This window comes from Lissotriton vulgaris, chromosome 8, assembly GCF_964263255.1.
Source record: "Lissotriton vulgaris chromosome 8, aLisVul1.2, whole genome shotgun sequence".
Classification (NCBI taxonomy): domain Eukaryota; kingdom Metazoa; phylum Chordata; class Amphibia; order Caudata; family Salamandridae; genus Lissotriton; species Lissotriton vulgaris.
The window spans coordinates 183164285-183308463 of NC_141696.1; the positions used below are offsets into that span (position 1 = coordinate 183164285).

Genomic DNA, 144179 nt, shown 5'->3' on the forward strand with positions numbered 1-144179 from the left:
TTGTTTATGTTCAATTGTTTGTCCATGCTGTGCTTTTTTTACAGGGTGTCTTCTGGTGACCAACATTGATGGACGAAGCGTCAGCTGCAATGGAGGAGTGCCACTAATAAGAGGAATTTTTTTCTGCATGCAACTTACTTACCAATTTCAACAGGACAACTACAACAACATACAGATAAAGTATCCATTGTTTCTTTCTATGACTGTGACTGAATTTCTTGGATCTCTCTCTGCTTCTAAATTGATCCCTTAACACATCACTTAGTCCACTCCACTATCACATCTGCACCACACATAGTCATTTGTAAGTGCTCCTACGTAATTCGCAAGTCGCAGCACACCCCAGCCCGTAGAGGACTGGGATGGCCCCAATGATGAAGCATGTCACCAAGGGGCAACCCTGGTGAGTGAGGGGACACCTAGAAAAAAAGCAATTTCTCCTTTTCTATCTACTATACCTTCCAGACCAACCCCATTGAGTGTTGTTGTGAATGGATTTATAGTGACCAGCAAGGCTCTCGGGTATCTGGCTACAGAGACCTTATGTTGAATATCGTTATCAATAATTCCACACAGGCCCTGTACTGTCGCATTCTTTCTTCCACAGTTGTCGAAAGTACTACTTACTTTTCACTGACATGCATTGCAGTAGTGCATGCACTTTCAAAGATTGATGGATAGGTTTGTACCCAAATAATTGTTTATGTTCAATTGTTTGTCTATGCTGTGCTTTTTGTACAGGGTGTCTTCTGGTGACCAACATCGATGGACGAAGCGTCGGCTGCAATGGAGGAGTGCCGCTAATAAGAGGATTTTTTTTCTGCAGGCAACTTACTTACCACTTCCAACAGGACAACTACAACAACATAGATACAGTATCCCTTGCCTTTTTCTCTGACTGTGACTGCATTTCTTGGATCTCTCTCTGCTTCTAAATTGATCCCTTAACACATCACTTAGTCCACTCCACTATCACATCTGCACCTCACATAGTCATTTGTAAGTGCTCCTACGTAATTCGCAAGTCGCAGCACGCCCCAGCCCGTAGAGGACTGGGATGGCCGCAATGATGAAGCATGTCACCAAGGGGCAACCCTGGTGAGTGAGGGGACACCTAGAAAAAAAGCAATTTCTCCTTTTCTATCTACTATACCTTCCAGACCAACCCCATTGAGTGTTGTTGTGAATGGATTTATAGTGACCAGCAAGGCTCTCGGGTATCTGGCTACAGAGACCTTATGTTGAATATCGTTATCAATAATTCCACACAGGCCCTGTACTGTCGCATTCTTTCTTCCACAGTTGTCGAAAGTACTACTTACTTTTCACTGACATGCATGCAGTAGTGCATGCACTTTCAAAGATTGATGGATAGGTTTGTACCCAAAGATTTGTTTATGTTCACAATTGTTTGTCCATGCTGTGCTATTTTTTCTTGTCTCCCAAGACCTTTCCCAAAAACCCCCGTACCCATCCATTTTTCAAACCCTAACCCTCTTCCCCCGGGCTGTGTGGTTTTGATTGATGTGTGACTAAATTACAGCAATAAATCCACACACTTGCTGGGGAGGATAAGGTGATAGCAACAGGCTGGTGAAGAAATCCGAGGATATATTCTTAATCTGCTTGACAAAGACCCATGGCTAATGTCAAAGAACTTCAACCAAATTAGTAGTTATACTTTACCATTTGTTAGGCTACAATGTGGCACTGTTCTAGTGTACTTCTGTCACCTGCTATATTCTCAGTTGTACCGTTGAATTGCTCAGGAGGACAAACCAGATTTAATTTTCTTTTTTTTCATAGGCATGCAACTGCCACTGTGTCACACCACTAGTACCACCGCTATGAGGAAATTTTATCCGACCAAGATTGCCAACCTTATTCGCTGTTTCCCGTGGAGCCAGTCCTGGGTCTAGCCCTACTTTCAAACACAAATTACAGGTAAGATAAGCGTTTGGTGGTTTGGGGGTATAATGGAGTATTAGTAGGAGAGACGAGAGACTGACGGTAGTACCACTAAAGTCCTAGGACTCTTGGATTCACTTCACTTACTCTGTGAGAGGCACTTAGTGTTGAAAACATTTGGGCATTTACACTTAAAGGAAGAAAATGGAACTAAACTTTCAGGAAAACAAAGTCACTGTTAAACCCCCACCCACCAGGCAAGCAGTAAGAAACGGGTATGCTCAGATAAAGTTTGAAAAAGTATATTTATATCCCTAACAAAATAATCTCCCGCAAGACCCTCCCTAACCCCAACGATTGTCCTTCAAAAGTCCCCAAAAACCCAACTCCCAATTCCCACCCCCCAAAAGTCTCTAAAAAAGGGGCAAGGGACACTATGGGTGGATGCTGTCTACTTTTTGGGCCAGGGCATCATGCTCCTGGCGGAGCAAGGCGTGCTCTACGCGGAGCCCCTCCAACTCGTTTGAAAAGTGGTGGAGCTCCTGCTGGAGGGGGGACACCATCAGGGTACTGTGGCGCAGGCGTGCCTTCAATGCCTTGCAGGTGCAACGGCTGTGAGAGGAAGCTGTTGTTCTTGCTACTTGGCGGTGGCGTTTGGCTTTGGCAGCCCGGCTCAGTCTGGGTGGACCACTGTGCTGGGTGGCAGCCCGTGGGGGCACGGAGGCCGATGCAGACGACATAGTTGTTGTGGTCGACTGCACACTTTCTTCGTCCTCCAGGGCCACCAGCCGCCGATATTCGGCCACAGTGGCATCGATCCTCCGTTCCCGGGCCGCTCTAGCCAGCTCCTTCCTCCTTGTTCGTTTGGAAGGAGAACCTATATGAAGAAAGAAAGACATAGTCTGTAACCAATGCTCTTTAAGATTAACTCAATCATTCAGCAGAAATTTGTGTTGCACTACAACTAGCAACTTGCAAGCGCATTACATAACTATTGAGGCCAGTATCTATCTAACCTCACACTTCTTCATCCTTGCTCTAACATTAGTGGGAGTTTAAGGAACAAATTCTAGGAGCACTATGGACTTCCATTGGAGTCGACTATGAAAGTACACCAGTCTTATTCTTCTTCTTGTCTCTTGTTTAGGAAAATTGGTACGTTATCTTCTGCAAGCCGGCATAAAGCCAGCGCAGTAAACTTGCACCCGAGAAAAAGAGACGCACGCCATGAGGAGTGACCTAGACTTGCGTTGCGTTACTGTACCCGTCCAGTACATGCAGGTGGTGAAGCTCTTACTTTTCTATTACGGGTGGCACTGAGAATACTCTGTTACAACTCAAGGGCTACTGCTTAATTAATTTAACTTTCACCCTACAGTGGAAATGAGTACTAGAAATGGAAAATTGAAGAAGATAAATAATCGGATTATCTATCACTTCACATGGGATGTTTTTGCTTATATATGGGATGACTTTAGGTGCTTTGCTTTTTATTGAGTGACCAGTGATACATCCACACATGAATGACTGAGTACTACTAAACTTATTAAGAGAGGTAGGGAGTGGCCACCCTAATAACCGGATCTATGCTGTGCTTGCAATACAAACTACTGCTACTATTGATGGTAGTATTTGGACAAAATTAAAACTTCTTTTCCTTGCCTTTCCTACACTGGAACGGACGTGCGGGTGCAGTGTTACATGCTCTTCAAAGTTACACTTAGTTCATCCACTGACCGTCTACTCTCTCTAGATCATGGGTACTCACAAACCTTCTCTCAGGGGCTAAATTTACAGTGTAGTTTGTGGCCGAGGGCTGCACTGGTGGGGGCGGAGTCAGAGGGGGCGGGGCTAAAGCAAAACGAAAACTTGTGACCATGAGGTTGCACACAGATCCCTGCAGCAGATGCCTTCATCCACTGAGCCACCAGACCCAGCATTTACATACATCTCTCTCACTCATGCTCTCCCTCCTGCCCTCCCTCTCCATCTCTCTCTCCCGCCTGCCCTCCCTCTCCCTCCCCCTCTGTCATCTCACTGTGTGTGTGTCTGTCTGTGTCAGCCTTCAGCCCGGGCTGAGACAGCTTCCTCAACGCGCACACACAGACAGCCACACCAAAGTACTTAACAGGTCTTTAAAAGACCATTAACATATTATTGAGGCTTTGTTTGTTGTAGCGCCCCTGCATCTCCACCCTGACAATCACTGCTTGCCCGGCCCCACAGAGCAGAGGCTTTGTTCTATTTCACCTCTTTGTGGCCCTGCATCTCCACTCTGCTCTGTGGGGGCCGGGGGAGCAGTGATTGTCTGCAAGGTCTGCACACCGCCAAGGAAGGCTTGCCGGGCCGCCACCGGCCCGCGGGCCGTACTATGAGTACCCCTGCTCTAGATACACATATGCTATCTAAGAGTCAGATAGTAGCATGATCCAGGTATATGGACATATACAGTTTCTGTGTCACCCACCCAGGCTGTTGTCCTTCCACCAATCATTGCTTCATCATTCACCCAGCCATGCATCTCATATTCTTTCCTTCCCAGCCACGTCTTCAATCTCAATAAGTAAGGAATATATAAGAGCTTACCTCTGCCCGCCACCACCACCGTCTGAACTCTCACAGCCGGCACTGGAACCGCCGCATCCTCCCCTGAGGAATTGCCCTCCGCCTCCGTGTCGAGCACCACCACCACCTCCGCGTTGGCCCCGCCACCAGATGTTCCACCTACAAAGTACATTTAAGAATGTTAGAATAAACCACTCACTAGTATTTGGTCAAGGAATGAAGACATGTGAAAACAATGTAATGCAGCACTTTTTGGCACAACTGATGAAGGCTGGCTTTTTAACACGCACCATTTTTTTCCACACAGACAGAAGATGGACTTCTAACAACAAGATCAAGTTGAAACAAGGTGAGAGCTCGGCTCGACCACAAGAAATGTCTTCAATTAATCGTCAGCACTAACCACTTTTACATTCTCAGTTAAACGTTTCGTTTTTTTATTATGACTTCATTTTAATAAATGTGTTTACTTTTAATAAAGCTTTTAAACTTAGAGAGACTCTGTGTTTTTTGGTCCAGAGTGACTAGAGTGACTAGAGCGAAAGGTTTTGCAATTTTTGCAAGCATGAGTCCGTGCCTCTGACACTTCTTGACTCTGACTCCGTACTCTTCAGCTACGTTGGATAATAATCATCATTGGGATCAATGATCGATGAATTTGGGAGGTAAATGACTGTGCCACACTATGTAGTAGTCAGTCAGTAAGGACATTGGGGGTTCAAAGTCTGTTATCACAGAGGTATGTGGTAACTCTAACAGCGCCTATTATAATTCATAAGCAATGCACTATTTATTGTCCATAGTTCTGTTTCTGCAGAAGAATTGTCCGCGCCACTGTAGTGGTATGGATTGTTCTCCTATCCAAACCAAAAGGTAGTATCTTATTATTTCTTGGTGGTCATTCACATTTTATAGTTGGGAATTTTCAAAGCAGATAGAACACTTCAAAAGACATTATGGACAATCCCAGAGGACTGCACTAAGTTGATAGAGCTATTGCTGACTAGAATGGGAGTTTCGCCAACCGTGCAATCTTAGTTAGCTACACAGACAGACTAATAAGAATAATCTAGTAATACCACAGGGAGTCATAGTAGAGGCAGGATAAGAATTTAGATACAGTCTACAAGAAGATCAAAGACGATTTTGAAAAAATCAAATGAGGAACGCTAGGAAAAATAGGTACTAGTCTAAAATGAAAACTTACTGGGGCCAGCAAAGGAGCCCTCGCCTGCCCGATCCTGGCCCTGTTGAACAGCATCCGCCGCCTGCTGCTCCTGTGTCCTCCCCTCGCCCCTGGGGGGAGCTGACGTACAACATGAAAGAAAGAACAGAAAACATGGATGATTGTTGCTTGTCAATGTCAACCAAATCAAACATTTCAAAAGAACAATAACAAAATATTTCCGCGAAATTATATTGATTAGGGTTAGTTTTCATTTATTTGCGGACCTGTGACTTCAAAAGTCACGTAACTCACTAAACAAAGTACTGAAAGGTTCACCTAGGACTGGCAGGCAGCAGTCCGCAGGCAAGACGCAAAGTGACAGACAAACTCCATTGTGATTTCAGTCAGATCAGTGACAACACTAACAGTTGCCTGCTACATTACCAGTCATTTAAATAGTCAAACTATCAATCCACCGCCACTATTTTTCTTATTGTCAGGGGTACAAAGAAGGGGCAGATTTAAGCCCCTTGCGGCTCTTTTGCTCCGTTCTTGCGTGACTGTTGTGACGCAGCAGCTAAACAAAAAAGGGCGCCATGGTGCGGCGTATAATATTATAACAACGTGACGCATTTGGGAGATGCATCCCGTTATAAAGCCCTGCGCCATCAGGGGGCGTTCCGGCGCAAGGGAGGGCATTCCTGCGCTGGAACACATTCTAAAAGTGGCTGAGGGAAATCTACAAAATTTCAATCAGTCACCTTTAGGACAATGATGCGTCACACAAACCCTGCACCTGCTTGAAGCAGACGTACGGCTTGACCCAGCATTGGGGAGATAGGGTACCCCAGAGCATTGCTGGAGCTGCGCCATCGTTGCGACGCAACTCCAGCAGTAAAGCTTCGGTGACGTTTTGGGCCCATGGTGCGCCGCATTGCAAATACGGCGCACCATGTTTGGTGGTGGTAGCCGGCCGCACAATTAATGGCGCATCCCTGCTACTTTGCAGGGATACGACGGTAATTGCAATTCTGCCCCTTAGGGGCATACTTACTTACGCGTTCTGGCGCATCTCCAGAAATGCGCCAGATCAAATGCGTCACGCAAAACTACCCTTGCGACACGGCAGATGCGCCTCATTTACAATGCGGCGCGCCCTGGCACAAGGGTAGGCACTTGCGTGACGCATCTCGTCACGTAAGAGCGGCGCATCGCTGGAGTCACGTCGCCAACGCAATGCAACTCCAGTAATGCTCAGGGCCACCCAATACTTAACATGCTGTGTCAGTCCTTTCGCCTGCTTCAAGCAGGCATAAGGAATTGAATTGACGTAGCAGTGTCGCAGAAGTGCCTGCGTTAAATCTTGTAGATTTCACGCAGGCAATTTTGCGAGGCGCACAGCCGCCGGACCGCCCACCCTGCGTACTAGGAACGCACCCATTGTGGTGCAGGCCCATGGCTTTATAACGTGACGCATCTCCCTAGATGCGTCATGCTGTAAATGACTCGCAGGGATGCGGCACGTTTACGCCGCTGTTGCGTCACGCAAGGCAACGTAAACATGGCGCAAGGGGCTTGTAAATGTAATCTGCCCCCTAGTGTCTAGCATTACGCAGTTCTGTAAAGTACACTCATACATAATAGTTACTCAGGCCAATGAGACCACAAAATAGAAAACAAATAAGCATAGTAGCAACGCCACTGAGAAGGAGAGCAGTGCACCTGAAATGCACAGAAGATTTTGAAATATAATTTAACTACAATGTAATCGTCATCAGCGGCATTATTGGCTTGCTCCATGTAAAAAACAAATATTTGCAATACAACAACACAGAGCAGGAGAAAACATCATAGTAGTGAGTGATGAAATGGCTACTACTACTCACCAAGCCCGGGGATCTCCAAGCCGAGCTGGTCCAGCAGGTCGTGCTCCCGGTCCAGGAGGTCCGTCCAGCGATGGGTGACCTGGCTGTAGGTGCGCTGGACCCCGTAGAGGTGGGATATGGCCCAGCACACCTTCTACCACCGCTTCCGGCGCTCCCGCATGTTGTAACCGCCAGCCGCGATCCTGCCGCCTCCCGCGATGGTCCTGGGCAGGCGGCGCTGGACGAAGTAGACCAGCGCGCCCACTTCCTCCGGGCTGAAGATCTCCCGTCGCATCACCTGCTCCCCCCTAAATCGACCGCATGGTGTCCTGGCACGGGGTCCAGGACTCCTCCTCCCCGCCGCCGCTGCCGCCCTCAAGTGCCTGGGCAGCTTCACGGCGCCTGGCTTCACCATGGTCTGGGCAGGTAAGGTAGGAAGTAGAAAATTAGGAAGGAATAGGATAGGGAAGAAGAAAAGAAAAGAGTTTAAAAAAGTAGTTTAAAAGTAAAGAAAAATAGCAGAAAAGACAAAAATATACAGCTAGGAAAAAAGAGGGATAGATAAGAAGCAAAATCGTAAAAAAAAAACTGAAAACAAGCAAAGGATGGCAAAGATAGCAAGAGGATTAAACACCATGCCCAGACACAGGAAATGAATGAAAAACAAGATGGCCGGCGCCCGTTCACGAGCGCGAAAGTAAGTTCGCGCGAGATTTTCCTCGCGATCTCGTGCGAACCTCTACTCGCAATGCGCTTACTGCGCGATATTATACATAGCGGGCAGAAACGGAAATACGTCACGCAAACAAAATGGCCGCGCCCGTACTCGACCTTGGGGTAAATTCGCGTGTTGCGCTGCAAGCGGCTCGCGAATACTGCAAAAAAACTTGCGAAACAACAAGCCGCAAAAAAATAAAAAGCTCATTCGCACGAATTGACGGCTTCCGCGTTCGGTTTCGCACGACGCCGCGCCCCGCGAATAGCGCGAAAAAACCGAAAAACGATTTTTGCAAAAGCAAAAGCAATGAGCAGGTGCAAAAGGTCAACCTCATGATTTGTAACAATTCCCTGTAGTGCTTCCTGAGGGGGCCCTCCAGAATTCGGTTGCCTGCTTGCAACTATTGTGTGACCCTGCTCTGACCTTAACTGTATGCCACAAAGGTCCTGATTTACAGCTAAAGGAGCAGACAAGCAGGTGCCAGGCTGGAACTTCAAATTCTTTCAGTGACACATTAATTAGCCCCTAATTCATTATTGTCAGTTGGGGCAGGGCAGGTGTTGTTAATAAACTAACCCCAAATTAATTCATGTCAGTTCAAGCAGGGCAGGTGGGCTTGCTTTTCCCCCCCATCTTCTACAGTGATGATGAACCAGAGGGTGGCATTGATGTAACAGAGGGTGGCATGGGTCAAAGAGAGGGTGCCAGTGGTGAAACAGAGGGTGCTGGGAGGCTGTGATGATGAACCAGACGTAGAAACAACATAGTCGCAACCGTTGCGAGCCGACAAGTAAGTTCGCAATTGCGAACTAGTACCAAATCCTCGCGAACTGGCAAAAAAAACACTTGCGAACACAAAAAAAAAAATCCGCAAATTCGCGAGAATTCGCGGATTTTGCGGATTGCAAATTCGCAAATCTGCAAAATTCGCGAACGCGAGATTCGCAAAATTCGCCCATGCTTACAGATAACGCTAGTCATACAAAGACTCCCTCACTAAAAGAAAAGCGATGGAACGTAAGAAGACCAATGGCTGGTTTGATTCCAAGTGCACAAAAGCGTATACCCACCTTAAAGGGGTACTTAGCGTCAAACCCAGGGATTACAGCCTAATTAGGGCTTGCCGAAAGACCTACAATGAAGCCCGGAATAACAGGAAAAAAGAAATAAAAGACCTGGCCTGGCAAAACCTACTCAAGGCATCGCAGCTGAGAGATTGTAAATTGTTCTGGCAGGCAGTAAGCACCCTATCTTACGAAGCCAGATAATGCAAGAATTGAAGTTGCCATAGACGAGAGCACTTGGATTGGCTTCTTCTCCAAAGTTTACAAAAAAGAGGGAAGGGATGTGGCTAAATCCACAGGGATAAACAATCTGGACAGCCCAGAGCAGAATCATTTCCCCATTAAGGTTGAAATTACATATGATGAAGTCTTGACTGCAATAAATAATAGCAAGGGAAGCAAGGCCCTGGGCCCAGATGGGATACCAAATGATATTTTTAAGCTAACTACTGAACTCTGTGCCCCAATTTGTACACAAGTTTTAAGGCCCTGTTGCACAGAAGGATTTATTAAAACCTGGGCAGAGTCAGTTATAGTACCCATTTACAAAAAAGGGAATAGAGAGTCCCGCGCTAACTATAGGCCCACATCCCTCCTGGATTCCCTCATGAAGATCGCCGGTAGGGTGGTCCTCAGTAAACTACAAATCTGGGAAAATGAAAATAACATCCTTAGTCCGGTCCAGTAAGGCTTTAGGGAAGGGATGTGTACAGTAGAGCAGGTCCTGAATTTCGTGATGATTCAAGGGAAATATACCCAAGCTAAAAAAGGGTGTCTTCACGCAATATTTGTCGACCTTTCAGCCGCATTCGACTGCGTGGATCACGAAAAATTGTGGCAAACATTGGCTGAAATTAAGGTGGATCCCGCGATCCTACACTTCCTCCGACAGTTGTACACAGGTGCAACTGCCAAGGTGAGACATGGGACAAGAGGAGAATGTACTGGGTCGTTCCGCATAGAGAAGGGACTTAGGCAGGGCTGCGTACTGGCCCCATTCCTCTTCTCCATATATACGAACGTTTTGGAGGAGGAATTGGTGGCCGCCGTAGTGGATTCACCCAGGTATGGGAAAAATTAGGTGGTCTCCCTTCTCTATGCGGATGATGCCGTACTAATGGCCAGAACCAAGATAGGTGCCAAAAAGGAGTTAACAAAGTATGTAGAGTTCATGGAGCCTAGGGGACTAAAAATAAATGCTAAAAAATCATTTGTGATGATGTGTGGGAAAGCCAGAACTAAATGTAAGGCTTTAAAAATTGACGGCCTCTCACTAGAACACACTAAACATTTCTCATACTTGGGGGTGCTAATTGAGGGCTCTGGCTCTTGGTGTGCGGCAGTCAAGAACAGAACTCTTCTGTTTAAATGTTCCATTGCTGCACTAATGAATTTCTCCACCAAATTCTTTTAAATATATACAAAGTAAAATGCAGAAGCATAGCTCTTCACGGGGCAGGAATCTGGGGCGTCCAAAATACTTCACCCATCCAGATAGCGGAAAATGTTTTTTTAAGATATTTGTTAGCACTCCCCCAGGGTACTGCAGTTTTTAATTGTCATTCTGAACTAGGAATGGATTTTATTTCTGATCTCATAAAAGTACAACCTATCTTACTCTGGCAGAGAGTCTGGACCGAAGACGTGTTGACCCTTAGTAGAGAAATCTTAAAGGATGTAATGGTATTGGACAACGCCAAATATATTCCATGGCTTGAGTATGTCAGGAAGACATTTATTGATCTGCATAGGCCAGAACTATATAATAATCCAGAATTATTAGGTGGTCTGAGTAGGAAAGAACTTAAAGACCTGTGCATGAACCACTATGAAATGTTAAGGTGCTCGGTTGAACTTACTAAACAAACCGGCAGCAAACACCAGTTGTCTCTGGTGTGTTACACTATTCAACCGTACCTAGCATTGTGGGCTTTGAACGTTTCATCCTAACTAGATTCAGGTTTGATTTATTTCATTACTTGGTAACTTTTCCTACTAAAAATAACTGGTCCAGGAGCCTGGGGACATGCCCTTGCGACAATTTATCACAACAATCCACGTTCCATGTTATTTTATTCTGTAAATATTATGAGAAGGAACGTAAGACATGGATTAGGCAATATTTGGCAAATGGTTCCTGGCGGCAATGTAGACCAGCTTATCTAAGCTTACATCAATTGGAGAATGGCAAATGCATTATGATTATGATTGTTTTCCTAAAGAGTATCCTGAGGAAAAGAAATCTGATGGGTGCTAACTGTACTATGTAAATGCTATGGTTAGATAATGCACTAATTTAATCTTTTCTTAATGTTTTAAAATTAGGATCTATTTATTTACTATGAAATACTGTATGTATATTTATTGCTGCTTTTATGATTTTTATCTGCTGTTAAAATCGAATAAAGCTAAACTTGATCTTGATCTTGTATGACCAATTAAAAATTAATTAAAAATAAAATATTTATCAATACCAATACATAAAAATAAATCATTACTTAATCACAATTCAATTACTTCCCACCTAATTCCCCTAAAACCCATAACCCGCTACAGAACTTAAACACAAAAATTATTCAAATTAATTTATAATTCCTAAAAATAATAAATTATTCAGTATAATTAAATTACTTCCCACCCTATTCCCCTAAAAACCCACAACCTGCTCCGGTACTAAAACACAAAATTGACTTAAAAAACATTATTAACATACAAAAATAGTATACATATAATTTAAAACCAGTAGAATACTTAACAAAAAACATATAACACATACATATTATACATATTAAAATACATACATAACAATATTATAAACATCGATATTAGTAACATCAAGATTAGTACCATCGATATATTTGATATCGATATTACTAACTTTGATATTACTTACATCGATATAAAAAAATCGATATTACTTACCTTAAGGTTGATATTCTGTACCTTCCATATTACCAACTCGATATTTGTGTAGGTTGATATTTAGGATTCGATATTTAGACTGTGCACCAGAGGAAGGTCATTCTCCTACCTCATCGCCGAGACCTGGAACACCTTGCCCCTTCACCTCAGGCAATCCGCATTGCTGGCCCAATTCAGGAAGGACCTCAAGACCTAGCTCTTCAAATGATCCTCCATCCAGTATGGCCAGTAGCCTGCCTCCTCCAGTGCCTTCAGACCCTCACAGGTGAGTAGCTGTGCTGTGCAATACCCTGATTCATTAATAAGAGTGACATTGTTGAGTTTTGCAGTCTTAATTAATGTGGCAAACACCATGTAAAACACCTTTTAGACAGACATGTTTGTGAAACAGGCAACGTCACTATGCGACTGGGAGAGGATCAGAACTTGGATAATAAGTCTGAAGTCTGATTTGTAGGTTTAGGGTTATTCTGTTAGCAGCAGTGTTAACTGCTACCAGGCTATCTGTGTTTTCTTGGCAATGCGGGTTTTGAGGAAAAGGTAGGTTTCACTGATGAAGCGGTGTTATTGGGTGTTGACAATAAGCTCAGGTGTGTATTCATACCACTTTAGATTGATTGGCTATCCTCAGGGTATGAGCTTTTCTGTTACTGTTTGTGAGGAAGAGGGATCCAGTTTGGATCTGATTCAGTTTTAGGTAGACACTTGGGCCCCCATTAGGATGACGGGCGGACTTGGCCGCCCGCCATCCCATCGCAAAAAGGGACCGCCCGCCATAAGGGTGGGGGTCCCGTTGGTGGCATTAGGATGCGCCCCCTACAGTGGCGGGCGCATTACAGCATTCCTACCATTGTGGCGGGCGGTGCACTCAGCACCGCCCGCCACAGTGGCAGGAAGGCATGCCGTGCATTTCCATGCACAACATGGAAGGCACCGCGCGGTGCCTGCTATGTTGTCCATGGAACTGCTGGGGGGTACCATAGGTACCCCCATGTGCACCGTCCACCCTCCCCGGAGTCCTTCAGGGCCCGCAACGGGCCCCCAAAGCAGACTCTGTATGCCTGTCCGTGGCGGTAAGAATGGCATTGCAAATTGCCCATCCTAATATGTCTGGCGGTGTATAAGCCCTTTTCCGCCCCAGTTGCAAGTCGACTGGGGTGGACCCCCCAGCCATACTAATATGGCGGGGGGTCATTCCGGCATGGATGGCGGGCAGATCGCCGCCGGCCTGGCGGGGGCGATCCACCTGCCATCCTAATGGGCCCCTTGATGTGTAGTTCAATAAGAAGAAAAGAAGAGCCTTAAATCAGTTGAAGAGAAGAATGAGGCAGACATATGGATGTTTGCTAGATGGTTAGTAGGGTTTGGTGGCCACTGGTTTTGAAGTACAATGAGAGGCCTAGCATTATCAAATGCAGGGATCACTCTTCTCAGGGATGAGGAATGTGTTAAATCATGATCTAAAGCCAGACTGGTAGATATACAGCATGTGAATCATCATGATTTGATCTTAGTTAAAAATGGTAAAAGAGTAGTGCTGCTGCTTTAGCTGGGTGATATTATGAGAGAAGGTAAAGAGGTGATTAAATAGGTGATAATGCTTTAGCAGACTCTTGCAGTGTTGATTAGCAGGAAATAGTACCATACCTTTTTCTCCTTTTTATTCAAGAACTAAGCGTGAACCTGCTAACTTAACTTGATAGACTAAAGAGTACTAAATGAGGTCCAATCTTGTCAGAGGTGACACATAGCTGTCGGTGCCAGTGAATGCTAATTCAAACATCCTTAGTAAAATGTTGGTATGTGTTTTATGGCTTAATTCAATGTACATGGCAAAAAACAATGTGTGAAATAGAATACAGAAATGTAATGGATGGATGTGAGAAGTCTATAGTGGAGGGTATGTTGAAGATGAGGAGATCACTGCCTAACACTGTAAAGTCTGTGTCAGAAAGAATATCTCAGAGGTTATGGTGTATTGAATATAGAATTATAGATTATAAACTATCAATAATAAAGTTGTTTCTTACTAAATGTTCCAATTGGAATAAAAAGGAGTGGTGCTCTGCTTGTCTAAGATGTCCCATAAGGTGGGAAACTCCATGTTACTGACACTACCCACCAACACGTTTAGTTCTATATGCCCCAATATCCTTTTTCCATACAAAGCTGATCCTATTGAGGTTTGAGGAAGCAATAGCATGACCTCGCCTCCTTCAGACAACTTCACTATCTGTAACCTAAAAATAAAATGTTTATATTGTTCTATCCTCAAACCCCACTGTCCTTTTTAGTGCATTCCTCTCTTTCAAATACATAGAGATATGTATTATTTTGTCATACCTCCCACACCACCCTTGCAAGCATCTCCTCTTTCAAAGGTACAAAATATGTAGTATCAAGAAAGGACTAGCTTAGTTGTGTTTGGGAGACTCAGTGGGTACGTATGTCGGCAAACCAATTGGTTTGATTGTGAAGCCCTCACCCACCAACCTAGTTGGTGGCATGCTTCATCATCGGGCCCACCACAGTGACACCGAATGTGTCCCGGGTGTGCTTCGACTCCAGATCACTGAGGAGCTGGTATACTTGCTGAGTGTGCTGTGTTGTGGGTGTGAAAGTGATTTAAAAGCTATGCAGTGGGTCCCAGTTCCCGAGGGTATATGGATAACTTTAATGTCTGGGCCCCTGCTAGCAGATAAAAAGGCAAACGGACGCAGTGGAGTGAGTTATGGGCTCCCACATCCTATGTGGTCTACATGTTTCAGCCAGGCCTTTTATTTACATCTGGCTTTCCTCAGGACCAATGAGTATGTGTGGGTGAAAAATAAATTATATTAAGTGATAGGTGTTGTTAATAAAAGTGTCAAACTCGCTAAGGTGCTATACGTGTATAGAGGGGGATTCCCTCTGCTTTACTGTACACATAACATAAAGACACAAACAGACATACAAGGTAGAGTCAATGAGAATGGTATTCTTTTAACACAACATGATGCCGGTTTCTAAGGTGCGTGAACGACCTAAACCGGCAGGTAGAACGTGGCCATGTGGGTTACATGGCAAGTGTGGATTAATAGCCCAGGCTTCAGGCTTCAGAGCCCAGTATTGCACTGCTTTTACATCATAGCAGTGAAAAAAGCTGAATGTCTTTACTGCTCTCAAATTCAGTAAATAACTGTATTTCGAAACCATTGCAAAAATAATGACTGCTAATGGAAACCATACATAACAAATACATGTTCTTTAAGTCTTCTGATAGTTTATGACAATTAACTTAATTCAAGGGGAAGAATAAGGGCCTGATTTAGATTTTGGTGAAATCTGTTGTTCTTCCATCGGATTCCCTGCCCGCCTTCTAGGCAGTCCGCCTGCTCTATTTATATGCTGGTGGGTCAGTGGACAAAAGACCATTGGAGTATCACCGTCTCCGTCAGACTTGTTCACCCACGTCAATGGTGCCATAGGCAAAAGCGGCTGTCAGAGTGAGTACAGCCAGTTTGTCTGCCAGACCAATCACCGTGTCCCTTCCCACCAACATACCTGTGGCGGGGAAAACTACACACCTTACTTGGCTGATTGGAACAGATATAAGAACACAACTTACCTTCTTTCTGTTTCACACTTCCTTTTACGTCATAGAGTCAATTGTCCAAGTCCTGCGTTTCCTTCTGTTACTTTACCACAAAGCAAATCAATAACCGTTGTCACCAAATCACAGGTAAGTATCTATTACTACTTATAACTTTTAACTTGTCTGTTTACATTTGATCTGGAATCGTGCATGTTGAAATCCCTCCAACAAGCAATAACATACCAATGAGTAATGCATATGTGTTTAATGTTGTCATTTAAGAAATTTAAAAAAACACACCTGTATAATTTTATTGTACTTTAAAATTTGGTGCAAGTTGCCTTCATGACACAAAAATGGACATCAATCCAAAAATCAAAAACTGAGCATACTGGGTGTTAACTTAATTTTCCTAAACTATAAAATTATAAATATATGCCTTACACATTTTTGGGATAGGTAGGAGAACAATAATATAATGTAGAAATTACACTTTAAATGGGTGAAACGTTTGTTATAAAATAACTGTACAATCAATGTTAGTTCCAAACATGAATCAATTAATATATTTATGTACTTGTCTAGTGCATTTCCTGTATTTTATCAAATTGTATTTGTGTTATTATTATTTTAAGGTTCAATACAAATGTGATTATTTTCATCACTTATCAAGTACAAATAAACACATCTGTATTAACAACTATGACAAATCCATTTGTTGGTGTAAGTGCCCATTACCATGATAAATGCTTGCACCAAATTTTAAATGTCCAGTAAATACTTTTGCTACTAGTTTATCGACTTTACATATTTAATAATTTAAAAAATGGTTGCATTTTCTGTCATAATTTTAAGTTAAATATGTAAATCACATTTTAATCATTACCAGTTCTAAGAATTACAGAACAGCAAATTCAAAATAATGACAGGGTAAACTTGCTGAATTTAAAATATTTTTATTAAGAAATTAGATACTTCTCTCAAAGCAATATATTTTATCTCAAAACATAAAACAGTAACAAAAGTAAATGTCACAAATACATGACATTGAAGTGTTGCCCCAAACGTGCCTCCTGAACAGACTCCCTAGCAGGAACATCTCAGAAAGGAACATCTAGTGGGCACTGACCAGGCACCTTAAGGATGCTACTTGTGAAGAGTGGATTTGGATTTGAAAGGGGTTTTGGCCAGGTAAGACATGAATTCAGGAAGAGGAGTACATGTAGGATGGGTGGGAGAGGATTGGGTTTGGGATATAGAAGGAGCTGCAGTGTGTGATCTGCATGTGTCTTCTGGTTTTGAAGTTGCATGTGGTTATGGTGTATGAGTGTGTGTCTGTTTCCTGTCAGATGCATGTTGTTTGGGTGAGTGTGTGTGTTAGTGTTTGGTGGGTGTTGGTTTGTGTGCAGGTGTGCTTGTGTATGAGGGTGTTGGCTTGGATGAGTTTTTGCTCTTTAGGTGGTTTTTGTGATTGTGGTTTCTGTGGGTATATGTTTTGCAGTTCCATGTGGGTCTGGTGTATGTTTGGATGTGTGTGTTTTCTCAGGTGTTTCGTATTTTGGTGAGTGTGTGCATTTGTGTTTGGTAGATGTTGGTTTGCAGGTAGGTGTGTATTTAGATGAGCCTACTATTAAGGTGGTTGGTATGGTTGTGGTGCCTGTGGGCACATGTTTTGCAGTTGCATGTGGGTCTGGTGTATGTTTGGATGTGTGTGGTTTCTCTGGTGTTTTGTATTTTGGTGAGGATGTACGTTTGTGTTTGGTGGGTGTTGGTTTGTGTTTGTGTGTTTTTGGATGAAACTGCTGTCGAGGTGGTTGGTGAGGTTGTGGTGCTTGTGGCTGTGGTGGTGGTGGTTGTGGGTATGGTGGTGGTTGTGGAGGTTGTGGGTGTGCTAGTGGTAATGGTTCTGGTGGTTGTGGGTATGCTGGTGGTTGTGGGTGCAGTGGTGGTTGTGTGTGCAGTCGTGGTTGTGGGTGTACTGCTCGTTGTAGTGCTTGTTATGTTATGTTATGTTATGTTATGTTATGTTATGTTATGTTATGTTATGTTATGTTATGTTAGCCGGATTTATAGAGCGCACAGATGCCCCAGCGAAGGGGCGTCCTGGCGCTAACAGAACAGAAAAACCGGACAAAAGCGATAACAGAACTAGAACACAACAGCACTAGGGGGCTGGGAGAAAAAGAAAGGTTTTTACCGCCTTCCTAAAAGACAGAAGTCCGTCAATGGCACGAATATGAACAGGAAGGGAGTTCCATAATTTAGCAGCAAGCACTCTAAAAGAGCGGCCGCCAATCCGAGACCTCTTAAAACGCGGCACTAGAGCCAAGTGGAGACCAGAAGACCTCAGAGACCGAGCAGGGACTTAAAAAGAAATGAGGTGTTCTAGGATCTGGGGGAAAGAATGTTTAAGGATTTTAAATGACAGACAGAGGGACTTAAACTTAATTCTTTGAGCAACCGGAAGCCAGTGGAGCTTGTGAATGGTTTTTTGGCTGAGCAGAATCTGGGTAAGCCCACCAGAGCCCTGGCGGCAGCATTCTGGACGCGTTGAAGTCGAGAGAGCTCAGCCTGATTATCTCCCAGAAGAAGAGAACTGGAATAGTCTAACTTAGATAGAATCATTGCTTGAACAATGAGCTGTCTAGTTGACGCATCAAAGAATTAAAAAATGGATCGAAGCTGGCGTAATGTCCCAAAACACGTGGCAGCAACCTTTTTTGTGTGAGTGGAGAAGCTGAGTTGAGAATCGAACCATACCCCTAGGTTTTTTACCTTGTGGGTGTGGTGGCAGTAGTTATGCATGTGGGTGTGTTGGTGGTTGAGGGTGTGGTGGTAGCTGTGGTGGTTGTGGATGTGGTGGTGGTTGTGGTGTCTCTGGGTATAGTGTCAATAGTGTCTGTATTTTGCTTGAGTGTATGCTTGTGTTTTTATGTGTGTGTGTGGGTGTGTGAGTGTGTGTTCGCCACTTGTGTGTGTTGGAGTGGGTGCATGCAAAGAAGTGAGGGTGCTTGAGATAGGGGTAGGACTTTGGAATTAGGATGTGGAAGGGACCTGAGTTGGGGCACAAAGTTGGGCTCGTTGGAAGGCTGCAGTCAGTAAGGTGGCTAATCCTGTAAATTATCTCTGCAGGTCAGACTAAGTACTATGAATAGCTACCACGTATGCTACCACGTTTTGCATTTGGCAACTAAGGCCATGGTTGCCATTCAGAGATGCTGCTCAAGAGGTAAGTAGTCACTCAGTGCAACTGGGGTGACAGGAGCAGGGAATGAAGTGCCTGTGGCAAACAAAACCCCAGCCCTTTTAGAGGGGTGAGTTTTACCAACTGGAGTGGAGCAAGAGGGAGGGTGGAGATGGGTCCGTGGGTGGTGGACAGGGGTGCAGGTGGTACAGTTCCTGTAGGATCCACTACCACTCGACTGGTCTCTTGTGGATTCAAAGATTCAAAGATTTTCATGAGCTGGTGGCCTCCGTTCCAGTCTCTTCACCGTCCATGCCACTGTATCGATGGGTGTCTGTGGTCTCACCACCAGAAACAAAGTGGCTAGCTGCTTTTCACCTTTGTGGTTACTGTCCTGTTTGTCTGCTCCTGAAGATGCTGAAAAGACATATACAATAATGTTATTTTATCTGTATAAATAGATCTGATCAATTTTTTTCTCAAAACATTTCCTAAACTTTCAGATCTCACCAGCTTCAACAATTTCAATATTTGGTTAGAAGTTTCTCATGCATGTAGGGAATGCCTTCAAAAACCAGTTGGTACATTTTTTGTAAATTCCCATTATTTCTCCTATATCCTTTATGATCTTGTCTCTTAACCACTAAATATTCACTCCAGTAACTGTGTAACACCTCTTAATAGTTGTGATTTGTTGTTTAGACTAGTGAGCGTATGTCACAAAAAATGATATAGAGGAAAAAGACCTTTGAAGAGTGGGTGTACAAGACAAAAAAGCTGACATATATGTTTTTATAAAAATTCTAATATTTTTTCAATGTCAAAAATATAAAATGGAATCAGTACTGAAGTTGCTTATTAATGTATAATGCCCTGTGTATTCACTTATGCTGTTGAAGAAAGTAAGACAATATTGTTAGAGGATTTGCAAATGACTTCCACACTATGAGTAAATACATGGGGCTTGATACATTTCTAATCCACATCAGTACAGAGCAAAAATATTTTTACAATTGATTGCAAAATATCTTAAGTTATTTCTAGTGTGTTTTCTCTTTTGTGAACATATTTAATAAATATTTAGGATTTAATTTTATGCAAAAATTGGTACAACATCAAAGAAAATATTTAATACACTGGATCATAATGAATCATGAGTTGTACCTGTTTTCGAGATGCAATCCAACATATATGTGACGGAACATTCTATCTGCAATTTCCCTTTAAGTATCCTATTTTTGTTCATAATTTTTTTTTGTCATCACAACATAACAAAGGACATTTTAAAAAAATGTTTTGGAGATGTGTTACTCTGTCACCAATGGGTACACATTCCTGCCTGTTTTAAAAAAAAATGCATGCCTGTCAAAATCTTTTTTTCAAATAACCGACAGGCTTACATGTACATTTGTGAAAGAGTAACGCATTCGAAACCTGCCACTTTTAACATAAATTAAATAGTCTTTTTGATTTAAAATATATTTGTGAGATGTTTTTGATAAAAAATGTAGCCATTTATTCTAATGTTTCTAGTCATTTTGGCACACATGTTCCCTATTGTTTATTTATAATACCAACTTACCAACATGATGCTTGAAACATCTACTGTATCATGAGTGCATTTAATGCTGTACCACCTGTATTAGGGCTAACGTAACATCCTTCACAATTGCGACAGAGCATCACACCTGACACAATTTTAACTTTTGGCCTGTTTTGTACAGCTGCCCCTTATAACACCTAAGAAACATGTGTGTATTTATTGTTTAGGCAGGCACATGTCTGCCCAAAACAGTCCTTTGGTACTGAACAGAAATATAGTGGTATATTTTCACAAATTCATGTATAAAGCACATAAACATCTGTTATTCAGTGCCAAGATGCCCAGGGTGACCATGCACTTTACAAATACGCATCTTATGTAACGTTATAATCATTCACTTTGTGCAAAACTTACACCTCATGTGTCAACTTTTATGTTTATGCAATTATGTGTTGCTGTAGCAAAAAATAGTTATGTAATATGACAAACCCCACAAATAACTTACCCTCTTGATGCTGCTGTTGGGGGGGGTCAACTGTGCATCAAGCTGGGGATAGTCCACCACAAGTATGCAGACCATTAGGGGGCTCAGGGTGAGGCACACACACTTTCCATATTGGGAGTACTGGACGAGCTGGACTTCACCTGACTTTTTGGTCCAGCATCATAGGTCTTTCCACATCTTACTGCAATGGGTGCTGCACCGCTTGTAGAATCCCAGGCTCTTCTCCTTCTTGGCAATGGCCTTCCAGATTGGTTTCTTTGGATGGGTGTCGACCTGTATGGATACAGACAAAGCAAGAAAAAGACGTGTTTGTGGCTTTTGCTTTGTTTCTATTGATGTAACATAATGTTGAAAAATCAATCACAAACATTAGTAAAAAGATACAACTGCATTTTAAAATGCCTTTTCAATACAATTAAACAAAATTATGGTAACCTGTTGAGTACCCTTATCCCTTGTCATGTTTTAATCTTACTTATTAATCCAGACCACTAACATTAACTATGCCAGGGCTCTACAACATTTATTGTAGTAATAGCTACTTCTGATCAGTGAAACTCATTGCGAACTACTGAAGGCTAAACAATTTGGGCATTGTTATCAGACACTTCCATGCCTAGCTTCACTTCCTTCAAGGCTAATTTCCATAGAGCCACATACTATGGTTTGAACAACATACTATGACTAATTGCCCTATGGGGCCGATTAGGATGTCAGTCGGAAAGCCTCCGACTGCTATTCGGAGGCTTTCCGACTGACACAGTTGGTTTGCAGGCTGACTGCCAAATTACAATGATTCCGGTGTAGTTCTGACCCATTCTCGGAGTCTTCCAACCGGTCAGACCAGCACCGCAATCCCCTATGGAGAGTTTTTCCGCCGTCAGTATTACAATGTCGGTTTTCAACAGCCTTTCCATACTGGCCTTTCTGAAAACAAAAAGGCAGTCAGAAAGTGACTTTAGGGGCCCCCTGCAGGGCCCCCTTGCCTCCATGGTCTACGGTTGGTGGCCGAGGGGGTACCTGGGGTCTCCCTCCTGTAAATTCCTGCAATGTGTGTCAGACACCATGGGTACCTCCCGCAGGGTGCAGGGTTTTACACACACACCATTTTCTTTATGGGAGCCTGTATTACGGCCAGTTTACAACCATAGCACAAGCTCCCATAGACAAGTGGGAATATGCAACCGAACAGTGCTCGGTTGTATCGTAATCAGGTGGTCGGAACTGTCGGTCAGTCCCGGTACTGCGGCGTTGACGGTCGAAGGCAGCTCAGACTGACATCGTAATAAGCCCCTATGTTAGGGCTGCCATGTGAGTCAATGAGAGCAATGTCTTTGGGGGGGTGTCTGAACATGTGTGCGTATTATTGGGTCATATTTGTATGGGTGACAGAGTCTGTGTCATAATTACTTGTAGCACAAAATATACCTTTCACCATATGTGCCACCATTACATGAATAACGCAAACATACAATGTTATTTTTTTAAATAAGAGAAATTTAAATTGCAAAAAAATAATCTGCCAAAACATTCATAATATGGAACATTTTTCTGCCTTCTAAATTTCTCTCTTGGCTGCAATTTTCTGTTATACTTAACCCTTTCATTGCGGCCGTCAGCCAATGGGCATCGTAAGCACTACCTTCGTAGTGCTGCGCACGTCCATTGGCCGACGCAGCCCTGCCCACTTATCAGAAGGTGTTAAGGCACAATGTCTACTGACCACTGGGAGTAAGAGGTCTGCTGTTCATAAACGTGACACTTTGAAATGGGAGAGAATTGAAATGAAGAGTTAACTCACTCCTTAAAATATTTTCCATTTACATTTTTCCCATTTAAAAAAATGCTTACAGAAACATAATTTTGTTCACATCTCAAATTTTGAGTTGACCAGAACTTTTATCTCAAAGTTAGATACCACAGTGCTCCAGTTGCTCACCTATGTGACCCAACCCCAGGTTGGGGCACGAATATGACAACACACTGCTCATTATCAGGGCCTTCTATCTACAGCAAGATGATAATTTAAACAGGAACACAATCTTCCCTTAACTTTCAAAGGAAAATATGATCTTGTGTGTATTAAACATTAACTCAAGGATGTGGGCTACGAGAAGGTGTCTGGGAGCTACTGGTAGCTCACAATTTACTGGTTGGAAACACCTGATCTAGGGTGAGTGACATGTGGGACAATGCAAACAGCAAATATCAATTTTATGTGGAATTGAAAAATATATATTTGTGTAAATTTGTATATAAAGAATAGTTGTTTCCTAAATTAACATGATGTTAGTTTTGTAGAATTCACCTTAAATTATCAAATTGTTGAAAGGTTCGGGGTGATTCGTCAAGCGGGGGCTGAGAAAAAAAGGGGGACCCAAAATGCGTATTCCCCATGTTGATTTCTATAGGAACTTTAGACACGGCTACAGCCTGAACTGCTGAACGGAATTACACCAAATTTGGCAAACATGTAGCTCTTGGTTCAGAAAGCATTCCTTTTTTAAAATAGTGTAAATCCATTCAGTAGTTCCTGAGACATTAAACAAATAAAAAATATCAATATCTGAGCACTCAGGAGGATTTGCGAACCCTCTCGGGCAAAAGCTTCATTCTGATTGGCTGTCAACGCTCCAAACCAGAAAGTGTTGGCAGCCATCTTGTGACTTGGTAACCGAGTCACAAGAAAAAGGTTAAACAAAGATAAAAACAAGAAAAGGGGGCAGGGTAGAAACACCCTGACCCCCTAGGCCTGCTCAGGGGGTCCCACAAGGACCCCAAGGCCCAGGAAAAGCATTTTTTATTAAATAGATGAATTTGCGCCGGGAGCGCGAATCTGCCTGAAAAATGTTTAAAAAACGAAGCGCAGTCTCCCATGCTTCTTTTTCTATAAGTCCCGGGTTGGGCCAGGTCCCGGGCGCAATGCCTAATTAATTAGCAGGCTTAGTTCATTGTTTGCTGGGGCACACAGCCCCCCTGATGCACCGGGTACTGCCACCTCTCCGGGGCTTGACAATAAATGTGTGGGTTCTAACCCCCCCATGCTGTCCTGGGGACCTCCACCTCCCCGGGGCTTTATTTAAGCATGGGCGAAATTTGCGAATTCACGATCCGCGAATTGGTGCGAAAGCGAACTCGCAATTCGCAAAATTCGCAACTTCGTGAGAATTTGCGAATTTGCTGTTTTTGCCAGTTCGCGAGGGTTTTGTACAAGTTCAGGAACGCAAACTTACTTGTGTGGTCGCAACGGTTGCGACCATGTTGTTTCTACGTGTCCAGCCTGTTTGCGACCCTGTGGTTCATCGCGGGCCACCATCCGGTTCATCACTGCCACCCTCTGGATTACCAATGCCACTCTCTGGATCATCACTGTCCCCCTCTGGTTTATCACAGCACCCTCTGGTTCATCACTGCCACCCTCTGGTTGATCACTGGCATCCTCTGGTTCATCCCTGCCACCCTCTGGTTCACCCCTGCCACCCTCTGGTTCATCACTGCCACCCTCTGGTTCACCAATGCCACCCTCTGGATCATCACTGTCCCCCTCTGGTTTATCACAGCACCCTCTGGTTCATCACTGCCACCCTCTGGTTGATCACTGCCATACTCTGGTTCATCCCTGCCACCCTCTGGTTCATCACTCCCACCCTCAGGTTTGCCACTGCCACCCTCTGGTTCATTACTGCCACCCTCTGGTTCACCCCTGCCACACTCTGGATCATAACTGCCACCCTCTGGTTGATCACTGCCATCCTCTGGTTCATCCCTGCCACCCTCTGGTTCATCACTGCCACCCTCTGGTTTGCCACTGACGCCCCCTGGATTATCACTGTCCCCCTCTGGTTTATCACAGCACCCTCTGGTTCATCACTGCCACCTCTGGTTGATCACTGCCATCCTCTGGTTCATCCCTGCCACCCTCTGGTTCATCACAACACCCTCTGGTTTGCCACTGCCACCCTCTGGATCATCACTGTCCCCCTCTGGATCATCACTGTCCCCCTCTGGTTCACCACTGTCACCCTCTGGTTCATCACTGCGACCCTCTGGTTCATCACTGCCACCCTCTGGTTCATCACAACACCCTCTGGTTCACCAGTGTCACCCTCTGGATCATCACTGCCACCCTCTGGTTCACCACTCTCACCCTCTGGCTCACCACTGCCACCCTCTGGTTCACCACTGTCACCCTCTGGTTCACCACTACCACCCTCGTGTTCACCACTGTAGATTATGGGGGGAAAGCACACCTGCCCAGCCTCAACTGAGATGAATTAATTTGGGGCTGGTTAATGTGTCACTGAATTTGTGCTTCAAGTCGGGCACCTGCTTCCTTAGCTGTAAGACCTTCCTATTGCAGTTATTTTTTTACAGGAGCATTGTGCCATACTTGTAACTATTCTCTGACCCTCCTTTGAGGGTCAGAGCAGGGTCAGAGAATAGTTGCAGGTAGGCAACTGAACTCTGGAGGGGCCCCTCAGGAAGCACTACAGGGAATGCTTAAAAATTAGCTTGAACTTTTGCACCTGCTAAATGCTTTCAGTTTTCCAAAATTAATTTTTCTGCCATTTCTCGAGGTTTGCGTGGCGCGAATTCGTGCGAAATCGAACTTGCAGTCCGCAAATTTGTGCTATTTTGCTGATTTCTTTTTTTTACGCGTTCGCGCGTTTTTTTGCTTATTCGCGGACCGCTTGCAGCGCACCTACCCCGAGGTTGCCCATGCGGTCGTGTATGGGCGCGGCCATCTTGTTTGCGTGACGTGTTTCCGTTTCCAGGCGCTAGTTGTATGCTTGCGTCATATGCGGCGCACGATTACGTGTTCGTGGGCGTTTTTGCGTGCTCGTGGGGGAAATATCGCGCAAACTTACCCACGCGGTCCTCTATGGGAGCGGCCATCTTGTTTTCCATTCACTGCTATGGTTTTGGGCATGCTACCTTTCCGATCCATCTTACATCTTTGTAATCCTATGTTTTTCTGAACTTTTTTTTGGTTTTTTTGCTTATTAGCTCTCTCTTCAATTTCCTACATCTATATTTTGTGTTTTTTTAAACTTTTTGTTACTTTATTACCTACTTTATTTCTTTCGCTCTCTCTCTTATTTTTTTTCACACCTATTCTTCTTTCCTTCTTCTTGTGCCCAGGACCATGGCTAAGGGAGGGGACAAGGGCAAGGGGAAGGGCCCAGCACCCCGTACCCGGCTCCCCTGCGGGCGTTTGAGGGGGGAGGAAGTCCAGGCCAGGGAGATCTTCTCTGCGGTGAAGGTGGCTGCCTTGATGGTTTTTGTACAAGTCCACCTCCCTAAGACCGTGGCAGCAGGTGGGCGGATTGCTTCCGGTTACGGCCTCCGGGAGCGCCGCCAGCTGTGGGAGAAGGTGTGCCGGCGCATGTATAAGGAGTTTGGGGTCCGGCGCACCTACCAGCAAGTGACGCACCGGTGGAGTGACATCTTGGACTGGGAGCATGACATGCTCGACCTGCTCGGTGTGGAGATCACTGGCCTTGGTAAGTAGCTATTTAATAACTACTTTTTTTCCTTCTGCTCTGTTATATTGCTAATCTATTTTTTTACCTGAAGAGTATGAATGCTGCTGATTCGATAACATTGCAGGTAAATTAATGTTTGAATAGCTTCTGTCATTGCAGGTGCTCGCCTGGTTATTGGCGTTGCTACTATGCTTACTTGTTTGCAACGTTTTAGTCATTTGAGAGCATTACTGCGTAATGCTAGAGACAGTACACTCAAGTCTAGTCCTTCTTTGTACTCCTGCTGCTGCCACTTTGAAGAGATAGTGGTGGATTGATAAGTTGAGTATATTATTTATTACTTGTTATAGGACATTTGTTAGTGGTCTGCAATCATGATGACGGACTGTGTCTGTCACGCGACGTCTCGTGCTGATGAGTGATGGCAGTCGTAGTAGAACCTTTTTGTTGTTGATGTAGTTAGTGAATTACATAACTTTCCTATTAGACGGTCTGCGAAACCTGCAATACTGTACTACTATCCTCCTAGTTGACCAGATCAGAAGCATTTGATGTTAATTTGTTTCCCCGACATAATTTTAGATTGAGTACAAAGAAATCAAATATTTCCCAAAAAACAATCATCCATGTTGTGTTTCTTTATTTCATGATCACCAGGACCTCCCAGGGGCAAGGCGCCGGCGGCGACAGAGACTCCGGTGGCAGAAGGTGGCCAGGAGCAGTCCCTTGCAGGCTCTTCTGCTGTCCCCAGTAAGTTGTTCTATTGTTATATTAATACTTATACTTCCCTAACTTGTACAGCTCCTATTCATTACAAACTGGTTCCTAATAATTCTATGTTTTACAAAATAGTCTTTGATCTTCTAATGTAGACTACTTTCTACATTCTTATCCTGCCTCTACCATCACTCTCTGTGCTACTACTATTTACAATTATGAGTCGGTCTGTGTAGGCAGCAAAGCTTACCCATTTGGCAAACGGTGTGAAACAAAACTCTGATACAGCAATAGCTCTAGGCCCTGAGTGCAGTCCTCTGGGTTGCCCTTGCTGTCTATTCCAGTCGTCTTAATGTAAGTGCTTTGACAATTTCCAACAACAAAATTTCATTGTTTACACCAAGTAAAAGGTAGCAGTTGCCTTTTTGATTTGAGAGGAGCACATCCCATACCGCTAGTGTTTCAGGGACTATTCTGCACACAAATAAGTATGGACAAGATGATAGGTGCAGTTCGACTTTCGACATACCTCAGTCCGAACAGAAGTTGAACCCCCAATCCCCTGACCGACTATCTAGAATGTCTGACCAATGATTTTACGACCCAGAAGAACAGAAGAAGACTACCTCTGAGTCCCGGCCTATCTGAGTCACTGAAACATGACTGCCAAGTGCAGTAGTTCAAACCTTTCCGCTCACTCACTCTTAAACAAAAACCACACAGTGTTTGTTAGTTTTAAAGTTTTATTTTCAATTAAGAAATGAAAACATTATTTCTTTATTTTTAATAGCGTAGTATTCTGATGGATGAAGATGACGTTAAAGTTGAAACAACATTCCCATGAATGAAATTAGTATGACTCAAACTTAATATTAGTTAACAGACACATGAAATTATTAGAATAACTGTGCGGGAGCCCCCACTTTCTTTAAAGTACTTAAAGTACTGCTGGTGATGACTTAGTAGTAGTTGGTGAATCGTCTGGCAGAAGGGCAATGGAATCTTCTTTCTGTAATGAGAAAAATGGTGCCCGTTAAGCAAGCATTCATCAGTTGTCATAAAAAGAAGTGTAGCATTTAATGGAATAAGCATATAAAAGTTTAATACCCTCCCCAAAACCGTTACTTTTTTTCAATCCCAGTAATAAAAAAATGTGTTATGTAACATTTTCTTCCATTACGAGACAAAATAGGGGGTTGTGTATGGCATCTGAAAATATGACATGTTTTTCCTAGACGTCACAACATCTGATGCGGCACAGATGACCACCAGTGCCGGGGCCAGCAGTGCGGAGAAGTCCACTCTGGATGCGGCGGCGCCGACAGGAGGAGCTGGGGGGGAAGACTCAGCGGCGGCGGACGGTGGTAAGTTATTATACTCCTTACTTATTAAAATATTTTTGAGTAGGCTCGCAAAGGAGTGTATGATGTACTGTACAGTAGTACACAGTACACTAGTATAAGTACACTGTACTGTCAAGAACATTTACTAATTTAGAACTACTTTTTGGGCTATCACAGAGAAGACAGTCAACCTTGACTTTTATTAGCATTAGCGACGGTACTTCTCTGGTAACCAATGGCCCCCTCTATTTCACTTCAACTCAACTGGCAAATTTTTATTGTGAATCCAAGTCACATCAGATGAAGTTTAGGGATGTGAAGAACGAAAAGTTAAAGAAGGGTAAAACGAAGGACGAGCGAGTCTAATATTTATGACTGTAAATAATGGTTTTGTTGAATGCAATTCCACATACGAAGACAGCGGTTTCCAAAATATAATGAAAAGGGTGTTAGTTGGTTTTTGACAAAAAGAAACTTTGGTACATTTGAGACATTAAGAAGAATCATAGACGTACTTTGGAAGCCTGGATGTTATCTTCTTTATCCTCCTCGTCGATAGCAGAGGTGTATGATGTAGTAGAGCAGACGCTGAGTGGATGAAGTATGGCCAGTGGCAGTGCCACCCCTATAGAAAAGTAAGACATTCAGATCCCCACTTGCATGTACTGCTTAAAGTACTGCGAGTCTGCATCATCATGGCCTGTGTCTGTATTTCTTGGGTGAAAGCTGAGTGAACTGCCATTATGGCGGCTACCACAAGTTCACGTACCAGTAATTTATTTTTCAACCCAAGAGAAAAACAGTAAAAAAGTCCTTTTTTAGTACTCTCAGACTATGTATGTAGTAGTGAGTCCACCCATAGTGCTGCTAGTGGAATTCCTGAAACTCCAAGTAATGTCACAGGCTTACAAAGACGGCGGAAAGATACATGCCAAAATGTTATACAGTTACAAGAGGTATCTGTGCACACGTCGCCTTTTACAGAGTAAATGCTGTAGGTAATCAAACAACACAACCAATAGACAAACATTGTGGAAGTAGTCTTGATAGAAGTTTTTCTTCAATTCAGATTTTATCCACCACGCCCAGCCAACACGTGTTTCGTCAGGGCTAGTAGCCCTCGACTTCATCAGGGCTCCCGCCGGCAGCGGTTCCAAAGCTATTGCCACAATGGCTATGTGCTCTCAGCCGCTTCTAATTCCGACCCGGCTACCGGGTACTGTGGAGGTTCTCGCTGATTCGTCTCAGCCGTCCGTGTGATGGTTAATACCAAATATGCGACACACCATAGGAGTATCCGTGTGAGCGGCAGGTTAAGCCGTACTGCTTTCCAGCGTCTCCACGTGTAAATGCGGAAGTCATTTACAGTTTACACGCGGAGACGCTGGAAAGCTAAGAGGGTTAGGGTTTGAAAATTGGATGGGAATGGGGATTTTGGGGAAAGTTTGGTAGAGAGGAAAAAAAACACAGCATGGACAGTCAAACAACAAATGAAGAGAAACAAATCTTTGGATTAGAAGATATTGATAAATCTTTAAAGGGACATAAAGGAAGTGCACTACTGCATGCCAGAAGTACTAAATGGATGGTTAGGTTACTGAAAAGTAGTACTACTACTTACTGCAACTTACTAGTAACTACGAAGAAACAAGTTGACAGTACAGGGCTGCAGTCATTACGCAATTTCACTTGCCTCTCTGCCCTCAAAGAGAATAAACACTTAGAACATTAAATTAGTGTTAAACATAGCAAAGACGTATCAAATAGCTGGAGGGATGAATTTGAAGCAGAGATCAAACAAACGCACAGAGTCACACTCGTAGAAGTTCAAGTTCACAAGAATATCATTTAAAAGATAAGGAGAATTTTGGATACTGTTACTGTTTTTTGTAGTTGTCCCGTTGAATTTGTGAAGTTGATGCATCCTGTCATTCCTCTTATTCGCAGCACTCCTTCATTCCATCGGATGCTCCGTCGATCAATCTTGGTGACCAGACACAATGTCCACTGCCTGCCTGATGCGGATTTGCGGATCGCTAATTGTAAGCCTGAGTAGTACATCGATGGCACAGGGTAAAAGGCTGCCTGTAATTGATGATGGAAAAACACAACAGTAAGTGTTAAAGACACCTCGGAGAAAAAAATATGTAAGGCACGCTGTGTAGTGCAAAAATTATACTGTCACTTTCAGAGATGACAATCCCCAAAATCTAGAAGACCCCACATTACCCTCCCAAAAACGTGCAGAATATTGCTGCTACCTCGCAGAGGCCTAATTTTAAATCGTGTCAAAACGCACTCAGAAAGTATGCCCAAACCCCCCCTTTCCCACCATGGATTATCTTCAAACCACTTGCAATCAAAATTAGACATTCCAACAAGTTTTCCAAGACCCCACCCAGTTGTAAAAATCTAGAACCCCCGCCCAAACACATGCAATACAATACTGCTAACCCTATTTATTTATTTATTTATTTATTTATATTTAATTTTATAAAGCGCGCAGCTACCCGGAGGTTTCCCGGCGCTAAACTAACAAGGGAGGTGTGCATGTCGTAAAGATTATTGATCAAATAGCCAAGTTTTGACATCTCTGCGGAACTTTAAATAATTGGGTTCAATTCGAATAGACAGGGGGAGAGAGTTCCACAGGGATGGTGCCAGAAAAGAAAAAGATCGACCACCCATTCTGGATCTCCTCGTCCTAGGAATCTGAAGTTTATGATGATTGGATGAACGAAGAGTGCGGGAGGGAAGGTATGGATGAATTAAGGATCTTAAGTACTGTGGGGCCTTGCCAGTGTTAATTTTATGTATAAGACAAAGAGCCTTAAATTTGCGGTGACTGTCAATGCAAAGCCAATGGAGGCTACAACGGTACAGGGATGTGGAGGATTTATAGGGTAGTTTACACAGCAGACGAACTGCCATGTTCTGGACCGTTTGTAATTTACGGATTGCCTCTTTGCCTGCTCCCAGAAAAAGAACATTACCATAGTCCAGGCGAGATTTTATTAACGCCTGGACTATGGTTTTCTGGGTATCCAAAGCAAGCGTCCAAGTGATTTTCTTCAACCATTTGAGAATGGTTGTACAAATGGAGGAGACTCTAACAGCATGTTGTCTCATCGACAACTGGTCATCAAAAATTATCCCTAGATTTCTAGCTGTTTTCGAAGGGATAGGAGGGGTACCCATTTGAGCAGGCCAATGAGAGGGTCCCCATAAGTTGGGGTTATTGCCAAATAGAAGAAGTTCGGTTTTCCCTCCGTTCAATTTTAGCTTGTTATCAAACATCCAGGAGGCAATATTATTGAGACCATGGCAGAGGGAAGATGTAGTGGAATGATGACTAGTGGAAAGAGAGAAAATAATCTGTGTGTCGTCTGCATATGAATATATGGAGAGCCCCGCTTGCTCCGCAATATCAGCCAAGGGTCTGACGTATAAATTAAAGAGAAGGGGGCTCAAGATGGAACCTTGAGGAACACCATATGCAGATTTGTGAATTTTGGACGCAGAAGTAGCTGAGAAGACTTGAAACGTCCGGTCGGACAAGAAACTGGTAAGCCAACCAAGGGCGGAGTGGGTGATGCCAGATGTCTTTAAAATGTTTACCAGAATGGGGTGGGAGACCGCATCAAATGCGGCACTTAAGTCTAATAGAATAAGTGCCACGGACTCTAAGCATGGGCGTAAAATCCGCTCTGCTCGCGGATTTTGCGGATTTTCGGTAAATTCGCAATCCGCGAGATTCGCGAATTTCCCGAAAAATCCGCAAATTCGCACGCAGCGGATTTTTTTTCTGGGTGATACAATTTTGCGGTGCGCGGCGTTCACTTACCGTCATTCAGCGTTTGCCGAGTTGTTTTTCTCGATATTTTGCGAGTGCTGCGGGATCCCGCGGGAATTTGGCGAGCGCGATTACGTCATCGCGGCTTGCCACCTTGCACAGCGAGAGTTTGTCAATGCGAGTACGCCGTGTTCACGTATCGCGGGAATTCGCAATTGCGACCTTGTAGATGCGACGAGCAGGAACAATCTTGCACTCACGAAAATACTAAATTTGCAATTCTGCACAAGAAATCCACCAACAAGCAGCATAAACCTTCTGGAAATGATGATTTTTCTCTGAATAACTCCTCAGGTTGACATTAGCCTGCACTTGTTTTGCGGGGAGTCCATTTTGGGGGGGGGGGGTTGGGAGGAAGGAAGTGCCCCACAGTCTTCAACTTCCTGTTCCTGTCCAGCAGGCTCCTCCCAGTGCTTTGTCCATCTCCTGGTCACTTTTCATTTGGATCTGGAGCTGGAAGGATTACTTTTTGTGGATGCTGCTGGATATTTGGATTTGAGGCCTTTTTGACTTTCTTTGGATCACTTTTGGATTAGAAATTTCACAAGTAAGTTTGTTTGGGGCATTACAGTTGCTGCAACTACAATTTTGGAATTTTCGATTTTTGGGCTGTTTTGGGGCCTTTTGCCCAGGGGTACTCAGTGGTGGGTGGACTGAGTCTTTCTGTGGGGTGTCTTGAATTTAAACATCATGGAGGGGCTGGATGGCTGGGGATTGTGCTGAGTTTTCAGTGATTTTCGTTTTTTTGGGCTGTACTTGTGCCCTTTTCACCAGGGGTAGTGCGTCTTGCATGGGCCTAGTCTTTCTGTGGGGTGTCTTGAACTTAAACATCATGGAGGGCATGGATGGAATGGGATTGTGCTGATTTTTCTGTGTTTTTCGATTTTTGGGGGTGTTCATGGGGAGGGACAGGCCATGTGGGTGGGGGCCATTTTGAGTGCTGCTACAGGCCCTGGCCATGTGCTGGGAGGCAAGTGGCCATTTTGAATGCAGGCAGTGTTGTTAGGCCTGCAACCATTTTGCCTAGTTTTCAACCTTTATGACCAGGGGTACTCAGTGGTGGGTGGACTGAGTCTTTCTGTGGGGTGTCTTGAATTTAAACATCATGAAGGGGCTGGATGGCTTGGGATTGTGCTGATTTTTCAGTGATTTTCGTTTTTTTGGGCTGTACTTGTGGCCTTTTCACCAGGGGTAGTGAGTCTTGCATGGGCCTAGTCTTTCTGTGGGGTGTCTTGAACTTAAACATCATGGAGGGCATGGATGGAATGGGATTGTGCTGATTTTTCTGTGTTTTTCGATTTTTGGGGGTGTTCATGGGGAGGGACAGGCCATGTGGCTGGGGGCCATTTTGAGTGCTGCTACAGGCCCTGGCCATGTGCTGGGAGGCAAGTGGCCATTTTGAATGCAGGCAGTGTTGTTAGGCCTGCAACCATTTTGCCTAGTTTTCAACCTTTATGCCCAGGGGTAGTGAGTCTTGCATGGGCCTAGTCTTTCTGTGGGGTGTCTTGAATTTAAACATCATGGAGGGCATGGATGGAATGGGATTGTGCTGATTTTTCAGTGATTTCTGTTTTTTTGGGCTGTACTTGTGGGCTTTTCACCAGGGGTAGTGAGTCTTGCATGGGCCTAGTCTTTCTGTGGGGTGTCTTGAATTTAAACATCATGGAGGGGCTGGATGGCTTGGGATTGTGCTGATTTTTCTGTGATTTACTTTTTTTGGCCTGTTGTTGTGGCCTTTTCACCAGGGGTAGTGACTAGTGAGTGTTGCATGGGCCTAGTCTTTCTGTGGGGTGTCTTGAATGTAAGCATCATGGAGGGCATGGGATTGTGCTGATTTTTCTGGGTTTTTTTCGATTTTTTTTGGGGTGTATAACTGAACTGATGTTCCTCTCTCTTCCATTGCTTTTAGGTGCACAAGACTCAAGAGAACCACCAGTGCCAGGAAGAAGTCCTGCAGCGGTGTGTATGCAGCATAACGTCACGCGACGTCAGGTCTGGCCTCAGACAACTCTGCAACTCGTGCAACTGCGGCCTGCTGTTCTGACCTGCTCTGAAGAAGATGGCCCCAAAAAAAGGTCTCCGTAGCTCCTCTAGCAAGAAAGTTGCTAGTAAGGAGCAGAAGAAGCAAGTTACCAAGGAGGCTGGTGTGCCGGCCGCCGCGTTTTTTGGGAGTAAAAAAAAAAGTACGCCTGCAGCAGCAGGGGGATCTGCTGGGGACCAAGCTGGGAGCAGCATCCCCGCTCCATTGGGCTCAGTGCCTCCACCACCACGCCAACTTAAGTCAAAGCCCTTGAGTGCTTCAGAGGCAGTCAGTGTACTTCTTCAATCACCATCGACCAGTGATGTTGGCTCATCGCAAGAATGTAGCAGCAATGTCCCTGAATCAACACAGGTTGTTGTAACTCATCTGACAAGTGTTGAACAACCACAGCCGCAACAACAACAACATGTGCAAGTACAAGCCCAAGTACATGTGGAAGGAGAGGCAGCGCAAGGAGATGCGCAAGCAGAGGTGCATGGAGGGTCACAAGTGCCCACAATAGTTGTTCCTCCCGAAGTAGGGGCACATCAGGAAATTGACAATCAGACCGAGGTATCATTTGAGGAAGCCACTCCTCCTGATGATCATTCATTGTCTTCCACATCCCTAGCAAGGAAAAGATCAAGGGGGGTGTCTACATCTTCTTCAAGCCCACCTCCTTCTGATGATCTGGATGACGATTGGGAACCACCACAGCCGTCTGAGAGTGAGGCACACCATGATCTGACAAAGATACCTCAGCGTAAAAGGAAGGTCGTCGAAAAACTCATAGCTATGGAGTGTGATGAGGCTCAACAAGAAGTGACGGATACTGCTGCTGATGAAGCCTCTCACGACGACGAGCCAGTCATCATAAAGGTCACTGCCGCCCCAGCGGGCATGCAGCAAAGAGACATTTTGACCCTATCCCGAGAAGCTGCTGAGCGTGATGATGATGTCGACGAGGAGGCAATGGAAGAAATACCACAATCATTGCAGTTAACTAGTACACCAACACCTACCGCTTCCATATTTCTTAGTCGCCAGAAGGGACCTCCATCCACCTCGACCTCAATTAGTGGTGGTGAAAGTGCAAAACGTACTGAAGTTCGGCAATCCACATCCTCCACTTCATCTGGCATTAGCAGCAGGACCACCACCACCAGTATCGCCGCCTCCTCTGGCCCCCAAAGACATTTCAAGTCTGCAGTTTGGGACTTCTTTAGTGTTTGCCCAAAAAATGAAAACGTAGCCATTTGTAGCATGTGTAAGCTTCGAGTTAGTCGTGGTAAGTTTGGTTCCAACTATGGTACCGGAGGCCAGAGAGGTCATCTTGAAAGAAAGCACGCTGTCAAATGTTTTGCGCACCTACAGGCGATCAAGGAAGCCCGAATTGCGCGTAATGCTGTTTCATCTGATGATGACGAGGAGGAAGAAGACGTGTCAAACCCTTCACTTACACCCAGTACCCCTGTCAGCAGCACACCCCATGTGAGCCACACTAAGAGTGTGGGAGAGAGTGATACACCAATGCGAAAAAGTTCATCAGCGAGCGTAACTGGGTCGAAGATATCATCATCATCATCCCATAAATCCTTGGTCCAGGGCAACATTAAAAAGATGTTGTTTATAGAAGCGCAATATGAACGCAACCACCCACTGACGCGTCTGTATAACACTAAGCTGGCTAAAATGCTAGCTCTGGACCTTCTCCCTTTTTCTTTTGTAGAAGGGGTTGGTTTTCTAGAATTAGTGGCAGCGCTCTGCCTTAAACGGAAGGTTCCTAGCCGGTTCTATTTTGCCCAAGTTGCGGTTCCAGCACTACATGAAGATGTTCTGGAGGTGATTGGGGCAGCTTTGCAGAAGAGTGCTGTTCACACTATACATCTGACAACAGACATGTGGACCAGTGGCGCAGGCGCTGATTACATGTGCATCACTGCACACTGGGTCTCTTTTTCAGGGGTTAAAGCAAAGCTAAACGCAGGTGTTGACGCGGACAAAGTTTTTAAAGCTGCTCGGAAACATGCAACACTAGCCATGTTTGGTTTGGAGAAAGGTCACACAGCAGAAAACATTTTGGATGTGTTTAACACAAAGGTCCTTGACTGGCTGTCCCCCAAAAAACGCCAAGTTGGTTATGTTTCCACGGATAATGGCTCCAATGTAGTTAAGGCCATGCAGCTGGGTGACTATTTCAGAGTGCCGTGTTTGGCGCACTGTATAAACCTGGTTGTCAAAAAATTCTTGAGTGATAAAGGCAGTGCAGCGTACAGGGTAGTGGACACCTGCCGAAAAATGTGCAACCATTTCAGCCATTCTTTTAAGGCCCGGAAGCATCTGAGGAGCCTGCTATATGAACGTCAAATGCCAGTGAAAGCACTCATCCAGGAGGTGGCAACACGTTGGAACTCAACCTTCTACATGCTTGAGCGTCTGTATGAGCAGTATACGGTACTCGATCACTATTTCTTAACACAGGGTACAGCTCAGAAGGAGGACCTGAGGATGGGTGCGGCGCAATTAGACATAGTTACAAGCCTGACACGCATGCTTCGTCCTTTTGAGTTCTTCACGCGTGCAGTCAGCAAGGAGGACTGTAATTTGGGAAAAGCTATCCCATTGTTGTACATGCTGGAGCACCAACTGAAGGAGGTGTGTTCTGTGTTTCAAAAAGATGAAGAAAACCAAGACCCTTTTGTTCTGGCGGAGAAATTATTAGAGCACCTACAAGGTGATGAACGTCTTAAAATGATCCACTCAAACCAGCATTACATTTGTGCTACTATTCTGGATCCACGCTACAAAAAGGCGCTGGCAGGCCAAGCATTCTTTCCTTTTGCTGATGAAGATGTTACAAAGTACAAACAGTGGCTAGCCTCCTCAGCCAAGAGGTTTGAAAGAGAACGGCAGCAAATTGAAGGAAAAGGCAGTACATCAGCATCAGCAGGCCATCCCCAGTCACAACAATGCACTTCTGCACCTGTGGCTGCGGCACAAGTGACCTCTCAGCCGTTAAAGAGACCGGCAACCGGATCATCTGCACCACCAGACACAACAGTAACATTGGAGGCTGAAGAGGATTGGCTAGCTCTGGTTGGGTTTGGTTCTCAAAAGGTCACAGCAACAGCTAAGCAAAGTGGAGGAACCTTGAATGAGGACCTTGAGTCGATGGTGAAGGACTATCTGAATGACTCAACAGAGGTCTATGTTAATGCTGACCCATTGGCGTATTGGCATGGGAAAAAAGAATTGTGGCCACAGCTCTCCAACCTGGCTTTAAACTACTTGTCTTGCCCACTCGCAAGCGTGTCTTCTGAATGTGTTTTCAGTGCTGCTGGTGGCATTATAACTTCCAAACGGAGCCGCCTCTCGCCCAAAAATGTGGAGAGGTTAACAATGATCAAGATGAATCAGCACCTCATACCACCAGATTACAGAGTACGAGAAAGCACGCCGGATGAAGACGAGGTGGACAGCAACATAGATGAGGGAATTTCTTCTCTGTCAGGTGACACTGAGCTCACCCTGCCTGAATTCGCAGAGTATGATGACGAAGCCTTATTCTTATTCGTGGACCGTGACACCGAGCCCTGAAAATGAGACAATGAATCAATAACTTTCTTTTTCGTCCTTATTCACTTTTATTCCTGTGTGTCTGTCTTTCTTTGTTGTGCACAGTTAATATAATTCAAACTTTAATCACCTAATCACAAAAACAAGCCTATCAGCAGAACTGTCTTCACTTGTTTGCTTATTGATTTGAAGGTGCCGCAGTCTGCATTCCTCAAGTTCACAAATTCAGAAGAACATGCTCCTCTATCCTCCTCCTCCAGACTCCTATTTCCATCAAAGCAAAGGGCTGGTTTACGCCCAATGAAGAAAGACTCAGCACTTGTGGGGGTGTTGTTCTACCTCTTTGCGGGTGAGTTGACGGCTCTGGGGCTATTGCTGGGAAGCTCTAATACCGGATAAAAGTGGTTTGGACCAAATCCGAGGCGGAAATATTTTTGTGTTTTTGCTGACTTGCTTGCCTTTGAGGTGCTCTTAGGGGGGGTTCCGGCTGTTTGTGGGTGAGTTTCGGGGTCTGGGAGCACTGCTGGGACACTCTAATCTTGATTGCATTTCTTTTCAGGAAATCCGTGGTGGTAAACCGGACTTATGGCCTAGCTACACAGCGCGTTTGGACCGAAGGCCGAGAAATATTGTAAGTAGGAGATTTTGCTTTTGGCCTGTTTGGGGGTGTTATGCTTTTTGGCGGGTGGGTTGGCGGGTCTTGGGGCATTCCTGGGAAGGTCTAATACCGGATAGAAGTGGTTGGGACAAAATCCACGCTGATTTTTTTTGTGCTATTTCTGACATTTTGCTCAATGTAGCGTTTTCGGGGGCCTGTTTGGGGGGCTTACTGGTGTTTGTGGGTGGGTTTCGGGGTCTGGGAGCACTGCTGGCTATGGATACTTTACTTTGCAAGAGGTTTGAAGCAAATCCATGGTGGCAGAGGGGAGTTAGGGCCTAGCTGCAGAGCGCGCGCGGAGTGATTTGGGAAATGTGCAAAAAAATGACTAAGTCCCCATTTTTGTACTTTTGCTCTTTGGCTGTTTGGGGGTCTTCTACTAGTTTTCTCCTGGGTTGACGGCTCTGGGGCCATTGCTGGGAAGCTCTAATACCGGATGAAAGTGGTTTGGACCAAATCCGAGGCGGAAGGTGTTTTTGCTGACTTGCTTGCCTTTGAGGTGCTCTTTGGGGGGGTTCCGGCTGTTTGTGGGTGAGTTTCGGGGTCTGGGAGCACTGCTGGGACACTCTAATCTTGATTGCATTTGCTTTTCAGGAAATCCGTGGTGGTAAACCGGACTTATGGCCTAGCTACACAGCGCGTTTGGACTGAAGGCCGAGAAATATTGTAAGTATGAGAGTTTGCTTTTGGCCTGTTTGGGGGTGTTATGCTTTTTGGCGGGTGGGTTGGCGGGTCTTGGGGCATTCCTGGGAAGGTCTAATACCGGATAGAAGTGGTTGGGACAAAATCCACGCCGATTTTTTTTGTTGCTATTTCTGACATTTTGCTCAATGTAGCGTTTTCGGGGGCCTGTTTGGGGGGCTTCCTGGTGTTTGTGGGTGGGTTTCGGGGTCTGGGAGCACTGCTGGCTATGGATACTTTACTTTGCAAGAGGTTTGAAGCAAATCCATGGTGGCAGAGGGGAGTTAGGGCCTAGCTGCAGAGCGCGCGCGGAGTGATTTGGGAAATTTGCAAAAAAATGACTGTCCCCATTTTTGTACTTTTGCTCTTTGGCTGTTTGGGTGTCTTCTACTCGTTTTATCCTGGGTTGACGGCTCTGGGGCCATTGCTGGGAAGCTCTAATATCGGATGAAAGTGGTTTGGACCAAATCCGAGGCGGAAATTTTTGGGTGTTTTTGCTGACTTGCTTGCCTTTGAGGTGCTCTTTGGGGGGGTTCAGGCTGTGTGTGGGTGAGTTTCGGGGTCTGGGAGCACTGCTGGGACACTCTAATCTTGATTGCATTTGCTTTTCAGGAAATCCGTGGTGGTAAACCGGACTTATGGCCTAGCTACACAGCGCGTTTGGACCGAAGGCCGAGAAATATTGTAAGTATGAGAGTTTGCTTTTGGCCTGTTTGGGGGTGTTATGCTTTTTGGCGGGTGGGTTGGCGGGTCTTGGGGCATTCCTGGGAAGGTCTAATACCGGATAGAAGTGGTTGGGACAAAATCCACGCCGATTTTTTTTTTGGCTATTTCTGACATTTTGCTCAATGTAGCGTTTTCGGGGGCCTGTTTGGGGGGCTTCCTGGTGTTTGTGGGTGGGCTTCGGGTCTGGGAGCACTGCTGGGACACTCTAATCTTGATTGCATTTGCTTTTCAGGAAATCCGTGGTGGTAAACCGGACTTATGGCCTAGCTACATAGCGCGTTTGGACCGAAGGCCGAGAAATATTGTAAGTAGGAGATTTTGCTTTTGGCCTGTTTGGGGGTGTTATGCTTTTTGGCGGGTGGGTTGGCAGGTCTTGGGGCATTCCTGGGAAGGTCTAATACCGGATAGAAGTGGTTGGGACAAAATCCACGCGGAAAAGCCTTTTGGCACTTTTTGTAACTTAGGGTTCGTTAGGGTTAGCCCTAGCAGCAGGATTGCATGTGTTTCGGGGTGTTCTAGATTTTTGCAACTGAGTTCTGGGGTCTTAGAGCACTCGTGAGAATGTGTAATTTTGGTTGCAAGTCATTTGAAGAAAATCCATGGTGGGAAAGGGGGGATTTGGCATAGTTAAAGAAAGCCTTTGCCACTATTCTTAACTTAGGGTTCGTTAGGGTTAGCAGTATTTCTATTGCATGTGTTTGGGTGGGGGGTTTCGAGTCTTGGAGCGATGCTGGCTATGGATACTTCTGCTTGGTTGCTTGCAAGTGGTTTGAATACAATCCACGGTGGGTAAGGGGGTATTTGGGCCTACTTTTACTTTCAAAGTACGTTTTGTCACCAGTTTTCTGCTAGGCCTCGTTTTTTGAGATTTGATTGGGGGTCTTCTACATTTTTGCGACTGGCTTTAGTAAGGATCTGGGTGGGAGCACTGCTGGGAAGATCTAATTTTGTTCTAAAACACAGTTTACAGTACACCTAGCTTGAGGGGAAAGATCCGCTACATAAATTTGCCCATACTTATTTATCCTTCAAAAGGTGACTCAGACAGAGTACGCACTTTCAAAAATATTGTACTGTCTACTAGGAAAATCAAAGTGTGACTTTTTGCACTCCACAGCCTACATACCTTATATTTATTTATCAGTGGTGTTGTAATACTATATCACTTCCTCTTTTTCGTTGAATAATTACAGGCCGGGTTTCAGTCTGTGCAATGGGGAAAAAAGGATGGAGTCAGGCTTCACATTAGCGAGCCGCAATTCAGCATCCGCCAGGCAGGCAGTGGACAGGGTGTCTTCTGGTCACCAACATTGATGGACGAAGCGTCAGATGGAATGGAGGAGTGCTGCTAATAAGAGGAATTTTTTTCTGCATGCAACTTACTTACCAAATTCAACAGGACAACTACAACAACATACAGATACAGTATCCATTGTTTTTTTCTATGACTGTGACTGCATTTCTTGGATCTCTCTCTGCTTCTAAATTGATCCCTTAACACATCACTTAGTCCACTCCACTATCACATCTGCACCACACATAGTCATTTGTAAGTGCTCCTACGTAATTTGCAAGTCGCAGCACGCCCCAGCCCGTAGAGGACTGGGATGGCCCCAATGATGAAGCATGTCACCAAGGGGCAACCCTGGTGAGTGAGGGGACACCTAGAAAAAGAGCAATTTCTCCTTTTCTATCTACTATACCTTCCAAACCAACCCCATTGAGTGTTGTGAATGGATTTATAGTGACCAGCAAGGCTCTCAGGTATCTGGCAACAGAGACCTTATGTTGAATATAGTTATCAATATTTCCACACACGGCCTGTACTGTCGCATTCTTTCTTCCACAGTTGTCGAAAGTACTACTTACTTTTCACTGACATGCATGCAGTAGTGCATGCACTTTCAAAGATTGATGGATAGGTTTGTACCCAAAGATTTGTTTATGTTCAATTGTTTGTCCATTCTGTGCTTTTTTTACAGGGTGTCTTCTGGTGACCAACATCGATGGACGAAGCGTCAGCTGCAATGGAGGAGTGCCGCTAATAAGAGGAATTTTTTTCTGCATGCAACTTACTTACCAATTTCAACAGGACAACTACAACAACATACAGATACAGTATCCATTGTTTCTTTCTATGACTGTGACTGCATTTCTTGGATCTCTTTCTGCTTCTAAAATGATCCTTTAACACATCACTTAGTCCACTCCACTATCACATCTGCACCACACATAGTCATTTGTAAGTGCTCCTACGTAATTCGCAAGTCGCAGCACACCCCAGCCCGTAGAGGACTGGGATGGCCCCAATGATGAAGCATGTCACCAAGGGGCAACCCTGGTGAGTGAGGGGACACCTAGAAAAAGAGCAATTTCTCCTTTTCTATCTACTACACCTTCCAGACCAACCCCATTGAGTGTTGTGAATGGATTTATAGTGACCAGCAAGGCTCTCAGGTATCTGGCAACAGAGACCTTATGTTGAATATAGTTATCAATATTTCCACACAGGCCCTGTACTGTCGCATTCTTTCTTCCACAGTTGTCAAAAGTACTACTTACTTTTCACTGACATGCATGCAGTAGTGCATGCACTTTCAAAGATTGATGGATAGGTTTGTACCCAAAGATTTGTTTATGTTCACAATTGTTTGTCCATGCTGTGCTATTTTTTCTTGTCTCCCAAAACCTTTCCCAAAAACCCCCGTACCCATCCATTTTTCAAACCCTAACCCTCTTCCCCCGGGCTGTGTGGTTTTGATTGATGTGTGACTAAATTACAGCAATAAATCCACACACTTGCTGGGGAGGATAAGGTGATAGCAACAGGCTGGTGAAGAAATCCGAGGATATATTCTTACTCTGCTTGACAAAGACCCATGGCTAATGTGAAAGAACTTCAACCGAATTAGTAGTTATACTTTACCATTTGTTAGGCTACAATGTGGCACTGTTCTAGTGTACTGTCACCTGCTATATTCTCTATTGTACCGTTGTATTGCTCAGGAGGACAAACCAGGTTTCATTTTCTTTTTTTCCATAGCCATGCAACTGCCACTGTGTCACACCACTAGTACCACCAGTGAGGAGGAAATTTCAGCCGCCCTGGCTTGCAACCTTAATCGCCATTTCCCGTGGAGCCAGCCCTGGGCCTAGCCCTACTTGCAAACAGAAATTACAGGTAAGATAGGCGTTTGGTTGGAGGTAGTATAATGGAGTATTAGGAGAGACGAGAGATTGACGGTAGTACTACTAAAGTCCTAGGACTATTCAGGAAAACAAACTTACTGTTAAACCCCCACCCACCAGACTCAAAAGCAGTAAAAAACAGGTATGGTCAGATAAAGTTTCAAAAAGTATATTTTTATAGCCCTAACAAAATATTCTCCCGCAAGACCCTCCCTAACCCCAACGATTGTCCTTCAAAAGTCCCCAAAAAACCCAACTCCCAATTCCCACCCCCCAAAAGTCTCTAAAAAAGGGGCAAGGGACACTATGGCAGGGTGCTGTTGGCTTTAGCAGCCAGGGCATCATGCTCCTTGCGGAGGGTAGCATGTTCGAAGCGGAGGCCCTCCACCAAGTTCTTATAGTTCAGGACCTCCTGCTCCAGGTAGGACAGTCTGAGGGATAAGCGGCGCCGGTGTGCCTTGCAAATCTTGTGGGGGGCAGCTGCTGTCTTTGCTGCTCGGCGGTGGCGTTTGGCTTTGGTAGCCCGGCTCCGTACCGCTGGAGCACTGCGCTGGCTGTCAGCCCGCACGGAGGAGGATGCAGCTGTCCCAGGGGACGTTGTTGTTGTACCAGACTGCGTCTCCTCCTCCTCCAGGGCCACCAGCCGCCGATATTCAGCGACAGTGGCATCCAGCCTCCGTTGCCGGGCCATTCGAGCCAGCTCCTTCCTCCTTGATGGTCTCTTGGATTTGGAAGGAGCAACTACATGAAGAAAGAAAGACATAGTCTGTAACCAATGCTCCTTAAGATTAACACAAAATCATTGAGCAGAAAGTTGTCACAGTACAAGTAGCAAATTGAAAGCACAGTACATAACTATTGAGGACAGTATCTATGTAACCTCCGACTTCTTCATCCTTGCTCTAACATTAGTGGGAGTTTAAGGAACAAATTCTACGAGCACTATGGACTTCCATTACAGTCGACTATGACAGTACACCAGTCTTATTCTTCTTCTTCTCTCTTGTTTAGGAAAATTGGTACGTTATCTTATGCAAGCCGGCATAATGCCAGCGCAGTGAACTTGCACCTGAGAAAAACAGACGCACACCATGGTGAGTGAGACAGACTTGCGTTACTGTACCGGTCCAGTACATGCAGGTGGTGAAGCTCTTACTTTTCTATTACGGGTGGCACTGAGAATACTCTGTTAAAAGGGCTACTGCTTAATTAATTTAGCTTTCACCCTACAGTGCAAATGAGTATTAGAAAAGGAAAATGAAGAAGCTAAATAATCTGATTATCTATCACTTCACATGGGATGTATTTGATGACATATGGGATGACTTTAGGTGCTTTGCTTATTATTGAGTGAACAGTGATACCCCCACACATGAATGACGTACTACTACTAAACTAAAGTTATTAAGAGAGGTAGGGAGTGTCCACCGTAATAACCGGATATATGCTGTGCTTGCAGTTGCAATACAAACTACTGCTACTATTCATGGTAGTATTTGGACAAAATTACAACTTCTTTTCCTTGCCTTTCCTACACTGGAACGGACGTGCGGGTGCAGTGTTACATGCTCTTCAAAGTAACACTTAGTTCATCCAGTGACCGTCTACTCTCTCTAGATACACATATGCTATCTAAGAGTCAGATAGTACCATGAATGATCCAGGCATCCATCCATTCAAAGTATATGCACACATACAGTTTCTGTTTCACCCACCCAGGCTGTTCTCCTTCCACCCATCCTTGCTTCATCATTCACCCAGCCATGCACCATACCATATTCTTTCCTTCCCAGCCACCTCGGGGACCAAGCAAACACATATCATTCTTCTTTGCCAGTCATCATTACATTTCTCGTCCTTCCACACTTACTTACACCCTTCTTTCGCTTTTCGTTCATCCCTTCCATCAAGTTCACCTCAGATCTGATTGGGATTCTTCTCGCCAAAAACTTCACAGCTAAGTCGAAGTACATTTAGAGGAGTCTACTACCTGGTTTATTTATAATACACCCGTGCAGAAAGCACACTCTGCAGTCTTCAATCTCAAATGAGTAAGGAATGTATAGCTTACCTCTGTCCGCCACCACCGTGTCATCCCCCACAGATTTGTCCGGCACTTCCACCGCCTCCTCCCCAGAGTTGTCCTCGTCCAATGCCACCACCACCTCCACGCTGGCCCCGCCTCCAGATGTTCCACCTACAAAGTACATTTAATAATGTTAGAATACACCACTCACTACTATATAATATTTGGTCTAGGAGGAAGAAAGAAATGTGAAAAAAACAGTATACAATTTATTAATTTGTGACTGTCTACTCTAAAGTAAAAATGTCCCTTTTTCCAGGGAAGGCTGTTGTCTTGCTGCACTTTTTGGCACAACTGATGATTGCTTGCTTTTTATTTTTAACACGCACCACTTTTTCTCCTAACAGACAGAAGCTTGACTTCTAAGAACACGAGCAGGATCAAGTTCAAACCAGGTGAGAGCTCGGCTCGACCACAAGAAATGTGTCCAATTAATCGTCAGCACTAAGCACTTTTCCATTTCCAGTTAAACGTTTACTTTTATGACAAACTTGATTTTAATAAATGTGTTTACTTTTAATAAAGCTTTTAAACTTAAATAGACTCTGTGGTTTTTGGTCCTCCAGACTAGAGTGGATGAGTTAAAGGTTTTGGAATTTTTGCAAGCATAAGCCCGTGCCTCTGCCATCAGTGACTTTGGGAGCTAAATGACTCTGCCACACTATCTAGTCAGTAAGGAGATTGGGGGTTCAACTACAAAGTCTGTTATCACTGAGGTATGTGGAAAGTCTAACAGCAACTATTATAATTAATAAGCTAAGCAATGCATTATTTAGTGTCCATAGTTCTGTTTGTGCAGATTTGTCCCTGCAACAGTAGTAGAATGGATTGTCCTCCTATCCAAACCAAAAGTAAAGTAGTATCTTATTCTTTCTTGGTGGTCATTCACCTTTTTATTGTTGGCAATTGTCAAAGCATAAACATTTAGAATACTTGAAAAGACATTATGGACAATCCCAGAGGACTGCACTCAGTGCATAGAGCTATTGCTGACTAGAATGGGAGTCCAATGGAAATGCCAAATGTGCAATCTTAGTTAGCTACACAGACAGACTAATAAGAATAATCTAGTAATACCACACAGAGTCATAGTCGAGGCAGGATAAGAATTTAGATCCTGTCTACAAGAAGATCAAAGACGATTTAGAAAAAATCGAATGAGGAACGCTAGGAAAAAATAAATACTCTATAGTAAAATTAAAACTTACTGGGGCCAGCAAAGGAGCCCTCGCCTGCCCGGTCCTGGCCTGCATCATCAACAGCACCCTCCTCCTCCTCCTCCTGTGTCCTCCTCTTGCCCCTGGGGGAAGCTGATGTACAACATGAAAGAAAGAAAAACAGAAAACATGGATGATATTTGTCAACCAAATCAAATATTTCAAAAGAACTAACAAAATATTTTTTGCGAAATAGCAAATAGACAACTACTCCACGGGATATATTATTGACCAATATCATGTGGTCGGCTACGTTATTACTTTAGTATTGCTTGATTTGCGGACCGTCGAATTGGAAATTACCTTATGTAACTCACTAAACAAAGTACTAAAAAGGTTTGCCTAGGATTGGCAGGCAGCAGTCCGCAGCACGCGAAGTGACAGCCAAAGTCCATCGTGATTGAAGATCAGCGACAACACTAAAGTTTCCTACTACATTAACCAGTCATTAAAATACTCAAACTATCAATCCACCACCACTATTTCTTCTTATCGCCATGTGTACAAAGGAAGGACTGGACTTGAGTCTATAGGGGCTGATTTAGATGCCCCTTGCGGCTCTTTAGCTCCATTGTTGTGTGATTTTTGTGACGCAGCGGCAGCATTAACAACGTGACGCATATGGGAGATGCCTCACGTTGTAAAGCCCTGCGCCAATAGGGGGCGTTCCGGCGCAAGGGAGGGCGTTCCTGCGCAGGAACGCATCCTAAAAGTGGCTGAGGGAAATCTACAAGATTTCAATCAGTCACTTTGAGGGCAATGATGCGTGACTCAAACCCTGCGCCTGCTTGAAGCAGACGTACGGCTTGACGCAGCATTGGGGAGATAGGGCACCCCAGAGCATTGATGGAGCTGCACCATCGTTGCAACGCAACTCCAGCAATGCGCCGCCTTTACGGCACAGATGCGTAACACTTTGGTGACGTTTTGGGCCCATGGTGCGCCGCATTGTAAATACGGCGCACCATGGGTGATGGTGGCGTGACGCACAATTACTGGCGCATCCCTGCTACTTTGCAGGGATGCGCCGGTAATTAAAAATCTGAACCTTAGTGTGTAGCATTACGCAGTTCTTTAAACTACACTCATACATAATTTCACAGGCCAATGAAATGAACACAAAATCTAAAACAAATAAGCATAGTAGCAACACTACTGAGAAGAAGGAGAGCAGTGTACCTGAAATGCACAGAAGATTTTGAAATATAATTTACCTACAATGTAATGAGCAGCATTATTGCTCTTGGTAAAAAACAAAAATTTGCAATATAATAACACATCAGGAGAAAACAGAGTAGTAAAGAAATAGCTACTACTACTCACCAAGCCCGGGGATCTCAAGGCCTAGGAGGTCGAGCAGATCTCGCTCACTGGTCAGGACATCCTTCCAGCGGTGGGTGGCCTGGTTGTAGGTGCGCCAGACCCGAGAGTGGTGGTAAATGGCCTGGCACACCTTCTCCCACCGCTTCCGGCGCTCCCGGATCCCGTACCCGGCACTGATCTTGCTGCCTCCCATGATGGTCCTGGGGAGGCGGCGCTGAACATAAAAAATGAGTTGGCCCACCTCCTCCGGGCTAAAGATCTCCCTGGGTACGACCTCCTCCCCCCTCAAACGCCCGCACGGGAGCCGGACACGGGGTGAGGGACCCTTCCCCTTCTCGGGATGCTTCCCGGCTCCCTTCACCATGGTCTGGGCGGAAAGGAATAAAGAAAATAGAATAGGGAAGAGAAGAAAAGAAAAGAGTTTAAAAAAGTAGTTTAAAATTAACCAAAAGTAGCAGTAAACACAAAAATATAGGGCTAGAAAAATAGAGGGATAGATAATAAGTAAAATAGATCAAAAAAAACTTCAAACAAGCAAAGGATGGCAGAGATTTAGAGAGGATACAAAGACCATGCCCAGAACCATAGCAATGAATGAGAAACAAGATGGCCGCGCCCGTTCACGACCGCGCGGGTAAGTTCGCACGAGATTTTCCTCGCGAACACTCGCGAAACTGTACTGGTGAGCCGCACACTTTGCGAGATTACACTTCGCGCCCGGAAACGGAAATACGTCAGGCAAACAAGATGGCTGCGCCCTTGAACGACCGCGAGGGTAACTTCGCGCCTTGCGCTACGAGCGGCTCACGAAAACGCACAAAACCTTGCGAACTAACACGCCGCAAAAAAACAAATCACATATTCGCACGAATTCGCGGCTTCCGAATCCGATCTCGCGAGTGTTCGCGCCCCGCGAATCCCGCGAAATTGCAGTAAAACGAGTTTTGCAAAACTGAAAGCACTCGGCAGGTGCAAGAGTTCAAACTCATCATTAGTAACCATTCCCTGTAGTGCTTCCTGACTGGGGCCCCTCCAGAGTTCAGTTGCTAGTTGCAACAATTGTATGACCCTGCTCTGACCCTCACAGCAGGCTCATAGAATAGCTACAAGTAGGCCACAAAGGTCCTGGAAAAAAAAATGCACTGCAACAGAAAGCAAATTACAGATAAGGAAGCAGGTGCCAGACTGGAATTTTAAAACAGTGACACATTAATAAACTAACCCCAAATTAATTCATGTCAGTTGAAGCAGGGCTGGTGTGCTTGCTTTTCCCCCCCATAATCTACAGTGATGATGAACCAGAGGGTGGCATTGATGTAACAGAGGGTGGCATGGGTGAAACAGAGGGTGGCAGTGGTGAAACAGAGGGTGCTGGGAACCTGTGATGATGAACCAGACGTAGAAACAACATAATCGCGACCGTTGCGAGCCGAAATGTAAGTTCGCAATTGCGAACTGGTACAAAACCCTCGCGAACTGGCAGAAATTCTTGCGAACACAAAAAAAACAAAAATCCGCAAATTCGCGAGAATTCGCAGATTTTGCAGATTGCGAGTTCGCAAATCCGCAAAATTCGCAAACGCGAGATTCGCAAAATTCAACGGTCTCCCCTCTGTCCACCAGATGACGAATGGTTTCAGAGACACCCAGAAGTGTAGATTCTGTAGAAAAGCCAGAGCAAAAACCAGATTGTGAATAGTGTAGAATATTGTTGAGATTCAATAAAGCTGGTGAGTTGTTTATTGATATGCTTTTCCAGAATCTTAGAGTAGACTGGAAGAAGTGAAATTGGGCGGAAGTTGGCGGGGTTATTTGGATCTGCATTGGCCTTTTTCAACAACGGTATGACGAGCCCTAAGTTAGGAATAGTGGCAAACGCTTTCTTTAACTAGGCCAAATCCCCCCTTTCCAACCATGGATTTTCTTCAAACCACTTGCAACCAAAATTACACATTCCCATGAGTGCTCTAAGACCCCAGAACCCAGTTTCAAAAATCTAGAACACCCCAAACACATGCAATACTGCTGCTAACCCTAACGAGGCCTAAATTACTAAATGTGCCAAAACGCTTTTCAGCATGGATTTTCTCCAAACCACTTTTATCCGGTATAAGCCCTTCCCAGCAATGCCCCAAGACCCGCCAACCCACCCACAAAAAAGCAGAACACCACAAACAGGCAAAAAGCAAAAATGGAAAATCTCATACTTTCTCTTTCAATTCTGTCCAAACGCGTTGTGCAGCTAGGTCATAACTCCACTTTTCCACCATGGATTTCCTGAAAAACAAATGCAATCAACTTTAGACTGTGCCAGCAGTGCTCCCAGACCCCAAAACCCACCCCCAAACACCAGGAACCCCCCCAAACAGTACCACAAAGACAAGCAAGTGAGCAAAAACGCAAAAACTTTTTCACCTCCGATTTTATCCAAAACACTTTTAACCGGTATTAGACCTTCCCAGCAATGCCCCCAGACCCGTCCACCCAGGCAAAAACAAGTAGAAGACCCCCAAACAGCCAAAAAGCAAAACTACAAAAATGGGGACTTAGACATTTTCAAAATCACTCCATGCGCGCTCTGCAGCTAGGCCCTAACTCCCCTTTGCCACCATGGATTTTCTTCAAACCACTTTCAATCAAAACTACCCATACCCAGCGTTGCTCCAAGACCCCAAAACCCACCCACAAACACCAGGAAGCCCCCCAAACAGGCCCCCAAAAACGCTAAAGTGAGCGAAATGCCTGAACATTGAAAAACTTTTTCACCTCCGATTTGGTCCTAAACACTTGATTCTGATATTAGACCTTCCGAGCTATGGCCCCAGACCCCTGCAGGCACCCGCCCAAAAGCAGAACACCCCCAAACAGGCAAAAAGCAAAAATGGGCCTACCTTCAATTCAGTCCAAATACGCTCTGCAGCTAGGCCCTAACTCTCCTCCTTTTCCACCATGGATTTCCTGAAAAACAAATGCAATCAACATTAGACTGTGCCAGCAGTGCTCCCAAACCCCAAAACCCACCCACAGAAACCTAGAAGCTCCCCAAACAGCCCCCCAAAAACATGCAATACTGATATATTCAAAACATGGCAAATTGCACTGTTCACAAAACATTGCTGTTTTCAGCACTTCCACTACTTTGATCCTCTTGAAACTCACCTGGACAGTCACTTGTTCCAGCGATTCACAAGAATCTCAGCAAGGCAGAACAAAATCGAACCACTGCACTCTTTGAAGAAGAAGAAGAAGAAGGAAGGTCTACAACTAGTTTTCACTTAGTTTTCACCCAAACACACTCGCCCGCAAAACACCCAAAAAGGCCAAAATTCTTCCCATTTTGGACCAAAGAACACCAAACCCCCCTAAAACATTGCCAATATCATTATGAACGAGCCAATGTTATAAATGGGATCCCTGGCCGGCCAGGGCTTGCGCCAAAGTCAGTCAGAGACCACCACTTCCACGTCAGGACAAGGGAGTTATGCGCCAAGATAACCCCTGCTCACCCCCTTGGTAACGTAGCACGAGCAGTAAGGCTAAACTCGGAGGCAATGTGAGTTAAGTGTTTGCGCATGCACCCCCAGCAACAACACCCAAGGTCCACCACAAAGGAAACTCCACACAAGGTTATATATAAAAAAAAAATAGCCTTTGTATTACACCAAAACACATTAGATAAAAACACACACTTCACAATGTGCCAACAGGCACGGGCAGAATTTATAGGGGATATGTAGAAGACAGGGCCACCTGTCCCACTGTCAGGAATCAGCACTTTTATAACTAGAAATACTGTTAGAATTAGCACTTAGAACATAGAGTATAAATCACTTTAGCACACAACCAGTAACTACTGGTAACCGGTAAGTACCACCTACGCAACACTAACCATCCTTGCGAGAATATTACGCAGGCAACCAGGACCTCACAGGGAACACCTGTAGTAGGAGAAAACAACCAACTAAATATGACCGTACATTTAGGGGTATAGGCCTGGGGACGAAAACACATGATGCATAAACATACATTCAGCGGTGTAAGAACAAGGCACATAATGCATAAAACACATTCAGAGGTGCAGCACAGGAGAACACATGATGCATAAACAACACATTCAGAGGTGTAAAAACAAGACACATGTTGCATCAACATATTCAGAGGTGCAGCACAGGAGAACTCACATAAATTACCTTAGCACAGAACTTACATCAAAGTCCAGGTTGCGCCACTGCACCAAAACCTAAACGTAGCAGCTGGCCACTACTTGCTGGGCAGCCGAGGGCAGGGACAGAACAGGGCCTAAACGCTGAGGGAAATGGATAGGGGGAGTCTGGAGAAGGAGTATAAAGGAGCATGATTGAGTTGTGAACTTGTGAACCTCAGTAATGCAGACTGAGGCACCTTCAAATCAATAAGGAATATAAGATGAAGACAGGGCTGCTGATGGACTTGTTGTGATTAGGTCATTATAGTTTTGTTGGGGTAAAAGTTGCAAAACAAAGAAAGACACACAGGAATAAAAGTGAATAAGGACAAAAAAAGGAAGTAATTTTCAGGGCTCAGTGTCAGGGAAGCAGAGCTCGTCCTCCAACTCCATGATTTGAGACGGGAGTAGGTCAGGTAACAGAGAAGAACTTCCGTCACCTAAGTCGGTGTCCTCTACTTCCTGCGTGCATTCATGTACTTTGTAATCTGGTGGTATCAAGTGCTGATTCATCTTGATCAGTGTTAACCTCTCCACATTTTTGACCAAGAGCCTGGACCTTTTTGAAGTTACAATGGCACCAGCAGCACTGAAAACACGTTCAGAAGACATGCTTGCAAGTGGGCAAGACAAATAATTTAGAGCCAGGTTGGCGATCAGTGGCCATAGAGCCATTTTCCTGTACCAATACAGCAATGGGTTCGTAGTAACAAAGACCTGTGTTGGCTCATCCAGATAGGCCTGCACCATCAACTCAAGGTTCTCCACAGTTGCTCCACTTTGCGTACCATCTGTGGCCTTCTCAGCACTGGAACGAACAAACCCTTGATGAGTTAGCCAATCCACTTCCGACAATATTATGGCTGGGCCTGGTGCAGGTGAGGATGATGATAGGGTTGCTGCTGGTGTCGTTAACGGCAGTCAGGGAAAGTGACTCCCTTCGGCCACAGATTCAGAAGTGGAACTTGATGCTGGATCACCTGCTGATTCAGTTGGACTTCTGACGGCTCCTTGAATTCTCTGCCGATTTTTTTCGAACCGTCTGGCTGACACAGCTATCCAATGTTTGTACTTTGAAACATCTGCCTCATCAAAAGGAATGAATGCTTTGCTGGCCACTGCCTTTTTGTACCGTGGATCCAGAATAGTGGCACAAATGTAATGTTGTTCTATATGTATCTTTTGAAGCCTTTCATTGGCAACTAGGCGGCTTAATATGTTCTCCGCCAACAGATATGCAACTTGCTTCCCACCATCATCTCTCAACGTTGAAGACACCACCTTCAGTTGGTGCTCTAGCATGCGGAACAATGGGATAGCTTTGCTCAAAGAACAGTTCTCCCTGCTGACTTCACGCGTGAAGACCTCAAAAGGACGAAGCATGTCTGTCAGGCTTTTAACTAGCTGCCATTCCTCCAACTCTAGCCTCAGGTCAATAGAACCTACTGTAAAGATATAGTCATTGATTACCATGCACTGCTCATGCAGATGCTCAAGCATGTAAAAGGCTGAGTTCCAACGTGTTGCCACCCTCTGGATGAGTCCTTTGACTGGCACTTTACGTGCATGTTGAAAGGTCCTCAGCTGCTTTCGGGCCTTAAAAGAATGGCTGAAATGTGTGCAGATTCTTCGGCAAATAGACAGTAACTTCTTGACTTGGGGTTCAGTTTTCAAGAAATCTTGAACAACCAGGTTTATACAGTGCGCCAAACACAGCACTCTGAAATAGTCACCGTCCTGCATGGCCCTAACTATATTACTGCCATTATCCGTGGAAACATAACCAGCTATGCAATGTCTTGGTTCCAGCCATTCAGAGACCTTACTTTTAAACTCATCCAAAAATTGTTTTGCAGTATGACTTTTCGCCATGGCAAACATGGCTAATGTTGCATGTTTCCGAGAAGCTTGAAAAACTGTGTCCAGGTCAGCATCAACTGCACTTGACTTGTCTCTAACCCCTGCAAAAGACCCTGCAAAAGAGACCCAGTGTGCAGTGATGCACATGTAATCAAGGGCTTGGCAACTGGTCCACATGTCTGTTGTCAAGTGGATAGTGTGAACAGCACTCTTCTGCAAAGCTGCCTCAATCACCTCCAGCACATCTTGATGTAGTGCTGGAACCGCAACTCTGGCAAAATAGGACCGGCTAGGAACCTTCCATTTAGGGCAGACTGTTGCCACTAATTCTAGAAACCCCACCCTTTCCACGAAAGAAAAAGGGAGAAGGTCCAGCGCTAGCATTTTAGCCAGCTTCGCGTTATACAGACGTACCTTTGGTTGGTTGCGTTCAAATGGCACCTCCGACCAAAGCATGCTTCTAATGGTGGGCTGGATCATTTTACGTGATGATGATGATGATGACCTCTTCAAACCAGTTAGGCCCATTGATGTAGTTTTTCGCATTGGTGTCTCTCCGAGTCCAGAACTCTTAGTGTGCCTCATAGATGTTGCAGGGGTAGAGGGTGTGGGCGATACCACTGCAGTGCTGCTGCCAGGGGTACTGGGTGTACCAGAAAAAATGTCTGTCGCTTTTTCACTTCCCCCCTGCACAATCAGATTCTCGTCATCATCAGATTCAATATCAAGGGATACATTTGGATTTTTTTTCTTTTGGCTTCCTCGATCTTCCTCATGTGTGCTTCCCACTGGATAGGGTGGTGTAACTTGAGATGACCTCTCTGGCCTCCGGTACCATAGTTGGTACCAAGCTTACCCCGACTAACTGATGCTTTACAAATCAAACCATTGACCACGTTTTCCACCTTTGCGCTAACAGTAAAGAAGTCCCAAACTGCGGACTGGTGATGTCTGCTGGTGGTGGAGGTGCTACTTTGACTTTCAATGCCAGATGAAGTGGAGGATAGGCGTGGCTGAATTTGTTTCTGTTGTTCACTTACAGCACCACTACTTGAGGTCGAGCTGGATGGAGGTCCATGCCGGCCCTTCTGACTAAAAAAGATGGAAGCTGTAGGTCGTGTTGGTGTTGTAGTTAACGCTGGTGGTACCAGTGCCACGCCGCCCATATCCCGCTCAGCAACCATCCAGGCTAGGATTAAAATGTCTGTCTGCTGCATGCCTGCTGGGGCTGGAGTGACGACTGTGATGACTGGGTCATCGTCAGACTGTTCATTAGTCAAGTCAAGTCAAGTCAGAAAATTTATATAGCGCGCTACATACCCAGAGGGTCTCAAGGTGCTTGAAGAGGGGTGGGGAATTACTGGTCAAATATCCACGTTTTAAGTTGCTTTCTGAATGCTAGGTGGTTCTGAGTAAGGCGAAGGTGAGTGGGAAGTGAGTTCCAAGTTTTAGCTGCCAGGTAGGAAAAGGATCTACCTCCCATGGTGGTTTTGTTGATGCGAGGTACAGTGGCCAGGGCTTGGTTGGATGATCGTAGCTGGCGTGAGGGGGTGTAGAAGGACAGTCGTGCGTTGAGGCATTCTGGTCCGATTTCGTAGAGTGCTTTGTGTGCGTGGGTTAGGAGCCGGAAAGTGATCCTCTTATTGACGGGGAGCCAGTGGAGGTTTTTCAGGTGACCAGAGATGTGTTCTTTGCGCGGGATGTCTAATATGAGCCTGGCTGAAGCGTTCTGGATTCGTTGGAGTTTTTTCTGGAGTTTAGCGGTAGTACCGGCGTAGAGGGTGTTTCCGTAGTCCAGTCGGCTCGTGACCAGAGCGTGGGTGACCGTTTTCCTAGTTTCGGTGGGGATCCAACGAAATGTTTTTTTGAGCATGCGAAGAATGTTGAAGCAGGATGAAGAGACGGCGTTGACTTGTCTATTCATTGAAAGTGAGGAATCCAGGATGACGCCCAGGTTCCGTTCGTGGTCCGTCGGGATGGGTGCTTTTCCAAGGGCTTCTGGCCACCAAGAGTCGTCCCAGGCAGAGGGGGAGGTGCCTAAGATGAGGACTTCTGTTTTATCTGAGTTCAATTTCAGACGGCTGTGTTTCATCCATTCGGCTACTTCTTTCATTCCTTCGTGTAGGTTATTTTTGGCGGTGCTAGGGTCATTGGTGAGTGAAAGGATCAGTTGAGTGTCATCCGCGTAGGAGATGATGTTGAGGTTGTGTTGGCGTGCGATGGCCGCGAGGGGGCTCATGTATACGTTGAAGAGGGTGGGACTGAGTGAGGATCCTTGGGGTACGCCGCAGATGACTTCAGTGGCCTCTGAGATGAATGGTGGGAGGCGGACTCTCTGGGTTCTTCCGGTGAGGAACGAGGTGATCCATTCCAATGCTTTTCCTTGTATTCTGATGTTTTTGAGGCGCTGTAGAAGGGTGCTATGGCAGACTGTGTCGAAGGCTGCGGAGAGGTCAAGGAGGATGAGGGCGACTGTGTCTCCATTGTCCAGGAGAGTTCGAATGTCGTCTGTTGCTGCGATGAGGGCGGTTTCAGTGCTGTGTTTGGCTCGGAAGCCGGATTGTGAGGAGTCGAGGGATTTGTTTGTTTCAAGGAAGGCGGCGAGCTGGTTGTTGACCGCTTTCTCGATGACTTTGGCCGCAGAACATAGCAGCAGAACATACCACTTCTTGTTCGTCGTCATCACCCATAAGTGGAAGCTTTGCGGGAGCCTTCCTTTTAGGCTTAGCTACCTTTGTCGGCTCATCATGGGGTGACTCACTCTCAGACCGCATTGGTGGGTTTCAATCAACATCAGCATCATCGAAAGGAAGGGGGCTTGAAGAAGAACTTCTAGTATCCCTCCTTGACCTTTTTCTTGCTGGGGATCTGGAAGACAATGGATAATCATCATCAGGAGGAGTGGCTTCGTCGGATACCTCCTCTTGAATAGCAATTTCCTAATGTACCCCTACTTCTGGAGGAACAAGCGTTGTAGGCAGTTGTGCCGCTCCAAGAACCTCTAGTCGCACCTCTCCATGCACCTGTCCATGCGCCTCTCCTTGCGCCTCTCCTTGCGGCTGTACTTGCGCCTCTCCTTGCGGCTAGACTTGCGCCTCTCCTTGCCCATGTACTTGCGCTTGTACTCCTTGCACCTGTGTTTGTGGCTGTGGTTGTTGAACACTCGTCAGCTGAGTTACACTCGGCGTTGGTTGGATGGTACTTTCTTGTGAGGAGCCAAGATCACTGGTAGATGGTGATTCAACAACCAAAGTGGCAGCCTAGCAGCACTCATGGTGGTCTTGGACCTAACTTGGCGTAGTGGCACTGAGCCCAATGAAGTGGAGGTGCTGCTTCCAGCTTGGTCCCCGGCGGACACCGCTGCTGCTGCAGGCGTAGTTTTTTTTCTCCCAAAAAAGGTGTCGGTGGGCACACCAGTCTCCTTGGTAGGTGGTGCCACTTGCTTCTTCTGCTCCTTCTTACTGGCAGTGGCACTGGCGACTTTTTTCGCTGAGGCGCTACGGCACACTTTCTTTGGGGCCATCTTCTTGAGATGTCAGAACAGCAGGCCGCAGTTGCACGAGTTGCAGAGTTGTCTTGTCTGTGGCCACACGTGACGTTGTGCTGCACACACCGCTGCAGGACTTCCTCCTGCGACTGGTGGTTCTCTTGTGCACCTAAAAGCAATGGAAGTCAGAGGAACATCAGTTATACACCCCAAAAAGTAAAAAAACACTCAAAAATCACCACAATCCCATGCCATCCATGCCCTCAATGATGTTTAAATTCAAGACACCCCAGAGAAAGACTAGGCCCATGCACCACTGAGTAGCCCTTGGGCATAATGGTTGAAAGCAATGCAAAGTGGGTGTAGGCCTGAGCACACTGCCTGACTTCAAAATGGCCCCTTGACCCGCACCACATGGCCAGGCCCTGCCTGTACCAGGCCTCAAGATGGCCGCCACCCACATGGCCAGGCCCCAACAACACCCCAAAAAGTCGAAAAACACACACAAATCACCACAATCCAATGCCATCCATGCCCTCAATGATGTTTACATTCAAAACACCCCCCAGAAAGACTTGGTCCATGCACCACTGAGTACCCCTGGGCCTAATGGAAGAAAGCAAGGCAAACTGGGTGCAGGCCTGAGCACACTGCCTGGCTTCAAAATGGGCCCTTGACCCCCGGCCACATGGCCCGGCCCTGCCTGTACCAGGCCTCAAGATGGCCCCCACCCACATGGCCAGGCCCCAACAACACCCCCAAAAAGTAAAAAAACACTCACAAATCACCACAATCCTATGCCATCCATGCCCTCAATGATGTTTAAATTCAAGACACTCCAGAGAAATACTAGGCCCATGCACCACTGAGTAGCCCTTGGGCATAATGGTTGAAAGCAAGGCAAAGTGGGTGCAGGCCTGAGCACACTGCCTGACTTCAAAATGGCCCCTTGACCCCCACCACATGGCCAGGCCCTGCCTGCACCAGGCCTCAAGATGGCCCCCACCCACATGGCCAGGCCCCAAAAACACCCCCAAAAGTCGAAAAACACTCAAAAATCACCACAATCCCATGCCATCCATGCCCTAAATGATGTTTAAATTCAAGACACCCCAGAGAAAGACTAGGCCCATGCACCACTAAGTAGCCCTTGGTCATAATGGTTGAAAGCAAGGCAAAGTGGGTGCAAGCCTGAGCACACTGCCTGCCTTCAAAATGGCCCCTTGACCCCCACCACATGGCCAGGTCCTGCCTGTACCAGGCCTCAAGATGGCCCCCACCCACATGGCCAGGCCCCAACAACACCCCAAAAAGTCGAAAAACACACAAAAATCACCGCAATCCAATGCCATCCATGCCCTCAAAGATGTTTACATTAAAGACACCCCACAGAAAGACTTGGTCCATGCACCACTGGGTACCCCTGGGCCTAATGAAAGAAAGCAAGGCAAACTGGGTGCAGGCCTGAGCACACTGCCTGGCTTCAAAATAGGCCCTTGACCCCCACCACATGGCCAGGCTCTGCCTGTACCAGGCCTCAAGAAGGCCCCCACCCACATGGCCAGGCCCCAACAACCTCCCCCAAAAAGTCGAAAAACACTCAAAAATCACAACAATCCCATGCCATCCATGCCCTCAATGATGTTTAAATTCAAGACACCCCAGAGAAAGACTAGGCCCATGCACCACTGAGTAGCCATTGGGCATAATGGTTGAAAGCAAGGCAAAGTGGGTGCAGGCCTGACCACACTGCCTGCCTTCAAAATGGCCCCTTGACCCCCACCACATGGCCAGGCCCTGCCTGTACCAGGCCTCAAGATGGCCCCCACCCACATGGCCAGGCCCCACAAACACCCCCAAAAAGTAAAAAAACACTCAAAAATCACCACAATCCCATGCCATCCATGCCCTCAATGATGTTTAAATTCAAGACACCCCAGAGAAAGACTAGGCCCATGCACCACTGAGTAGTCCTTGGGCATAATGGTTGAAAACAAGGCAAAGAGGGTGCAGGCCTGAGCACACTGCCTGCCTTCAAAATGGCTCCTTGACCCCCAGCACATGGCCAGGCCCTGCCTGTACCAGGCCTCAAGATGGCCCCCACCCACATGGCCAGGCCCCAAAAACACCCTAAAAAGTCGAAAAACACAGAGAAATCACCACAATCCAATGCCATCCATGCCCTCAATGATGTTTACATTCAAGACACCCCACAGAAAGACTTTGGTCCATGCACCACTGAGTACCCCTGGGCCTAATGGAAGAAAGCAAGGCAAACTGAGTGCAGGCCTGAGCACACTGCCTGGCTTCAAAATGGGCCCTTGACCCCCAGCCACATGGCCAGGCCCTGCCTGTACCAGGCCTAAAGATGGCCCCCACCCACATGGCCAGGCCCCAACAACACCCCCAAAAAGTCGAAAAACACTCAAAAATCACCACAATCCCATGCCATCCATGCCCTCAATGATGTTTAAATTCAAGACACCCCAGAGAAAGACTAGGCCCATGCACCACTGAGTAGCCCTTGAGCATAATGGTTGAAAGCAAGGCAAAGTGGGTGCAGGCCTGAGCACACTGCCTGCCTTCAAAATGGCCCCTTGACCCCCACCACATGGCCAGGCCCTGCCTGTACCAGGCCTCAAGATGTCCCCCACCCACATGGCCAGGCCCCAACAACACCCCCAAAAAGTCGAAAAACACTCAGAAATCACCACAATCCCATGCCATCCATGCCCTCAATGATGTTTAAATTCAAGACACTCCAGAGAAAGACTAGGCCCATGCACCACTGAGTACCCCTGGGCCTACTGGCTAGTGAGGCTTTACAGGCACACCAAAATTAAAACAAAAAACAACATATAACAGTGAGCTATATTCCATGACATAAATAAGAATTAAGTTTAAAAAAATCACAGAAACAGTTGTATCATGCACCCATGACTAACCCTGGGTCTACTGGATACTGTGGCTAGCTGCCCACCACAATATATATTTTCTTAAAGTTGTGAAAAAAGTTTTAGAACTGGAGTTGCCTCAACTGCAATGCCCCAAACAAACAACACCAACTTACTTGTAAAATCTCAAGTCCAAAAGTGATCTAAACTCCAAAGTCCAAAAAGTCCTCAAATACAAATATACAGCAGCAGCCACAAAGAGTAATCCTTCCACCTCCAGATCCAAATGAAAAGTGACCAGGACATGGACAAAGCACTGGGAGGAGCCTGCTGGACAGGACCAGGAAGTTGGAGACTCTGGGGTACTTCCTTCCTCCCACCCCCCCCCCCAAAAATGGATTACTGCACCAAAAAGTGCAGCCAAATGTCAATCTCAGGAGTTATTCTGATCAAAATCATCATTTTCACAAGGTTCATGCTTCCTGCGGTGGATTTCTTGTGCAGAATTGCAATTTTTGCAATTTCGGGAACGCGATCTGTTCAAACCTCCCGCCGGAAGTCAGCTGCGCGCCGCCGCGGGTGTTTATGACGTACTCGCGTTGTCAAACTCTCGTTGTGCAAGATGGCAAGCCGCGATGACGTAATTGTGTTAAAAAAACTCTCAAGCGTTCACGCAGCAAGATCGAAAATGGCGCAGCACACGCAAAACCGGGAGAAAAACAACATGGCAGGCTCAGAGTCAATGCCGTGCGCCGATATTGTATTTTTCAAGCGCGACCAAGCAAAATAATTCGCAGCTTGCGAATTTGCAGATTATTGGGTAAATTCGCGCGATTCGCGAATCGCGAAATCGTAAAAAATCCGCAAATTCGCCCGCGAAACGGATTTTACGCCCACGCTTAGCTTTATTATAATTGAGGCCGGGCACCTCATGGCCCCCCAAGCCCAGGGGACCACCACCTCCCCTGGGCTTCCTCGATTAATGGTGGCCTTGCAGGCCCCCCAAGCTCCGGGGACCACCACCTCCGAGGCTTCTTTCAATAATGAGGGGAGTCTCGTGTGCCCCCCAAACCCCAGTGACCACCACCTCTTGGAGCTTCCACATTTAAAGTCCTGGGGAGCAACACCTCCCGGGGCTTATTTCAATAATGAGGGGGGCCTTGCGGGCCCCACAAGCCCTGGGGATCACCACCTCCCTGGGGCTTTGCACTCGAAGGGAGGGGGACCGCATGGCCCCCCTCCTGGAGCCCTCGATGACCCTGGGGACTGTCACCCCCCAGGGTCGGCTCCTGCAATGTCCCAGGGTGCCCACCCCAGGGACTTTGCCATTTGCAATGACTGGACGGGAGGCGTGCAGCTCCCACTCTGTCATTGCAAACACTGCTTTGCTTCTTGGAAGAATGCGGAATCCCTTTTGGGCATGGGGAGCTGCATGTTAGCAGCTCCCCTTGCCCAAAAGCAATGTCGGCTCCTACAGGAGGCGGGGAGCTGGCTGGGACCGTGGGGTAAGCATGGGCGTAAAATCCGTTCCGCTCGCGGATTTTGCGGATTTTCGATAAATTTGCAATCAGCGAGATTCGCGAATTTCCCGCAAAATCCGCAAATTCGCACGCAGCGGATTTTTTTTTTCTTGCCGAGTTATTTTTCTTGATATTTTGCGAGTGCTGCGCCATTTTGGATCTTGCTGCGGGATCCTGTGGGAATTTGGCAAGCGCGATTACGTAATCGCGGCTTGCCAACTTGTACAGCGAGAGTTTGTCAACGCGAGTACGCCGTGATCACGTATCGCGGTACTTCGCAATTGCGAGCTTGGAGATGCGGCGAGCAGCAACAATCTCGCACTCGCGAAAATATAAAATTTGCAATTCTGCACAAGAAATCCACCAGCAAGCAGCATAAACCTTCTGGAAATGATGATTTTTATCTGAATAACTCCTCAGGTTGACATTTGCCTGCACTTTTTTTGCGAGGAGTCCATTTTGGGGAGGGGGGGGGTGGCAGGAAGGAAGTGCCCCACAGTCTTCAACTTCCTGTTCCTGTCCAGCAGGCTCCTCCCAGTGCTATGTCCATCTCCTGGTCACTTTTCATTTGGATCTGGAGCTGGAAGGATTACTTTTTGTGGATGCTGCTGGATATTTGGATTTGAGGCCTTTTTGACTTTCTTTGGATCACTTTTGGATTAGAAATTTCACAAGTAAGTTTGTTTGGGGCATTACAGTTGCTGCAATTACAATTTTGGAATTTTCGATCTTTGGGCTGTTTTGGGGCCTTTTGCCCAGGGGTACTCAGTGGTGGCTGCACTGAGTCTTTCTGTGGGGTGTTTTGAATTTAAACATCATGGAGGGGCTGGATGGCTTGGGATTGTGCTGATTTTTCTGTGATTTTCGTTTTTTTGGCCTGTTGTGGCCTTTTCACCCGGGGTAGTGAGTGGTGCATGGGCCTAGTCTTTCTGTGGGTTGTCTTGAATTTAAACATCATGGAGGGGCTGGATGGCTTGGGATTGTGCTGATTTTTCTGTGATTTTTGTTTTTTTGGCCTGTTGTGGACAGACCATGTGGTTGGGGGCCATTTTGAGTGCTGCTACAGGCCCTGGCCATGTGCTGTGAGGGAGGGGGCAATTTTGAATGCAGGCAGTGTTCTCAGGCCTGCACCCATTTTGCCTAGCTTTCATCCATTATGCCCAGGGGTAGTGAGTGGTGCATGGGCCTAGTCTTTCTGTGGGTTGTCTTGAATTTAAACATCATGGAGGGGCTGGATGGCTTGGGATTGTGCTGATTTTTCTGTGATTTTCGTTTCTTTGGCCTGTTGTGGACAGGCCATGTGGTTGGGGGCCATTTTGAGTGCTGCTACAGGCCCTGGCCATGTGCTGTGAGGGAGGGGGCCATTTTGAATGCAGGCAGTGTTCTCAGGCCTGCACCCATTTTGCCTAGCTTTCATCCATTATGCCCAGGGGTAGTGAGTGGTGCATGGGCCTAGTCTTTCTGTGGGTTGTCTTGAATTTAAACATCATGGAGGGGCTGGATGGCTTGGGATTGTGCTGATTTTTCTGTGATTTTCGTTTTTTGGCCTGTTGTGGCCTTTTCACCAGGGGGTAGTGAGTGGTGCATGTGCCTAGTCTTTCTGTGGGTTGTCTTGAATTTAAACATCATGGAGGGGCTGGATGGCTTGGGATTGTGCTGATTTTTTTGTGATTTTCGTTTTTTTGGCCTGTTGTGGACAGGCCATGTGGTTGGGGGCCATTTTGAGGGCTGCTACAGGCCCTGGCCATGTGCTGTGAGGGAGGGGGCCATTTTGAATGCAGGCAGTGTTCTCAGGCCTGCACCCATTTTGCCTAGCTTTCATCCATTATGCCCAGGGGTAGTGAGTGGTGCATGTGCCTAGTCTTTCTGTGGGTTGTCTTGAATTTAAACATCATGGAGGGGCTGGATGGCTTGGGATTGTGCTGATTTGTCTGTGATTTTCGTTTTTTTGGCCTGTTGTGGACAGACCATGTGGTTGGGGGCCATTTTGAGTGCTACTACAGGCCCTGGCCATGTGCTGTGAGGGAGGGGGCCATTTTGAATGCAGGCAGTGTTCTCAGGCCTGCACCCATTTTGCCTAGCTTTCATCCATTATGCCCAGGAGTAGTGAGTGGTGCATGGGCCTAGTCTTTCTGTGGGTTGTCTTGAATTTAAACATCCTGGAGGGGCTGGATTGCTTGGGATTGTGCTGATTTTTCTGTGATTTTCGTTTTTTTGGCCTGTTGTGGCCTTTTCACCAGGGGGTAGTGAGTGGTGCATGTGCCTAGTCTTTCTGTGGGTTGTCTTGAATTTAAACATCATGGAGGGGCTGGATGGCTTGGGATTGTGCTGATTTTTCTGTGATTTTCGTTTTTTTGGCCTGTTGTTGTGGCCTTTTCACCAGGGGTATTGACTAGTGAGTGTTGCATGTGCCTAGTCTTTCTGTGGGGTGTCTTGAATTTAAGCATCATGGAGGGCATGGGATTGTGCTGATTTTTCTGTTTTTTTTCGATTTTTTGGGGGTGTATAACTGAACTGATGTTCCTCTGTCTTCCATTGCTTTTAGGTGCACAAGACTCAAGAGAACCACCAGTGCCAGGAAGAAGTCCTGCAGCGGTGTGTGTGTGCAGCATAACGTCACGCGACGTCACGTCTGGCCTCAGACAACTCTGCAATTCGTGCAACTGCGGCCTGCTGTCTGACCTGCTCTGAAGAAGATGGCCCCAAAAAAAGGTCTCCGTAGCTCCTCTAGCAAGAAAGTTGCTAGTAAGGAGCAGAAGAAGCAAGTTACCAAGGAGGCTGGTGTGCCGGCCGCCGCGTTTTTTGGGAGTAAAAAAAAAAGTACGCCTGCAGCAGCAGCGGGATCTGCTGGGGACCAAGCTGGGAGCAGCACCCCCGCTCCATTGGGCTCAGTGCCTCCACCACCACGCCAACTTAAGTCAAAGCCCTTGAGTGCTTCAGAGGCAGTCAGTGTACTTCTTCAATCACCATCGACCAGTGATGTTGGCTCATCGCAAGAAAGTAGCAGCAATGTCCCTTAATCAACACAGGTTGTTGTAACTCATCTGACAAGTGTTGAACAACCACAGCCGCAACAACAACAACATGTGCAAGTACAAGCCCAAGTACATGTGGAAGGAGAGGCAGCGCAGGGAGATGCGCAAGCAGAGGTGCATGGAGGGTCACAAGTGCCCACAATAGTTGTTCCTCCCGAAGTAGGGGCACATCAGGAAATTGACAATCAAACCGAGGTATCATTTGAGGAAGCCACTCCTCCTGATGATCATTCATTGTCTTCCACATCCCTAGCAAGGAAAAGATCAAGGGGGGTGTCTACATCATCTTCAAGCCCACCTCCTTCTGATGATCTGGATGAAGATTGGGAACCACCAAGGCCGTCTGAGAGTGAGGCACACCATGATCTGACAAAGATACCTAAGCGTAAAAGGAAGGTCGTCGAAAAACTCATAGCTATGGAGTGTGATGAGGCTCAACAAGAAGTGACGGATACTGCTGCTGATGAAGCCTCTCACGACGACGAGCCAGTCATCATAAATGTCACTGCAGCCCCAGCGGGCATGCAGCAAAGAGACATTTTGACCCTATCCCGAGAAGCTGCTGAGCATGATGATGATGTCGACGAGGAGGCAATGGAAACACAACAATCATTGGATTTGGAGTTAACTAGTACACCAACACCTACCGCTTCCATATTTCTTCCTCGCAAGAAGGGACCTCCATCCACCTCGACCTCAATTAGTGGTGGTGAAAGTGCAAAACGTACTGAAGTTTGGCAATCCACATCCTCCACTTCATCTGGCATAAGCAGCAGGACCACCACCACCACCAGTATCGCCGCCTCCTTCGGCCCCCAAAGACATTTCAAGTCTGCAGTTTGGGACTTCTTTAGTGTTTGCCCAAAAAAGGAAAACGTAGCAATTTGTAGCATTTGTAAGCTTCGAGTTAGTCGTGGTAAGCTTGGTACCAACTATGGTACCGGAGGCCAGAGAGGTCATCTTAAAAGACAGCACGCTGTCCAATGGTTTGCGCACGTACAGGCGATCAAGGAAGCCCGAATTGCACGTAATGAAAACGTTTATGTTTCATCTGATGATAACGAGGAGGAAGAAGACGTGCAAACACTTCACTTACACCCAGTATCCCTGTCAGCAGCACACCCCATGTGAGCCACACTAAGAGTGTGGGAGAGAGTGATACACCAATGCGAAAAAGTTCATCAGCGAGCGTAACTGGGTCGAAGATATCATCATCATCATCCCGTAAATCCTTGGTCCAGGGCAACATTAAAAAGATGTTGTTTACAGAAGCGCAATATGAACGCAACCACCCACTGACGCGTCTGTATAACACTAAGCTGGCTAAAATGCTAGCTCTTGTCCGTCTCCCTTTTTCTTTTGTAGAAGGGGTTGGTTTTCTCGAATTAGTGGCAGCGCTCTGCCCTAAATGGAAGGTTCCTAGCTGGTTCTATTTTGCCTGAGTTGCGGTTCAAGCACTACATGAAGATGTTCTGGAGGTGATTGGGGCAGCTTTGCAGAAGAGTGCTGTTCACACTATACATCTGACAACAGACATGTGGACCAGTGGCGCAGGCGCTGATTACATGTACATCACTGCACACTGGGTCTCTTTTTCAGGGGTTAAAGCAAAGCTAAACGCAGGTGTTGACCCGGACCAAGTTTTTAAAGCTGGTCAGAAACATGCAACACTAGTCATGTTTGGTTTGGAGAAACGTCACACAGCAGAAAACATTTTGGATGTGTTTAACACAAAGGTCCTTGACTGGCTGTCCCCCAAAAAACGCCAGGTTGGTTATGTTTCCACGGATAATGGCGCCAATGCAGTTAAGGCCATGCAGCTGGGTGACTATTTCTGAGTGCCATGTTTGGCGCACTGTATAAACCTGGTTGTCAAAAAATTCTTGAGTGATAAAGACAGTGCAGCGTACAGGGTAGTGGACACCAAAAAATGTGCAAACATTTCAGCCATTCTTTTAAGGCCCGGAAGCATCTGAGGAGCCTGCTATATGAACGTCAAATGCCAGTGAAAGCACTCATCCAGGAGGTGGCAACACGTTGGAACTCAACCTTCTACATGCTTGAGCGTCTGTATGAGCAGTATACGGTACTCGATCACTATTTCTTAACACAGGGTACAGCTCAGAAGGAGGACCTGAGGATGGGTGCGGCGCAATGGGACATAGTTAAAAGCCTGACACGCATGCTTCGTCCTTTTGAGTTCTTCACGCGTGCAGTCAGCAAGGAGGACTTTAATTTGGGAAAAGCTATCCCATTGTTGTACATGCTGGAGCACCAACTGAAGGAGGTGTGTTCTGTATTTCAAAAAGATGAAGAAAACCAAGACCCTTTTGTTCTGGCGGAGAAATTATTAGAGCACCTACAAGGTGATGAACGTCTTAAAATGATTTACTCAAACCAGCATTACATTTGTGCTACTATTCTGGATCCACGCTACAAAAAGGCGCTGGCAGGCCAAGCATTCTTTCCTTTTGCTGATGAAGATGTTACAAAGTACAAACAGTGGCTAGCCTCCTCAGCCAAGAGGTTTAAAAGAGAACGGCAGCAAATTGAAGGAAAAGGCAGTACATCAGCATCAGCAGGCCATCCCCAGTCACAACAATCCACTTCTGCACCTGTGGCTGCGGCACAAGTGACCTCTCAGCCGTTAAAGAGACCGGCAACCGGATCATCTGCACCACCAGACACAACAGTAACATTGGAGGCTGAAGAGGATTGGCTAGCTCGGCTTGGGTTTGGTTCTCAAAAGGTCACAGCAACAGCTAAGCAAAGTGGAGGAACCTTGGAGGAGAACCTTGAGTCGATGGTGAAGGACTATCTGAATGACTCAACAGAGGTCTATGTTAATGCTGACCCATTGGCATATTGGCATGGGAAAAAAGAATTGTGGCCACAGCTCTCCAACCTGGCTTTAAACTACTTGTCTTGCCCACTCGCAAGCGTGTCTTCTGAACGTGTTTTCAGTGCTGCTGGTGGCATTGCAACTTCCAAACGGAGCCGCCTCTCGCCCAAAAATGTGGAGAGGTTAACAATGATCAAGATGAATCAGCACCTCATACCACCAGATTACAGAGTACGAGAAAGCGCGCTGGATGAAGACGAGGTGGACAGCAACATAGATGAGGGAATTTCTTCTCTGTCAGGTGACACTGAGCTCACCCTGCCTGAATTCGCAGAGTATGATGACGAAGCCTTATTCTTATTCGTGGACCATGACACCGAGCCCTGAAAATGAGACAATGAATCAATAACTTTCTTTTTCGTCCTTATTCACTTTTATTCCTGTGTGTCTGTCTTTCTTTGTTGTGCACAGTTAATATAATTCAAACTTTAATCACCTAATCACAAAAACAAAGCCCATCAGCAGAACTGTCTTCACTTATTTGCTTATTGATTTGAAGGTGCCGCAGTCTGCATTCCTCAGGTTCACAAGTTCAGAAGAACATGCTCCTCTATCCTCCTCCTCCAGACTCCTATTTCCATCAAAGCAGAGGGCTGGTTTACGCCCAATGAAGAAAGACTCAACACTTGTGGGGGTGTTGTTCTACCTCTTTGCGGGTGAGTTGAAGGCTCTGAGGCCATTGCTGGGAAGCTCTAATACCGGATAAAAGTGGTTTGGACCAAATCTGAGGCGGACATTTTTTGGTGTTTTTGCTGACTTGCTTGCCTTTGAGGTGCTCTTTGGGGGGGTTTCCGGCTGTTTGTGGGTGAGTTTCGGGGTCTGGGAGCACTGCTGGGACACTCTAATCCTGATTGCATTTGCTTTTCAGGAAATCCGAGGTGGTAAACTGGACTTATGGCCTAGCTACACAGCGCGTTTGGACCGAAGGCCGAGAAATATTGTAAGTAGGAGATTTTGCTTTTGGCCTGTTTGGGGGTGTTATGCTTTTTGGCGGGTGGGTTGGCGGGTCTTGGGGCATTCCTGGGAAGGTCTAATACCGGATAGAAGTGGTTGGAACAAAATCCACGCCGATTTTTTTTTTGCTATTTCTGACATTTTGCTCAATGTAGCGTTTTCGGGGGCCTGTTTGGGGGGCTTCCTGGTGTTTGTGGGTGGGTTTCGGGGTCTGGGAGCACTGCTGGCTATGGATACTTTACTTTGCAAGAGGTTTGAAGCAAATCCATGGTGGCAGAGGGGAGTTAGGGCCTAGCTGCAGAGCGCGCGCGGAGTGATTTGGGAAATTGGCAAAAAAATTACTAAGTCCCCATTTTTGTACTTTTGCTCTTTGGCTGTTTGGGGGTCTTCTACTCGTTTTCTCCTGGGTTGACGGCTCTGGGGCCATTGCTGGGAAGCTCTAATACCGGATAAAAGGGGTTTGGACCAAATCCGAGGCGGAAATTTTTTGGTGTTTTTGCTGACTTGCTTGCCTTTGAGGTGCTCTTTGGGGGGGTTCCGTCTGTTTGTGGGTGAGTTTCGGGGGCTGGGAGCACTGCTGGGACACTCTAATCTTGATTGCATTTGCTTTTCGGGAAATCTTTGGTAGTAAACCGGACTTATGGCCTAGCTACACAGCGCGTTTGGACCGAAGGCCGAGAAATATTGTAAGTATGAGATTTTGCTTTTGGCCTGTTTGGGGGTGTTATGCTTTTTGGCGGGTGGGTTGGCGGGTCTTGGGGCATTCCTGGGAAAGTCTAATACCGGGTAGAAGTGGTTGGGAAAAACTCCACGCGGAAAAGCCTTTTGGCACTTTTTGTAACTTAGGGTTCGTTAGGGTTAGCCCTAGCAGCAGGATTGCATGTGTTTCGGGGTGTTCTAGATTTTTGCAACTGAGTTCTGGGGTCTTAGAGCACTCGTGAGAATGTGTAATTTTGGTTGCAAGTCATTTGAAGAAAATCCATGGTGGGAAAGGGGGGATTTGGCATAGTTAAAGAAAGCTTTTGCCACTATTCTTAACTTAGGGTTCGTTAGGGTTATCAGTATTTCTATTGCATGTGTTTGGGTGGGGGAGTTTTCAAGTCTTGGAGCGATGCTGGCTATGGATACTTTTGCTTGGTTGCTTGCAAGTGGTTTGAATACAATCCACGGTGGGTAAGGGGGTATTTGGGCCTACTTTTACTTTCAAAGTACGTTTTGTCACCAGTTTTCTGCTAGGCCTCGTTTTTTGAGATTTGATTGGGGGTCTTCTACATTTTTGCGACTGGCTTTAGTAAGGGTCTGGGTGGTAGCACTGCTGGGAAGATCTAATTTTGTTCTAAAACACAGTTTACAGTACACCTAGCTTGAGGGGAAAGATCCGCTACATTAATTTGCCCATACTTATTTATCCTTCAAAAGGTGACTCAGACAGAGTACGCACTTTCAAAAATATTGTACTGTCTACTAGGAAAATCAAAGTGTGACTTTTTGCACTCCACAGCCTACATACCTTATATTTATTTATCAGTGGTGTTGTAATATTATATCACTTCCTGTTTTTCGTTGAATAATTACAGGCCGGGTTTCAGTCTGTGCAATGGGGAAAAAAGGATGGAGTCAGGCTTCACATTAGCGAGCCGCAATTCAGCATCTGCCAGGCAGGCAGTGGACAGGGTGTCTTCTGGTCACCAACATTGATGGACGAAGCGTCAGATGGAATGGAGGAGTGCCGCTAATAAGAGGAATTTTTTTCTGCATGCAACTTACTTACCAAATTCAACAGGACAACTACAACAACATACAGATACAGTATCCATTGTGTTTTTCTATGACTGTGACTGCATTTCTTGGATCTCTCTCTGCTTCTAAATTGATCCCTTAACACATCACTTAGTCCACTCCACTATCACATCTGCACCACACATAGTCATTTGTAAGTGCTCCTACGTAATTCGCAAGTCGCAGCACGCCCCAGCCCGTAGAGGACTGGGATGGCCCCAATGATGAAGCATGTCACCAAGGGGCAACCCTGGTGAGTGAGGGGACACCTAGAAAAAGAGCAATTTCTCCTTTTCTATCTACTACACCTTCCAGACCAACCCCATTGAGTGTTGTGAATGGATTTATAGTGACCAGCAAGGCTCTCAGGTATCTGGCAACAGAGACCTTATGTTGAATATAGTTATCAATATTTCCACACACGCCCTGTACTGTCGCATTCTTTCTTCCACAGTTGTCGAAAGTACTACTTACTTTTCACTGACATGCATGCAGTAGTGCATGCACTTTCAAAGATTGATGGATAGGTTTGTACCCAAAGATTTGTTTATGTTCAATTGTTTGTCCATGCTGTGCTTTTTTAACAGGGTGTCTTCTGGTGACCAACATTGATGGACGAAGCGTCAGCTGCAATGGAGGAGTGCCGCTAATAAGAGGAATTTTTTTCTGCATGCAACTTACTTACCAATTTCAACAGGACAACTACAACAACATACAGATAAAGTATCCATTGTTTCTTTCTATGACTGTGACTGAATTTCTTGGATCTCTCTCTGCTTCTAAATTGATCCCTTAACACATCACTTAGTCCACTCCACTATCACATCTGCACCACACATAGTCATTTGTAAGTGCTCCTACGTAATTCGCAAGTCGCAGCACACCCCAGCCCGTAGAGGACTGGGATGGCCCCAATGATGAAGCATGTCACCAAGGGGCAACCCTGGTGAGTGAGGGGACACCTAGAAAAAGAGCAATTTCTCCTTTTCTATCTACTACACCTTCCAGACCAACCCCATTGAGTGTTGTGAATGGATTTATAGTGACCAGCAAGGCTCTCAGGTATCTGGCAACAGAGACCTTATGTTGAATATAGTTATCAATATTTCCACACACGCCCTGTACTGTCGCATTCTTTCTTCCACAGTTGTCGAAAGTACTACTTACTTTTCACTGACATGCATGCACTAGTGCATGCACTTTCAAAGATTGATGGATAGGTTTGTACCCAAAGATTTGTTTATGTTCACAATTGTTTGTCCATGCTGTGCTATTTTTTCTTGTCTCTCAAAACCCTTCCCAAAAACCCCCGTACCCATCCATTTTTCAAACCCTAACCCTCTTCCCCCGGGCTGTGTGGTTTTGATTGATGTGTGACTAAATTACAGCAATAAATCCACACACTTGCTGGGGAGGATAAGGTGATAGCAACAGGCTGGTGAAGAAATCCGAGGATATATTCTTACTCTGCTTGACAAAGACCCATGGCTAATGTCAAAGAACTTCAACCGAATTAGTAGTTATACTTTACCATTTGTTAGGCTACAATGTGGCACTGTTCTAGTGTACTGTCACCTGCTATATTCTCTATTGTACCGTTGTATTGCTCAGGAGGACAAACCAGATTTCATTTTCTTTTTTTTTCATAGGCATGCAACTGCCACTGTGTCACACCACTAGTACCACCGCTATGAGGAAATTTCGTCCGCCCAGGATTGCCAACCTTAATCGCTATTTCCCGTGGAGCCAGCCCTGTGCCTAGCCCTACTTTGAAACATAAATTACAGGTAAGATAAGCGTTTGGTGGGAGGGAGTATAATGGAGTATTAGGAGAGACGAGAGACTGACGGTAGTACTACAAAAGTCCTAGGACTCTTGTTTGGGCATTTACACTTAAAGGAAGAAAATGGAACTAAACTTTCAGGAAAACAAAGTTACTGTTAAACCCCCACCCACTGGAATTATGCAACTGTTTGGCTGCACCGACTTTCGCACAATTATAAATTATCCCAATTAGCCACATAATCCATCATCTGCTCCCTAATCTAAAGATTTGAACAAAAATAGCCTTGTTTCCAGTTCAAACGGCTCAAACGTTAACAAAAATGCAGCAACAAGTGTTACAGCGTGGTGGAAGGCCCTTTGCAAACCTAGAATGGTCACCTGTTACTTATTGCTAAATGTGGGTGTTAAATTGGCACTAATGGTGTGCAAGCTACTCTTACCTCTTTCTGCATTGCTGTTGTTTCTGTACATTTCTTTGTTTTTCTGTACTTCTCTTCCCTCTTTCTGTACATATCTTCTACTTTCTGCACCTCACTTGCCTCTTTCTGCACCTCTCTTGCTTCTTTCTGTACCCCTCTTGCCTCTTTCTGCACACTTCTTCCCTCTTTCTGCACCTCTCGTGCCTATTTCTGCACCCCTCCTACCTCTTTCTGCACCCCTTTTGCCTCTTGCTGCATCTCTGTTCCTTCTTTCTGAACTTCTTTTGTTTCTTTCTGCACATCCCTCGCCTCTTTTTGCACCCCTCTCAGCTCTTTCTCCACCCCTCTTCTCCCTTTCTGCATGTCTGTTGCGTCTTTCAGCACTTATCTTGCTTTTTTCTGCACCTCTCTTGCTTCATTCTGCACCATTTGTGCCTCTTTCTGCACCCCTCTTCCCTCTTTCTGTATTTTTCTTGCCTCTTTCTGCAGCTCCGTTCCTTCTTTCTGTACTTCTTTTGTTTCTTTTTGCTCCTCTCTTGCTTCTTTCTGCTTCCCTTTTGCCTCTTTATCCACCCCTCTTCCCCCTTTCTGCATCTCTGTTGATTCTTTCTAAACTTCTCTTGCTTCTTTCTGTACATCTCTTCTAATTTCTGCACCTCTCTTACTTCTTTCTGTACCTCTCTTGTCTCTTTATTTACCTCACTTGCTTCTTTCTGTACCTCTCTTACCTCTTTCTGTACTCCTCATACCTCTTTTGCCTCTTTCTGCACCTTTGTTCCTTCTTTCTGCACTTCTTTTGTATCTTTCTGGACCTCTCTCGCTTCTTCCTGCTCCCCTCTTGCCTCTTTCTCCACCCCTCTTCCCTCTTTCTGCACTTCTCTTGCCTCTTTCTGTCCCCTCTTACCTCTTTCTGCACTCCTTTTGCCTCTTTCTGCACCTCTGTTCCTTCTTTCTGTACTTCTTTTGTTCTTTCTCTATCCCTCTCCCCTCTTTCTGCACTTCTGTTATTTCTTTCTGCACTTCTGTTGCGTCTTTCGGCACCTCTCATGCTTCTTTCTGTATCCCTTGTGCCTCTTTCTGCACCCCTCTTCTCTCTTTCTGCATTTGTCTTGCCTCTTTCTGCACTTCTATTCCTTCTCTCTGTACTTGTTTTGCTCCTTACTGCACTTCTCTTGCCTCTTTCTGCACCCCTCTTTCGTCTTTCTGTACCTCTGTTCCTTCGTTCTGCGCTTCTTTTGTTTCTTTCTGCACCCTAAGTGCCTCTTACTGCAACCCTCTACTCTCTTTCTGCACTTCTCATGCATCTTTCTGCACCTCTCCTGCCTCTTTCAGCAGCTCTGTTGCTTTTTTCTACAGATCTCTTGCCTCTTTCTGCATCCCTCTTTTCTCTTTCTGCAACTCTCTTGCCTCTTTCTACACCCCTGTTTCATCTTTCTGCACCTTTCCTGCCTCTTTCTGCACCTCTCCTACCTCTTTCTGCAGCTTTGTTGCTTCTTTCTGCACTTCTTTTGCCTCTTTCTGTACTCCACTTGCCTCTTTATTTACCACTGTTGTTTCTTTCTGTAATTCTATTGCCTCTTTCTGCACCTCTATTGCTTCTTTCTGCACCTCACCTGCCTCTTTCAGCACCTCTATTGCTTTTTTTCTGCAGTTCTCATGCCCCTTTTTCCACCTCGCTTGCCTCTTTCAGCACCTCTGTTGCTTTTTTCATTAGATCTCTTGCCTCTTTCTGCACCCCTCTTATCTATTTCTGCACCCCTCCTTTTTCTTTCTGCACCCTGTTCCCCCTTTCTGCACCTTTCCTGCCTGTTTCTGCACCTCTCTTGCCTCTTTCTGTACCTCTTTTTGCACTTCTTTAGGTCTTTCTGCACCCTTCACGCCTCTTTCACTATCTCTGTTACTTCTTTCTACCCTTCTCTTACTTCTTTCTGCACCCCTCATACCTCTTTCTGTACCTCTCTTACCCCTTTGTGTATCCTTCTTACCATTTTCTGCACCCCTCTTGCTTCTTTTTGCACCTCTGTTGGTTCTTCCTGCACTGCTCTTACTTATTTCTGCACCTCACTTGCCTCTTTCTGCTATTCTCTTGCTTCTTTCTACACCTTGTTTATTTCTTTCAGCAATTCACTTGCCTTTTTCTGCACATCTCTTCCTTCTTTCTGCACTCCTCCTGGCTCTTTCTGTGTCTCTCTTGCCTCTTTCTGCACCTCTCCTACCTCATTCCATACCCCTCTTGCCTCTTTTGCTTCTTTCAGCAATTCTTTTGCGTCTTTCTGCACTTCTCTTGCTTGTTTCTGCACCTCTTGTTTGTTTTTATGCACCTCTGTTGCCTCTTTCTGCACTTCACTTGCTTCTTTCTGCACTTATCTTTCCTCTTTTTGAACCTCTGACTTAGAGGTAGTTTTAATCTCCCTGTCCTAATATGTACTAGGGCCTTACAGGTGAGGTCATGCCAATCACAGGGGTACCTCAACCCATAGTATACCCTATTGTATGTAGGTGTTTTCACTGTATTCTAAGTGTCTTACACCATAGCACTGGCTCCGGGCCTGGTTAGTCAGAGTCAGTTACCACCAGTAGCAGTCAGCAAAAAGTTGGGGGCACAGAATGACTTTGCAACGAGGCCTCTTTCTAAACCTCTGTTGGTTCTTTCTGCATATCTCCTGCTCCTTTCTTCACCTTTCTTCGTCTTTCTTGGCTTCTGTTGCCTCTTTCTGCATTTCTCTTGCTTCTTTCTGGTGTAAATATGAACATTTAGGAACAAATTAAATATAGTGGACCTAAACAGAATTATTAATGCACGGATACCAGAAAATACATGTCATCAATAATACATAAAGATAATAATTTCCCAAAGTTATTTTTTATTGGAAAATATTTTTTCTTAATATAAACATATATTAGATACAATAAATACACAATATTTCAAAAGTTCATTCATGGAATGATAATACTAAAACATGTCAATAAGTGTCAGGTTAAACAATCAATGATCACAATACAATTCAAAAATGATAAGTTATAGTGAATTGGGACATGGCTAGGGAATGTGTTCCTACGCGCGTTTCGGCTACGTGCCTTCATCAGGAAGCCATGTTTTCAGAAACAGAGATGTGACCTGAAAATAAAATAAGAAATATTAGGATGCATGTATTAACAATTTGTGTCACATATTAGATAAATGGAGGTCCTACACATTCTATACAAAAGAAGAAAAAGGTAATATACTAAGATACTACCTAAGGATAAAAACATTTGTCGCAAGCCTATCATGTGAAGATTTAAAAAAAAGAGGGCAGAGATTGCTGTGAGATAGATGAAGAGCCACCACCTTATGGTGTCATGAACTAGAACTAAACAAAAGTGAAGATCACACCCTTAAAAGATAAACAGAAACGTTGAAGATATTAGCAGCAACGAAGAAAAGGAAAAGAGAAATGCAAATGGCATGTATCCCAAATCATGTAGAGGGAAAAAAAGTACTAGGGACTTACAGGGGAGGTCATGCCATTCACAGGGGTACCTCAACCCATAGTATACCCTATTGTATGTAGGTGTTTTCACTGTATTCTAAGTGTCTTACACCATAGCACTGGCTCCGGGCCTGGTTAGTCAGAGTCAGTTACCACCAGTAGCAGTCAGCAAAAATTTGGGGGCACAGGATGACTTTGCAATGAGGCCTCTTTCTAAACCTCTGTTGGTTCTTTCTGCATATCTCCTGCTCCTTTCTTCACCTTTCTTCGTCTTTCTGGGCTTCTGTTGCCTCTTTCTGCATTTCTCTTGCTTCTTTCTGCACTTGTCTTCCTCTTTCTGCACATGTCCTACCTCTGTAGCAATAGTTAGAAATTAGCATATAAAAAACCTTCAAAATTCACTGAAAAAAACAGGTTTCTGGGGCGTTATAGTTAGGAATTAGCATTTAAGAAAACCTTAGAAATTCACTGAAAAAACCACAGGTTTCAGGGACGTCATAGTTAGTTGGACATTTCACTTGCACAAAACCAGAGAAATTTGGCCGTTATAGTTAGTTGAGCTAACTATAACTCACGCCCCCGCAATGCACTGCTGATGACGTCACATATTATATCATTCATAACAATGTCATCAGTGACATCACTGATGACATTGTAAACAAAAATAAGGTACGCAGTTCCCCAAGGTGGTGCACCACAGAAGAGATATGGGACCAGGTCCCAAGCAGTGGAAGGAAGGGAGGGGAATCCTCCCTTTCGGGACTAAAACCCTCACACCCCCAGCAAGCTAGGTGTCATGCTTCATCATCTGGGTTTTGCTCCTCGTCAAAATGGCGGTGCAATGTCTGACGGGCACCCAAATGGGGCTCTTTGTTGGAGTTCTTTTGTCCCTGCCAATTGGTGCATGTGGGTGTGAGGGCCCTAGGGGAAGTGTAGATGTAAGGGAGTAATGATGGTTAAAAAAGGTTAGGTAGTCCACTACGTAACTTTAATGTTGTGGCTAACTACCTTATTAAAAACAGTGAGGAAAGATTACTATCTGGTGCTAGGATCCAGGAAAGTACACTCTACCTAGTGGTCAACATGTTTCATGCAAATTTGTTCATATAGATACAGCGCAATTCATCAGGACCTAAATAATAAAATCTATCTACACGCTGTGGTAGGCAAATATTACCTACTCCACAGGATATTCAAGGACAGGCAAAGAGTCCTGCCACTTCTTAGTGGGACCTGGAGTGGGATGACAAAAAGGTGAAGGGAAAAGCACAGAGTGATAACTGTAGAGTACATTGCCAACCCATATTATCTCATCATGGTGCACTGAGCAACGGACGGTAAAACAATCGACCCTTCCGTGACATGGGTCTAGTTAAAAACAACAACAACGGGAGAGTCGATAAACTACAATAAAAGCTACAGTCAAAAACACAACCAAAAATAGGGAAAAATGCCGCAAGGTATTCGAGCTCACCCTACTAAGCACAAGTACGTTGCCTAAACGGTCTCCTCCGGTGTAGAGCACTTCAAGCGTAAGTACCCTAAGGGAAGACAAGGAAAGGCAGGAGGAGAGTAAGGAAAACATTCTGTGGATGCTCAAATGGGTAGAGATCACTCACAGCGGAACCAAATGCACCCTTAGCCCCCCGCTCCAGCAAGGTGAGAGGGAAGTAGGATGCAAGTAACCGTGGGACCCCGTGGCTGTAGGGCCAAGGTGGACAATTCCCGAATCAAGCAGGTGCCATAAACAGGTGTCCCCATGTGAAGCAGATTGAAGCCCCATGCAAAACAATCCCACCTAGCACGGATCTGGTCATGCCGATGGTCAATCTGCCCTCTCGCACAAACTACCATATGCCCATAAGCCACGCAGTCTGGTCAGCAAGTGAGCTACAATCGCGAGACCGGTAGGCCACTCGGTAAACAAATGTTGGCAGAGTGCAAATGATTGGGTCCCAGGACTACCCCTCCCGAAGAACCAAAGGGGAAGCTGGCCTCGGGGAAGAAGTACCGCTGTGGGGAAAAGTGCCCAGAGTCACCACTTACCTCTCTGAAAGACAGGAGCCACCAGTACACCTACCCCCACGGCACGATGGTGTTGAGGAGCCGGAGTGGTTTAGATGCGGAATCAGTACACACTTCCGGACGCCCGTAAACCATGGTCAAGTGGGCGTGGGGGATGGCCTGTAGGCGCCTGCGCAAGTGGCCAAAGGGGCGCGGCCGAGGAACCAAGCAACTTGGAATCAGGAAGATTGGTCTCGGCGGCCGCCATCTTAAAGTGCCAAAAGACCGGGTGAATCTTAAAGCAAAGCAGTGAATTAAGATTATATAACACAAAGTTGGGGGAATATTCGGCCACACAGAGTTGTGTATATAGTGTAGATGGAGACCCGGCACAGGTGATGCCGAGTAGTATTTTAAGAGTGTGAATATATCTGGGAGTGCTATAGAGTATTGTCGCTCCTGCAATGAGCCCGCCCCAGCAATCAAGCTGATGGGGTGCTGTGGAGTGTTAGCGGGGCTATAGCCGGCCCCCCTCACAGAACCCAAGGTGGTGAGGTGTCAGCCAGGGGGGTCATGGTGATGTGTCTCTCGGGACCCAGGTTGTTGTTTGGTAGCTCATGAAGTGTGAAGTGCTGGTGGAGAGGCTTAGAAAGCGTCCAAGAACATAGCGAAGACAAGAGGTAGATAACCACTGGTATGGCAGATGTGCCCTCCCAGAAAGGTCACTGAGCAGTGTGGGTTGTGTGGGCAATACATGAGGGTTATGTAGAAGCTAGTATAAATAATTAAATCCTGGCTAACGTGGCCCAAGGAATGGAGTCATTTAGCCCAGAAACATCAGCACCCAGACGATGAACCCACCTCTGTTCTATTCTGAATAGAGCCTGCTGAGTAATGTGTGGGTGTGCCTCCAGCACCACCCATTTCAAGCTTTCTCCAGAATGGCGCATGTCTTTGTAGTGGGTGTACAGTCTGGTGTGTGTTTTTGAGCACCTAATATTGCTCTTGTGCTCCGTGATGCAGAGTTTGACCTGTCTCATAGTCATCCCCACATATCTTTTTTCACACGGGCATGTCAGGAGGTAGATGCATCTGGGTGTGTTACAATTTGTGTTTTTATTGAGATGCCATGTGAAAGTCTCCGAGAATATGATCTCTTTGCAAGCGCTAGTCTGGTTACAGACAGCGCAGCCCCCACATGGGTAGTGCCCAATGACGGGGGGCAAATCCCAAAGTGTTAGTTGGACATGATGTTCTTTCTTCTTTGGTCTCGTATGTATCAGGTTGTCTTTTAAGTTTGCTGTACGCTTGAAAGATGAAATAACTGATGACATCTCAAATGACATCACTGATGACATCATCCATGTGATAATCTGATGCACCTCCTCATACCCTAATATAACCTTTGATACACCCACTTTAAAATACAGATTACCATTTTCAAAACCATAGATACACCACTACCAGTCACTACATACTGACTTAATAATTCCTAGGTCCAAACACAAATCCACTCATTCACCCACACAGTCACTCATACATGCAGTAACTCATCAATATAGCACTATCATATGCACTCATACACCAATAAAGATACTCACACACCACTACTCATTCATAGAGTTACTCATACACCTAGTCAGTCATGCAAAGAATCAATCAAACTCCCATTTACTCACCTATACAGTTAAACACACACCACCTCACTTATTCATGCAGATACTAACACATACTTACTCTCTTATACAATCACTGATAAAGACACACACTCATCCATACAGCCACTCTCACAATCACTCACTCTCACATATGCTTGTTCTAACTATAACTACCTACTGCCGACCGTCGATAGGTAATATATATATATATATATATATATATATATATATATATATATATATATATATATATATATATATATATATATATATATATATTACCTACTGGCGATAGCCAGTAGGTATATATAGTTAGGATTTTTTTCCTATGGGACTTTTGAAAATTCTATGTCTAATAACTTTGGCGTTTGTGGACGGAATCGGCTGAAATTTTCAGGAAAATGGCACATTTTGTTTCTGAGCAGCTCCTGAAAATTTGGGGGGGGTTCGTCAAGGGGGGGCCGAGAAAAAAGGGGGGTCCCAAAACGCGTTTTTCCCATGTTAATTTCCATAGGGCGGTTGGACTCACTTTTAGCCCGAACTGCTGAATGGATTTCCACGAAACTTGGCAAAATTGTAGGGACTGTTAGCCCGATGTGCCTTTGCTAGGTCTCAATATATGTGCTTCAGTGGATTTTGAGAAATTAACGTTTAAATCAAGATATATATCTGTAACAGCGCTCCGGGCAGCGCTCCGGTTAGCGAACTTTTCGCGTATCGGAACTTTGCAAAGCGAAGCTGATTGGCTCTCCGGTGTCTGTCAACATTCTAAACAGTCCGGTGCGGCCGCCATCTTGTCTCTCGGTAGGATCGAGAGACAAGAGGAGGCCAAAACAAAGGGGGAAATGAAGGAAAGGGGGCAAGGTAGACCCCTCCTGACCCCCTGGGATTGATGAGGGGGATATTATAGAGCCACGCCGGGCCCAAAAAAAAAAAAAAAAAAAATCCGATTTTTTCGCCGTAGAGACGCGTCTTGGTTCGCGAACCGGGCAGCTAACCGGGCAGCTAACCGGAAAGCTAACCGTCAGTGTAACCCAAAAAAAAAAAAAAAATCTGATTTTTTCGCCGTAGAGACGCGTCTTGGTTCGCGAAGCGGGCAGCTAACCGGGCAGCTAACCGGAAAGCTAACCGTCAGTGTAACCCAAAAAAAAAAAAAAATCCGATTTTTTCGCCGTAGAGACGCGTCTTGGTTCGCGAACCGGGCAGCTAACCGGGCAGCTAACCGGGAAGCTAACCGGCAGTGTAACCCAAAAAAAAAAATCCGATTTTTTCGCCGTAGAGACGCGTCTTGGTACGCGAACCGGGCAGCTAACCGGGCAGCTAACCGGGAAGCTAACCGGCAGTGTAACGGGAGTCTGAGGAGTAGCTGATTGGCTGTCAATATTTTAAACAGTCCGGAGCGGCCGCCATCTTGTCTCTCGGTAGGATCGAGAGACAAGAGGAGGCCAAAACAAAGGGGGAAATGAAGGAAAGAGGGCAAGGTAGACCCCTTCTGACCCCCTAGGATTTATGAGGGGGATATTATAAAACCACGTGGGGCCAAAAAAAAACAAACAAAAAAATCCGATTTTTTCGCCGTAGAGACGCGTCTTGGTACGCGAACTGGGAAGCTAACCGGGCAGCTACCGGGAAGCTAATCGGCAGTGTAACGGGAGTCTGAGGAGAAGCTGATTGGCTGTTATCATTGTAAACAGTCTGGAGCGGCCGCCATCTTGTCTCTCTGTGGGATCGAGAGACAAGAGGTGGAAAAAAAAAAGGTGTAAATGAATGAAAGGGGTAAGGCAGACCCCTCCTGAACCCCTAGGATTGATGAGGGGGCTATTAAAGTTCCCTGGGGGGTGAAAAAAAAAATTTGCGATTTTCGCGGTAAAGGTGCTTCCTGGTACGTTAACCGGGCAGCTAACCGGCAGCGTAACGGGAGTCCGACATATTGTGTTTTTTGAACGTTTGTGATATGTGCACGTGTGGATTTTGTCTAATTAAGGTTAAAAAATATATATATATCTTTAAGCGTGTTCTGGCGCGCTTACGTTTTGGGTTTGGTTTGCGCTGCAGAGACGATACGTCACGGTTATGCGATGCATCATGAGGCGTCTGGGCTACGTGATACGTCACTTAATAAAGAATATATTTTACAGCTATAGATATTAGCTTTTAAAAAACCAATGAAATTCACAGAAAAAACCATAGGTTATAGACCATATATAGTTAGGAATTTGCATTTACAAAACCTTGAAAATTCACTGAAAAAACCATAGGTTATAGACCATATATAGTTAGGGATTAGCATTTAAAAAACCTTATTTTATTTGCACAAAACCATTGAAATTCCATATATAGTTAGTTGCACTAACTATATATCGCGGACCCGCAATCCACTGCTAATGATGTCACATATTACATCATTCATGACATGGTCAGTGACATCACTGATGACATCACTGATGACATCTCAAATGACATCACTGATGACATCACTGATGACAACACCCAGTGACTGTATGTTTCTGTAAAGTTAAAATATGTCTTACATATTGAAGAATGAGTGGATGTATAAGTGTCTGGATGAAGGATTTAGTAGGTGCATGACTGACTGTATGAGAGAATGATTAAATGTGTCTCACTGAGTGCATGGGTTAGTGATTAAAGTGTCTTAATTTGGCAATCAATATTTATGTTCTTCTGTAAACTGCTGCATGTTTAAATCAGTAGCTATATCAGTAACTATATGGGTTATTGAATGGTTGCCCAAGTATTTGTATGGGAGACTGAGTGTGTGTGTGGGTGGCTGGGAGGTGTATAACTCTGTGCATAGATGTGTGAGCGGTTGATTCCCTAGGTGTATGGGTTCAAAAGTGCATGTAGAAACAGCTGTATGGACAGTTGACTGTGTGCATGAGTATATTGGTGAGTGAATGGATATCTCAGTTCTACATGTCAAAGTAAGTACATATGTAAAGCACACTCCATGTGATAGTTGACATATATAAATAACTGAACATAAGAGTCAGTGAATGTGAGAGTGGCTGTATGAATCATTGTGAACTTGTATCAAGGATTGTATAAGAGAGTAAATATGTGTTAGTATATGTTTGAATAAGTAAGGTGTGTATAACTGTATAGTTAAGGAAATGGAGATGTGATTGATTCTTTGCATGACTGAATAGGTGTGTGAGTAACTCCATGGATGTGTGACAGTCTGTGAGTGCCTGTTTACACTGAGTGTATCAAAGGTTATATTAGAGTCTGAAGATGTATTATCACATAAATGATATCATCAGTGATGTAATCAGTAATGTCAAATGAGATGTCAGTGATGTCATCAGTGATGTCATTTGAGATGTCATCAGTGATGTCATCAGTGATGTCATTTGAGATGTCATCAGTGATGTCATCAGTGATGTCACTGACCATGTCATGAATGATGTAATATGTGACATCATTAGCAGTGGATTGCGGGTCCGCGATATATAGTTAGTGCAACTAACTATATATGGAATTTCAATGGTTTTGTGCAAATAAAATAAGGTTTTTTAAATGCTAATCCCTAACTATATATGGTCTATAACCTATGGTTTTTTCAGTGAATATATATATATATATATATATATATATATATATATATATATATCCATCGACGCAGGAGCCCCAAATTTGAAGAAGACAGGCGACATGAAGGTAAATCTTATGCTCTTTATTGGTAGCTGTACAGCTTGCTGACAGACGTCACGTTCACGAAGACACATCACAAATAAGATGCCCTACGCGTTTCCCTGTTTAGGCAGACAAACTATGAAACTCTTTAGCCCTCAACATAAGGTCCACAGATAACCACCTAATCTTCAGAAAACTACTCAAGAATTGGTTCTTCCACACATAACCACCATACGCATGCAGAAATATACAGCAGATATGTACCTATACATGTGTATTGCTTTGTATACATTTGTATAATATTCATGTCTTTAAAAATATAGATGTTTGTTAGTTCTGCTTAATAAATTTACATATTACTGATAGTTATGCTAATTTATGTTTTTAACATGTATATAAGTGACTACATAAATAAGTAAATCTTTTATCATAACTATTTGTCTAGAATTGCTTCACTACTAAAATAACAATTATAAAAAAATAATTTAAAGTATAACAACACTTAAAAGCCAGAGTTTATTAAATGCATCTTTAATCTACATATACTACCTTCCTTATGCATATATACACCTTCCATGTACTTATGTATCTATATATTTATTACTTTTCTTCTAATTCAGCATATCCAATGCACTACCCTATTTCTCACCATATACTGCTCTCAATATATCCTCTACCTCAACTTTCTGACTTATTGCAAACCTCATTCTATAACTCTTTCCAATTTACTACCCTATTTCTTACCCTATACCTCTATCAATATATCGTCTACCTCTACTCTCTCATTCATCTCAAACCCCATACGACTACTATGATCCCCCAAATAACCCTTTCTAGACTCTTCCCTCCTCTACCCCTCCTTGCATCATCTCATACCTCTTTTACTATTCAGATATCCCAAATAATCATTTCTAAACCCTCACCTCTGACTCTTCACCCTCCACCTCCCTTTTCTCCCTTTTGCTAATCCCAAACACCCTCCTACTGCTATGAACTAAAACAAAAATGTTATAGACCCTGCCCCCTTCCAACCCTCCTTTCCTCTTCTATCGCTCCAATATTCCTTTTCAATCAAAAACACAGACTAACATGTCCACCACTCGAATTAATTTAATATTTCCCTATACCAACTCCCCTCCACCTCCCCTTTACTCACCTCAAACCCCCTCCTATGGCTATGAACTCCATACAAAAAAACAAAAACAAAATTCTAGACCCATCCCTCTTTCTTCCCAATGCAAATAACTTACAAAGATATCCACCATTCAAATTACTTTCATACTTCACTATACTAATTCTCCACTAATCCTTTATAGGTTCTGGAATAGCGTGCTACTCGCTGAAAAAGTGCTTTAAAACCCATTTAGGGGTAGCAGCGCTATATAAATGCAAACCTTTTCCCTTTTCTATTCCTCCACTATTCTTCTCAATCCAAATGACTGACTAACATGTCCACCACTCAAATTACTTTCATATTTCAATATTCTAATGCACCACTAATCCTTTATGGGTTCCAGAGTAGTGTGCTACTCGCGGAAAAAAGCACTTCAATGCCTCATCAGGGGTAGCAAGAGCAATATAAATGCAATTTTTTTTCCGTCTTCTATCCCTCCGCTATCCTTCTCAATCCAAATAACTGCTTAACATATCCACCACTCAAACTACTTTCATATTTCACTATACTAATCTACCACTAATCCTTTATGGGTTCTGGAGTAGCGTCCTATTCGCCGAAAAAGTGCTTCAACAAATCGTATGGGGTAGTAAGCGCCATATAAATGCAATTGCAATTACAATTTCAATTTAACATACCAAAATCTGCATGGTACAGTAAAAAGAAATAGGGGGCATATTATCAAGGGGGTTTATCTCTGCTTTTTTGGCTTTAAAAGCCAAGAAAACGGAGATAAAATTATCTCCCTATTACCTAGCTGTCGCTAACACCAGCGACCATCTTGGGCCCCACTTTGCATGTCAGTGATATTTATCACTAATGACATGCAAAGTGGGAGTGCCAAGATGTTAGCGACTGAAAACAGTCGCTAACATTGCTATCTCCTATTACCAACTTTTGGAGATATTCGCACTAAGCGCGAACATCTCCAAAAGCTAACACCTGCCCTGAGCAGTTCTTAGCCATGTTATCCAATGGGAGGTGGATAACATGGCTAAGAGCATTAGCTCGGTAATGCATGAATATCGCTGACTTTTCAGCGATATTCATGCATTGCGGCGATTTTTATCGCATATGCGGTAAACCTTGGTAATACCAAGGTTTATTTGTGGTAAAAATCGCCGCAGCTCAGCAGTAAATTTTTGTCTCTAAACAAGCAATAGCGATAATTATCGCTATTGCTTGGTAATATGCCCCTATGTTTCCTGTGTTCAACAACTCATATTCAAGCCATAAAAGGGATGTCAGATAATATAGCAAGTGTGTGAGATAAGAATTCTGAGGTGAGTTCATTGCGGGAAATCCAAGAAGACTTGAGAGACACGGTCTTAGTGGTGACTGACCATGATGTAGTGATTTGAGATCCATCTGAATGTGTCTATCCATATGTGAATTTGGGTGTAGGAGGCAAAGTTTAAGGTTGGCTGTTGATTGGGGAGCCAGAATAACAATTACAAGAGTTAGACAAGGAGGTATCGCCTGTCAGACTTTTACATCTCCCTAGTTATTCACCAGTGTCTTACGATAGGAGAAAGTTTGAATTATCAGGATTTTTTTTAGGATATTCTTGAATTCTGGGGAAGGAAGGTTTTTTTCTAAATATATATACCCGTAAAGAGTTTATGCCTCTGAAGTTGGTTTCACCAAGGATGATTCCACATGGTATTAGGACCAGGGACATAGAATCAAGTATCAGTCGTAAGGAGTGTTGGAGAGGCTGAAGGAGTCATCAAAAGGTATCTTTATGTATTTAAAAAGGAATTGGGAACTGTCAGTGGATTCAAATATAAAATAACTATAAAGAGGGCCTGTTCCAGTAAAACACAATTTTCTCAGTATTCCATCCTGTATAAGATCTTGTAAAGGAATTATTGAGCCTTTGAGAAAAAGGGATTATCGAACCAATTTAATCATCACTATAGCATTTGCATTGGTTGTGGTGCATAACAGTAGAGGGAAATTGTAGAAATCAATATGGGTTGCTTCATATCCCCTGCCAATGATCACATAATTGTTAACCATAATAGGTGGCTCAATGGGGTTCAAGAATTTGGACCTAGCTGTTGCAAACCATTTGGTTATTTTGGAGCACAAATCAAGGTACTATTCAGGTTACTATTGTCACATGACATATGGCCTAATATCAACAACTTTGATCATTCAAATAATCATGTTTCGGATGTTTAAAGATATGAAAGGTTTACTAGGTTTTCAAGATGATGTCTGATTGAATGCTGCTATGAGAGAGAAACATGACAGTATTCCAAAACATGTTTTGTTGCTTATGCAGAGCATTGCATGGTTTTGGAAGATGAACAATTAGAAAACCAGGGTTAAACATCTTCACTATGTGCTGTCTAGTGAAGGCATTGAACCTACATCTGGTATTAAGGGGCCTATTCAGCTCCTACTTCAGATACAAATGGGTTAAAATAATTTATTGGATTGTGCAAATTCAATGCGTTGTTCATCCCTGACTATGCAACATGTGCAAAACCATTGACAATCCTGTTGAAGAAAAATGTCCCATTGAAATGGGACAAAAAGTGTCATGAGCTTTTGAGTGGATTAAAAATCAGTAAACTAGTTTAAATTCTCTTAAGTTTTATGACCCTACTATTTAATGTTGTATCGCTGTCATTTTTAGTAATATTGGACTGAAGGTTGTACTCACCTAGGAGAAAGGGGAGGAGGTGAACATGATAGTTTACGTGTCACAAGTTTTAGGAGATAATAAATTACACTTTTCAGTCATAGACAATGAATCATTAACTTGTTTGTGAGCTTTTCAGAAATGTCATCCATACAATTCTGGAAGATAGACCACAAATCACTGGTTTCCATTCTGAGTTTAGAAAAGGTTAAAGATAATACCCGAAGAACTGCCAGGTATTGATCAAGTTGTTTGAATACAATATTGACAATGTTCACATTTAAGTAAGTAAAAATGTCAGCACAGATTATCTCCTTCATTTCCCATCGGATAACAATGTTGAAGAAGGGTATGATAAGTGGCAGTATGTCAAATGTATGTGAAGGAGGCTCATGAACTGTCAGTAGAGATGCTTCGGTCTTGCATGATACATGGGTTGTTTGTACTGAGGCTTTGAGAATAATGTTGATTGGCGTAGCACAAGAGGAACACTTGGGTGACACATTATCCACATGTAGAATTTGTTAAATGTTTTGATGGCCTTGCATAGATCATATTATTGGCAATTGCATAACAGATTGCGTTGTTTCTAATAGCTTTGAAAAGGGGTTGAAAGAAGCCTGTCCTCCTTTACAATCTATTAAGATACCAGCAAGACCATAGTAAAGGGTTGATATAGATTTTGTAGGTCCTTTTAGTTTGTTCTCCCTACAGTCTAGGCATGCTTCTGTCTTGGTATTTCATTACACTAAATGGGCAGAGGTATGATTCATTTATTATAGGCATGGGCGGATTTTGCGGATTCGCAATCCGCGAATTTGCGGATTTGCAAATTTGCGGATTGCGAAAATCCGCAAAATCCGCGAATTCTCGCGGATTTTGCGGATCATTTTTTTGTGTTCGCACGGGTTTCTGCAAGTTCGCGAGGGTTTTGTACAATTTCGCAAATTGCGAACTTACTTGTCGGGTCGCCAGTTTTGAGAACTTGTTGTTTCTACGTGCCCAGCCTGTTTGCAAGCCTTTCTTCATCACTGCCACCCTCTGTCACCACTGGCACTCTCTTTGTTCACCCATGCCACCCTCTGGCTCACCCATGTCACCCTCTGTGTCATCACAGCACCCTCTGGTTCACCAGTGTACATTATTGGGGGAAAGCAAAGCACTGCCATCCTCTGTCAACACTGGCACTCTGGTTCACCCATGCCACCCTCTGGCTGGCACACCCATGCCACCCTCGGTGTCATCACAGCACCGTCTGGTTGACCAGTGAGTGTACATTATTGTGGCAAAGCAAAGCACACCTGCTAAGTGCTTTAAGTTTAGCAAAATTAAATTAAATTACAACAACACCTGCCCTGCCCGAACTGACATTAATGAAGGCTGGCACCTGCTTGTCTGCTCCCTTTACTTTGTGTTGCAATGTAAATTTTTTTTAACAGGATCTTTGTTGGCAATGGCATACTTGTAACTATTCTGTGACTGTCAGAGCAGGGTCACACAATAGTTGCAAGTAGGCAACCGAATTCTGGAGGCCCCCCTCAGGAAGCACTACAGGGAATCGTTACAAATCATGAGGTTGACCTTTTGCACCTGCTCATTGCTTTTGCTTTTGCAAAAATCGTTTTTTGGTAAATTCGCGCTATTCGCGAGGCGCGGCGTCGTGCGAAACCGACCGTGGAAGCCGCCAATTCGTGCGAATGAGCTTTATATTTTTTTGCGGCGTGTTATTTCGCGAGGTTTTTTGCAGTATTCGCGAGCCGCATGCAGCGCAACACGCGAATTTACCCCAAGGTCGAGTACGGGCGTGGCCATTTTGTTTGCGTGACGTATTTCCGTTTCCGCCCGCTATGTATAATCTCGGGAAGTAAGCGCATTGCGAGTACAAGTTTGCACGAGATCGCGAGGAAAATCGCGTGCGAACTTACTTTCGCGCTCGTGAACGGGCGGCCATCTTGTTTTTCATTCATTTCCTGTGTCTGGGCATGGTGTTTATCCTCTTGCTATCTTTGCCATCCTTTGCTTGTTTTCAGTTTTTTTTCGAACAATTTTGCTTCTTATCTATCCCTCTCTTTTCCTAGCTGTATATTTTTGTCTTTTCTGCTATTTTTGTTTACTTTTAAACTACTTTTTTAAACTCTTTTCTTTTCTTCTTCCCTATCCTATTCCTTCTTAATTTTCTACTTCCTACCTTACCTGCCCAGACCATGGTGAAGCCAGGCGCCGTGAAGCTGCCCAGGCACTTGAGGGCCGCAGCGGCGGCGGGGAGGAGGAGTCCTGGACCCCGTGCCAGGATAGCATGCGGGCGATTGAGGGGGGAGCAGGTGACGCGACGGGAGATCTTCAGCCCGGAGGAAGTGGGCGCGCTAGTCTACTTCGTCCAGCGCCGCCTGCCCAGGACCATCGCGGGAGGCGGCAGGATCGCGGTCGGCTACAACATCCGGGAGCGCCGGAAGCGGTGGCAGAAGGTGTGCTGGGCCATGTCCCAACTCTCCGGGGTCCAGCGCACCTACAGCCAGGCCACCCACCGCTGGACGGACCTCCTGGACCGGGAGCGCGACCTGCTGGACCAGTCGGCTTGGAGATCCCCGGGCTTGGTGAGTAGTAGTAGCTATTTCATCACTCACTACTATGTTTTCTCCTGCTCTGTGTTGTTGTATTGCAAATATTTGTTTTTTACATGGAGCAAGCCAATAATGCTGCTGACGATTACATTGTAGTTAAATTATATTTCAAAATCTTCTGTGCATTTCAGGTGCACTGCTCTCCTTCTCAGTGGCGTTGCTACTATGCTTATTTGTTTTCTATTTTGTGGTCTCATTGGCCTGAGTAACTATTATGTATGAGTGTACTTTACAGAACTGCGTAATGCTGGACACTAGGGGGCAGATTACATTTACAAGCCCCTTGCGCCACGTTTACGTTGCCTTGCGTGACGTGGCGCATCCCTGCGAGTCATTTACAGCGTGACGCATCTAGGGAGATGTGTCACGTTATAAAGCCATGGGCCTGCGCCACAATGGGTGCGTTCCTAGTACGCAGGGTGGGCGGTCCGGCGGCTGTGCGCCTCGCAAAAGTGCCTGCGTGAAATCTACAAGATTTAACGCAGGCACTTCTGCGACGCTGCTACGTCAATTCAATTCCTTATGCCTGCTTGAAGCAGGCTTAAGGACTGACACAGCATGTTAAGTATTGGGTGGCCCTGAGCATTACTGGAGTTGAATTGCGTTGGCGACGTGACTCCAGCGATGCGCCGCTCTTACGTGACGAGATGCGTCACGCAAGTGCCTACCATTGCGCCAGGGCGCGCTGCATTGTAAATGAGGCGCATCTGCCGTGTCGCAAGGGTAGTTTTGCATGACGCATTTGATCTGGCGCATCTCTGGAGATGCGCCAGAACGCGTAAGTAAGTATGCCCCTAAGGGGCAGAATTGCAATTACCGTCGCATCCCTGCAAAGTAGCAGGGATGCGCCAGTAATTGTGCGGCCCGCTACCACCACCAAACATGGTGCGCCGTATTTGCAATGCGGCGCACCATGGGCCCAAAACGTCACCGAAGCTTTACTGCTGGAGTTGCGTCGCAACGATGGCGCAGCTCCAGCAATGCTCTGGGGTACCCTATCTCCCCAATGCTGGGTCAAGCTGTACGTCTGCTTCAAGCAGGTGCAGGGTTTGTGTGACGCATCATTGTCCTAAAGGTGACTGATTGAAATTTTGTAGATTTCCCTCAGCCACTTTTAGGATGTGTTCCAGCGCAGGAATGCCCTTCCTTGCGCCGGAACGCCCTCTGATGGCGCAGGGCTTTATAACGGGATGCATCTCCCAAATGCGTCACGTTGTTATAATATTATACGCCGCACCATGGCGCCTCTTTTGTTCAGCTGCTGCGTCACAAAAGTCACGCAAGAACGGAGCAAAAGAGCCGCAAGGGGCTTAAATCTGCCCCTTCCTTTGTACCCCTGACAATAAGAAAAATAATGGCGGTGGATTGATAGTTTGACTGTTTAAATGACTGGTTATGTAGCAGGCAACTGTTAGTGTTGTCACTGATCTGACTGAAATCACAATGGAGTTTGTCTGTCACTTTGCGTCTTGCCTGCGGACTGCTGCCTGCCAGTCCTAGGTGAACCTTTCAGTACTTTGTTTAGTGAGTTACGTGACTTTCGAAGTCGCAGGTCCGCAAATCAATGAAAACTAACCCTAATCAATATAATTTTGCAGGAATATTTTGTTATTGTTGTTTTGAAATGTTTGATTTGGTTAACATTGACAAGCAACAATCATCCATGTTTTCTGTTCTTTCTTTCATGTTGTACGTCAGCTCCCCCCAGGGGCGAGGGGACACAGGAGCAGCAGGCGGCGGATGCTGTTGAACAGGGCCAGGATCGGGCAGGCGAGGGCTCCTTTGCTGGCCCCAGTAAGTTTTCATTTTAGACTAGTACCTATTTTTCATAGCGTTCCTCATTTGATTTTTTCAAAATCGTCTTTGATCTTCTTGTAGACTGTATCTAAATTCTTATCCTGCCTCTACTATGACTCCCTGTGGTATTACTAGATTATTCTTATTAGTCTGTCTGTGTAGCTAACTAAGATTGCACGGTTGGCGAAACGCCCATTCTAGTCAGCAATAGCTCTATCAACGTAGTGCAGTACTCTGGGATTGTCCATAATGTCCTTTAAAGTGTTCTATCTGCTTTGAAAATTCCCAACTATAAAATGTGAATGACCACCAAGAAAGAATAAGATACTACCTTTTGGTTTGGATAGGAGGACAATCCATACCACTACTGTTGCGGGGACAATTCTTCTGCAGAAACAGAACTATGGACAATAAATAGTGCATTGCTTATCAATTATAATAGGCGCTGTTAGAGTTTCCACATACCTCTGTGATAACAGACTTTGAACCCCCAATATCCTTACTGACTGACTACATAGTGTGGCACAGTCATTTACCTCCCGAATTCATCGATGATTGATCCCCAATGATGATTATCCAACGTAGCTCAAGAGTACGGAGTCAAGAAGTGTCAGAGGCACGGACTCATGCTTGCAAAAATTGCAAAACCTTTCGCTCAGTCACTCTAGTCTGGGCCAAAAAAACACAGAGTCTATTTAAGTTTAAAAGCTTTATTAAAAGTAAACACATTTATTAAAATGAAGTCATAATAAAACGAAACGTTTAACTGATAATGGAAAAGTGGTTAGTGCTGACGATTAATTGAAGACATTTCTTGTGGTCGAGCCGAGCTCTCACCTGGTTTCAACTTGATCTTGTTGTTAGAAGTCCATCTTCTGTCTGTGTGGAAGAAAATTGGTGCGTGTTAAAAAGCCAGCCTTCATCAGTTGTGCCAAAAAGTGCAGCAAGACAACACCCTTCCCTGGAAAAAGGGACATTTTTTTTTACTTTAGAGTAGACAGTCACAAATTACATTGTTTTCACATGTCTTCATTCCTAGACCAAATACCAGTGAGTGGTTTATTCTAACATTCTTAAATGTACTTTGTAGGTGGAACATCTGGTGGCGGGGCCAGCGCGGGGGTGGTGGTGCTCGACACGGAGGCGGAGGGCAATTCTTCAGGGGAGGAGGCGGCGGCTCCAGTGCCGGCTGTGAGAGTTGAGACGGTGGTGGTGGCGGGCAGAGGTGAGCTCTTATATATTCCTTACTAATTGAGATTGAAGACGTGGCTGGGAAGGAAAGAATATGAGATGCATGGCTGGGTGAATGATGAAGCAATGATGGGTGGAAGGACAACAGCCTGGGTAGGTGACACAGAAACTGTATGTGTCCATATACCTGGATCATGCTACTATCTGACTCTTAGATAGCATATGTGTATCTAGAGCAGGGGTACTCATAGTACGGCCCGCGGGCCGGTGGCGGCCCGGCAAGCCTTCGTTGGCGGTGCGCAGACCTTGCAGACAATCACTGCTCCCCCGGCCCCCACAGAGCAGAGGCTTTGTTGTATTTCACCTGTTAGCGCCCCTGCATCTCCACTCTGACAATCACTGCTCCCCCGGCCCCCACAGAGCAGAGTGGAGATGCAGGGCCACAAAGAGGTGAAATAGAACAAAGCCTCTGCTCTGTGGGGCCGGGCGAGCAGTGATTGTCAGGGTGGAGATGCAGGGGCGCTACAACAAACAAAGCCGCAATAATATGTTAATGGTCTTTTAAAGACCTGTTAAGTACTTTGGTGTGGCTGTCTGTGTGTGCGCGTTGAGGAAGCTGTCTCAGCCCGGGCTGAAGGCTGACACAGACAGACACACACACACAGTGAGATGACAGAGGGGGAGGGAGAGGGAGGGCAGGAGGGAGAGAGAGATGGAGAGGGAGGGCAGGAGGGAGAGCAGGAGGGAGAGAGATGTATGTAAATGCTGGGTCTGGTGGCTCAGTGGATGAAGGCATCTGCTGCAGGGACCTGTGTGCAACCTCATGGTCACAAGTTTTCGTTTTGCTTTAGCCCCGCCCCCTCTGACTCCGCCCCCACCAGTGCGGCCCTCGGCCACAAACTACACTGTAAATTTAGCCCCTGAGAGAAAGTTTGTGAGTACCCATGATCTAGAGAGAGTAGACGGTCAGTGGATGAACTAAGTGTAACTTTGAAGAGCATGTAACACTGCACCCGCACGTCCGTTCCAGTGTAGGAAAGGAAAGGAAAAGAAGTTGTAATTTTGTCCAAATACTACCATCAATAGTAGCAGTAGTTTGTATTGCAAGCACAGCATAGATCCGGTTATTACGGTGGCCACTCCCTACCTCTCTTAATAAGTTTAGTAGTACTCAGTCATTCATGTGTGGATGTATCACTGGTCACTCAATAAAAAGCAAAGCACCTAAAGTCATCCCATATGCAAGCAAAAACATCCCATGTGAAGTGATAGATAATCAGATTATTTATCTTCTTCATTTTCCATTTCTAGTACTCATTTGCACTGTAGGGTGAAAGTTAAATTAATTAAGCAGTAGCCCTTGTAACAGAGTATTCTCAGTGCCACCCGTAATAGAAAAGTAAGAGCTTCACCACCTGCATGTACTGGACCGGTACAGTAACGCAAGTCTAGGTCACTCATCATGGCGTGCGTCTCTTTTTCTCGGGTGCAAGTTCACTGCGCTGGCATTATGCCGGCTTGCAGAAGATAACGTACCAATTTTCCTAAACAAGAGACAAGAAGAAGAATAAGACTGGTGTACTTTCATAGTCGACTCCAATGGAAGTCCATAGTGCTCGTAGAATTTCTTCCTTAAACTCCCACTAATGTTAGAGCAAGGAAGAAGAAGTGGGAGGTTAGATAGATACTGGCCTCAATAGTTATGTAATGCGCTTGCAAGTTGCTAGTTGTACTGTAACACACATTTCTGCTGAATGATTTAGTTAATCTGAAAGAGCATTGGTTACAGACTATGTCTTTCTTTCTTCATATAGATGCTCCTTCCAAACGAACAAGGAGGAAGGAGCTGGCTAGAGCGGCCTGGCAACGGAGGATCGATGCCACTGTTGCTGAATATCAGCGGCTGGTGGCCCTGGAGGACGACGAAAGTGCGCAGTCGACCACGACAACAACGTCGGCTGCATCGGCCTCCGTGCTCCCTCGGGCTGCCACCCAGCACAGTGCTCCAGCCAGACCGAGCCGGGCTGCCAAAGCCAAACGCCGAGCAGCAAGGACAACAGCTGCCTCTCACAGCCATTGCAACTGCAAGGCACGCCTGCGCCGCAGTACCCTGAGGGTGTTCCGCCTTCAGCAGGAGCTCCACCACTTTACCAACGTGTTGGAGGGGCTCCGCTTAGAGCACGCCTTGCTCCGCGAGGAGTTTGATGCCCTGGGCCAAAAAGTCAACAGCATCCACCCATAGTGTCCCTTGCCCCTTTTTTAGAGACTTTTGGGGGGTGGGAATCGGGAGTTGGGTTTGGGACTTTTAAAGGACAACCGTTGGGGTTAGGGAGGGTCTTGCGGGAGATTATTTTGTTAGGGATATAAGTATACTTTTTCAAACTTTATCTGAGCATACCTGTTTTTTACTGCTTTTGAGTCTGGTGGGTGGGGGTTTAACAGTAAGTTTGTTTTCCTGAATAGCCCTAGGACTTTAGTAGTACTACCGTCAATCTCTCGTCTCTCCTAATACTCCAGTGGTTGGGACAAAATCCATAAATATGGAGGACCTATTGTTGTCCAAGCGTTCCTAATTTAATTTTTTCAAAATAGTGTTTAGATAGGAGCACAATCCATAATACTACTGTTGCAGGGACAATTCTCCACAAACCGAACTATGGACACTAAACACCAGAGTAATAATATTTCAGAGTGGCGTGTTTGGCGCACTGTATAAACCTGGTAGTGTCAGAGGCACGGACTCCTCCTTGCAAAAATTGCAAAACCTTTCGCTCAGTCACTCTAGTCTGGAGGACCAAAAACCACAGAGTCTATTCAAGTTTAAAAGCTTTATTAAAAGTAAACACATATATTAAAATAAAGTTAGCTGGAAATGGAAAAGTGCTTGGTGCTGAGTTGATGAGTAATGGAACACATTTCTTGTGGTCGTGCCGAGCTTTCACCTGGTTTGAAGTTGATGTTGCTCTTGTCCTTAGAAGTCCAGCTTCTGTCTGTTCAGAGAAAAATGGTGTGTGTTAAAATTAAGCAAGCATTCATCAATTGTGACAACAGCCTTCCCTGGAAGGAGGCACATTATTACTTTAGATTAGACAGTCAATTACTTTTTCTGTTGTTTTCACATTTCTTCATTCCTAGACCAAATACTACTGAGTGGTGTAATCTAATATTCTTAAATCTACTTTGTAAAAACCTAAAACCTAGAAGCCCCACAGACAGCAACCCAATGACAGGCAAGCGAGCAATAATAATAACGCCTAAACGTTCACGTGTAATTGACCAAATGTTTTCCAAAGTAAATGCCTGTCACAGAGTAAGTTAATTCAAGAGTCCTAGGACTTTACTAGTACCACTGTCACTCTCTCGCCACTCCTAATACTCCATTATACAACCTCCCATCCAAACGCTTATCTTACCTGTAATTTGTGTTTGAGGGCTGGCTCCACCTGGAATTCACAGTGTCCTAAAGCGTTCTGCTGCAGGGCCCCAACTGGAGTTTCCCGGCGTGGATTTGCTGCAAAACAAAAGCAATCAACATTAGAAATGTGGCAGCGGTGCTCACAGACCCCAAAACCCACACCCAAAAACCTAGAAGCCCCACAGACAGCAACCCTATGACAGGCAAGCGAGCAATAACGCCTAAACGTTTTCACCTCCCATTTCCTCCTAACCAATTTCATCCCTTAATAGACCTTGCCAGCAATGGCCCAGCCAAGACCCGTAAACCCAGACGCAAACAAGTTTGACACCCCCAAACAGCCAAAAAGCAAATCCGGGAAAAAAGCCACATTTAGCAAAATGTATTTAAATGAGGACTCACTACTTCCAGTCCCTCTTTAGGTGACTTGTCAACATAAGTTTCTTCATTGTGCGGAATCCAGGCATCAGCATTATGGGAAATGGATAGGGTGAGTCTGGAGGAGGAGGATAGACAACCAGGACTGAGTTTGTGAACCTGAGGAATGCTGCGGCATCAAAATCAAGGCAGTTCTGCTGATGGGCTTTTTGTTGTGATTGGGTGATTACAGTTTTGTTGTGAATGTGATCAAGCACTTGCTAAACAAAGAAAGACAGACACACAGGAATAAAAGTGAATAAGGACGAAAAATAAAGTTAGTGATTCATTGACTCATTTTCAGAACTCGCTGTCAGGGAAGCAGAACTTGTCCTCAAACTCTGCAAATTGAGTCGGTAGTACTTCTGGTAACTGAGGAAAACTTCCCTCAGGTAGGTCGGTGTCCTCTTCTTCCTGCGTGCATTCTCGTACTTTGAATTCTGGTGGTATGAAGTGCTGGTTCATCTTTATCATGGTGAGCCGCTCCACATTTGCGGGCAAGAGGCGGGACCTTTTGGAAGTCACAATGCCACCAGCAGAACTAAAAACACGTTCTGAAGACACGCTTGCGAGTGGGCAAGACAAGTAATTGATAGCCAGGTTGGTGAGCTCTCGCCATATCTTTCTTTTCCCATGCCAATACGCCAATGGGTCCTCAGTAATATTGACCACTGTTGAGTCATCCAGATAGGCCTGCACCATTAAAACAATGTTCTCCCGGATTCCTGTACTTTGCACTTCTGTGTCCTTTCTGGGACAAGGAAACCCTAGCTGACTTAGCCAATCCTCTTCAGACATATCGCCTGGGCCTGGTGCAGATGATACGGTTGCTGGTGTGGTTAACGGCTCAGAGGAAAAGTCACTCACTTCTGCCACAGGCACAGATGCAGGAGTGCTTTTTTGGGACGCCTGATGGCCTGCTGATTCACTAGTAGTAATGTCTTCTCCTACAGTTTCCTTCCGCTCTCTTTCAAAACGAATGGCTGACTGAGCTAGCCAACCTTTGCACTCTGTAACATCTGATGTTTCAAAAGCAATTAATACTTTGCCAAACAATGGCTTTTTGTAACGTGGATCCAGAATAGTAGCACAAATGTAGTGCGGTTGTTTCTTGATATTTACAAGCCGTTCATTGCTAACTAGGCGTTGTAATAATCTCTGCGCCAACTCATATGCTTCATTCTTTCCAGCATCCTTTAATTTTGAAGACACCGCCTTGACTTGGTGCTCGAGCTTCAGCAACAATGGGATAGCTTTTCCCAAATTACAGTCCTCCCTGCTGACTTCACGCGTGAAGACCTCAAAAGGACGAAGCATGTCTGTCAGGCTTTTAACTAGCTGCCATTGCTCCACCGCTAGCATCATTTCTGTCGTAGCACCACCCAGGTTGTAGACATACTCATTGACTACTGGAAACAGCTCATGCAGACGCTCAAGCATGTAGAAGGTTGAGTTCTAACGTGTTGCCACCTCCTGGATAAGTGCTTTCACTGGCATTCTACGTTCATGTTGCTTGCGCCTCAGCTCCTTCCGGGCCTTAAAAGAATGGTTGAAATGTGTGCATATTCTTCTGCAGATGGTCAGTATTTTGTCGACTGCAAGTTCATTTTTCAAGAACTTTTGCACGACCAGGTTTATACAGTGCGCCAAACACGCCACTCTGAAATAGTCACCGTCCTCCATGGCCTTAACTACATTGCTGCCATTTTCAGTGGCAACATAACCAACCTTGCATTTTCTTGGGGGCAGCCATTGCGAGACCTTTTTGTTAAAGTCATCCAAAATGTTGTCTGCAGTATGACTTTTCTCCAAGCCAAACATGGCTAATGTTGCATGTTTACGAGCATCCTTAAAAATCTTGACCAAGTCACCACCTGCATTTATCTGTTTTGCAACCCCTGAAAAAGAGACCCAGTGTGCAGTGATGCACATGTAATCAAGGGCTTGGCAACTGGTCCACATGTCTGTTGTCAGGTGTATAGTGTGAACAGCACTCTTCTGCAAATCTTCCCCAATCAACTCAAGCACCTCTTTATGTAGTGCTGGAATAGCAACCCTGGCAAAATAGAACCGGCTAGGAACCTTCCATTTAGGGGCCAGTGTTGCCACGAGTTCAAGAAACCCCACACCTTCGACAAACGAAAAAGGGAGAAGGTCCACCGCTAGCATTTTAGCCAGCTTACTGTTATACAGGCGTGCAATTGGGTGGTTGCGTTGAAATGGCGCATCTGAGGAGAACATGGCTGTAATGGTGCGCTGGAGAAATCTACTGGATGATGCTGATGACTTCTTCGACCCAGTTGTGCTCAGTGTTGACATTTTCCACATTGGTGTGTCTCCCAGACTCTCAGTGTGCCTCCTATGTGTTGCGGAGGGTGTGGTGCTGCCAGGGGTACTGGGTGCAACCAGACAAATGTCTGACGCTTCTTCTACCTCCCCGTCATCTTCAGATGAAACACCTAGTATGGGTATATTTTGGCCACTTGCCCTTTGGGATTGCTTTCCCTTGATGTTTGCTAGGTGCGCAAACCATTTGACAGCGTGCCTTCTTTTAAGATGACCTATCTGGCCTCCGGTACCAAAGTTGGTACCAGTCTTACCACGGCTAACTCTAGTCTTACAAATGGAACAAACGGCTATGTAATCATACTTTGCATGGACACTAAAAAAGTTCCAAACTGGGGACTGGAAACTTCTTGTTTTGCCGCACGAGATGATACTGCCAATGCCAGATGAAGCAGTGGTGGATGAGCCTTGCAGACATCTACTGGGTTGTGCAATTATTGAGGCAACCCTACTTGAGGGAGTCAAGCTGGATGGAGGTCCCCTCTGGGGAGAAAATATGGGAGCTGTAGGTTTTGTTGAACTTTTTGTACTACTTGACTGCGTTGGTGGTGCTACCAGTGCCACGTCACCAGGGTCACGCTCAGCATGACGTCGGGATAGGGTATAAATGTCTGTCTGCTGCATGGCCGGTGTGGCTGGAATGACGTGTGTGATGACTAGGTCATTGCTGTCATCCTGTTCATCAACATCAGAATGCACCACTTCATCAAGTCCGACGTTCGGATCCATAAGTATGAGCTTTCCGGGGCCCTTCCTTTTAACATTTGATACCTTTCTCAGCTCATGGTGTGCCTCCCTCTCAGACGTCAGATGCCAATCTTGATCCAGATCATCTGATGGAGCGGGGCTTGAAGAGGAACTTCTACACACCCTCCGTGATCTTTTCCTTGCTGGGGAGCTGGGAGAAAATGAATCATCAGGAGGAGTGGCTTCGTCTTCCTGACATGATACCCCGGCTCCAAAGTCAATTTCCTCCTGTGCCCCTACTTCTGGAAGAACAACCATTGTGGGCACTTGCACCGCTCCATGCGCCGCTACATGGGCCTCTTCACTGACCTCTACTTGCAACTCTCCTTCTTGGCCCTCTCCTTCTCGGCCTTCTCCTTCTCGGCCCTCTCCTTCTCGGCCTTCTCCTTCTCGGCCTTCTCCTTCTCGGCCTTCTCCTTCTCGGCCTTCTCCTTCTCGGCCTTCTCCTTCTCGGCCTTCTCCTTCTTGGCCAGCTCCTTCTCGGCCAGCTCCTTCTCGAACAGCTCCTTCTCGGACAGCTCCTTCTCGGACAGCTCCTTCTCGGACAGCTCCTTGGACAGCTCCTTGCGCATGTACTTGTGCAGTTGTTGTTGCGGCTTTGGTTGTTGAATAGTACTTGTGTGATGAGTTACAACCTGTGTTGATTGTGTGCTGCTACTTTCTTGCGATGAGCCAAAATCACTGGTCGTTGGTGATTGAACCACAGGCTACCTGTGCAGCACTCATGGTGGACTTTTGTTTTTTCCACAAAAATTTAGTGGTCGAGGCACCAGTATCCTTGGTAAGTGGTGCCACTTGCTTCTTCTTCTCCTTAGTAGAGACATCTTTCTTGCAAGAGGAGCTACGGGCACCTCTTTATGGAGCCATCTTCTTCAGATGTCGGAACAGCAGGCCGCAGCAGGACTTCTTCCTGGCACTGATGCTCAACGATGATGCGGAGTTCTTGACTTTGTGCACCTAAAAGCAAACGAAGACAGAGGAACATCAGCTAAATATATGTTGCATATGTAGCGCTTCAATTAATAGTTTGCAAGTAGGCATTTATGAATACACACGTGCACACCACAATATGGAAATATCAAAAATAAGAATTGCTAAATTTTTGGGAAACAGGAATTTAACATTGATCCAAGAGAGCCCACAGAGAGGGTTGTAGTTTCATGTACCACTGACTCCCCCTGGGCACAATGGGTGAAAGCAAGGCAAAATGGGTGCAGGCCTATGGCACAAAGCTCACTGCCTGCCTTCAAAATGGCCGCTTGACCCCCATCCACATGGCCAGGACCATGCCTCAAAATGGCCCCCACCAACATAGCCAGCCCCCAACCCCTACTCCAAAAAGTCAAAAAACACAACACAAATCACCACAATAGAATGCCATCCATCAAGTTTCAGAAGGTTTATGCTGCCTGCTGGTGGTTTTCTGGTCCAGAATTGCAATTTTTGCAATTTCGCGAGTGCGAGATTGTTGCTTCACGGCGCGAACGTGGTGAAAGACCCGCAAAATCCGCGAACAGACCGATTCTGGGCCCCCTGGGCATAATGAATGAAATCAGAGCACACTGGGTGCAGGCCTATGTCACAAAGCTCACTGCCTGCATTCAAAATGGCCGCTTGACCCCCATCCACATGGCCAGGACCATGCCTCAAAATGGCCCCCACCAACATAGCCAGCCCCCAACCCCTACTCCAAAAAGTCAAAAAAAACACAACACAAATCACCACAATCCAATGCCATCCATCAAGTTTCAGAAGGTTTATGCTGCCTGCTGGTGGTTTTCTGGTGCAGAATTAGTATAACATAACATAACATCTGCAATACAGGAAAGAGTTGACAAAATGTTCAGAAATTAAAATTATGGAAAAAGTAGGGTGTATGAAAACTTGGGTCGAGTTTACAACTATCATCATATGATAATTGTAGGAAGCTGACTCTGTATATAGTATACCAAAAAGGGGTATACTGTGCAAATAGTCCAGGTATCCCTTATAAGTGGACAGGGTCTTGCTCTAGAGATCCCAAGGTACTCTCTTAGTGAGGAGTGTGGTCATGCAGCCGTAGGCCTATCAAAGATGAGTGTTAGACATCTGTTATATGCATACAGTCAATAAATTACACACATCACTCAATAAGGAGATCCACACCAATTCCTAAAAATAACATGTATCTTTATATATAAATTTAGGCACCAGAATTATCATGATCAATTAAGTATGTTTCGAGTTAGAAATATTAGCAGTTTTTAAAATTCAACACTTTCTGGAGTGGTAATGTTATCCTATGTAGTTATGTTATTTAAAGTTAATATAATTTATAATGCAAGTGAATCACCCCAGAAGGAGTATCTCAGTGCAGCAGGGTGCCACACGCAAGCAGCATTAGTATCTGCAAAATTCCATTTTGAGATGCTTCCTAAAATGAAAGTGGTCCATTCACTGCCATAAATGGGAAGGCTAGCTGGTTTCAATATAAAAGGGCAGATAGCAGAAAGCTTTTTCCGCCGGTGCGTGTTTTCCTAACACGGGGAATAGTGAGAAGAGTTTTCAGCCTGAACCGAAAAGGTCTGCTCAGCAGGTACGGAATAAGTTTCCATGTTAGATATCTGGGTCCTCTGCCTTTTAATGATTTGGGCACTATGCAACAGATCTTGAGTATATTTCTCTTGCGTATGGGAAGCCAGTGGAGTGAGTGTAAGATGGGGAGATTTGCTTTTCTGCCCGGCAAATTCTGAATGAGGTGAGCCTCTGTGATTTGGACACTGGGATTTTATTTAATAGAGACTCGCTAGTGTCGGCTAAAAGGGCATTCCAGTAGTCTAGGCAGCTGATCATGAGTGCCTGTAGTAAGGTTTTCTGCACTGAAAGTGAGAGCAAAGGAAAGATTCTACGCACCAGACTCATCATATGAAAGCAGGTGCCAGTGGTAGCCACTACCTGATATTGTATATTGAAAGACTGGTCTTGGTGAACGCCCAGATTTTTACTTGAAAATTTAGGTGTAGGTGCTATACCCAAGCCATTTGCCCAACAATCCGGGGACCAGAGCAGTTGGGCTTTACCAAAGAGCATAATCTCCATCTTCCTTGTATTCAGCTGGAGAAAGTTCTCAGTCATCCAGGCTGAGATGGCTTTCATACCTTCAGAGAAGCATGCTTTGGTAGTATGCATATCATTATTGAAGGAGATGAGAAGTTTGGAGACATCTGTGAATGAAAGGGGAGTAAATCCATAGGTTCTGATGGTTTTGGCAAGGGGAGCCACATAGATGTTAAACAATGTGGGGTTCAGACAAGAGCCTTGAGGACCTCCCTTGTTGAGCTCTAAGGTGCAGCATCTGAAAGGGCCTAAACTGATGATGTGGGTTCGATGAATTAGAAAACTCACAAAACATTGTAGGACAACGCCCGAATACCTATCTCTCTCAATTTCTGGATACGTTTTTGATGGGACACTGTATCAAATGCTGCGGACAAATCAAACAGCATTAACGGATCAGGCTGGGAACTTCTGATGTAATCCGTTACTACTTAGAGAGCAGCTTCTGTGCTATGCGTGGGTCTAAAGCTGGATTGGGAAAAATCTAGGAACCTGTTGTATTCTGAGAACTTTATAAGTTGTGCATTATTGTGTCCTTCCAGCAGTTTACTGATCAGGGGGAGAAGCGAGATAGGGCAGTAATTCGACAAATCAGAGGCAGGAAGAGTGACCTTCTTACAAATGGGAATGACCTGTGCGTCCTTCCAGTCTAGTGGAAGCCTACCTGAGCTCATAGAAAGGTTTAACAGAAAGTGAATGGTGGGGGCGAGCTGACTGGCCAACATTGCTGGGTGAGATCTTGGCTGGCACTGTCAACTTGGGACACTGATTTGGCAGTGTTCAGCATTTCACAGATGGAGTCAGCCTTAAGGGGTACCATTTTCTCTAGTATTCCTGACCTATCAACATTAGAGGGGAAGCAGTGGGATTCTACTTCCAATTCGTCACTTGCTCCAGGAAATTTGTTGCAGAACAAAATAACTTTTTCTTTGAAATGGTTTGCAATGGCATCACATAAAGCTTGCGAGGGAGGGGTATCAGTGGAGCATGTGATAGGATTTGTACAGGATTTAAAACCTTTATATAACTCTTTAGAAAAGTATCCTGCCTGGCCAAATGGTACAACAATGTGTGCCTTATGCACTTTTTTTTATGTACCAAGATATTGCGCTATGGTTACTTTATAGGTTTCTCTGTCAGTGGGGTTTTGGGATTGACGCCATCGCCGCGCTAGTTTTTTGCACCGGGCTTTCTCCTTGGGCAATTCAGGAGTATACAAAGGAGCATATGGACCCTGTTTGACTATGTGCAGATGTTTCATAGGTGCTAGGTTGTCTATAGCTATTTTTAGAGATGCATTATCATCAGCTAACACCATGTTTACTCCCCCCATAGTTGTAGCAATGAACTCTTTAGTAAAGATGCCTGGAGTATTTTTACGCCATTGTCTCATAGGAAGATTCAAAGTGGTATTTGGAGTTAAGGGTACATGAGTAGAAGTAAACTGAAAAACAATCATAGAGTGGTCTGTCTATAGTAAAGGGCAAGGGAGCTCCGCATCTAACGAGGGAGAGTTAGTAAAGGTCCGATTCAACATATGGCCCGTGGTGTGTATAGGGCCTTTACTAATCTGATAGAGACCTAGTGTAGTCAGGTCAGTTAGGATTTGGGATGCGTGCATGTTTAAGAGGTCTTCACTATGTATGTTGAAGTCTCCCAGTAAAAGGAACTGAACTGTGGTATGCAATTCGGCGTCAGGTGCCCATTTGAAGTCAATGGGGATTTGTCAGAACAAAAAGAGTCTGCAAGCTGAGACTGATGGGCTCAGGTCTCACGAGGCTCAGGGACATGGGGACACCTTTGGTCCTCTTATACTCGAGCCGGATAGGCTGGAGCGGCCGGGTATAGAGGTGTCGGGTTTGTGTCACTAGGGTAACTAGTGGTACAGTGGGACTACACAAAGAGTACACAAAGAGGCTGAGGCAACATTCAGAAGTCCAGAGTTAACAAACCCAGGGTAAGATTCAGATATGGAGGGTCGGGGACCATACTGGCACTGTTGGCTCACTTTAACTCATGCTAGGGGGCACGGATGCACTGGTGCTTTGGTATAGGGTTTTTGGCGGTCTGGATTCCTTGAAGCACTTCTGGGGTGCCTGCAGGATACAGGGGAGTGGCTCTGCTACTCCACAGGCATTCCTGGATGACAGCTGGCAGTCCTCGCAGGTGTTTGGAGGCACAGGCAGCTTTAGGACAAGTTGCCTTTGGTGCAATTGTGGAGGGCAGCAGGCAGGCCGTCAGAGTTGGCACAAAGCTAGTTGCTGGCCTTATGTTCTTGCGACTCTTCAGTGCCCTTCATTTTATTTCAGATTGGCATGATCAGTTTTCTTGGTGCCAGGGGTTCCCTAAATACAAACTTTATGGGCGTTAGGTGAGTGTAGGGTAGTAGCCCATGGGCTACTTACCCCTGGGGTCACTACGCCACTATATGATCACTTTCTGTGGGAAGTGGGCATAACCCTTTATCTGAGTTCCTAATTCCACCACCACAAAGATGGCAGACGTTTAAATTTCATGTCCACATCAGGTAGCTCACCTTAGGAGTGGAACGAGCCTGAGGGTGAACATGCCTCTCTGACTACTAATTGTCCCACCTGTCCAGGCACGAAATGGGCCCTGGTCAGGGGGGTGGCATAATCTATGAGGGAAATCAGGTTTGCATGCCTAAGGCAGAAGGCTCTTTGAAGCTCCCTTGGAATGCTAATTTACAGGTCATCCTGCTGTGAGGGTTCCAAAACAACCTCTGCTGGAGTATGCTTTGTTTTGACCTTTTTAGAGCATGGGCACTCACCCCTGGGGGTCAGAAACTCCTCTGTGATGGCAGTCTACTCAGGACCAGTCAGCCAGCACAGTAGTAGTTGGTAGGTTTTCAAGGGGCACCTCTAAGGTGTCCTCTGGGTACATGTATTAATAAATCCATCACTGGAATCAGTGTGGGCTTATTAATACAAGTTGTTTGATACTAAACACCCTATATTTCAGTGAAGTCATCATGTAGCTGGGGAATTCGTTTTCACTAGTGCCCAGCACATTAAAATGGCTTCCCTGTTCACTTATGAAATCTAAGAATTGACTTAGAGATTGCAAGGGCAGATCTGCTCATGCAGATATGGCCACACATGTAGTGTAGTGTTCCATGCTTTAGGGCTGTAAGACCTGTTGCAGTGGTGGCTTGCCTATACTGCATGCAGTGTCTGTAGGCATGTATTTCCACTTTTAGAAGCACGAACACACGCAGCTTCGTGGACCCTCTTTTTAGTACATCTGCCCTAAGTACATGGGGTACCATTTACTAGGGACTTACATGGATGTCAAAGGTATTGCCAAATGGGGGAACAATTGCACAGTTTTAGGGAAAATAATCTGGCACTGGGGACCTGGATAGAAGGAACTTAGTGCTCTTTCTGTCAAAATTGTATCAAATGCCAAGGAAAAAGAAGGGGGGCGATCATATCAAAAGGGATACTTTCCTACACAAATGAAGGAGAGTTTAACACCCACCACGCGGGGCTAATTCCCCCGCGGTGCGAGGGGAAGGGCCGCGCGCAGCACTGCGGTACTCATGACGAGTCCAACTCGTCATGCTGGACAGTGGAGCTGTGCTCATGACGAGCTGGACTCATCATGACTCCGCCCACTGCAATAGAACCCCCGCACAGGCAAGGAATTAGCCGAGCGTGGGAGTGCCGCGGCCGTTATGAAGAGCTCAGCTCGTCATGAGCACTGCTCCACTGTGCCTCATGACAAGTTGAACTCGTCGTACGCATAGAAGGGGTTAAAATAAAGCAAAATAATATAGTTTATAATGAATGTGCAGTATTAACGTGCAAGCTTTAGTGAACATAAAATGCATTAAAATGCGAAATCTCTGTACACAGTCAGCACATTTACACATACGAGGCCTCAAATGGCTAAAGTAATGTTGCTTGAAAAGTTGATTTGCTTAGAATGCTTAAACACACATAAAATGTTTATTTCTTAATCACAAGCTGACATCACTAAAGAATGCGGATACAAGTAAAATATTTATCTCCTTGCCCTTTTCATGGAAATGCTTTCATATTTCATATGAAATGTTATATAAAACGCTTTATATATTTCAGCAGAATGTTTCTACTGGAACAAAGCTTACTGTTAAAAAATGACTAGTTTTGTAATTTATTGGAGAAATAAAGAAATGTATACATCTAGAATCAGCATATAAACTTGACCCTGACCCTTTTCAACTACGTTGTATTTTTTTGCTGCAAAAGTATATTTTTTGTCATACAGATGTTTCAACATCTACATAGACTATTGTTTAAACATTTGATATTAGAAGGTTAAAAGTGTAGACAAATATGTGGGAAAAGAATTTAAATGAGAAGTTGACCCACATTAACTCAGAACTAGAACTGCTACAAAATAGTTGCAAACTTAACATGGTTGTTTAAAGTCTATTGTACTTCTTGGTGAGAACACGAGGAGGGATCCTGTTCCTAAGAGAGCTGTGAGGGTGGATTAGTGGACCAAAGAAATAAAATGTTTCAAAGCTTTATGAAATATGTTGTTTATATAAGTGTTTGTTCTTAGAGTAGGGCAGAGCTTTTTCCATACACTTCTTTTGTACCACACTCTATGCCATTATTCCCAAACCTATTTACCCAAACATTATGCAATTTTCTGTGAGGCTTGAATCTTCTTTATGAGAAGTTCTGCTTCGATATTTTTGAATTATTTGAGTTGACTTGATGCTGGAGCCTAATGCTTCTTCTCTTACACTCTCGAACTATAACTTTTTATGGGTTTTATGTAACTCTGTTCTTCCATATTCTAGAATTCTTTCCTTTATGGATTGCGCCTAATACATTTTCATTTAATTATTATTGTTTATTAATTGATTATTCATTTTCCAATAGGATTTTAATGACATGAACTTGAAGAACGTATCATATCTATACTAATATAATAAAGAGAGAGCCCAAACCTTTGAGGCGGGTAATCTCAGGAACCACAACACCAATCACAACACCCAATACAGCATTGGAAAGACAAGTTCCAGCAGAAGGACATAGGCTATGCAGACGCCCACCATATACATTTAAAAGGTAAAAGAACCGTGCCAGTAAAGTAGTCCCTTGTGGGCGTGTCTGCGTTGTGCTGTGGCGTGTGCTGGGGGCATGACAAATGCTGGGGGAGTGTGGTATGTTCCACCCTTCATGCCATGTCTCATATAGTGTGCTGTGGGCGTCTGCTGGGGGCGTGGGCGTGTGCGGGTGCGGCATTACGGAAAAAAAAAGCGAGCGTTGTGCCCAATATTTCATTGTTTTTTCTTCCCAGGTTCTGTACATTCCAGCTCCGGGTGTGCTTGCCCCGCGCTCCCAGTGACGTGCACCTGCTTTAATGTATGGAGATCAGGCATGGCGCTATTCCCAAGGGCTGGAAGGAGCGCAAACAGGGGCCATTGTGGAGGAAATGTAATCTCACCTTAACTTCCGGTGACGCCTGAAGCGCACGCTGGAGATTTTCTACTTCTGTTGCGCACAGGCCTCGCGCCACGCACATCCAGACACAAGGCAGCCTCCACGGAAATAGCAAGAAAGGGACCATCCCTCCCCGGTAATATGTGATGATATTCCGCAAACCAACATACCGCATACCATCACTCCGCAATTTTTATAACGTGGGACTATTACTCCGCAAAGACATCATTTCCAAAATTTTTACAACGCATATGACTTTATCACGCATGCCATTATAATGCAAATGCATGTGTGGTAAAGTCATATACATTGTAAAAGTACATTATTAAAACATCAAATATATGTTTGTATATATGAGTATTTTTATATATATATATATATATTCACTGAAAAAACCATAGGTTTGACACCAGTTATAGTTAGCTGGAAATTTTACTGACATAAAACCATTGAAATTCCCGCGTTATAGTTAGTTGGACTCACTATAACTTGCGCGCCTGCAATGCACTGCTGATTACGTCACATATTACATCACTCATGACATGGTCAGTGACATCACTCATGACATCACTTATCCTTGTGACAGAGTGACAGACCTCCTTTCAGTGTAATGTAACCCTTGAAACACATATTCAAAAATAGAAACTAAAATTTTCATTGGTTCAGAACAGTTTTTTTTTCCAAATGATGAAAGCCCCCACCTTTTGTCCTCATTCTCACTTTGTACTTTGACTGAGGAAGACCTGTTTTCAGACCTGTTTGTAGTGAGAAATGGCTACAGTAGCAGCAGCAGCAGGAGCATCTCAACCACCACCACCACCACCACAAGGACCACCACAACACCACAGTGGTGGTGAAGAAGAAGAGGAGGAGGAGGAGGAGGAGAGGCAGTTCCTGCCTGAAGATAATACCCCCTATAAACCAAAGGAGCACATTGTGTGGGAGTTTTTTAAAATCCCAAGTGGACTAAAGAAAGTTAATGCTCCAAAAGTAACTTGTCTCATCTGTGGCACTGTACTTTCCAGGGGGAACCCTGCAAAAAAATATTCATTTGGCAACAACACAATGATTCGCCATATGCAACGCAAGCACCCTAACAACTATGCTGCGGCAGAGGTCAGAGAACTGACAAGAAACCCTCCCCAATCTTCTCGCAGCACCTCCAAAAGTAAACAGCCCACTCCATCGGGTCCAGAGACAAGGGAGATGGTCCCAAATATCCAACCCCAGTTTGTAGATTTTAAAATTGTTTGTAAATTTTGCGGGACTACAATTTGCTATGGAGAGCAAAGTATCAAACTGATTAACCGTGCTGAAGACAACCACAACTGTAAAAAGAAACCTTAATTTTTTCCTGATTTTTTTTGCTCCAGTTGAGCCGTTTACAATTCCCTGTTTTTTGTTTGTCCCCATAAAAATTACAAAAAAAATATAAAATTGTTCATAAAAGCCAAAAAAAGTAAAAAAATTTCAAAAAAACAATAAAAAAAATATAAAACAACAAAAAGAATAAAAAAACAGTTCTTTTTAGAACTACCTCCAATTTATAAAAAAATGCTACATTTTTTTAAAAACTCTGTCATTCTTTTTTCTCCAGGGTACGCTCCCCGGTACGCTCCGCGGTGCGCGTACCGGGCGCTCCCCCCACGAAAATCGAAAAAAAAAAAAAAAATGTTGCCCCGTGGGGCCCTTTTATGGCCCCCACATCAAACCTAGGGGGTCAGGGGGGGTTAACCCTGCCCCCTTTCGGTCATTTCCCCCTTTGTTTTTGCCACCTCTTGTGTCTCGATCCTACCGAGACACAAGATGGCGGCCGCTCTAGACTGTTTGGAATGTTGACAGACACCCGAGAGCCAATCAGCTTTCTGCTCGTGAACTCGCGTAGCGCGCTGGAGCGCGCCCCGGTGCGCGTACCGGGGCGCGCTTATAGATATATATATTTTTTTGAACCTAAATTACTCAAAATCCACTGGAGCACATATCTTGAGACATAGCAAAGGCACATCGGGCTACCAGTCCCTACAATTTTGCCAAGTTTGGTGGAAATCCATTCACCCGTTCGGGCTAAAAGTGAGTCCAACCGCCCTTTGGAAATTAACATGGGGAAAACACGTTTTGGGACCCCCCTTTTATCTCATCCCCCGCTTGACGAATCCCCCCCAAACTTTCAGGGAAGGAGCGGAGCGCAGCGAGGCAGATTTAAGGAAAATTACAGGCAGATCCCTCAATCGGCGCCAAAGTTATTCCCAATAGAATGTTGCAGATTCCCTATGGAAAACGATCCTAACTATAACTACCTACTGGCGACCGCCAGTAGGTAATATATATATATATATATATATATATATATATACATACACATTTTTTAAATTGAATTAAAACATGTATTCTTTTAAATTGCATTATTTATATTATTTTCATTTATTATTTTATTTTATTACCCTTTACACCCTAAAAACTTATCCCACCCTGCTCCCTTTAAATACCCCTGCACCCCATAATCATAACCCACCCTTACTTCTTAAAATACCCCAACACCCTTAAACACTAACCCATCTTAACCCTATAAATATACCCTGTACCCCAAAACTCAAACCTATCCCTAAACCCTAAAAATACCACTGTACCCCAAAACCCAAACCTAGCCCTGAACCCTAAAAATACCCCTGTACCCCAAAACCCAAACCTACCCCTGTCGCCCCAAACCTAGCCCTGAACCCTTAAAATACCCCTGTACCCCAAAACCCAAACCTACCCCTGAACCCTAAAAATACCTATTTACCGCAAAACCCAAACCTAGCCCTGAACCCTAAAAATAACCCTGTACCCCAAAACCCAAACCTAGCCCTGAACCCTAAAATACCCCTGTACCCCAAAACCGAAACCTAGCTCTGAACCCTAAAAATACCCCTGTACCCAAAACCCAAACTTAGGCCTGAACCCTTAAAATACCACTGTACCCCAAAACCCAAACCTACCACTGAACCCTAAAAATACCCCTATACCCCAAAACTCAAACCTACCCCTGAACCCTAAAAATACCCCTATACCCCAAAACCCAAACCTAGCCCTGAACCCTAAAAATACCCCTGTACCCCAAAACCCATACCTATCCTTAAACCCTAAAACTACCCCTGTACCCCATAACCCAAAACTATATCTGAACCCTTAAAATACCCAAACCCCCCAAAACATATACCAAATCGCTGTGTCTCCCCGTGCCTACCACAAATGAATGTGTTCTTCTGTAATGTAAATTGTGCTCATGCCATGTTGTCGAGTTCGCGCTATATAATATTGCAAGGAAAAATAAAGTAGGGAAACTCGAGTTCACACACTACTGAACGCACACTCTTAAGTGCATCAGCAGTGCACTGTGAATCTGAGCGTTTCACAGGCCTGTCACAGATAAGAAATGCTATCAAAACGAAATCCTACAAAACAATATACTACTGGCCGGCAGCAATTCATTTTCAGACAACGTCGGGACGGGCTGCTAGTGATTTAATAAAGATGATCGGCTAAAAGATGTTTTTGATTACTAAAACCCTTTAACTTATACCAAACTCTCTTTACTGACTAAAAATAGGCTAATGATCGTATTGATAATTTATCTGATGCACTGTTCTTCTCTTCTCTAAAACGATGCAAAAGATGCATTTCAACTCAGAGATAACAGAAAGCCGGAATGTTCCCATCTGATGGTAAACAGACAAATCTTAATTTAAAAACGTATTCCTGCAAATAGATACGTTTAACCATGCAGAGTAGAAACATGAACCTGGTTAAGAAAATAATTTGGATAAAGTCAAAACCAAGCTTGAAATATTCACAACTTTGAATTGTGGTGATTACTGTCTACATCTCAATTCAAAAAGATGCCTAGAAGTTCACACGAAAATCTAAACATGTTGGAGATTTCCATGTGTATTCCTCCTCAGTGGGTTTACACCTGCTGACATATCCCAGGGAAGATTTTAAACTAAAGAAAGTATGGGGCAATTTGTGTTTGCACAATATTTTGTTTTATCCACATAGATATTATTTTGTGAAACCTCAAAAAACAATAAGACCAATTCAGGGAGAATTACTTTTCTAAAAAGTTACAATTAGGACTCATTTCGTCCAACAGTTGTTCTGAATCAAGTAAGTCACACCATCGCCAAAGAGTTGGGAGGAAAAAGGGGGGAAGCAGATGGGGGCATAAGAAAGCAACACAAACTACTCCAGACTATATTGTTAGTTAGAATACCTCTGAACTCCCCGGATGCATGCAGCACTTAACATCATGGAGCTCTTTGTATAAACTAAGAAGCAACATTGCTTTGTTAGTGGGGATCTCATAGCCCGCAAGCCCAAACCTATCTTTTTTTTAACAAGGAAATGGTGCTGCATAGAAAAAGTATGTTATACCCTTCCCAAGTACATGTAGCCTGGCAGGGAACTACAAAGAAGCCTCCAATCTGCTTAGAAATAGTGCAGTCTTTACCACTCAGAGCCACCTCTTTCCTTCTCTGAGCCTTCTGGCTCAAATTAGGGAAAAGAAGCAATTTACAACTTCTGCTTATTGACTCTCTCTATAAGGTTTCCCCCAACCTAACTATCATAGTCCCAGCTCATGGGGTTCCAGTCCTAGATTCCCTGGTTACAGTCCTGGATATCCCACATACATGTAGTTGAAACTCAGAATCAGCATCCAAGATGGATTCCTGGATATCCCAGATATCTCTAGCTGAAACTCAGAATCTGCATTCAAGATGGATTCCTGGATATCCCAGATATCTCTAGCTGAAACTCAGAATCTGCATTCAAGATGGATTCCTGGATATCCCAGATATCTCTAGCTGAAACTCAGAATCTGCATTCAAGATGGATTCCTGGATATCCCAGATATCTCTAGCTGAATCTCAGAATCTGCATTCAAGATATCATATTTTAAATAGGAATGCAAAAGGTCTTTTACATCATCTTCCTCCGAAAGGAGCAGAACTCATACAACTGTGAAATTTGTTTTGCTAGCAATATAGCGCATTAACCCCACCAAATGTCCTGATTTCAATACAGATGAAATTGTGCAGTTTTAAAATTTCTCATAAATACATGCCTACTTCTTTTGTGATCTATCCTGCTGTTCCACAGCTAACCGCTTCTGAACTAAACCTAGAACTAGTTTCTCTGTAAAATGGACTTTCATAATGAGCTCTTCAATACTAGTTTCAATCATCGAGACCTTATGGTGAATGGCATTTGTGAAAGCTCTCATGTATTAAGGGCTGTGATTCACCAGGGATCAGCAAAGCTAGATAGGGATCACACATGCCTTTAGGGCACTGTCGTGAAGGATGTGGATGTTGGGAGAAAAAAAAATCATTAATTTTTACCCTTTCAGATTTTTCTCTTTAGATGGCATGGGAAAACTTCAAACCCACTCTTGATCTCGTAGAGCAAGGTGGGCTCCCTGGATTCTCCGGGTGCTATAGCAACTCTATTCTTCTGTTATAACAATATAGGGAAGCAAATTGCCATTAAAGCACCATGTGGCCACTACTAACTGCCCATCTCCTTGCCACCTTGGGCAGTGAACAGGGGACGCAAATGTAGATGTACCAGTGATTTATTTATTTATTTATTTTGTATACTTATAAAGCGCAACCTATCACCCAGAGGGCATCCTGGCGCTTTGAACTTCGGCAGACACACAACTCACTGCTCAGACAATTTTCGGGAACAAATGCGTTTTCAGCGCTTTCCTAAATGGTAGGTAATCCTTGTGGCTTCTCAGAGAGAGAGGAAGGGAGTTCCAAAGTCTGGCCGCCGCAACACTAAATGAGCGGCCACCCATCCTGACTCTCTGGAACCTCGGGACCACCAACAAGTTGGCTGAAGATGAGCGAAGGGGCCGCGAGGCAGCATACCAAGCAAACATGTCACAAAGTGGTATTGGGCCCTGTTGGTGTACGGCCTTGAACACCAAACACGCGGCCTTGTACATCACTCGCAAAGTATCGGGCTGATGGCCGAGCCCTGTGGGACCCCCTGTCCCACTTTCCGTGACTCAGAGCGGAATGGAGGAAGCGAAACCAGCTGTTGCCGGCCACCCAGATAAGAAGCCAACCAATCTCTTGCGCTCCCTGTGACCCCGCACTCCTCCAGTCTTCTGTTGAGGGTTTGATGGCAGACCGTATCGAACGCGGCCGACATGTCGAGCAGCACTAAATAGGCTGCCCGACCACTGTCGACACGCGTCCGGAGGTTGTCCAATACGGTGACCAGTGCTGACTCCGTCCCGTGCCCGGGGCGGAAGCCAAACTGTGCCTCGTCAAACCAACCGATGTTTTCAAGAAAACCAGAGAGCGAGCGGGTCACCCATTTTTCCATGATCTTAATAGGAAATGGGAGCAGAGAGATAGGCCTGTAGTTGGAGAGACAGGCAGGGTCTAACGTTGGCTTCTTGAGCAGTGGAGATACCACTGCTAACTTCCAGCAATCAGGAACCCAAGCCGACTCCAAGGACTGGAGGCAGATGGCGTGCAGCGGCGGAAAGAGTTCTGCATGGAAGACCTTCCAAAATTTGGGAGGTAGTGGGTCGAGCGGAGAGCCCGAGGCAACCGTTTGTGCCAAACTGCAGAATTCCTCATAAGAGGGACGGGGAAACTGTCTTAGTTGGGGTCGACTGGATAAAATATCCGGAACACCCAAGCAAAGACCTAGGTCACTCGAATGGGGTCGACTGGGTGTTCCTTCCGGAGCTCCCAGAGTGGGACCAGATGTATCCACCTGGGGTCGACTGGAGGGGTCACCCGGAGCTCCCACTCCAAGCGTAGCCTGTGTAAGACCTGCATCATTCGGCTGGGGTCGACTGGGTGACCCGTTCGGAGCTCCCGCGTCAGAACGAGACCCGCCTGACCGGGGTCGACTGATCGGGCTAACCGGAGCTCCCAAACCGAGGTCTGCTGGCAGAGGGTTTTTTAAGCCCTCTAGAATCTTAGCAGTCTTCTCCTCAAAAGCACCCGCCAGTGCATCGCACAGGGTTTGCGATGCCACGACCGTGTTGGCCACACAAGCTGGATGAGACAAGTCCCTGACAATTTTGAACAGGGCTTGCGATTTATTAGGCGCCTTATTCAAGGTGGATTCCAAAAAGGCCACCTTGGCCAACTTGATCTGCGCCTTATACCCCAGCAAAGCAACCCTAAACGAGGCCTTTGCCGATGGCAAATACTGCTTCCTCCACGCCCGCTCAGCACGTCTACAACCCAGTTTAAGCAGTCGTAGCTCTTCCGTATACCAGGGACAAGCCCGGTTCACTCTCCCTCGAGACTGACGAAGAGGCACCAGCTTATCCAACGATTCGGTGATGGACTGACATAAGGAAAGATAACTTTCCTCCACCGCTTTGCTCAGACAGAAGTTGGCTGATAGTAGTGCGGGTAGTGAGGATGACTTAGAGAGACGAGACCAGGGTCTACCCAGTTTCGAGCCTCCTACCCCCGCAGCTTCTGCAGGGTAGATCCCTAAACCAAGGGAAAAGGACACCAGTGCGTGGTCTGTCCAGCATTGGCTTAAGATATCGTTTACCGCTACTGATTGAGCGTCAGCGAATATCAGGTCCAAGATGTGCCCTCCTCTATGAGTCGCAGCGCCTACCAGTTGCTGCAACTGAATGTTGCCGAGAGCTTGACAAAGTGTCGAGAGCGCCCCATCCAGAGGTCCACCCTGCCAAAGATTAAAGTCCCCCAGGACCAGCAGCTTAGCGTGAGAGTTCGAGAGATCATATATCAGATCAAGAAAGTCTGATAGGAAGGGGGCAGAGCCCGGCGGGCGATAACATAACACCCCCGCGAACTGTGTTCTTTCCCGGTCTTTGATGGAAAATCCCATCAGCTCGAAGCCCGAAACCTCACTGATTTTAAGCTGGAAGAGACCCAGCGACTCTCTATAGATGATGCCGATTCCACCGCCTCTGTTCTTTGGACGTGGGGTGTGAATAATTTTAAACCCTAGGGGGCAGGCCAGTCCTAATTCGACCAGACAATCCTCCCGGGTCCACGTTTCCGTTAAAAACAGAATGTCCAACCCTGAGGATTCAATCAGGAAAGCAATCTCAGTGTAATGCTTGCAGAGCGACCTGACATTAAGGAGTCCGCAAGACAGAGATCGTAATGGGCCAAGAGCATTAACCCTCCGAGTCGGGGGCGCCTGAACAGGTCCTAAGTCCAATAAAGCAGCCCGAGAGTACACCAAACGATGGGACAGTAGGGGATCAGAGGATACAGCCCTTAGCGCTCCCGATGCGCGAACGGGCGCAAACGGGCTTACCTCTGGCGCACCTCCGGCGCGCCCGCTGCGCGTAACCGCTGCGCGCTTGGTCCTTCATGCCTTTATGGTATTGGACCGAGCGGAAGTCCGCCTCCAGCGTCCCTTGACCTAGTCAATATGGCGCCCAGAGTGCTCAGAGACCTCACCCCTACCCAAGATGGCGGACGGACCCGCTAAACTTACTCTATCCCGCCAAGAACGGGTTGAAGCAGTTGCTGAGTGCAGGTAAGCCTGTAAATAGTTCCCCGGCCTACGGAGCCGACACCAGACAGATAGCACAATTAAAATGAGCTCTAGAAGCTCTAGGCGATGACCAGCAGCGCAGAGGTGTTTTAAAATAAATGAGCGCGAAAATAGTAAGACAGCAGCGCTGAAGCGCGTAAGCAAAAGTTCTGCCCAAAGAATGCACAAGGTGGCTTAATAAGCACACCGGGTGCGGAAGTCCGCCTCCAGCGTCCCTTGACCTAGTCAATATGGCGCCCGGAGTGCTCAGAGACCTCACCCCTACCCAAGTGATACCATGAAGAGCTCTACCAAACTGCAGCTAGCAGCCTAGTCACTCACCGTCCAACAATAAATAAAGTGGAAGACTCAATCCAAGAGTACTCCATACCTCAAATTTCTGAAGCATATCTGGACAGCATCCCGGTGGCCGTTATCTTGAAACAGGGAGGAAGAAGTGTACTGTTCCTCCAAGTTTAGCAGCTATGAAGAAGGTGGGAGCCACTCATTTTTGTTCCACACGCTCTTCCATTAGTCGCTCCAGTCAGACTCTGAGTTCTAAAGGCTGCTCTCTATCTCCTGAGATTTGCTCATCCATGGCAATAGAGCTATAATGGAGCTTCGAGAGGAGAAGCCAGCTTGGCTGACTGGATAGGATAACTACCTTCAGAAAAATTGATGCGCTCTTTGCCCTTTCCCAACACGGAAACTAGTAGAGGAAATTATTTGGACAATGCTAATGCTACATAAGGCTCGATACAAAATCAACAATTGATGGACAGAATGTTGAACAATGTCAAACATTCACCCCAGTAGAGAGATCTGGGTCTAAATCCATTGTTGTTTTACCTTACTCCCCACAGGAACAGTCCAGCATGAACTGCCAGGCCAGTTCCTCCCTGGACCGTAAACAAGCATACTGGGACCAGTTTCAGGGTTTCACCCCTCATCAGCCAGGCTAGCTTGACTCCAGTGTCATGGAAAGCACGGGACCTAAGTCTGGGCATACCCAACCCACTCAGAGTGACAAGTGCAATAAGAATAATTGATAGACAGACTGTGGTACAATGTCAAATATTCACCCCAATACAGTGACCTGGGCCTAAATCCATCATTTTGTTGCTCCCCATTCCATTCCAGTTTAAACCCAGCCACATGCAAATCATTCTTGACCCTGCTCCTCATGGACACAGTCCAACGAAAACTGCCAGGCCAGATCCTCTCTGGACCGGAAACATGCATCCTGGGAGTGGTTTGGGGGTTTCACTTCTCATCAGCCAGGCTAGCTTGCCTCCAGTTGCATAGAGAGCAGGAGACCTACATCTGCTCATACCCGTCCCACCCAGGGTGACAAATGCAGAAAAGAACAATGTCAAAAGTTCCCCCCAATACAGAGATATGGGCCTAAATCCATAGTTCTTTTGCTCCTCATGCCATTCCAGTTTAAACCAAGCCATATGCAAATCAGTCTTGACCCTGCTCCCCATGGTAAAAGTCCAACTCGAACTGCCAGGCCAGGTCCTCCCTGGACCGGAAACAAGCAGTCTGGGAGCGGTTTCAGGGTTTCACCCCTTATCAGCCAGGCTAGCTTAACACCAGTGCCAGCGAGAGCACGGGCATACCCGCCCCCCTCTGGGTGACAAGTGCAAAAAAGAACAATTGATGGGCAGAATGTTGAACATTGTCAAACATGCTCCTCATGCATTCTAGTTTAACCCCTTCGCTGCGGGGTTTAATCCACAGCATAAGGCTCGATAAGCAAAGTTAATGCTATTTTCTCCAGATTCAATTTTCCTCAGAGGGTGGTCCTGGTATTTAGAGCATCACTCCACCAGTCATATCAGATTTTCTACACCTATTCAAGGGCCTTTTAATTAGCAGTGAGATCCAACTATGAGCATAACTCACCTTTGGCATAGCTAGGCCTTTTGCCGCCCCTGATGGTCCCAGCCTTTGCCGCCCGTGGCGGCTGTAAGTGCAGGGGGTGTTGGGGGCTAGCAAACAAATTCTGCATTTGCCGCCCCATGAGGCTTCAGGTAAGAGCAGGGAAGGGGAGGCCACCCCCCTAAACTCGTGCCAGACCGCTCCCTCACACCCACCGTGCTACGATAATGTAACTCAACACTGATCTGTCATCTCGGAGTGCGGAATATCAGGATCTACGCCCACACTTGACTTTTTCTCTCCATCTAAAGTTGAGGTAATATTTTGTGAATCTAGCCCCCAGTCATTGCACAGCTGAAGAATGTATTGAGAGCGATGGGTTCATTAACCCTTTGATTTTTCGCTGTCTGTAAACAATTCCCCTGGTAACCTGTCATTTAAGTGTTACAGAAATGAGTATGTAAGAAAACATTATTTACAGGACCTGGTAAACAGGACCAGGATGATAGTTTACAGTCAAGAACAGCTATTGCAAACATTCCACACTCTTTATAGTCAAATGTCTGACTAAAAAAGCAATGCAGCCAACACGCAAAAGCAATCTGAAGAAGTGTCAGTAATGCAGGCATGCGGCCAAGCGCCCCTCTTGTAAATTGTAAAATTTAATTTAGGACATAGCTGGCTGCCCGACATCTAAACTGCAAAAAGGAATCGTGCAAAAGATAAATGGCTGATGTTTGCATCTGCAAGACAGGCTATCTTTTCCAGTTGACTTCGCTAGATATTCACTTACCTATGTGTGTCAGTCAAGATCATTTTGTACATTGGGTTTGTTATCTAGGTGCACACTGCAGGATAAAAATAAATGAGAATATTAAGCCAAATCTGCAATTCAAATGTACAAATTCTTGCAAAAGTGCAATGCGTCAAAACTGAACAAACAGCTCATCAAGCCTGACAAACATGGCAGACATCCAGCAATGAAAAATGAGCTTTGCAGCCATCCGCAATTAACATGGGACTGGCAGGCACTTCTGAAGTTTTCTGAACATATGGATGATTATTAGAGTACCATGGCAGTAACGCATCAGCAAACAAGTCTGATTTACTGCAGCTCAAAAAATCGGTTGTCACATCCACGATGCCCATACACCACTTAATGCTAAGCTAACGTTTCCACTAGAGTTTGTCTGGCTGGGGTATAGGCAGATACAGCTCTAAAGTGAACATTTGAAAAGGCTGTGAACTGTCGACTAACAAATGCATTTGTTGCAAAAGCAGCTCATAAGCCCAGGAAACAGGGGTGTGGAGGGTGCAGCAGCACCCCCATAAGTAACTGTGCCTGATTAGGACGGCTCCCGCCCACCATTCTAACGGAGATGAGGACCACCCGACATAGTGTTGGGGGTCCCACAGCCAGGCCAAATTACAATGCAGACGCCAGTGTGGCGGTCGCATTGTACAGTTTTTCCATTGAGGCGGGTGCTGCTGACTGCAGCATCCGCCGCAATGGAAAAAAGGGAGTCAGGCTATCCTGGCTGATGAGGGCTGGAAGCCCGAAACCGGTCCTAGGATGCTTGTTTCCATTCCAGGGAGGATCTGGCCTGGCAGCTCGGGCTGGACCGTTCCAATTGGGAGCAGGGTCAAGACTGATTTGCATATGGCTGGGTCCAAACTACAATGGCATGGTGAGTACAAAAAATGATGGATTTAGGCCCAGATCTCTGAACTGGGGTGAATGTATGACATAGTTCTGCATTCTGTCCATCAATTGTTCTTTTTGTGAGTGTGAAAGGAAAGGCTGTATGATGTCCTTTTTTTCCTATCGCAACAAAATGAACCAAACAAAGCACTTTCTTTTGTCATTCTGAAGTGTGATGGAAATAAGTATTTTAATGGGATCAAAACAAATCAAGATACTTTACTTGGTGATGTACAAATGATAAATATTCACTTAAATCCGATTTCCCCATTTATGATTCGTGAGCTGTATTTTGTTATCAGTAAAACTACATTTCTATGTACATGTGGTACCCATTTCAATGGGAAATGTGCAATCTCTAAATGACACTGCACTATAATACTATGCTTTAGTCAGATATTTGGGATTATGCTCCAAAATGCATCACCAGCTACATACCACACGCCCGTACCACCCTCCTGCAGAAAGGATGTGGCTCATTTGCTGCACGTCCTTGTGTAATGCTTGGATTTTTCACAATCCCTAAGACTTCAGTAATGTAACAATGTTGGCACCAACCCCATTCTGAACATTGTTCCGGCACCCCTATAACAGAGTGACTGCTGCAGGTGAATTCAATGTGTAAAAGACTATGGGTCAAATGTACTATTTTCAGACCGCCAGAACACTGGTCTCAAATTGTGACCAGTATTTTTGCTAACAACAAATAATTTTTAGAATTGACTAATGAATTAATAGGTTGCTTCTTAAAATTCTGAATCTAAATCGGTTCCAATTTGATATACCTCATAAATATTAACGACCTAGGTCACAAATTGTGACTGGCTAAGATTGAAGGCTATTACAGGGATGGTGGCCAGTTGGTGTTAGTAGACCACAAAGTCCGTGAAGTCCGTGATTGCATTTAAACAAAACACACTTTTTAAAAAGACGAATGCATCCCATTTTCTTAAAGGAAACAGGACCGCATGTCCACATTCTTGGAGGTGTCAGTAAAATATGAATGTTTTGCAACCAGTTTTGGGATGCGAAACATTGCTACATACAATACGGATTCAGCATTTGGAATGGTCATCTATGACACAGGGACACCTACGATACGATACCGAATTGGTTATTAATTCGAATTTCCATTTTAGCAGTCCGAAGAACGTTCTGACTCCTAAAATGGAATTCCTACATAGGAATAAGCATTTTAATGGCTGTACATGCCTGATTGGAGTATATGGGACCATGACAATGCTTAGTACATCTGGCACATAATGATAAAAATGTTGGGGAGTTTTCTGTAAACAAAGAGATAACTCTTCTATTAAAAAAGCTCTGTTTAGTGGGTTTTCTTTGAACATGAATGATTACAATTCAAATGTCTCCCTTAATCATTTCACACTTTTATTGACATAATACCTCGTATAAACTATGGTTGAGTTGTAATGTTTGTAAATCTGTGGTGTGAAAGAGGATTTTCCATCACTTTTATTAAAAGCACGAGTGCAAGTCCTGGAAATGGGAGCCTTTAATTACTAAAGATCAAAAGAACCTTTCAGTGTGATGCAAAATGCTTCCTCACACATCCTGATCAATAATAAATGGATGTATCACACACAGAGCCACCTTTTAATGAATGCTTGGTAATACAATTCTCTGTCCTTTTGCTTTCTTTAGACTTTATGGGACTTAACAACAAAGATTTTTTTATGGGTAGGTGCGTCTAGCACCAGGTGTGTCTTACTCAAGCGCAGGTATGGGACACCAAATATCCACCTCCTGATCAACAGCATAATAAGCACAGCAGAGCAAGTATTACAGACAAAGAAGCATATCCATGATGGTAGCTTCAAGGGTGGGGGGTGGTGTTTGGGGTGTTTCACCCCCCTAATAAATGTATTTCCTGGTAAATCGTTGTGTGCCGGTGCTTTCAGTCAGGTATGGTGAGCTGTCTGTCAAATTGCACCTTTACATGAACAGAGAGAAAAATGCACACACACTCCCCCTCTCTATGTTTTGTAGTCCTCAAAAATTAAGTTATATTACAAAATATTGTTTTCCCTCACTTAGTACTCCAACCAATCTGCATTCCTAGCACTTTCCATTGCCCCTTAAGCCCCTCTTACTCACCCTACTGGCCCTTCAAAATATTTTAACATTATATGCCAGCATGATTGTTGGAAAATCTGAAGCTCACACTCCCCCAATCTTACTGACCAAGCTAAGCCCCCGAGCATATCCTCTAGCAGAGTCAATTGTCTGCCTTGAAAATAATCAGTGTACTAAGCTGCTTGGTTGAGGTGCATTCCTGCCAGGTACCAAACCAGGTGTTTCAGATAAATATACTGAAGCCATGCCAACAGCATTGACATCCCTTCTTATGACTGCAGACTAGGAGCCCATCTTTAACCTATAGCATGACAATGAGAATGATGGCTATGTAGAGTGAGTGAATCCCACAGGGCTACACAACTTTCCCTCCACGGCTACACAACTGTCCAACAGGAGGTGTTAGAGCAATGGTTCGGTAGATCATAGACTGGTCTCCCTGGCTCCTGGGTTAACACCAGCCTACATACACAACATTGATACTGAAAACTGTCTTGCCTAGCAATTCTCAGCACAGTGACAACCACAAATTAACAACCAGTTTAAATATGTACATATTGTATAATATGGATGCCGCACAGGCTCTGCCTAGGTGAAGACCAAACCATGAGCTGGCCCATCTACCACTCAGTAGAGGCCAGAATAAACTCTCTCTCTTTTCTCCATTAGTAGTGATAGAGCTAGCACTGGCTTTACTCCCTACTCCTAAACCCTGAGAAAATTTGCAGCATAAACTGAGACTTCACTCTACACCTACTTCATCTGTTAATTTACTCATTTGGTTTTACTTGCCATAACTGCAGTGTTCGTTTGGGGTCTTGGAGTTAGTGTTTGTTTCCCATATGCCAGGTGGGCAGACACCTTGATGGGTTTGGCCTAATTTTAGTGAAACTGCTTTATTAAATAATGGTATGCATTTGGGTCATAATTCTTTGGAAACTTTATTCGATTTTTTTACAATTAAGATCATAAAAGTACATAAAAAAACAAAACTACAAAAAGAGCAGCAGAAAACATACAATCCCGATTCATGGTGGTGGGAGAGTGCCGGGAGAAAATGTATTTTATATTCCATATACATAGACACTTATTTCCATTAAAAATATAAGTTAAAATATCAGTTAACAAATGTTGGATTGTGTCATGATAAAATATAAAAGAGTACGTATCCTGCTTATGAGTCCACTTGTTTCCTTATTTTCATACATGCCCATAAGAATGACGCTTCTGAAAAGCATACAAAAGGATCGGACAAGGTTCTTTAAAAGTATAGTGCAAGCCAACATTGTTTAAAATGATGCCACTTTATAATCGGGAGAATTAATTTCTTTCTTTCCTTCTGCTAAAAACCACAGAAAAATAATAAATGGAGATCATCTTGGGGAGATTGGGTATCGCAAGGGCACAAACTCAGTTTGGAGTGCTTAAACCTTCTCCCTGGGTACCCTAGAATCAGTGGTATCAAGTTCAGGCGGAATCTCAATTGAATACATTTGTGTGGCAATATATGGATATCTGCTAGATAAAAGTACCCTCCCTCTAACAAAGGTGGAGTTAATTGGTACATGAGGACCGACTGCTTACAATAGTTCCTCTCCCTATGAGTATATTTGGCACGCAGCATAATTGTGTCAACCAACCTCTGCCTAGACAGACATCTTTCTACAGGCAGTTGGGTCCTTAAAAAGGTCTTTCGTCCCTATTACGGTCAACTTCATACGCCATACTCAATAGTTCAGCCATCTGATCCTGCTGCAGTTCTCCAAATTTAGGCTATCTCTTATTATATTTTTTGTTAGGGTCACCGTGTCCCTATGCCATATGGAGAGCCACAAATGGAGAGGGGCTAATCTGATGGAATCAGTAATATATGGTAAACCCAGTTCTATGTGTAATACTTAATTAGAATAAGATTGCGGGAGAGAAGCCATTGACTTAATACATGTATTCTCAATGTTTTGAAGTGATTCAATAGGTGCCATGCCCCATACGCCTGCCCCATACATTGCTGCTGAGTTGGTCTTGTCGTGATGGATCTTTTTAATGGGGACTAGTGGTTTTGCACCCAGCCTATTGGAAAAGGATTTTATCGCTGTTAAACACCTCTCCATTCCTATAGCCCATCCTTCGGCCAGCTGTTACCACAATTGTTTTTTGTCAAAGAGTACCCCTAAATAAGGGAAGGACTCGACTACCTCAATTTTCCCTGAATCCATGTGGAAGTACTGTGTTTTGGTTTATTTACCCGTCCCTGCGATAATAATGAATGATTTAGACTGGTTGACGTCTAACAAATACATAAAAGCCGCATAGGCTGATATGAGACTTTGGAGACCTAGTCCCGTTCCGGCAACCAGAATGACATCATCTGCGTGGGCCAAAATTGGTAACCGATGCAAATTGGACACGGGGACATCCAAGGTTGCGCCTGCAAGCACCTTTTCATGAAATGGAAAAGAGGAACAGAGCAAGGACGCAACCTTGCCTTACCCCAATTGAGATCTTGAAAGGGCAGGTGCATTCACTGTTTTTCCCATGGCGGACATGTGCTGAAGCATCAGAATGTAATTGCTGAATAAACTCAATTATAGCTGATCGATCCCTATCTCTTCCATTCTGTATCAGAACCTGGAGTAGGACACGCAGTCGAAAGCTGCTGATAAATCCATGAATGCGAGGTAGGTTTTCCCACCCTTAACGCTCGTATATTTGTCCACAATTAATGAAAGGTTCAGGCACTGATCTAGGTTGCCCTTTCCTCAGTGAGACCCATACTGTGGCTGCATTAGAATATTCCTGATCTGCGCCCAGGTCTCCTGCCTAGAAAAAAAGGAAGTGGCCCATATGTTTGGCTGTTGTATCTATGAGCGATATTGGTCTATAGTTCTTGTGGTTTCCATTATTGCCCTTTTTATGAATTGCACTAATACGTTAGTTTTCCAGAAGGGAGGGGGCCTACTATAGCTATCTTGTAAAAAACGTTAGTCAGTAAAGGTACCCACAGATCTTCACTCTCATGGAAACAATCTATCAGCACCCCATTGAGGCCTGGAGCCTTCCTGGCACTACAGGCCCTAGACCACTCCTCACTTCTGTAAGGGAGAAGGATAGGTTATCCTGGATGCCGAAACATGTGGTAATGGAAGGTAAGGCAGGGAAAGTGCTGGGAGAGAAGATGTTTGCAAAATGTGCCACCCATTCCTCTTCTCCTATGTTAACATCTAGAGTAGGATTCCTTTGAGTCTTAAAATAGGGTGGATGTATTATCTGCCAGCACTCTTTGCTATTGCCTGTTAATTGCCTGGTATTGTTACATGCTTGAGTTTAGCCCAAGTCCCCTTCCTCATAACCCTCGCTACAAAGTGAGGTGATTAGGGCTGCATTTCTAGGTTGCACTCCCATAGCTTTAATGAGGGCCTTCCTGGATTTTGAACAGGGCAAATCAAACCAGCCCTTGCCCTTTACGCTTTTATCTGATTTTTTCCCGGTTAGTGCCATCTTTATTTGTTCTAAGAATTCTGTAAAGGATGATACCAGGACTAGGGGGGACTTTTCTGTGTCCAAGCAATTACTAATATTATCATGTGTAGTCCTTATTATTTCGGGTATCAGCTTAAGCATGTCAATTTGGGCCCACTTTAGTTGGTAACCATTTCTCCTAGCTAATAGTGGCAGTCCTATTTCCTGGTGCTTGGTCATTTCCCTAGGAGTCAGTAATGTCTCACAAGTTAAAATAGCATGATCACTAAAGGTCGTAAATTGAGCGTCTACATAATTACAGCTATCATTAAAAGGATTAGAAACCTATATAAAATCTGTGGTTGATTCCTGAATATCTCGACTGAAGTTTTTTGAGGGAGTCCGAAGAGGAGGACAATTTATAAACTATTACCATAATCCTGAACGAAAAGGTCCTGTTGAGCCTGTTTCCATAATTGGTGTGGGAAAAATGGTAGACCGGATTTCCCATCAAGTCCTCCAGGCCACAGACACGCTCTTGGTTGTACTTGCATGGGTGTATATTGAAATCTCCCACCCAAGTAATGTTTAAGGTCTCATTTTTCCTTATTGTCTTTGTAGCCTCATCAATTGGGCTATTCACCTTATCTATGAATAAATGCATATTTGCCCCGAAGTTGTTGTTATAGTAATTTATTAAAAACCAAATGCCGTGGTTGGCCAGCTCAAGGATGAGGAGATGGAAGTAGGGGCTCCTCCCTTTAAAGTTCTCGGCCCTCCCTGCTACTGATGGGGTTGCCCCGGTCTGAAAGGAACGATAGCCATTTATGAAGATAAATTCCATTGCCTGTGTCTTCTGTAGGCAAGAGGTATTGTAATCCTGCCAGAGTTTTAGACATTGATCGTCGCTGAGTTTGTAATATTTGCGACGTTCCAAGATGTTATTTTGTATATGTTGCCTTGCCCCTTCCTAACTTCAATGTTTTTAATGGCCACTTGAGTGTTAAGCTGCGGGGCTCTCACTGTGACAAGCCCCTCACTGGTTAGTGGGGGTAGTCAGTCGCAGAGTTCCAGGCCAGAAAGTGGGGCAAATCTATTCTCCAGGAGTCACCCCGGATTACCTACAATGCTAGACCTCAACGATTCTCCCCTTATGTAGGATAACGGTTCTAAGGCCACCGATCATAGGGGCCTGTAAAAGTGCTCAAGTGGTAATGATATACTCTGTGTGCCCTTAAGTGGGGCTCTATGTAGTTGGGCTAGAAGAGATCTCGGTGAAAAAGAGTTGTTAAAATGTATTACCACACAGTCACCCTCCATTGATTTTAAGTACGAACCAAGCCACCCTGCCCTCCTGGCCATGATGATTTGGCTTGCCAGTCGGGCACCCCGCTAGTCGGGCAACCCCTCCTGCCCATACCTGTTGCATAACGGGACAACCAGTGGAGGGATTTATCCATTAGTTCGGTTGTTGTTTCAACCTGACCCTCCCTCAGGTTCGGGATATTACCCAGGACCATTACAAGAGGGGACTGCCTTAAAACATCAACACTTTCAGCACCCCCTCCCCCGGTGTTAGTGTATTTAAATTAGTTACAGACCTCTTTGTGGTATTCCTGGGATGTAAGCAGGGGATATTTGTAGGTTCCCTCTGATGAGCAAGATGCTCAGTGGGTTGCACAGGGGGGTTTTGGCCATGAGGGGGCGAGTGAGATCAAGTTTGCTTGTGTTATTATTTTGATGATGGAGTGACTGAAGTGAGTGGCCCCCCACAGAGTTCATTGCTATTGAACAAGGCCCTGCCTCGGGTGGACTAATGGCCCCAATCCTGTGCCAGGACGTTTGCATTGGGGGAGGGGGGATAACTTATGCCCGCGCCCTCAATGCATGAAAGTCTCTCTTCGATTTGACTTAATTTAAGTGGAAGAGGGTTCAGGAGCACAGTGACCAAAGTCTTGATTCTTTCCCAAAAGTCCTTGTCGTTCGCCTGGGGCGACAATATGACAGGATCAGTAGTCTTCAAAAAAGCGATTGGCCCCGGAGCAGCTTCTCCATTCCCTCTTAATTTGCCAGAACGAGTCGCTTTGAGAGGCTTTTGTTTTTGCAGTCCACCCCCCTCGCCCCCTTCTCCCCTTCTTCTTCTCACTGGTGGCTCACTATTATTATCATCTGCCTGAGTTTTTGCTGCCTGGCTCCTAGTAACTATATTAAGCCTGTTTGATATATCAGGAGGAGAAGGCGCATGCGAGACTGGTGCCAAATGTAATGCAGGTGAGATTTGGGGGGAATTTAGAGGGAGGATGTCTGTGATGTGACTGCCAAGAGAGGAGCGCTTCTAGGAAATCAGAGAATCCAAAGAGAGCTGCCGCTCCGTTAACTCAAACTCGTGGGTGAGAACAGTCTGAGCCCACGTTAGGAAGGCATCACATGTTCCAAATACTCCACACTCCGGGTATTCACTGCGGCACTTATGTTTACTCATTATAGTTATAGTTAAAATATATCTTAAATGTCATTCAAATTAAAAGGAATAACAGTGGCAATGTACTTCCAGAAAAAAAGGCCTTGAATCTCCCGGGGTCCAGATGTTAGAGGGGGGCCCATCCCCCTCTGGGCTCCGACAGGCGTGGACGGGCCTGCCCGCAAGCGCCTTTTTGTGGCGTCAGGTGGGCAGTGAAGCAGTGCCTGGTGGGACAGCAAGTCCGATGCTCTGATGCTTGCTCAACCAACAGAGGTGGCTGAGAGCGGCTACCATAATATTTTTAATATACATTTGACTTCTCCTTTTTATTTTGCTTAAATGTCACTGTTCTAAACGATTGACTTCCCGAGTCAGCTATGCTCTTTAAAAGACTCATTTTACATGCTAAATCATCTGTTCTATACGAAAAGAGCAGACTGACAGCTGACACTGTGCCCCCTATGGATTTTCCTGAAGTTAATGTATATGGAAAGAGATGCTTTACACTAACAAAACTGTATAGTCCCACATTTTTCCTTATCACTACCTGTTTTTAATGCAACAAAACATGAGGTGGCCATCTTCCTTCAATTGTTTATTCAACAATCTGGATCTAATAGCCGTTTACAAATAATCTGTCATCTTGTTGGGTCCAAACCATATAAAATGGGGGGAACAGAAACCACATTTTTATGAAATCACTCCTGATATACATTCTGTTCTAACTGTTTTTTGCTTTTTCCTAATTGCAGACTCTTAAATCCTGGCTCACCAAAATAGTTCATTGGATGACATCGAACACATTAAAACTAAATACAGATAAAACTGAGGTGCTATTTTTTAATCTAAAACCCCCCCGGCTGCCTTCCGTATGGTGGCTGACTGAGCTCAACCCACCCCCCATCCCTGCGTACTCCGCCCGGAACCTTGGGCTCCATTTTGAAGATGAACTTTCATGCAAAACTCAAATCCAAAAGGTTACATCTGCATGTTTTGGCAAACTAAAGAGGATTAAAAAAATCTCCCCCTATCTGTCTTGGGACTCGATGAGGATGGTTGTGCACGCCCTCATCATTTCACACCTGGACTATTCCAACAGTCTGTACGTAGGGGCGCCTGCATACCTATGCCACCGACTGCAGATTGTCCAAAACGCGGCGGCAAGACTGATTTGTCATGTCCCCTATTGGCACTCCATCTCCCCGTACCTGAAGAACTTACATTGGCTCCAGATCTCTCATTGCATACAGTTCAAAGCCCTGGTCCTGGCCTTCAGAGCGCTCAATGGCTACGGGCCACGCTATCTTAGAGACAGACTGAAGCAGGTCCAATCGGTCCGCTCCCTGAGATCCAACCGCCTCTGTCTCCTACTACCTCCCCGCTTTCATCATTCAAGAAGAGGTGGTAGAGCCTTAGCTGTGGTTACCGCTAAGCTGTGGAACTCCCTACCTCTTGGCCTCAGACTCACCGAATCAGAACCCCTTTTCAGATCCAAATTGAAAACATACCTGTTCTCATGCTACTAGTTGCCTAGATCACTGCAGTTCCTGTCCTCAACACCGGGACACCCCCGGTGGGGGTAGCCGTGCGCTTTACCAAATTCCATAATAATAATAATAATGCCCTAAAGCACATAGGTTATGATAAACCCACTCTATGGAAAGTTAGGGTTCAGATTATGGCACAGGAAGTGTTTTTTCGATAAATTATGACAAACTGGCTACTGTCTTGAAATGTTTGCTATTATGTAAAGCAATTGAAAATGTAGCATAAATAACTCTTTAGTCTCATTGTGTAGCCATGACATCTATACGCTTTTTGGCATTCTAAATGCTTTATATTGGTGTAAATCAGGCATCAGTATCTCATTGCAGCTTCAATGTATTGAAAAATGTGGAGGTTTGTTCATTTTCTTTAAAATTGGCTCAATATTTTTGGCATTTCTCAAAAGGACACCAAAATATCACAGAACACAAATCAAAGACAATCTTGTACTAAATGTCTGGCATTTGGCAATAACTAAATATGTTGGGGTTTTCGAATGAATCGCAGTCTGCACAATCAATTTTAAAATTTCTGCACAAATTATAAAATTGTAGTAGAATCACTGTTTGAGGTGCAACGTTCATACAGTGACATATATAAAACTTGAGACTACATGAGAAGTACACAAATTGTATAGTTTCTAATACAATACATTATAAAGAATCAGTTGGTGCAAGCAAACCTCCAGCACCATGACTGGCTGACCAGTTGAAAACTCTGAACATGACATTTGTCAGATGTTCATCATTTATGTCTCCAAGATATTCCCTTCAATCTCCCTTAAGCAAGAACATACCCTGCCAAGGCTTGATCCCCAACGTTGTTCCTCTCGGACCACTGAACATGAGCATGCCTGACATCTGTGGTTTTCATAGAGGGATCAGGGTGCTCTCAGGCAATACATTTTGGCTAGTGCATTTTGAAAATTTGACAAGCAGGTGCACAATAGATGACATTTTGAAGACTGTAACTGTGGTTAGGACTCTAAGTCCCAGAATTTCAGAGGTGACTAGTAGGAGGGGAGGGAAAGCAGGTCCTCATTTCATCAATCGCTGTATATAGCACCATCACTCTTGCTTCACAACACATGCTGGGACTCCAAGACTCAGGAGTCCAGCAGTGACCAGGGGAAGGGGAGAAGGAGGCGGGGCCTCTGTCCATCAAGTGCTATACAGTGCAGCCATAAGTCCTACATTGTGACTGTTGTTGGAAACTCAAAGCCCCATGATTCCAGAGGTGACCAGGAGGAGAGGGGTAGGGGGAGGCATGCCCTCATTCCATCCAACATTGAATAGCACTGCTATCACTCCTGCTATGCCAGACATGCTGTGACTGTTATAGATACTCAAAGCCCCAGGATTCCAGAGGTGACCAGGAGGAGGGGAGGAGGAGGTGGACTTCATTCCATTTAGCATTGTATGGCATGGCCATCAATCCTGAAGGGTGGACCAGGCTAAGGCAGACCCATCTGTACCAGTCAGGTAAGCCAGGGTCAGGCTACTGCCCTTGGTTTTACTATTTTTGCTCCAAGTTTTGTGGTCCAAATATTTGCTAGCTTATATTTGCTTTATAAGGTCATTTTTGGAAGGTCAACTAACCAATCAACCAAGGACTCCTTCCCTGTTTTTACACCTCGCACCCCCCTTCTTTCATTTGGTCTGTCATTGATATTTCTTTCATTGTGTTGTTGAGCAAACTAAATCAACTTTTAGCTCGCAGGGTACTTTGAACCAAAAAAAACTGCCCAAACATGGGGCATAAATCTGTATGATAAAGGATTTTAAATAACTGAGTATGTGGAAGCTATCATTAGAGTCAAGCATTTAAAGAATGAGGCCCCCATAAAAGAGACACAAATTCCCAAAATATTTCTGAAGAAAAAACATTCTCACGGTCTGCCTAGTCCATCAAGCTTGGTCAGCCCCATGGTCCCCACTTCTATGTCACCCTATCCACGAGCAGTGAACATTGTCATCTCTACTGAGAATTGGAAAATACTTATCCCCAATACTGAGTGTTCAATTGGACTTGAACTGATTATCTATTGGGCAGTAGTGATCTTGAAACTATAGGGAATGAGTTTGCTAAGAACTTTTGGATGGATTACTTGTGAGAGGTCCAGTTGTCTGTCCCTCACCTTTGTCCCTAGTGGGAATGAGCAACACGATTAGTCAACTGAGAGATGAGATACACTATTTAAAACAGGTGGTTATCAAATTAACCAAACTTGTTTTTAGTCAATGTAATTTTCCAGTTTGAAGGAAGGGATGGGGAGATTAGAAATGGTGTTGAAAAGTAAGGGAATGAGTGAAGAGGATAGGAAGGAGACAGCTGCAACACTTGAGGAATTACAGACAAAGTATAGAGCTATGAAAGAAGATAAAGTACAGTGGGAAATTAGTAGCTCTAGAGACATAGTGCAGGGAGAAGGCTTTGGAAAATTGCTGGCATGGAAGGCGAGGTTAGAGAGGAATCAAAACTATGGGGCCAATTATGTTTGCGGATAATCCACATCCTCCGGGCCGGCCGAAGCCACCGCCGGCCCGGAGGATGCGGATCATCCGCTGCGGACTGGAAAAAGACCCCCCGCCATATTAGGAAGGCTGGGGGATCTATTTTCCGTCTGCCCCTTTTCCACCGCGGTCGCCTTCTGACTGCGGCGGAAAAGCTCAAACATGGCTGGCGGTGTCTATCAGACACCGCCAGCCATATTAGGATAGCTGCAGTCATATGCCTTTCCGCGGCAGCATTTCCGCAGTGGAAAGGCATACGGTGTTGTCTTCGGGGACTGTTGCGGGCCCCCAGGGGTGAAGGGGGGGTGGGGGGTGCACATGGGGGGGTACCTATGGTACCCCCCAGCCTTTGCATGCACGAAGCGGCAGGCACCAAGCGGTGCCTGCAGCTTCGTGCATGCAAAGGTAAACATGCATTTTTTTAACATTGCGGCGTGTGCTGCTTCATGCTTTAAAAATACAGGATGTGACCGCCAGGGTGGCGGTCACATCCTAATTAGCACGGAGGGATCGCCGCAGCCCCTGCGGACGGTCCCTCCTCCTCTGGGGTGGCGGACGGACGCAGGTCCGTCCGCCATCCTAATAGGCCCCTATGTTAGAAGGATCAATGCTGATAATACCGGACATATCAATGAAGGAAGCAGTAAGATAAGAGAGGTCTTTAAGGTTTTTTCCCAGAAATTATATACAGAGGATCTTGCAACAAATAAAGTGGACATTGATGCATGACTAAAAAAAAAAAATCTTCCTAAATTGTCTCAGGAACAGCAAGGTTATTTATATCAGGAAATACCCGGCAGCGAAATATTGGCAGCAGTTAAGAAAACAAAAAAAGGCAAGGCAGCAGGCCCCAATACAATTTCTAGTGATGTCTACTCAGCAATTGCAGATGGGATCATTCCAATCTGGATCAAACTGTTTAATTCTATTCTGGTAGAGGGTATATCAATACCGGAATCATGGAATAATGCGGTCATAACATTAATTCCGAAGCCTGGAAAGAACCCTCTTCAATGCATATTCTTTTTGATCTTTACATTGAGCTATTTTCCCAAAGTCTGAGATTGAACGAGGGAATGAAGGCATTTAAGGTAGACACATTTTCCAGGAAGATTGCATTAGGTACGGATGATTTAATGCTCTTCGCCTCAGACGCGATCCATCACCACCCCCTTTTGTACCGCTTTTGGCCGCCATAAGTGTGGCAGGGTATGCTCAGACGTGAGTCCCTTGCTCACTTTGCCACTGGATTCAAGCAAGCCGGGCTGAAGACGGCTGGAATGCCAGAAACCGGTCCTCGAAAGCTTGTTTCCGGTCCAGGGAAAACATGGCTTGGCAGTTCGGGCTGGACTGTTCCCATGAGGCACAGGGTCAGACTGATTTGCATTTAGCCATGTCTGAACTGGGGTGGCAGAGTGGGCTGAAGAACAGTGATGGATTAAACCCAGATCTTTTGACTGGGTGTGAGTGTTTGTTTGATTCAGATGCTTCGTCCATCACCACCCCCTTTTGTACCGCTTTTGGCCCCCATAAGTGTGGCAGGGTATGCTCAGACGTGATTCCCTTGTTCACTTTGCCACTGGATTCAAGCAAGCCTGGCTGAAGACGGCTGGAATGCCAGAAACAGGTCCTCGGAAGCTTGTTTCCGGTCCAGAGAAGACATGGCTTGGCAGTTCGGGCTGGACTGTTCCCATGAGGCACAGGGTCAGACTGATTTGCATATAGCCATGTCTGAACTGGGGTGGCAGAGTGGGCTAAAGAACGGTGATGGATTAAACCCAGATCTTTTGACTGGGTGTGAGTCTTTGATTTATTTCAGATGCTCCGTCCATTACCACCCCCTTTTATACCGCTTCACCTCAGATGTGCACTCTGCCCTACCACAACTAATGGCAGAGACAAGAGTATATGGATCTCTTTCAGGATATAGAATTAATGAGAAAAGAATGGAACTAATGATTTGGAATCAAAACGAAGGGGAAATAACAAGTGCTACAAAAAATAGATATTTGGGGATAAATATAATCAAAGACATAGACAAACTTGCAGCATTAAATTTTGAGAAGACAAGACAAGAAGTAGGAAAAATATTAAAAAGATGGCAGAATCTCCCACTGTCTATTTATGGGTGGATTACTTTGGATTTTTTTTTTCCTTTTGCCCAAAGTTATCTTTCTGTTTAACAATATCCCTTTATAATTTCTGAAAAAAAGTATTTGAGATTTACAGGGAAAAATAACCTCTTTTGTTTGGGCCAATAAGGGTGTGCGTCTTTCCTGGAAAAAGTTGAGGAGGAAGGTTGGAGCATGGGGGTTGGGGCGTCCTGACCTGCAAGTGTACTGTTGGGCCTTCCAACTAAAAAAAAATAGAATGCTATTATCCTGCCCAGATTAGACCCTATTTGGCAAATTGTATAGAGTAATGCTTTGTGGATTATCAAAGAAAGTCTCCCAGCAGTGGCGAAAAGTTGATTTGAAGTTAGATCTATCTTGGGCATTTCATAATATAGTAAGCTGTCACCCATATGGGAGTCCCCAGGTATCCCGGTGTTTATGCTTGATACTCTAACAGATCCTTTAAGACAGAGGGGTATAAGTAGATGGGGAAGGCTGCTAGACGAAGGACAGAACTTGACCTGGGAGTTTTGGAATAATAAGACTGAAGGGAGAATCTCCAGATTTGAAATATTTCAAGTGCCCCATGGGTGAAAAAATCAGAATTGGATGAGTGTGCAATCAAACCAAATGGAAATTGATCTTCAAGACCCAAGAGCCAGGAAGAAGGAAGTGGCACTATGGTATCAACATCTAATCAGCGCGGCCAAGGAAAAGTTGAGAATATCTTTTTGGCATGGGATGGATACCTGCCGGACGCCAAGATGGAAGAGTTATCGCTTGTATATTCATGTACAATTTATACTGTAGTTAAATATGCTACAGTAAGGAAGAACCATTTTTTCGCCCTTTAGAGTTTATTCTACCCCGAAAAGTTTGGTGAAAATAAGGGGAACCAGTGACTCCAAATGTAAGCGATGTGAAAGAGATGGTGCAGACGATATGCATATGTCTGCTACTTGTCCAAAGCTAGAAGAATTCTGGCTTGCTGTGGGTAAGACTATCTCCGAGGCAGTGGGTATTGATATGGAGGTAAGCACTGTCTTAATTATGTTTGGGATAAGGCTACAATACTTGAAGGGTTTGTGTTTACACGTAAAATAAATAAATCTGATGTTTTACTTAATCCTGATTTCGAGAAGGGAAATGTGTAAACTATGGACTCAAACTTCTGCCCCCTCCTGGCAGGCTTGGAGAAATTCAATGACCTTTTTTCGAAAACAGGGATAGGAGGGAAACAAGAAAAACTGTAGGTGGTGGTATCTGGGATTTGCTGAACATCTTAGTAAACTGACTTGTCCAATGGTTACATCTTCTCATAGCAGTGGGCATAGGAGGCAAGTCGTACTTGATGTAGTTCAGCAATCTATTGTTGCTTGAAGAAGAGAGTCCAATTTGCTGGTCACATGAGTCGCTACACTCCGAAGGTGCTTATTATTGTGATTGGAGATGTTTGACAACAAAACGAAAATATCTTGTTTTTAGTGAAACAAAATAGACCATCCTGGGTGTTTCCATCCACTGCCCATACCGAGAATCCAGACCACGTGTGACCCTCCGACACAAACACAAGAATGCATAATGCAAGAGGAGATTCAATTTTGACATGTTCTGAACCTCATATTACTGTAGAGAGGGAGGCATAATAATGCAGGCCAGTAGTCATCCAAGGTCAAGGAGCCACAATTTCATGATAGTAGGCCCTCAAATATCGGCCACAAGTTTTCCAAAGAGTGACAGTATGTTTAGAAAAGGGTCTGCAGAAATAGCTAAATTTGAAGCTGCCCCCATCAATGGAAAAGCTACACCTTGATTCAATCATGTTTAATTTAGATCAAGAACCTTCAGCAACAATATTATTCTATCACAGAACAATCTCTATATGAAGAGGGCACAAAAATTGCCTCAATGAGCTTATGAAAATCACAAGTTGTTAAAAACAAGTTAGTCCACTAGATTTGCCATACATGCCTTTGCTGTTCTATGGCTCATTCAGATGGAGTTTATGTCAAACGGTATGAGGATTGATGTGGAGTGTGGGACTTCATCAAGGTCATGCTACCTAATGTCAAACTTGCTGAGTGGTTAAACATGTTAGGTCTCGGTACAAACCCTCCCCCAGGAACTGAGATCCAGTTTAAAATGGGTTTCCCACAATACAAATCTGAGGGACCAGTTGGAGGCCCTTGACTTACTGGTTATCAGCTCGCTGTGCATAGTGGTAAGTCCTTTAGTGATTAGCCTAAGGGAGACCCATTGACTGCAAAGGAAGATCAATGCTGAACATGGTTTGAATGTAATTCCAGTCATAAAGTGCATTTCACACCCTATTCTTAAGGTCCCTCCTCTTTCTGGCCCATGGGTGAATGTCACATTGGGAATTGTGGGTGCTTTGATGGGTTTTCCAAAAAATTCAGACACTTTTTAAGACAATGCTAGGATATTAAAAGATCCCGCACACCCTGACTTTATACCAAGGTGGGTGGATTGGCTAATCCAAGATATAAGCTATTGGGGTTAACACAATTGGAGTTTCCGCAATCCTACAAGTTCAAATGGAAAATATGTCTGCCATTAGCGGCAACATAGCAGGCGAAAAAGAAAAAATAAATGATAATGAATGGGGCCAAGTCATAGATAGGCTCGTCTATTCTAAGAAACATGGGCCATCAATAATGCCCACATGTTAAGCAGTAGGAACTACTATGTCCCAGACCCAAATACTCATGCAGGGCTAGAATCTGGCGGCTTTCTTCATTAAGATTGACCTGGTTCACTAGATATTCAGGAGTTGAAAATTACTACTGATCGTAAGAAACCGTTCCTTGTACTTAACATCATGTACGTAATTTAGGTGGCTCAGCTGTGACCCCTGGCTTGCCCCCAGCTACCCCATTCACTTCCTTTGGAACCCCCGATCACCTCCATCCCAATGGCAGTGCCAGAGAAAGATGCAAATAGGGCTCTGGTGAACCGTTTGCTTTTATTTGATACACTCTGTCTCTGAAATAATAAATCTTTACAGCAAGCATTGCACATCAGAATGCATTTATTTTCTGAAATAAAATCATTCTTAAGTGCATGTGATGCACACACTAATGAATTACAATGTTCTCCTGCTGGTAGCTTAAAAACACTCTAATTGTCTCCTTTAACTTGCAAATGCAGGACAAGGCCTCTCTCTGTCCTGATAAAACACAGTGATTTGCCTTAACTGATCTATTTCTCAAGACCAGGCCTTTTGTTAAATATAGTACACAGCCATGTATGAACAACATTCCTTGTTTGTAGCCCTGGCTCCTGCTGATATCCGTTTAAAAAACCCACAAGTATTGATAAAGCCAATAGACCTAGCTTTGACTGTTGGTCTTTCGCTTTTGCCATTCTTTGTGTTCTTCAATTCAATTCAATAGAGACTTTATTTCGGTTTTGATTCAAACCATAAAAGTACATATACAATACTCACCGGCTACAGCGTTGGGGTCATTACATCGGGCTGCTGAATTGATTTTGGACTTGCTGCCTTGGTGGTTCCCGGTCGCGGGCACCCGCTCATCGGTTCTGTTGCCGGACCCGCCCACACCGCCCACACCGCTGCGGGACTGCGAGGCAGTTCCTGACACACCTGAAGCCTCTTCCCGCAGCGGCAACGCCCCCCTGCCTGGCTCAGCGATAACAGTTCGCAGCACCCGCTTCGCGGGTGCTACTCACCGGCTACAGCGTTGGGGTCATTACATCGGGCTGCTGAATTGATTTTGGACTTGCTGCCTTGGTGGTTCCCGGTCGCGGCACCCGCTCATCGGTTCTGATGCCGGATCCGCCCACACTGCCCACACCGCTGCGGGACTGCGAGGCAGTTCCTGACACACCTGAAGCCTCTTCCCGCAGTGGCAACGCCCCCCTGCCTGGCTCAGCGATAACAGTTCGCAGCACCCGCTTCGCTGGTGCTACTCACCGGCTACAGCGTTGGGGTCATTACATCGGGCTGCTGAATTGATTTTGGACTTGCTGCCATGGTGGTTCCTGGTCGCGGCACCCGCTCATCGGTTCTGTTGCCGGACCCGCCCACACCGCCCACACTGCTGCGGGACTGCGAGGCAGTTCCTGACACACCTGAAGCCTCTTCCCGCAGCGGCAACGCCCCTCTCCCTGGGAGTATATAAAACAGGCTTCCAATACCGCGCAGCGGGACGCGCGCGGGGCTAAGCCCGGGCAAAGGGCGGGCCCTCTGAGACCCTCAGAGACCGAGAGAGGCCGGGCAGGGCCCACTCATTTCAAAATTTTGTTGTGTTTGTACTCTGTATTGTGATGGCTCAGAGTCCGGGGAAATTGTTGCTTGAGAACGCTGGGTGTACTGTTAATGGTCCTTTAGATAACTACTTTACATAGGCTCCCGTTGATCAAGATAAGGAGAAAACTTTGGCAGTTTGTAGAGCAGAGCGTCGCCACTCTATCGAAGGTATAAAGAACAAAGCCCCTGCCGTTTCTCCACCCAAAGACCTTATGATTATTTCTGAGGGAACTTTATCCATTGAAGATCCTTTATGTTTGGAAAGCTTTCCACTGTTGCTACGTGACTCCACTCCAACGCCTTTGGGTCAAACTGGTCAAACTGCAATACATATTTCATCATCTAGATCGGTATTGCCTGATGTTAACTTGCTTACTCGGCCTCCGACACGACCAAAGCAGGTTTTAAGCAAGCAGAGGAAAGTTGCGCAGGCTAAGAGCCATGGGCCACCGCCTGCAAAAAAAAGACGGAAGGGGGGGGCTTTGCAAAAGCCAAAAGTTAGTCATTCGGATTTTGGAAAATCTTTTAAAGATACTAATAACACTGCTAAAAACCCCGTTGTTGAACAATCCAACAGGGTAACCCCGATCACCATGCCACTTTCTCCTACAGTTGTCCAATTAGAGAATATTATTGTTCCAACAGATAAACCGGTTGATACTCTTCAAATGGATATTTCTACCGTAGCTTCACTTGATAATATGGAACATTTAATTAGGTCATTCATTTTACCTATTATTGAGAGACTAAGGAGGGTGGAGAAAAAACTTGAAGCAATTGAGGCGGCAGTTAACAATTACCAGGGTCCACCTAAGGCTGTGGGGAGTGGGGTTTTGGAACCATCAGTTTTGGAACCATCAGTTATGGTGCCTACATGTTCTCTTAGTGTTTCAAAAGGTTCTGATCAATTGACCACATCAACTATTTCTAAGAATCAAATGGCTCCACCCCCGAAACAGACCATTAGTTCAGTTCTTACATCAGTAAATATAGCGGCGACGGGATCTGCAAAACCTCCAATGGGGGTTCCTCAACAACCGAAAGGGGGTTCAACTAGATACACTAGGCCACCATCTCGTAGAATCCCCCAAGTAGAACTGCCCCCAGAAGCCGCCCCGTATGTGGTTGTTTTGATGGGGGTCCCTAGCTTACCAACAAATAGGAGGGAGGGGTATTTCCAACTCAAAAATAAGATCATGCACTGGTTAGCCCAATACAGACCACTATCACATGACATCGATGGTGATATTGTGCATGTTAGACGACTCCCCTGGTTGGGCAGCAGGGTCAAGGATATAGATGGTGATCTAGTAGTTATTAATTTTAGAGATCCTCGAGCCGTTACCTATATTCTGAATTGGCCTCAGGGTGGAGGTGGTAATTCTATTATACCGCGCCCCCTGACTTATTTTTATCCTAGATCCCTGGTTTTTCCCCCTAACCACATTGGTGTTCAGTTACCCAACCACCTTTATTGTCCCTTAATTCTGGGTTCCCGCTAAAACCTCCACAGTATCATCCAGTTGCTGACCCTTTTGGGTGGAACAAGGTACCTCCTAGGTCTTTTAGAAATCTGAATAGGAGGATGGAACATTTGAGACCTTTTACACCCTTGGAAACAGCAAACAGGTACGATATCTTCTCTGGGCTGGATAATTGCGATTGAAGACCACAGAACGACCAACGATTAGTTGGTTATACCAATCTAATAGAGGTAACCGTGGGTGGTTGTAAAACGGGACAAAAAATATTACATCCACTGCTGGAGAGCACAGGTGCTATTTACCCCAACCCTTTAGTATCTGTTACACATAACGAAGATTGTGATACAACATTGAAGCCCACTCCTGCTGAAGAGCAAATGATCCAAGACTTGATACCATCTAGGTTAAACCAAAGGGGAGATGTTACTGAAGCTGGATGTGTTTTGAAATCAGGGCAGTTGACTGGTGACCGAGTCTCTTCTGTGGCAGGGTCTACATTAGGGGCTTGCAATAGTGTGGTTTCGAATCTGGGGGTACCACCAGTAGGGGAAAAATCAGTATCAGGTGGGATAAGATCAACCACATTACAAAACATAACTCTAATATCATGGAATATAGCTGGTTTGACCAAAAATCTCTCTGATCCTGATTGGTCCAACTACATAGATTCATGTGATTTTTGTCTGCTCCAAGAAACTTGGTCCCTTGAAATGCCACATAGGATGGGTTACAGGACTTATAATATTGCGGCAATTCCATCAGTCAGGGGTAGACCATCGGGGGGGCTTACGATCTGGATCAGTGTGTCCCTGGAGGTAAAAATTACACAATTAATCACAGACTCTGCTGATATACTGGGTCTCTTAGTGAAGCTGAATGACGGAAAGCGTATTGTACTGTGTAATGTTTATAATCGCCCTTGTGGGTTAGCAAAGGAATCTGAAATTTTCGACAAATTGGACAAACTCCTTACTGATATTGTAGAGGTACCTACTGGTATAATAGTATGTGGTGATTTTAATTGTAACTTTGAACCGATTAAAGGGTTTGGAGATGTTTTTTCAGATGAGGATAGAGCCAATAATATCCCCCCCCTTATCATATACAGAGGGGGTGAGCTGTACGACTTTAGCTACTCAGATTATGAGACTGGTATTAGTACATGGTCTGAGGGCTTGTAATGGTCGTTTTCCATCTGATTCCCCGAAAGCACCAACCTTTGTTAAAAACAATTATCAAAGTCGGATTGATTACATTTGGTCTCTTTTGATATCTGGAATTTCTTATTAGATTTTGTAATTGACCATAGATATGAAAGTGACCATCGCCCACTGCGTTTGTCAATGGACTATAGTTTAGTCCCTTGCTCTAGGATTTCGATGATACAAAATACTATGGATAATCCAACTAATACTGGCCCTTTAATAAGTAATAACAGGAGATCCCTCAAATGGGCTAGTTTATTAAGCAACAAGGAGGCATTATCCAGTATCTATTCACTTTTTGCGTATATTTTTGATAAACATCTACTTCAACTAGTAGAGGGTGAGGTTTTTATTAACCTGCATAATGAATTTTTTAGTGCCTTGGTACCACTTGTGACGAAAATGCCGCATAAAAAAAGGTTGAATAAAATTAGTTCCTCTGGTACCAAACAATGGTATAATAAAGAATGTCGTAATTGCAAGAGCCAACTCCTAGAGGCAATAAAGAGTAATACAATACACGCTATTAGGACCCTAAGACAAGAATACAGGAGAGTGCAGCGATTGGCAAGAACTGAATGGGATGAGGAATGTTGGGAGAAGATGCTTATAGCTGTTAAACTCAAGGATAATGTGGGTTTCTGGCAACTAGTTGCTAATGAGAATACTGGAGGAAGGTCACCGGATGACGTGTTTATTAATGAGCAAACTTGGGTTGACCACTTCACCCACTTGTACAAAGCTCCTGACAGTGGTAAACCAGATGTTGTAAATAGCCCATGGCTGGAGTCATCAACTAATATTGTAGAGTTTAGTCTCGAGGAAACAGAGTTAGCATTAATTGCTGTGAAAATTGGTAAAGCCCCAGGTTTAGATAAAATACCTGGGGACTTATAGAAACATGAGACCAGTATTTGGGCGGCATATATAAACAAGCTTTTGAATATAATAGTTGCCGGTGGGAAGTTACCACACAGTTGGCGGGGAGCAGAAATGATATTAGTTTTTAAAAAGGGGGATCGACATGATCCTTCCAACTATCGTCCCATTTGTCTTTTGGACATCTTGCCAAAAAACATTTCTAGGCATCTTTTAAATCGAATGGAAACATGGATTGATGAGAATGAGATTCTTACTAAGTTTCAAGCAGGCTTTAGACGGAACATAAGTACGATAGATCAGATTTTTAGGTTTTGTTGCATTTGTTGGAAATATGTCTTTTTGTTAAAAGGACATATTTATGTAGCTTTTGTTGATCTTAGGGCAGCTTTTGATTTAGTTTTGCGGGATCGTTTATGGGATTGTTTATTTGCATTGGGATTACCAACATGTATACTCCAGCAGATAGTAAGATTACATGATAATAATTTTGCTAGAGTGCGTTGGGGCCCGAAAGGGGAACTAACAGAACTCATACCTATTAGACGTGGGGTCCGCCAAGGATGTGTGTTGGCTCCTACACTTTTTTCTTTATTTGTCAACGACATCCCAGAAATTTTAGACAGGTGTGGTAATGACTCCCCAAAACTGAATGGTGTGAGGGTCCCATCCCTTTTATTTGCGGACGATACAATCCTGATCTCGCAAACGCCCATGGGCCTCCAAACCCTTTTGAACACTTTTAAAACATACTGTGACTCAAAAGGTCTTGAAATAAATGCGAAAAAAAACAAATGTATGTCTATAAATCCACATAAAACCTTTAATGGGCAATTCTTTTTAAATAATCATAGGCTTGATCTGGTCACAAATGTTTTGTATTTGGGTGTTTCCCTAGATTTAAAAACCTCATGGAGTACACAAATTGAAAAGAGTAAAACTATATATAATCAGAGCTCTTTACCAATTATAAAGCGCCATGGGGCAAGTCTAAGTAAGTCCATTTCACAAGCACTAGAAGTTTACAAATTTAAGGCTCAATCTGGTGCTTTATATGGAGCAGAAATCTGGGGCATAAAAGCATGTAACATCTTTACGGCTTGTGAAAATAATTTTTTTAGAAGGCTATTGAAACTGCCCAAACGTACCCCACTTGTACCAATGTTTTTGGATTTAAACATGAAAAGAACGGATCATATTGCACTACTTAGGCCACTGTTGTTTTGGGTCAGACTCTGGAGTACTCCAGAACTCACAGACTATAGACAAGGTATCATAGAAGTCAAGAGGCTGGATGTTTATAATACAAACCCCTGGCTTAAACATGTTAATAATTGGTTGCATCGAATAGGCCTTGCTCATTACTGGGATGACCCAGTATGTTTGACACAAAGATGTAAGATTCAGGTTAAGAATCAATTTTGGTTCTATATAACACACAATTACCAAAATAATCATCCATGTGGATCCGTTACACACAGTTTTCTTGATTTTAAGGATATTCCACTGTTTGAGGATTTTTTAAATGAGATACAACCAGCCCTAGCTAAAAGCCTGTACTTAAAA

At 44.9% G+C, this 144179-nt stretch overlaps 1 protein-coding gene across 1 annotated transcript; it reads left to right on the plus strand.

Annotated features, from left to right (window-relative positions):
* Window positions 1-18982: 18982 nt before the first annotated feature.
* LOC147696840 (uncharacterized) lies at window positions 18983-95340 on the plus strand. The gene is made up of 3 exons (XM_086936077.1): window positions 18983-19013; window positions 92855-92989; window positions 94770-95340. The coding sequence occupies exons 1-3, from the start codon at window positions 18983-18985 to the stop codon at window positions 95195-95197; spliced, it is 594 nt and encodes a 197-aa protein (XP_086792203.1). The 3' UTR covers window positions 95198-95340.
* Window positions 95341-144179: the final 48839 nt, after the last annotated feature.

What these genes read in the sequence shown, in the direction of transcription:
- LOC147696840 (XM_086936077.1), top strand. Translation starts at nt 18,983, where the DNA reads ATGGTTGCCATTCAGAGATGCTGCTCAAGAG. An exon ending in TCAGAGATGCTGCTCAAGAG is followed by an intron (nt 19,014 to 92,854) that starts GTAAGTAGTCAC and finishes TGTACTTTGTAG; the next exon opens with GTGGAACATCTGGTGGCGGG. An exon ending in GGTGGTGGTGGCGGGCAGAG is followed by an intron (nt 92,990 to 94,769) that starts GTGAGCTCTTAT and finishes TTCTTCATATAG; the next exon opens with ATGCTCCTTCCAAACGAACA.